At 53.2% G+C, this 136,829-nt stretch overlaps 8 protein-coding genes and 1 pseudogene across 27 annotated transcripts; 4 read left to right on the forward strand and 5 right to left on the reverse strand.

The window, feature by feature from the left end:
* Positions 1-32,849: 32,849 nt before the first annotated feature.
* On the forward strand, positions 32,850-52,497 carry SRRM2 (serine/arginine repetitive matrix 2). Of its 14 annotated transcripts, none has more exons than XR_001897987.3 (15): positions 32,850-33,926; positions 37,442-37,714; positions 38,586-38,693; positions 38,891-39,055; positions 39,577-39,654; positions 40,085-40,147; positions 40,240-40,272; positions 40,456-40,506; positions 40,673-40,765; positions 41,408-41,606; positions 42,658-49,358; positions 50,090-50,377; positions 50,717-51,554; positions 51,685-51,798; positions 51,945-52,497. XR_001897987.3 is itself a non-coding variant. In XM_009195783.4 (15 exons), the coding sequence occupies exons 2-15, from the start codon at positions 37,473-37,475 to the stop codon at positions 51,952-51,954; spliced, it is 8,256 nt and encodes a 2,751-aa protein (XP_009194047.1). In that variant the 5' UTR covers positions 32,850-33,926; positions 37,442-37,472; the 3' UTR covers positions 51,955-52,497. The 14 variants fall into 14 exon arrangements, 3 of the variants coding, with proteins under 3 accessions (XP_009194047.1, XP_017808601.1, XP_009194045.1); XR_001897990.3 differs by having other exon boundaries at positions 50,951-51,554; XR_002519108.2 differs by having other exon boundaries at positions 40,088-40,147.
* A 531-nt stretch (positions 52,498-53,028) lies between these two features.
* ELOB (elongin B) lies at positions 53,029-59,223 on the reverse strand. 2 transcript variants are annotated; one of them, XM_003916403.5, is made up of 4 exons: positions 58,342-59,223; positions 58,098-58,232; positions 56,571-56,676; positions 53,029-53,190 (listed from the first exon to the last, which is right to left on the reverse strand). In XM_003916403.5, the coding sequence occupies exons 1-4, from the start codon at positions 58,423-58,425 to the stop codon at positions 53,078-53,080; spliced, it is 438 nt and encodes a 145-aa protein (XP_003916452.2). In that variant the 5' UTR covers positions 58,426-59,223; the 3' UTR covers positions 53,029-53,077. The 2 variants fall into 2 exon arrangements, with proteins under 2 accessions (XP_003916452.2, XP_031514421.1); XM_031658561.1 differs by having other exon boundaries at positions 53,029-53,210.
* Positions 59,224-65,164: 5,941 nt separating this feature from the next.
* PRSS33 (serine protease 33) lies at positions 65,165-68,464 on the reverse strand. Its single transcript, XM_031657989.1, is given in 6 exon segments — positions 65,165-66,034; positions 66,239-66,261; positions 66,264-66,428; positions 66,611-67,180; positions 67,735-67,834; positions 68,453-68,464. Coding segments are annotated over 6 exon segments (1,029 nt in total). The 3' UTR covers positions 65,165-65,875.
* Positions 68,465-73,238: 4,774 nt separating this feature from the next.
* Positions 73,239-83,038, forward strand: PRSS41 (serine protease 41). Of its 4 annotated transcripts, none has more exons than XM_009195777.4 (6): positions 73,239-74,576; positions 74,666-74,692; positions 74,961-75,126; positions 75,279-75,562; positions 82,112-82,269; positions 82,616-83,038. In XM_009195777.4, the coding sequence occupies exons 1-6, from the start codon at positions 74,324-74,326 to the stop codon at positions 82,859-82,861; spliced, it is 1,134 nt and encodes a 377-aa protein (XP_009194041.1). In that variant the 5' UTR covers positions 73,239-74,323; the 3' UTR covers positions 82,862-83,038. The 4 variants fall into 4 exon arrangements, with proteins under 4 accessions (XP_009194041.1, XP_017808599.1, XP_017808597.1 ...); XM_017953108.3 differs by having other exon boundaries at positions 74,309-74,576; positions 74,666-74,798; XM_017953109.3 differs by having other exon boundaries at positions 74,336-74,576; positions 74,666-74,798; positions 82,643-83,038.
* Positions 83,039-93,422: 10,384 nt separating this feature from the next.
* Positions 93,423-95,667, forward strand: LOC108583509 (annotated as a pseudogene).
* A 667-nt stretch (positions 95,668-96,334) lies between these two features.
* Positions 96,335-100,806, reverse strand: PRSS21 (serine protease 21). 2 transcript variants are annotated; one of them, XM_009195775.4, is made up of 6 exons: positions 100,702-100,792; positions 100,580-100,606; positions 100,073-100,238; positions 99,072-99,364; positions 96,921-97,075; positions 96,335-96,664 (listed from the first exon to the last, which is right to left on the reverse strand). In XM_009195775.4, exons 1-6 carry the CDS (start codon positions 100,763-100,765, stop codon positions 96,425-96,427), a joined length of 945 nt encoding a protein of 314 aa, XP_009194039.2. In that variant the 5' UTR covers positions 100,766-100,792; the 3' UTR covers positions 96,335-96,424. The 2 variants fall into 2 exon arrangements, with proteins under 2 accessions (XP_009194039.2, XP_009194040.2); XM_009195776.4 differs by lacking the exons at positions 96,335-96,664; positions 96,921-97,075 and adding an exon at positions 98,300-98,633 and having other exon boundaries at positions 100,702-100,806.
* A 6,621-nt stretch (positions 100,807-107,427) lies between these two features.
* On the forward strand, positions 107,428-110,824 carry ZG16B (zymogen granule protein 16B). The gene is given in 4 exon segments (XM_003916400.4): positions 107,428-108,913; positions 109,000-109,078; positions 109,277-109,379; positions 110,336-110,824. Coding segments are annotated over 4 exon segments (600 nt in total). The 5' UTR covers positions 107,428-108,832; the 3' UTR covers positions 110,673-110,824.
* Positions 110,825-122,526: 11,702 nt separating this feature from the next.
* Positions 122,527-128,975, reverse strand: LOC101007202 (serine protease 30-like). Of its 2 annotated transcripts, XM_009195773.4 has the most exons (9): positions 127,981-128,975; positions 126,662-126,771; positions 125,540-125,836; positions 124,635-124,842; positions 124,528-124,554; positions 124,139-124,304; positions 123,787-124,055; positions 123,125-123,285; positions 122,527-122,908 (listed from the first exon to the last, which is right to left on the reverse strand). In XM_009195773.4, exons 4-9 carry the CDS (start codon positions 124,684-124,686, stop codon positions 122,612-122,614), a joined length of 972 nt encoding a protein of 323 aa, XP_009194037.2. In that variant the 5' UTR covers positions 124,687-124,842; positions 125,540-125,836; positions 126,662-126,771; positions 127,981-128,975; the 3' UTR covers positions 122,527-122,611. The 2 variants fall into 2 exon arrangements, with proteins under 2 accessions (XP_009194037.2, XP_009194038.2); XM_009195774.3 differs by lacking the exons at positions 125,540-125,836; positions 126,662-126,771; positions 127,981-128,975 and adding an exon at positions 125,155-125,520.
* Positions 128,976-130,318: 1,343 nt separating this feature from the next.
* On the reverse strand, positions 130,319-135,879 carry PRSS22 (serine protease 22). Its single transcript, XM_031658563.1, has 6 exons — positions 135,381-135,879; positions 134,541-134,567; positions 133,780-133,951; positions 133,273-133,550; positions 131,446-131,603; positions 130,319-130,900 (listed from the first exon to the last, which is right to left on the reverse strand). Exons 1-6 carry the CDS (start codon positions 135,460-135,462, stop codon positions 130,664-130,666), a joined length of 954 nt encoding a protein of 317 aa, XP_031514423.1. The 5' UTR covers positions 135,463-135,879; the 3' UTR covers positions 130,319-130,663.
* Between the last annotated feature and the right edge of the window lie 950 nt (positions 135,880-136,829).

Genomic DNA, 136,829 nt, shown 5'->3' on the forward strand with positions numbered 1-136,829 from the left:
AAACGGACAGCAGTTAGACCACCGTATTTTTTTTTCTTCTAAGACACAGTCTTCCAACCTGGGCAACATGGTGAAACTGTGTCTCCACTAAAAATACAAAAAATTAGCCAGGCGTAGTGGCACACACCTGTAGTCGCAGTAACTCAGGAGTTTGAGGTGGACGGAACACCTGAGCCCAGGACGTTGGGGCTGCAGCGAGCCTTGATAGCACCACTGCACACCAGCCTGGGTGAAGGGAGTGAGACTCTGTCTAAAAAACAAAAGAGAGAGAGAGAGAGAGAGACAGTCTCACTATGTTAGCCAGGCTGGTCTCAAACTCCTGGGCTCAAGTGGTCCTTCCCTATTAACCTCCCAAAATGGATTCAGGCGTGAGGCACCATGCCTGGCCTGCAAGAGAATTCTGACTCAATCTCTGGGACAATCAGCCTAGGCAGCCGAACCCCAGCCTCTGCAGTTACTGGCTCAGAACAGCTGGGAAGTCAGGAGTGGGTGGATGACTGCGGTGTCCCTATTTTTCTTTTCTTTTTTGGAACGAAGTTTCATTCTTGTTGCCCAGGCTGGAGCGCAATGGCACGATCTCGGCTCACTGCAACCTCTGCCTCCTGGGTTCAAGTGATTCTCCTGCCTCAGCCTCCTAAGTAGCTGGGATTACAGGCGCCCGCCACCACACCTGGCTAATTTTTGTATATTTAGTGGAGACGGGGTTTCACCATGTTGACCAGGCTGGTCTTGAACTTTGACCTCAGGTGATTCACCCGCCCTGGCCTCCCAAAGTGCTGGGATTACAGGCATGAGGCACCATGCTCGACTTTTTCTTTTCCTCTCTTTTTTTTTTTTTTGTTTTTGAGACAGAGTCTAGCTCTGTTGCCAGGCTGTGGCTCGATCTCAGCTCACTGCAACATCTGCCTCCCGGGTTCAAGCGATTCTCCTGTTTCAGCCTCTCAAGTAGCTGGGACTACAGGCGCACACCACCATGTCCAGCTAATTTTTGTATTTTTGGTAGAGACTAGGTTTCACCATGTTGGCCAGGATAGTCTCTATCTCCTGACTTCGTGATCTGCCCACCTCCAACTCTTAAAGTCCTGGGATTACAGGTGTGAGCCACCGCACCTGGCCTTTTTCTTTTTTTTTTTTAAATGAGATGGGATCTCATTCTGTCACCGAGGTTGGAGTGTGGCACCATCTCAGCTCACTGCAGCCTCTGCCTCCCTGGGCTCAAGTGATCCTCCTACCTCAGCCTCCCAAGTAGCTGGGACCATAGGCATGCACCACCATGCCCGGCTAAGTTTTTGTATTTTTTGTAGAGATGGGGTTTCACCATGTTGCCCAGGCTGGTCTCAAACTCCTCAGCTCAAGCAATCTACCCTGCTAGGCTTTCCAAACTACTGGGATTACAGGTGTGAGCCACCGTGCCCAGCTAGCTTCCCTATTTTTCTCTCCACTTCCAACTTGAGACCAACCAGAGAAAGCCAAATGTGTTCCCCAAACCAATCACATAGGGAACCCTGCTTCTAGGGAGCTGTGGCCTCAGGATATAACTGAGCCCTCCCTTTTTTCCTCTGTGAAGTTTCTTTCTTCTCTGCCTGCCTTTGAGTTCTGCAGAATTCAAGTACTGGTGCTATACTTATTGCTATAGCAATAAGCACAAGTTGCTGTAGCAAGCCCTGAATAAACAGCCTCTGCTTGTCCTCATTTGAGTGGCCTGTGTATTTATACTCCCAGGAGACAGGGCAGTTACTCATCCCGAGGTGCTTTCCAGAGAGGAGGGACAAAACTGGAATCTAAAAGGTTAGTGCAGCTAGGTGCGATGGCTCATGCTTGAAATCCTAGCCCTTTGGGAGGCTGTGATAGGCGGATCACCTGAGGTCTAGAGTTTGACACCAGCCATGGCCAACATGGTAAAACCCTGTCTCTGCTAAAAATACAAAAATGAGCTGGGCATGGTGGTGGGCGCCTGTAATTCCAGCTACTTGGGAGGCTGAGACAGGAGAATCGCTTGAACCTGGGAGGCAGGGGCTGCAGTGAGCTGAGATCATGCCATTGCACTCCAGCCTGGGTGACAGTGAGACTCCGTCTTTAAATAAATAAATAAATAAATAAATAAATAAATAAATAAATAAAGGGTTAGTGCAAGTGGGCCTGGTGATGGGGCCCAGAGTGGGGCAGTGGCGAGCTGGGTAGAGAGAACAGAACCTGGAGAGAGCTCAGGAGGTCTGGGGCTGGATGTCACTGGCCTGGAAGGCCCTGCTGGATTCGCTGTGTCTATCCCCAAAAGGAGAACAGATTTTATCCTGGGGCTAGAGCCACTGGTGGTCGTTAGAACTGAAGTCGCTTCTTTAGATCTTCAGACAGAAGAGTGGAAAATGAAGGTAGGTAGTGAAGGCTGGAAAAGAGGTCCCAGTGAGGGTGGTGGCCCTGTCCCCGCTGAGGGGGACAGAGTGTGAGGAGGGTAGGATGCTGTGTCAGAGCCAGAGCAAGAGCGTTTGGAGAGTTCAGGGTGAAGCCAAATTGGAGTGGGGGCCGGGCATGGTGGCTTACACCTGTAATCCCAGCACTTTGGGAGGTCGAAGCAGGTGGATCACTTGAGGTCAAGAGTTCGAGACCAGCTTGGCCAACACGGCAAAACCCTGTCTCTACTAAAAATACAAAAATTAGCCGGGTGTGGTGGCAGGTGCCTGTAATCTCACCTACTTGGGAGGCTGAGGCATGAGATTTGCTTGAATCCGGGAGGTGGAGGTTGCAGTGAGCTGAGACTGCGCCACTCCAAGCTGGGTGACAGAGCAAGTCTGTTGCAAACAAACAAACAAACAACAACAACAAAAAAAGTGGAGTGGAGACCAGGGGGCTAATGGCGCCCTTTCACCGCTGTCTTAGTCCACCCTTGCATTACTATAAAGGAACACCTGAGGCTGGGTAATTCATAAAGAGATTTACCTTGGCTCACGGTTCTGCAGCTGTACAGGAAACATGGTGCTGGCATCTGTTCCTGGTGAGACCTCAGGAAACTTCCAATCACGGTGGGAGGCAAAGGGGGAGCCGGCCTCTCACACGCCAAAAGCAGGAACAAGAGAGAGAGAGGAGAGTGCTGTTTTATTTATTTATTTTTATTTATTTATTTTTGAGACAGAGTCTTACTCTGTCACCCAGGCTGGAGTGCAGTGGCATGATCTTGGCTTGCTGCAACCTCTGCCTCCCAGGTTCAAGCGATTATCCTGCCTCAGCCTCCTGAGTAGCTGGGATTACAGGCACCCGCCACCACACACAGCTAATTTTTGTATTTTTAGCAGAGACAGGCTTTCACCATGTTGGCCAGGCTGGTCTCGAACTCCTGACCTCAGGTGATCTACCCACCTCAGCCTCCCATAGTGCTGATATTTCAGGCATGAGCCACTGTGCCCGGCCCATACTCTTTTAAACAACCAGATCTCACATGAACTCGGAGCGATAACTCACTCGTTACCGCAAGGAGGACACCAAGCCTGCTATTCATGAGGGATCCTCCCCGATGACCCAAACACCTCCCACCAGCCCCCCACCTCCAACACTGGGGATCTCATTTCAGTAAGAGATTTGGAGGGGAGGGACATCCAAACCATATCAACAGGCAAGGGGAGCTCGGCCGTGCAGTGGGGTCGGGGCAGTGAGCTCATGCTTGAAACCCGGGTTGGACGGCTGTCTGGGATGTCGAAGTTGAGACTCCTAGGGCAGAAGGGCAAGTGGGTATGAGGGTAAAGGTAGTCTGGGCTGGCGATGGAGCTGTGGCCATGTTGGAGCTGATGGGTCCCCAGGGAAGCAGGAGGGTTGGGTCCTGTGGCCTGCCCCCATTTATGAGATGGAGGTGTTAACCTAAATAACAAACAGAGAGAGGCTCCCTAAAAGAAAAGATATTTGGGAACAGACCATTGCAATGGGAATTCACTTGTCATGGTAAGCTACGTGCATACTCAGGAAGGTAAGGAAGGCATAGGCTTTTTTTTTTTTTCTGAGACGGAGTTTCGTTCTTGTCACCCAGGCTGGAGTACAATGGTGTGATCTCTGCTCATTGCAACCTCCACCTCCCATGTTCAAGCAAATCTCCTGCCTCAGCCTCCCGAGTAGCTAGGATTACAAGCCTGCACCACCATACCTGGCTAATTTTTCTTTTTTTTTTAATATGGAGTCTTGCTCTGTCACCTAGGGTGGGGTGCAGTGGCACGATCTTGGCTCACTGCAACTTCTGCCCCCAAGGTTCAAGTGATTCTCCTGCCTCAGCCTCCTGAGTAGCTGGGATTATAGGTGCGCTGTAATTCTCCCGGCTAGTTTTTTGTATTTTTTAGTAGAGACGGGGTTTCACCGTGTTAGCCAGGATGGTCTCGATCTCCTGACCTCGTGATCCGCCCGTCTCAGCCTCCCAAAGTGCTGGGATTACAGGTTTGAGCCACCGCGCCCGGCCAATTTTTGTACTTTTAGTAGGGACGGGGTTTCACAATCTTGGCTAGGTTGGTCTTGAACTCCTGACCTCATGATCCACCTGCCTCAGCCTCCCAAAGTGCTGGGATTACAGGCGTGAGCCATGGCGCCCGGCCGGCATATGGTTTTAAAGGAAAAAAGGAGGATTAGATAATTGTTTGGAATAATTATCTCTGGCTACAAAGGTCAATAACAAGGGTGTTGCCAGTCCAAGGTTGGACAGGCAGTTGCTGGGCAGACGTCCTCGTGGAAGTATTCTTGTGTAAGGTTGTGATGCCCATTTGTGATGGTTCTTGTTATCAGGCGTACAAACACTCTTCATGGCCTACCTGGCTCTATTTCCCAGGGTTTTCTTAACATTAGTGACTCCATTTTGATTCTGACAATTTTCACAGGAGGGAGAAGAGAGGTCCACAGAGTTGGAGAAGATAGGGCCAGAGAGTGAGGCACAATGCTAGAGCAGAAGGCTCCAGAAGCCAAGTCCTGTTCTGTTTCTTGGTCCACAGGGTGACTGTTGACTCAAAGCATCAGAAATTGAAGCCAAGGCTGGGTGCGGTGGCTCATGCCTATAATCCCAGCACTTTGGGAGGCCAAGGCGGGTGGATTACCTGACATCAGGAGTTCAAGACAAGCCTGGGCAACATGGTGAAACCCCAAGACCAGCCTGGCCAAGATGGTGAAATCCCACCTCTACTAAAAAATACAAAAATTAGCCAGGTGTGGTGGTGGGTGCCTGTAATCCTAGTTACTTGGGAGGCTGAGGCAGGAGAATTGCTTGAACCCGGGAGGCGGAGGTTGCGGTGACCCGAGATCGCACCATTGCAATCCAGCCTGGGCAACAAGAGCAAAACTCTTTCACAAAAAAAAACCCAAAAAAACAAAAAACCAAAAAACAGGTTGGGTATGGTGGTGCGCATCTATAGTACCAGCAACCCAGGAGGCTGAGGTGGGAGGAATGCTTGAGTCTGGGGAGGTCGAGGTTGCAGTGAGATGTGATTGCACCACTGCACTCCAGCCTGTGTGACCGAGTGAGACTCTGTCTGAAAAAAATCAATCAATTGGCCGGGTGCGGTGGCTCAAGCCTGTAATCCCAGCACTTTGGGAGGCCGAGGCGGGCGGATCACAAGGTCAGGAGATCGAGACCATCCTGGCTGACACGGTGAAACCCTGTCTCTACTAAAAACACAAAAAACTAGCCGGGCGAGGTGGCGGGCACCTGTAGTCCCAGCTACTTGGGAGGCTGAGGCAGGAGAATGGCGTAAACCCAGGAGGCGGAGCTTGCAGTGAGCCGAGATCGCGCCACTGCACTCCAGCCTGGGGGACAGAGCAAGACTCTGTCTCAAAAAAAAAAAAAAAAAAAAATCAATCAATCAATCAATCAATCAATCCAGAGAGTCTGGGTCTCCATCTTGGAAACTGAATCTTTCTAGTGGAATGAGTAAATCTTACCAGAAATAATTTAGAATCTTGGTTATCGGGAACAGGTCCCCCAAAATCTGGCCATAAACTGGCCCCAAAACTGGCCATAAACAAAATCTCTGCAGCACTGTGACATGTTCATGATGGCCATGACGCCCACACTGGAAGGTTGTGGGTTTCCAGGAATGAGGGCAAGGAACACCTGGCCTACCCAGGGTGGAAAACCGCTTAAAGGCGTTCTTTTTTTTTTTAAATTTTTTTAGTTTTTGGAGACGGAGTCTCTCTCTATCGCCTAGGCTGGAGTGCAGTGGCACGATCTCGGCTCACTGCAAGCTCCGCCTCCTGGGTTCACGCTATTCTCCCACCTCAGCCTCCCGAGTAGCTGGGACCACAGGTGCCTGCCACCATGCCCGGCCAATTTTTTGTATTTTTAGTAGCGACAGGGTTTCACCATTCACAGGATGGTCTTGATCTCCTGACCTTGTGATCCGCCTGCCTCAGCCTCCCAAAGTGCTGGGATTACAGGCGTGAGCCACCACGCCCGGCCCAAGGCTTTCTTAAACCACAAATAATAGCATGAGCGATCTGTGCCTTAAGGACATGTTCCTGCTGCAGATAACTAGCGAAACCCATCCTTTTATTTCAGCCCATTCCTTTGTTTCCCACAAGGGATACTTCTAGTTAATCTAATATCTATAGAAACAATGCTAATGACTGGCTTGCTGTTAATAAATACGAGGGTATGGCCGGGCGCGGTGGCTCAAGCCTGTAATCCCAGCACTTTGGGAGGCCGAGACGGGCGGATCACGAGGTCAGGAAATAGAGACCATCCTGGCGAACACCGTGAAACCCCGTCTCTACTAAAAAATACAAAAAACTAGCCGGGCAAGGTCGTGGGTGCCTGTAGTCCCAGCTACTCGGGAGGCTGAGGCAGGAGAATGGCGTAAACCTGGGAGGTGGAGCTTGCAGTGAGCTGAGATCCGGCCACTGCACTCCAGCCCGGGCTACAGAGCGAGACTCCGTCTCAAAATAAATAAATAAATAAGTAAGTAAGTAAGTAAATAAATAAATAAATACGAGGGTAAATCTCTACTGGGGCTTTCAACTCTGAAGGCTGTGAGACCCCCGATTTCCCACTTCACACCTCTATATTTCTGTGTGTGTGTCTTTAATTACTCTAACACCGCTGGGTTAGGGTCTCCCCGACTAAGCTGGTCTCGGCACTTGGTGACCAAAATAGGGATGTTTTAACTCAAACCAAATTGCTCATTGATGGGACACACACACAAAAAGTGATCCCAAACACTTCACAAACAAAGGCTGTAGTTTTGATCGGCAGGTAGGGGATTCTAATTATCTTTCCTTTTCTGTTACTCTGAATCTCCTTTTTTGCTTGCTTACCTGCCCGCACTGAAGGGAAGAAATCACTAGGTAAGTTTTGTTGGGGTTTTACTTTGTTGCCGATGGTGGAGGGCAGTCACATGATCATAGCTCACTGCAGTCTCTAACTCCTGGGTTCAAGAGATTCTCTTGCCTCAGCTTCCCAAGTAGCTGAGACTACAGACATCTGCCACCATGCCTGGCTAATTTTTAAATTTTTTGTAGAGACAGGGTCTCCCTATGTTGCCCGGGCTGATCTGGAACTCCCGGGTTCAAGTAATTATGCTGCCTCGGCCTCCCAAAGTGCTGGGATTACAAACATGAGCCACAGCACTTGCTCCTAGATAAGTTTTTATAAAAGTTAGGCCTTCAGATCAATCACGTCTGCTATTGATTGACTGACTGAGACAGTGTCTTGCTCTGTCACCCAGGCTCGAGTGCAGCAGCACAATCATGGCTCACTGCAGCCTCAATCTCCCAGCCTCCTCAGTAGCTGAGACTACAGGCATGCACCACCACATCTAGCTAATTTTTTGATTTTTTTGTACAGTCGGTCTCACTATGTTGTCCAGTGTGGTCCTGAGCTCCTAATCTCAAGCAATCCTCCTGCCTTGGCCTCCCAAAGCTGGGACTGACAGCATGAGCCAAGACGCCTGGCCAAAGTGGGCTTTTTAAACACCCTGTGCCTTGGTCAAAATCTCAAGGTCACAGCCATAGTGAAGGGTATACTGCATGGCATAGGAAATGCTTCATCTTCCCTATTTGTTAAAGGGTTATATCATGAATTTAGTAATATAAACACGTTGATAGAATCTGGAGATGCTCCAAGATGGATGTACGAGGCAGAATAGTATCACTTCTGAAGATAATATCTGTAGTCATGAGACACCATATGGTCAATTTATAGACCAGAAAAAAGCCACAAAAATGGCAAACTTTTTTTTTCTTTTGAGACAGAGTCTCTCACTCCATCGCCCAGGCTGGAGTTCAATGGCATGATCTGGGCTCACTGCAACCTCCGCCTCCCTTGTTCAAGTGATTCTCCTGCCTGTCTCTCAAGTAGCTGGGATTACAGGCACCAGCCACCACGCCCCACTAATTTTGTATTTTTAGTAGAGATGGTGTTTCCTCATATCATCCAGGCTGGTCTCAAACTCCTGACCTCAAGTAATCTGCCCGCCTCGGCCTCCCAAAGTGCTGAGATTACAGGTGTGAGCCACCACGCCTGGCCAAAAACGACAAACTTTTGAAGGCAATTTCTACTGTTTCCTACCTGTGTTGACTGGTCAGTGAACCAGACCTGCAGATGAAAGAAGGATGAACCCATAACTGATGTCAAAGCCCTCTTGGAGGTTTCGTTTTTGTTCCAGCATTTGGGTCAATTCAGTCAGCCCTCGCTACTCTCTTTGCAAATGAACTCTACCTGCACATTAGTAGACACATAAAAGAAAGAGAGAAAAGATAGGGAGGGAAGCTACAGACTCAACTATGTTAGCTAAACAGTTTCAAAGGACCTTAGCACAAGATACAAAACAAAAATGCTTCTAAATGGACAGTCTTGCAGTGATAGCAATGTCAGGGCAACTAACAGCCTAGAATGACCTTTGGATTTCTCCTAATAAGTAACTCCTGAATCAGCATTTGTCAGCTTCCGTCTGCATGTTTGAGTGTCTTTCTGTGAATGTATGTATGTTTATAGGTTAATTTATATGATATTTTTGGATGGCATTACTAAACCAATTTGATCCTTTGAGGACTTGTATATTCAAATTAGCTTCGGGTTATAAATAAAACACTCTTTTTTTTGTTTGTTTGGTTTTGTTTTTTCATTTTTTTTTTTTTTTTTTTGAGGCGGAATGGCTCATCATGGCTGGAGTGCGGTGGCCTTGATCTCTGACTCACTGCAAGCTCCGCCTCCTGGGTTCAGCCATTCTCCTGCCCCTCAACCTCCGAGTAGCTGGGACTACAGAGGCATCGCCACCTCGCCCGGCTATTTTTTGTATTTTAGTAGAGGCGGGTTTCACCATGTTAGCCAGGATGGTCTCGATCTCCTGACCTCGTGATCCACCAGCCTCGGCCTCCCCGTGCTGGGATTGGGAAGCGAGCCACAGCGCCCGGCCTAATGAGCACTCTTATAAGTTACTCTGAAAACGCACAGAAATGTTGAAACTAATCCAAAATGTGGAGTTTGTTTCTAAGTTCACATGAAGGAGATCTCTGGTCAATATAGTTTTAAAATTGTTGGTGAAATAAAAATAGGAGTGTTGGCCGGGCGCGGTGGCTCACGCCTGTAATCCCAGCACTTTGGGAGGCCGAGGCGGGCGGATCACAAGGTCAGGAGATCGAGACCACAGTGAAACCCCGTCTCTACTAAAAATACAAAAAATTAGCCGGGCGCGGTGGTGGGCGCCTGTAGTCCCAGCTACTCAGGAGGCTGAGGCAGGAGAATGGCGTGAACCCGGGAGGCGGAGCTTGCAGTGAGCCGAGATCGCGCCACTGCACTCCAGCCTGGGCGACAGCGCGAGACTCCGTCTCAAAAAAAAAAAAAAAAAAAAATAGGAGTGTTTTCAGAATCGCTAGTTTTTCCTAGGTTGGGGTGAGACAGGTTTGTGCTGTCTCTGCTAGATGTTTGACTATTCAACCATAAATCCAAACTAAGAGTAAAAAAAGCAGTAAATGCCGGGCGCGGTGCCTCACGCCTGTAATCCCAGCACTTTGGGAGGCTGAGGCAGGTGGATCACGAGGTCAGGAGTTCAAGACCAGCCTGACCAAGATGGTGAAACCCTATCTCTACTAAGTCTACAAAAATTAGTCAGGGGCGGTGGCAGGCACCTGTAATCCCAGCTACTTGGGAGGCTGAGGCAGGAGAATTGCTTGAACCTGGGCAGCAGAGGTTGCAGTGAGCTTAGATCACGACACTGCACTCCAGCCTGGGCAACAGAATGAGACGTCTCAAAAAAAAAAAAAAAAAAAAAAGCAGTAAAAGGAATCATTTGGTGCATGAGTCATGGAAGGTAAGCCAAAAACACTTTGGGAAGAATCATGGGTAACTTTTAAATTACTCTGCTTCTGTGATATTTTTGAAACTTGCCTGATATGTCAAAAAAAATAAAATAGCGTTAGTTAATGGTGTTGGGCAGGGGACTGAATTCCTATGGAGGATGTGTTTTTAGGCAGAGAAAGCCTCTCTCTGCATCTGTTATTTTTCCAAGTGCTTTTAGCGAGAAATGATCAGTGTACCAAAGCATCATATCTTTGGGTGATATGGGGTGGCAGTTCCTGAAATCCATCAAATGGCTACCTTTGGTTAATGTCTCATGAAATTTTTCATGGGCAATCCATGTATAATTACGAAGAACAAGTGAATCAGGTAAATGTGAATGAAATAAAGGTTTATAAATAGGGCCAGTTGTGGTGGTTCATGCCTGTAATCCCAGCACTTTTGGAGGCTGAGGCATGACGATCACCTGAACCCAGAAGTCCAAGACCAGCCTGGGCAACACAGCAAGATCCAGTCTTTGCAAATGATGAAATCAGCTGGCTGTGGTGGTGTGCATCTGTGTCCCAGCTACTTGGGAGGCTGAGGTGTGAGGACTGCTTGAGCCCGGGATGTTGAAGTGGCAGTAAACCATGACTGTGCCACTGCACTCCAGCCTGGGTGACAGAGTAAGACCCTGTCTAAAAAAAAAAAAAAAAAAAAAAAAAAAACTTTATAAATACACCTTTCAAAATAGTTACATTTTACAAAGTATGTCTACATAAAAGTAGTTTAAAAACATTTTTGCACCGGGCGTGGTGGCTCACGCCTGTAATCCCAGCACTTTGGGAGGCCGAGGCGGGCAGATCACCCGAGGTCGGGAGTTCAAGACCAGCCTGACCAACATGGAGAAACCCCTTCTCTACTAAAAATACAAAATTAGCTGGGCGTGGTGGCACATGCCTATAATCCCAGCTACTAGGGAGGCTGAGGCAGGAGAATTGCTTGAACCTGGGAGGCGGAGGTTGCGGTGAGTCAAGATCGTGCCATTGCACTCCAGCCTGGGCAACAAGAGTGAAACTCCGTCTCAAAAAAATATATATATTTTTTTGCCAGGTGCAGTGACTCACACCTGTAATCCCAACACTTTGGGAGGCTGAGGCCAGCGGATCAGCTGAGGTCAGGGGTTTCGGACTAGCCTGGCCAACACGGCAAAACCCCGTCTCTACTAAAACTATAAAAATTAGCCACACGTGGTAGCGCACGCCTATAGTCTCAGTTACTGGGGAGGCTGGGACAGGAGAATCACTTGAACCTGGGAGGCAGAGGTTTCGGTGAGCCTAGATTGCTCAACTGCACTCCAGCCTGGGTGACAAAGTGAGACGCCATCTCAGAAATAAATACATAAACAAATAAATAAAAATAAAAACAAGGCCGGGCGCGGTGGCTCAAGCCTGTAATCCCAGCACTTTGGGAGGCCGAGGCGGGTGGATCACGAGGTCAGGAGATCGAGACCATCCCTGGCTAACATGGTTAAACCCCGTCTCTACTAAAAATACAAAAAAAAAAAAAAAAAACTAGCCGGGCGAGGTGGCGGGCGCCTGTAGTCCCAGCTACTGGGAGGCTGAGGCAGGAGAATGGCGTGAACCCAGGAGGCGGAGCTTGCAGTGAGCCAAGATCACGCCACTGCACTCTAGCCTGGGCGACAAAGCGAGACTCTGTCTCAAAAAAAATAAAAAATAAAAAATAAAAACAAAACAGTTTTTGGTAAATTGAAATCTTTTTTTTTTTTTGAGACGGAGTTTCGCTTTTGTTGCCCAGGCTGGAGTACCACGGTGCGATCTCGGCTCACCGCAACCTCTGACTCCCAAGTTCAAGCAATTCTCCTGCCTCAGCCTCTCGAGTAGCTGGGATTACTGACATGCGCCACCACGCCCGGCTAATTTTGTATTTTTAGTAGAGACGGAGTTTCTCCATGTTGAGGCTGGTCTCGAACTCCTGACCTCAGGTGATCCACCCGCCTAGGCCTCCCAAAGTGCTGGGATTACAGGTGTGAGCCACCATACCCAGCCAAATTGAAATCTTAAAGGTATGTTACATTAAGTTAAATAATAGATACTCAAATGTCTGAGTCATTTCACAGTAAGTCAAGTTACTGAAGCACTAATTGCTGAACATAAATTTAAAACATATATACTCTGGTGTCTTATTTTTATAGAGTTTAGCAAAGCTAAATATATTTGGCCCTGGTAATTAAAGAGATGAAAAATTCTATTATGAGTTGCAGTTCATCTGCAAAAAGCTAACATAAAACACTTCATGGCCAGGTACAGTGGCTCATGCCTGTAATCCCAGTAATTTGGGAGATCCAGGTGGGTGAATCACAAGGTCAGGAGTTCAAGACCAGCCTGGTCAACATGGTGAAACCCCATCTCTACCAAAAATACAAAAATTAGCCAGGCATAGTGGCACGCACCTGTAATCCCAGTTACTGGGGAAGCTAAGGCAGGAGAATTGCTTGCACCCGGGAGGTGGAGGTGCGGTGAGCTGAGATCTTGTCACTGCACTCCAGTCTGGGTGACAGTGAGACTCTGTCTATAAAAAAAAAAAAAAAAAAAGAGTGTCTCAAAAGAAAACCAACCAACCAACCAAACAAGCAAACAAAAAACACTTCACAATGTTTACCGGTTTTCACTGGAAATTAAGGTTACAGGCCAGGTGTGGTGGCTCACACCTGTAATCCCAGCACTTTGGGAGGCTAAGGAAGGTGGGTCATGAGGTCAACAGATCAAGACCATCCTGGCCAACATGGTGAAACCCTGTCTCTACTAAAAACACAAAAATTAGCTGGGCATGGTGGTGCGTGCCTGTAGTCCCAGCTACTTGGGAGGCCGAGGCAGGAGAATCGCTTGAACCTGGGAGGCGGAGGTTGCAGTGAGCTGAGATCACGCCACGGCACTCCACCCTGGCAACAGAGTGAGACTCTGTTTCAAAAAAATAAAAAAGAAAAGAAATTAAGGTTAGTAAGAGTAAAAAAATTCTAATCAATATATGTAATTATAACATCTAGAAATAAGCCAGGATTATTAGATGTTTATTAAGCTCATGCCCGTAATCCCAGCACTCTGGGAGGATGAGGCGGGCTGGATCACCTGACGTCAGGAGTTCAAGACCAGCCTGATCAACATGGAGAAACCTCGTTTCTACTAAAAGTACAAAATTAGCCGGGCATGGTGGCACATGCATGTAATCCCAGCTACTCAGGAGGCCGAGGCAGGAGAATCTCTTAAACCTGGGAGGCGGAGGTTGTGGTGAGCCGAGATGGCACCACTGCACTCCAGCCTGGACAAGAGCAAAACTCCATCTCCAAAAAAAAATATATATATATACACACACACACACACACACACACATATATACACACGCATATATATACACACGTGTATATATACTTGCATGTATATATACATACATACATATATACACATATATACATACATATACACACACATAGAAATAATAGGGAAAGCAACTCTGTATGCAAGGGAAGGCATGTTTTATAAGGGAAGTTATATCGATGAATTTTGATTAAAGAAGGATAATCATTTTTGTCCTAACATAGAGTGACTATTCCACATGAGGAAAGAGGAAAAAGTATAAGACAAATTAAATGGATATGAGAAAGTTGGCTGACCATGGTGGCTCATGTCTATAATCCCAGCACTTTGGGGGGCAGAGGTGGGAGTATCATTTAAAGCCAGGAGTTTGAGACCAGCCTGGGCAAAATAGTGAGACCCTGTCTCTACAAAAATTAAAAAATGAAAAAACAGCCAGGTGTGCTGACATGCACCTATAGTCTCAGCTACTCTACAGGCTAAAGTGGGAGAGTCGCTTGAGCCTAGGAGTTCCATACCATAATGTAGTGAGCTATGACTGCAGCACTATAATCCAGCCCGGGTGGCAGAATGAGACTCTGTCTCTTAATTAAAAAAAAAAAAAAAGGCCGGGCACGGTGGCTCACGCCTGTAATCCCAGCACTTTGGGAGGCCGAGGCGGGCGGATCACAAGGTCAGGAGATCGAGACCACGGTGAAACCTCGTCTCTACTAAAAATACAAAAAATTAGCCGGGCGCGGTTGTGGGCGCCTGTAGTCCCAGCTACTCGGGAGGCTGAGGCAGGAGAATGGCGGGAACCCGGGAGGCAGAGCTTGCAGTGAGCTGAGATCCGGCCACTGCACTCCAGCCTGGGCGACAGAGCGAGACTCCGTCTCAAAAAAAAAAAAAAAAAAAAAAAAAAAAATGTCTGGGCGTGGTGGCTCACGCCTGTAATCCCAGCACTTTGGGAGGCCGAGGCGGGCACATAAGGAGGTCAGGAGTTTGAGACCAGCCTGGCTAACATAGTGAAACCCTGTTTCTACTAAAAATACAAAAATTAGCTGGGTGTGGTGGCAGATGCCTGTAATCCCAGCTACTTGGGAGGCTGAGGCAGAAGAATTGCTTGAAGCCAGGAGGTGTAAGTTGCGGTGAGCCGAGATTGAGCCACTGCACTCTAGCCTGAGCAACAGAGCAAGACTCCATCTGAAAAAAAAAAAAAAATTGTAGAAGGTCGCGAAAGAGTAAATTTAAATGAAGAACTTCATGTTTTGTCAAACTGGCTACAACTGAATGAATTTATTATAATGGTTTTATAGAAGAGCCCTAATGTCAAAAGTACACTGGTGTAAAACTAGAAGTTGGTTTTCTCCCATTTATTTTATTTATTTATTTATTTATGAGATGGAGTCTCACTCTGTTGCCCAGGCTGCAGTGCAGTGGCAACCCCACTCAGTGTCTGCTCACTGCAACCCCTGTTTCCCGGGTTCAAGCAATTCTCTGCCTCAGCTTCCTGAGTAACTGGGATTACAGGCATGCGCCACCACGCCTGGCTAATTTTTGTATTTTTATTAGAGACAGGGTTTCACCATCTTGACCAGGCTGGTCTTGAATTCCTGACCTCGAGATCCACCGCCTCAGCCTCCCAAAGTGCTGGGATTACAGGTGTGAGCCACCGTGCCAGCCCTATTTATTTATTTTTTGAGGCAAAATCTCACTCTCTCACCCCAGGCTAGATGGAGTGCAGTGGTGCAATCTCGACTCACTGCAATCTCCGCCTCCTGAGTTCAAGAGATTCTCATGCCTCAGCCTCTTAAACAGCTGGGATTACAGGTGTGCACTGCACCACACCAGGCTAATTTTTGTATTTTTAGTAGAGATAGGGTTTTGCCATGTTGGCCAGGCTGGTCTCGAACTCTCTGACCTCGTGTGATGCACCCACCTCAGCCTCCCAAAGTGCTGAGATTACCACACCTGGCCATGTTTGGATCCTTTTCTAAAAGCAGTTGATAACATCTACATTCAAAAGTTGTTTCTTGGCTGGGTACAGTGACTCACGCCTGTAATCCCAGGACTTTGGGAGGCCAAGGGGGGGTGGGTCACCTGAGGTCAGGAGTTCAAGACCATTCTGGCCAACACAGAGAAACCCCATCTCTACTAAAAATACAGAAACTAGTAGCCAAGTGTGGTGGCTAGTGCCTGTAATCCCAGCTACTCCGGAGTCTGGGACAGGAGAATTGTTGGAACCCAGGAGGCGGAGGTTGCAGTGAGCCAAAATCGCGTGTGATTAGAACCACAATGAGTCCGGGCACGGTGGCTCATGCCTGTAATTACAGCACTTTGGGAGGCTGAGGTGGGCAGATCATGAGGTGAGGAGTTCGAGACCAGCCTGACCAACATGGTGAAACCCCGTCTCTACTAAAAATACAAAAATTAGCTGGTCATGGTGGCACATGCCTGTAATCCCAGCTACTCAGGAGGCTGAGGCAGGAAATCACTTGAACCCTGGAGGCAGAGGTTGCGGTAAGCTGAGATCGTGCCATTGCACTCCAGCCTGGGCAACAAGAGCAAAATTCTGTCTCAAAAAAAGAAGAGACCACAATGAGATGAACAACAAAAGAAATCTCTCCTCAAAGAGCCTCACGCTGTGACCTCAAGTCCCTGAATGAGACAACTACCACCCACCCATGATGGTGACAGAGTGGCGCTCATGCCTATGTTTTGGCCAATCTCTCTTTTTTTTTTTTTTTTTTTTTTGAGACGGTGCAGTGGCGCGATCTCGGCTTACTGCAAGCTCCGCCTCCCGGGTTCCTGCCATTCTCCCGCCTCAGCCTCCCAAGTAGCTGGGACTACAGGCGCCTGCCACTGCGCCCGGCTAATTTTTTTGTATTTTTAGTAGAGACGGGGTTTCACCGTGGTCTCGAACTCCTGACCTTGTGATCCACCCGCCTCAGCCTCCCAAAGTGCTGGGATTACAGGCGTGAGCCACCGCGCCCGGCCGTTTTGGCCAATCTCTCATCACGGATAGGCTGACTGGAAGGACAATGTTGTTTGTAAAAATTCTCTTTGGGAAACCATTGGGCTGGGGTGGCTCTGGTCCTTCAATTTCTCCATGAAGAAACCTTGCCCTATGGCAACCTCACATTTAATCTAGAAATGGCGCCAGCCTGAAACTCCCAGCCCTAACGAGAGACTTTCCACTCTAACTGTCGAGTTATTTTCCTGGGTTTGCTTCTGCAAATGCTTGATAACTGTCCCCCTGGCTCTCCCTGGGAGTGCTAGTCACCCACAGTCTTGTGATAGGAAGGTTCACTGAGCAATAAATGCTCAAATAAACTTTTTTCTTTCTTTAAAATTTTTAATAAATAGAGTTGAGGTCTCACTATGTTGCCCAGGCTGATCCCAAACTCTGAAGCTCAAGTGATCCTTCCACCTCAGCCTTCCAAAGTGCTAGGATTACAGGTCCGAGCCACCACACCTGGCCTCAAAAAAACTTTTTTATTTTTTTAATTTTTTCAAATAAACTTTTTTTTTTTTTTTTTTTGAGACAGAGTCTTGCTCTGTTGCCCAGGCTGGAGTGCAGTGGTGTGATCTTGGCTCACTGCAAGCTCCGCCTCCCAGGACCAAGTGATCCTCCTGCCTCATCCTCCTGAGTAGCTGGGTCTACAGGCATGCACCACCATGCCCAGCTAATTTTTTGTATTTTTGGTAGACATGGGGTTTCACCGTGTTGGCCAGGCTGGTCTCAAACTCCTGAGCTCAGATGATACACCTGCTTCAGCCTCCCGAAATGCTGAGACTACAAATATGAGCCACTGCACCTGGCCCGCTTGCCTTTAAAAGCCTGCTTGTAGCCAGGCATGGTGGCTCACGCCTGTAATCCTAGCACCTTGGGAGGCTGAGGCGGGCAGATTACTTGAAGTCAGGAATTCCAGACCAGTCTGGCCAACATGGTGAAACCCTGTCTCTACTAAAAATACAAAAAAATTAGCCAGGCATGGTGGTGGGAGCCTGTAATCCCAGCTACTCAGGAGGCTGAGACAGGAGAATCGTTTGAACCTGGGAGGTGGAGGTTGCAGTGAGCCCAGATCCCACCATTGTACTCCAGCCTGGGAGACAGAGGGAGACTCCGTCTCAAAAAAAAGCCAGTTACAAAGGCTGAACGGAGCTCATATTCCAATTCTGAGTCTCCCCAGTGGTTGTCTTCACCTTGGCCCAGGTGAGCTCTACTTACAGGGATTTTTGCCTTGCTTTCTTCTTCGGGGGCCACTCTCTAACTCATGATGTTCCCTTCTCTTGGAGCGACAGGAACTAGGCCCTGGCTGCTTCAGGCTGTTCTCCCTGTCTCAGGCTGTTGCATTTCCAGCATGTTCCACAGTTATTCTTGGGAAACACAAGCAAGAAAGGGATTGACCTGGGTGGAACTGCAGTGGTTGGAAAACTGTGTGGCGGCCCCTGCAGGGAGACCCAGGCTTCTCCAGCTTCCGAGGGCCCATGGTGGGCGTCCACCATTCTCAGCAAGGTTGGGGGATGCTCAGTGCCTGGGAGCCATCAGTCTGGAAGGCTTCCTGGAGGAGGTGACTTAGGCCAGTGAGGGCAGTGACTGGGGGGGCATTCTGGGAGGGCCCAGCAAGAAAGGGACAGGGCCCTGGAGAACAGGATGAGGCAGAAGCAAAGGTACAGCCTCCTAGAGGTCCAGGGCAGGGTCCCACTGACCTTTTCAGGCCAAGGGTAGCAGGAGGTGGAAACCTCAGGGGCCCCCATAGTGTACAGGCCGGTGGCTGCTTTCCAGGTTGAGGGGCTCAGGGTGTGAGGCCTGAGGGGCTGGAGGCCTCGGGAGGAAGTCCAAGTGGTCTGAGATGGCCCAAGCTGGGCAGCCCTGGTGAGGGGTACGTGATGGGGGTGGAGGGTGCTTGGGTGAGGTGGGGTCGGAGCTGGGCCTCCAAGGACCCAGAAACCTGAGGTTTGAAGCCTGGTTCTGGCAAAGCGTCAGGTATGCCACAGACACTCGGTCATTGTGTGCTCAGCGAATTTTTGTGTTTTTTTTACCCTGAAGTTTACTTTGTTCATACTCAAAATTTAAAATGTGCTGAGCCTGCTGCCCCAGGATGCTCCTGTGCAGGGTGAGCCTCTCATTCTGTGGGGTGTGAGAGCCGGTCCTGCCAGGCCGTCTCACCGCTCCCTCCCATGGATGGCTACAGGAGAAAAAAAGCAGCATCAGCAGAGGCCTTGCCCGCAGGAGGGCGACAAAAGGCAAGGAAAGGAGGGAGGGGGGCTCAGGGTCTTAGAGAGCCGAGCTCCAGTCCCAGCTTTGACCCCAGCCTCCCACATCCATCCTGAGCCTCCCTCTGACTCTCCAGCTCTGCACCGCCCTAGGAACCCCCAGACAGACCCTCCCCAGGAGCTCCCCCAGGGAGGCAGTGCTCCCTTCTGACCTGCAGCTGGCTTCTTCCTGATGCCCCACCTATTCCTCTCAAAGCAACCTTGGAGGCGGTAATGCCTGTCACCCAGCTCTTCACAGCCATGTCAGCGTCAGGAGTGACCTCAAAGGCTCTGGAGACAGAATCTGGATGGGGGAAGAATGAGCCAGGTGACCTTGGTGACCCCACGCCCACCCCACAAATTGAGCACGTGAGGGACTGTGGGGATCCAGGTCCTACCTGAGAAAAACACCCAGACCCTCAAGATGGCCCCATCCCACCAAACTCAGTAGGGGAGAACAGGCCCTGAGCCAGTCTCCAAACCCAGCAGGGGGATGGAGGATAAGGGGTCTGTCGGGTAAATGGGGGAGGAATGAGCCAGGGGATGTCAGCGACCCATGACCTCTGTCCCCCACAGACTGGGAATGTGAGGGGCTGTGTCCCATTAGACTCTGGGGCAGCGACCTGAAAAAAACACTGGGACCCTCAAGATAGCCCTGTCCCACCGAGCTCAAGGGGAACAGACCCTGAGGCAGGCTCCAACTCACTCTGCCCTCTGCAGGGATCTCCTGGTGACCTCAGGGTGGTGACTTTGCCCCTCTGGGCCCTCCCTCCCAGGGGCCATGGGGACCCCACCCTCCACCCCCAGGTTGGCAGGAGGAGCCAGGGGGACACGAGGAGGCTCTCAGAGCAGGACTGGCTGGTGCAGGCCTCACGGTGAGAGCCAGGCATGCCGCAGAGGGGTCACTAGGCTCTGGGGTCAGGTTCCCTCTGAGTGCCCAGGCATTGCCCTACTAAACCTGAGAACCCAGCACGGGGATGGAGGCTGGGGAGCCTGTTGGGTCCCGTAACAGCTCCAGGCCTGTAACTGGGGACCCAGCCTGGTACTCTTCCACCCAGCCCTACCCGTGTCCCACTCCCAGCCCAGGCCTTCCCCAGGAGCCTCCTGCTGACCAGAAGCCTCTTTCTGATCTTCTTCAGTGGGATGCTGGCCCTTTGGCTGAGCAGTATCCCTGGAACAAGAGCGACAGCAAAACACATTATTGACTCCGATGACACACAAATTAGATATGCTCATGGGACAGCCTGGATAGGGGAGGAATGAGCCAGGTGATGTCGGTGACCCCACGACCTCTGCCTCCCCCCAGACTGGGGACATGAGAGTATGGAAATCAAGGTCCCACCACGTGCTGGGGCGGAGACCAGAGAAAAACAGTGGGACCCTTCAGGTGGCCTCGTCCCACTGAGCTCAGCAGGGAGAACAGGCCCTGAGCCAGGTCCCAACCCCCTCTGCCGGGACCTCCTAGTGACCTCAGGGCGGTGACTTTGCCTCTCTGAGCCCTACTTCCTACAGGCCATGGGGACCGCACCCTCCAACCCTAGGCTGGCCGGGGGAGCCAGGGGTACACGTGGAGGCTCCCAGAGCAGGACTAGCTAGCTGGTGGGGGCCTCACAATGAAAGCCAGGCACAAAGGGAGCTCCAGGGTCTGGGGAACAGTGTTTCTCTGAGTTCCCTGAAATTGCTCCCACCAGGCCTCTGTTCTCCCCAGCAGGGGAACAGAGGCTGAGGGGCCCTCCAGGTTCCCTGAGAGCTCTAAGCATGTGGCCGGGGTCCCCCCATCTCAGGTGTCCTGGAATCTCAGCCCAGGGGGAAGCATTTTCATCCCCACGCCTTCTCACAGGGCATGTTGTTCTTATGTAACCTGGACCCCCTGCCCACTGGGGAAATAACCACTGTCCTGCTCCTGTCCCAGGGGCCTGGTGGCTGGAAGTAGTCAGGGCCCAGCTGGTTGTACGGTGAGATCTTGACCTTCACCCTAAGGCCCCTGAGGACAGGTCCTCTGAGTGTCTGCATGTCCTTACAGGGACAGCTCAGCCACACTGGGAAGAAAGCCCAAGACATCTTCCTTTCCTCACATCTGAAATCTTGGCAGGTCCCGACCTTACAAGGAACACAGCTGGAGGGGTCACCTGGGACCTGAGCCTCCAGGGAGGGTAGCCCAAAGCCTTCTGGCTGCCCCTAGCCCCTTCTCCTTGTGTCTGGGGAGCCTCCCCTTGGCCTCAGCTCCTCAAGCATCAGAAGTTGCCTCTGCAGGCCTCGGGGAAGCTGCTCCAAGGCCCCTCAGGACCAAGTGCTGGGGGCCATCATCTCCCAGCTTCCAGCCCTTCCCAGGCCACCTTCCCATCCCCAAGGCCCCTCACCCCAGGCTGCAGCACATCAGGGGCCATCACAGAGGCTGTCCTTCACCTGCCCCTCCCACATCTTTCTCTCTGATGGCTCCGATGCGGGAGGCAGCCACAGAAGGCTGGGGCTGAGACCAGGGAAGGCAGCCAGTCCCACCTGGCCCGACCTGGCCAGTGGCTGCAGTCCTTGAGTGCCAGCTTGTCTTACTCATTCCAGCGTCAGCCCTGCCTGGACTCCTCCCAGGGCCCCTCTGGACCTGGGGGATGGCAATCGCTCTCTCTGGAGTCAGGCCCTGAGCCTTCTCAGCCCTCCTGACTCCCTGTCACCTGACCTACCTTGCAAACAGTCTGTCCTCTGTGAGTGCCTGCTGCAACTACGAGACCCTAGGCCCTCTTCACTGCCCCTGCTGTCCCCCTTAGCCCCTGCAGCTGATCCCATACTGAGCCCCAAGCCTTGGCCCCTTACCCCTCTCCTCTACTCCCTGGGCCCTCAGAAAACAGCTGTCAGTCTCCCAACCCCCATTCTTGTCCCCAGCCCATTTCCTCTGTGGCCCAGGGTCCTGACCTCACCACTCCCTGCTTCTGCAGACCCCAAGGCAGGACCTGTGGGTGCTGAGGACCTGTTGTGGGACAAGCCAGGACAAGCCTGAGGTGCCTGTCCTCCTGCAGGGGACAGCAGAGCAGGGCCAGGGCCACCCCGGGGGGAGCTGGGAGCTGGGTGCAGGGAAACGGACGGACTGGCCCTCACCCTGCTCTTGGCCACTGCCTCCCCGGGATCCCTTCCCGGGTCCCCTCCAGCCTCACCTTCCTTACCCGCCCTTTCCAGGGGCTGTCCCTGCCCTCTCCCTTTGGTCCCTGTGGCCCTTTCTAGAAGGAAAGCTTGATTTCCTCCCTCCAAACAATTCCCTGCTGCACTTAGGCCTGCCCTTAACTGAGAACCCCATGCCTCAGTCTCCATCCCCAGACACTCCTCATCCTCGCCGACTAACCCGGCTGCTCTGCCCCGACCATGCACCACCTGTACTGTCCCTGCTGGAGCAGCTCACCCACCTGGGGCCCCTGGTGGTTTCCCCACGCTTGCCCTGGGCAGGAGGCTCCCTCTGTTCCATCACTGGCCCCCATACACTCTGGCTTCAGTCAGCCTGGAGGGGCTGGATAGCAGCTGTTTCCTGGCCCCACCCTTCTCTATGCCAGGAATGGCTTCATAGCGAAGGTGTGACTTCTCTGGAAACATGTGATATGGGCCTACGCCGAACTTTCTTCTCAGGTGATCATGATATTTCATTTTATTTTGTGTATTTTTTACCTGCTGTGACATCGAAGCGGTGAGAATGCTCCTGGTTCTGAGGCTAAGGGACAGAGTGCTGGCCGCTGGGCGGGCTTTCCTTGTGGCTGGTGGGGAAGGAACTTGGTGGAGTCTCAGGTGGCAGGGGCAGTACCAGGGACAGAGAGGAGGGGGCATCCAAGACCCCATAATGTCACCAACCAGGAATGTTAAGAGGAGTCTGAGCTTGTTGTGTGAACCCAGTTTCAGGTCCAGCCCCTGCACCAACCTCCGCCTCAGGGTCTGCAGTCCTCTCCAAACTCATCATTATCGCTGCAGCCATGACTTTTGGTGGAAGAGCCTTCCCTTGGGAGTTTTGTGTCTGAGGCCAGCAGTCCTGGGAGGCTTTCTGGAGGAGGTGAGACTTGGACCTGGGAGGGTAGTGACCACAGGGCAGCCTAGGAAGGGCCCCTTGAGGGAAGCTCTGGGAGGTTTGGGGTCAGGCTTCTCAGAGCTCAGGACGAGGTTCCTCTGCCCCCTTGCAGGCCAGGGACAGCAGGAAGGGGAAACCTCAGTGATCCAGGTGAGTTTGTCCCAAGGACTGGGGACCACATCGTGACAGAAAAGCAAAGGAAGCTGCCAGCCAATGCCCTCGAGCTCAGATGAAGCCACCTCCTCCCTAAGCTAACCCTGACTCTATCCCCTAGCAGGGGGTCCCAGGTGGAGCCTCTTGGTGTGGAGAAGTAAACAGTGACACTACAGCAATGGACCTACTGGCCACCCCTCACACACAAGCCAAGCCACGTGCCCGGGGCTGTTCCATCAACAGAGAAGCTTCAGCTGCCTGGGAATGCTGTGTGGCCATGGCCTCCACCGTGCTGGCCCTAGGCACAAAATGAAGCTGCAGAGTTTTTTTTTTTTTTTTGAAGCTGCAGAGTTCTTAGAACCACATGGTGAAACCCTCTCTCTACTAAAAACACAAAAATTAGGGCTGGGCGCAGTGGCTCACACCTGTAATCCCAGCACTTTGGGAGGCTGAGGTGGGTGGATCATGAGGTCAGGACATTGAGACCATCCTGGCCAACATGGTGAAACCCCATCTCTACTAAAAATACAAAAATTAGCTGGGTGTGGTGGTATGTGCCTATAGTCCCAGCTACTCAGGAGGCTGAGGTTGCAGTGAGCTGAGATCGCACCATTGCACTCCAGCCTAGCGACAGAGCCAGACTCTGTCTTTAAAAAAAAAAAAAAAAAAAAGATTCCTCAGACCCAGGAGGCAGACACTGGCAGCAGGGAGTCCATCCCATGGAGCTCATGGAGCTGCTGGCCTGGGCTTAGCAGGTGCCATGTCCAAACCAACTAAGGGCTGGATCATGGGTCTTGGCAGAGGGCTGGGACACCTGGCGTGGGGGGAGGGCACCATAATCTAATCCTCACAAAGATGCCACTGGAGTGGGGGCCAGGAGACCCAGGGCCTGGATAGACTAGAGCAGTGAGCAGAGGTCTCGGACAGGCTGGCCTGGACCCTCACGATGGCCCTGTCCCACAGAGTACAGGCTCCATACCAGATTCTGCCCTTTCTGCCCTTTGCAGGGACCTGCTGGTGGCCTCCGGGCAGGGACTTTGCCCCTCTGAGTTCTGTCTCCCAGAGGCCTTGGGACCCCACCCTCTACCCCTGGGTTGGTGGGAGGAGTCAGGGGGAGACACGAAGGCTCTCAGAGCAGAAGTGGCCAGTGTAGGCCTCATAGTGAGGGCCGGGCATGCCGCACACGGGTCTAGGCTCTGCGGTACAAGGTCCCAGAGAGTCCCCCAGCGCTGCTCCTGCTGGGCTTGGCATACCAGCCCACGGATGGCGCCTCAGGGGTCCACAGACGCCTTTCTCGTGGAAGGGAGGCTTTGCATTTTCTGTGCTGGAGATTATCCTTCATTCTAGAGCTGTGCAGCAGCCAATACTAGGGTATGGCGTGGCTGTGTTAGTAGGAAGGAGATGATTTCACTGTAAGTATGCAGCTTATTTAGGAAAAGTGTAAAGCGTCCTTAAAACCTTGCCGGCCAGCTGGACGCTGCGGGAGGCTCTGCTTCTCCAGGCAAGGCTGTGGCAATGCCTGACAGGACCGCAGGCCTTCTCCTGAGGTGCATGGTTCTGCCACCAGCATGTCCACAGGCCTTCGCAGAATGGAGGCCCAGGGTGCACGGAGCAGGGAAAGTGCTGCTGGCCACAACCCCTTGGCCGGGATACCCCCACCCCAGCACTCTGTAGGTGTGTGGACCAGGATCTGCCCCTCAGAGGACCCCCACCGGGCTCCCGCCCTGATGCTCTGAAATCTGCTCCCTCCTGTACGACCCTGTGACCCTGTCACAGGACTTCACCCCAAGTCACCTCACCCTGGCTCCTCCACCATTAAGGTCCATGGTGCCCCCATGGGCTGCCAGAAGTCATTCAGGGGGTGGGGCATCTAGGGAGTGTGGGAAAGCCGGGCCCCAGTCCTCATACCTCACCAGGTGCCAGCAACGGATAAAGATGGAAACATCCAGAGTGGCCATCCACACAGTGGAGGAAAACCTGGATGGATTCCTTTCTAGTTTGGGAGTGGGGAAGGCTTCCTAAGCATGGTACAAAGCCAAGATGATTGCTTTCACTACTTACGAACTGAAATCTTCTGCAACAAAAATAACAAACACCATTGGTAAAGTGTAAAGGGATGCTGTCAACTGGAAATAAACATTTGGCAGGTCACATGACAATCAGACCCAGTTTCCTGGATATTTGCAGGCCTTTTGGAAAAAGAGAAGAGGAAGGCTAAAGATCCCAAATAAACAGAATGAAGGGACCTGCGGCAGGGAGATTCCCTTGTGAATGCCACTACCCCCTGGTGAAGGGGAATCGAGGTAGAATGGAGGATGCTACTGCTGGTTTTCAGATGGGGAGAGTGTCCTGAGGATCTGGGGCCCGTGTGATCACAAGGGCCTCGAAATGTGCAAGGTCAGGCAGGAGCCTCAGAGCATGGAGAGGCAATGGGGGAAAGCCGTGTCCGCCACTACTGGCTTTGGGGATGAAGGCAGCTGTGAGATAACGGTCTTAGGCAGCATTTGAAGCTGAAGGCAAGGAGATGGCATCTCACTGAGAGTCTCCAGGAAGCAACGCAGTCCTGGGGCACATGTGTTCCAGCTGGTGAGACCCCTGTTGGACTTCTAGCCCCAGAACTGTCAGGTCCGATGTTGGAGTTGTTTATAGCCACTTGGTTTGTGGGAATTGGCTGCGGCAACCACAGGAATCTCACGTGGGGGCTGCACACACAGTTCATAGGAAAGGAAAGTAAAACAACCTCTCTTGTACAGAGGATCCTCAGCCTCACTTATAACAGGGAAACGTAAACTTCTTGGGGAGAGGGGCAAAAAGCAACACACCCTGAACTAGTCATGGTGACTCATGCCTGTAATCCCAGCACTTTGGGAGACCGAGGTGGGTGGATCACTTGAGGTCAGGAGTTTGAGACCAGCCTGGTCAATATGGTGAAACCCTGTCTCTATTAAAAATACAAAAATTAGCCAGGTGTGGTAGCATGCGCCTGTAATCCCAGCTACTTAGGAGGCTGAGGCATGAGAATTGCTTGAACCCGGGAGGCAGAGGTTGCAGTGAACCAAGACCGCGCCACTGCACTCCAGCCTGGGCGACAGAGTGAGACTCAATCTCAAAAATAAAGCAACACGCTCTGGCAGCAAAGTTTTGTTGAACAGGCATCTGGGCACCACAGGCAGGGAACAATTAGTACCTGTCTGTGGAGGGCAGAGTGACCCCATTAACCAGATCACAGATGTAATTATGCTGTGACAGAGATGTCCCTCCCAGCCAGGGCAGTGCAGCATGCTCCCGACACAGCTTGGCCTGTGCCATAAGGAAGGCAGACTGCCACAGAGGGGTTTGTCCAAAGATACACAAGGCATGGGAGAAACCAACCCCAGGCTGACCTCCTGGGGTGAGATGGGTAAGGGGGAAGGGCAGCAAGCCAGACTCCTCCCAACATGCTTTGTATTTTGAACTATTTGGAGTCACTCCCTATTAGAACATTTTCTGCTCAAAACACAGTGACTGGTCTGTCATCAAGTAATGGTATTGGAGCCAGCCTTCTCTGTGGGCAGCAGATTGGGCCACTCAGGAGTTCACAAGACCTCCTCAGCCCCGCAGGCACCTGCCTGGAGGGGTCTCTGCGCGGGGCATTCCTGGGTGGGCAAAATCAGCCACATTGGCTTGGAGGGAAGCTGGGGCTAGAGGAGGCAGGAATTGCGGCTTTGTATCACCGAGGAGGACATGAGCACTGACCACTGGAGCTGACCTGGAAGGTGCATGGGGCTCTGGGGTAGACCCAGCCCTGGCACACAGGGCTTCAGGCACTGGGGACCTCACCTAGCAAATCCCGCACAGCACAGATGGAGAGGGAGTCTTTAGTGTACAAGGGTCGATGAGACTCCTGCAGGAGAGGGACCGCATCTTGGCCTCCCTTGTGTCTCAGCCCCCTGCTTCCCGCCCCTGCCTGGCTCTGCAAGCTCTCCTCTCCCCACATCTGCCTCCCACTGCTCCTATACCCCAGGTATGGAAAGGTCCCCTCTCCAGGGCCCCCGAGGACTAGAATCCACATTTGCACCTACAGCCTTGAGTGGTGCTGGGCATGCAGCCCACTAGACGATCTTCCTCCCAGGTTTAGGCACCTCGGGCACCCAATCCTGCAGACAGCAGCATGCTGAGCTGGGGGAGTGAGGACTCCCCTGAGGCTGTGGGTGCTTGTTACTTGCAGAAGGGCACTTGAAGGGATGGGCACGGGCCCTGTGCCTCCTTAAGAGGCCCATAGGTGCGGACTTGTGTGTTGGGACCATAAGCTCTGACTGCAGACAAACAGAATTTTAAAAACCCCGCTCACAGAGAGCTAAGCTGACAGCTTCCTAGCTCCTAGAAAGAAAAGCTGAACTGTGTGAAGGCTGCAGGCACTGTGCTGAGCGCTGTCCCTGCTGAGGGGAAGTGCATCGTATCCTGGCCCATGAGCCAAACCTGAGTCACAAACGTTTCCACAGGCTCCTGGTACAGCATCGAGGTGGGGGGTGTCCGGCTACGGTCACCAAGATGGAGCAGGGAAGCCGTCAGGGCTCCTGGGCGCTGCCTGGATGTGTCTGCCATCTACCTGCCCCCAGATCTCTGCACCCACCTACCAGCCTGATGACTATGCAGCCTGACATGGTGCCTTGAGCACCAGGAGAATGCAGAGCTCCTTTTTTTTTTTTTTTTTTTTTTGAGACACAGTCTCGCTCTGTAACCCAGGCTGGAGTGCAGTGGCATGATCTCAGCTCATTGCAATCTCCACCTCCCAGGTTCAAGAGATTCTCGTGCCTCAGCCTCCAGAGTAGATGGGATTACAGGCGCTCACCACTATGCCCAGATAATTTTTGTATTTTTAATAGAGACGGGGTTTCACCATGTTGGTCAGGCTGGTCTCCAACTCCTGACCTCAGGTGATCCACCTCCCTTGGCCTCCCAAAGTGCTGGGATTACAGGCATGAGCCACTGCACCCAGCCGCAGAGCTCCTCTTTATTCTGTGATTCATAAGTTAATCATGTCATCATCCAGGTGGGCCCAATTTCATAATTAATGAATTTCAAATGAATTTAACTCATTTCCTGTAGATGGGCATTAGGCTTTTTTTCTGGGGGGGCGGGGACAGAGTCTCACTCTGTCACCCAGGCTGGAGTGCAGCAGCACGATCACAGCTCACTGCAGCCTCAACCTCCCAAGGCTCAGGTGATTCTCCTGCCTCAGCCTCCCAAGTAGCTGGGACTACAGGTGCATACCACCATGCTCGGGTACTTTTTGTATTTTTAGTAGAGACGGGGTTTCGCCATGTTGGCCAGGCTGCAATTTTTTTTTTTTTTAGACGGGGAGTTTTACTCTTGTTGCCCAGACTGAAGTGTAATGGCGTGATCTCAACTCACTGCAACCTCCTGGGTTCAAGCAATTCTCCCGCCTCAGCCTCCTGAGTAGCTGGGATCACAGGCATGCGCCACCACGCCCTGCTAATTTTGTATTTTTAGTAGAGATGGGGTTTCTCCATGTTGGTCAGGCTGGTATTGAACTCCAAACCTTAGGTGATCTGCCCGCCTCGGCCTCCCAAAGTGCTGGAGTTACAGGCGTGAGCCACCGCGTCCAGCCTGCATTTTAAAAATCTGATGAAGTTGTGCCAATAGTGCACGAACACGGACGTCTCTGAGTGGCTCCAGTCCTGCAGGGACACTCTGAGGAGGCTGCACTGGAGGGGCTCCTGTTACGGCTCCTGTTAGTGGCTCCTGCAGAGTGGGTTGAGATATCAGGCAGTTGAGGAAACATGTCTTTATATATTCATTACTTTATAACTTTTAAGTGATGGTTTGTCTGATACATCTTTTATGTGTTTTTTTTAAAGAGGTAGTTTTACATACAAAAATGCCAAGCTTGGCAGTCATAATTCAGTTGGATTTTCATAATTTACTTACTTTTCGTAGTGATGGGGTTTTGCTATTTTGCCTAGGCTGGTCTCGAACTCACTGCCTCAATCAAGCGATTCTCCAGCCTCAGCCTCCCAAGCAGCTGGGATCACAGGTGTGCCATTGTGCTAGGCTTTGAAATTTTGTAAATTTCACTCTGGGAGGCCAAGGCGGGCGGATCATGAGGTGAGGAGATGGAGCCCATCCTGGCTAACATGGTGAAACCCCGTCTGTACTAAAATAAATACAAAAAATTAGCCGGGCGTGGTGGCAGGCACCTGTAGTCCCAGCGACTTGGGAGGCTGAGGCAGGAGAATGGCGTGAACCGGAAGGGTGGAGCTTGCAGTGAGCCGAGATAGTCCCACTGCACTCCAGCCCAGGAGACAGAGCAAGTCTCCGTCTCAAAAAACAAAAACAAAAACAAAGAAATTTTGTAAATTTATGCCTGTAACCTCTTTGAAGAGAATAGGAATCTTAAGAAAATAAAATGAGTGCTTTTCTCTGTTTTTTTAGAGTTGGAGGGGTGGGGAGAGTCTCACTATGTTGCCTGGGCCTCAAGCATCCCAAAGTGCTGGGATTACAGGCATGAGCCACCACACCTGGCCCCAATTAGTGCTTTGAACGCTGTCTAAATCCTTACATCACAGAGAACATCCCTCCTCCTCCCGCAGGAAAGAAAGGAGTGGCTGGACGGTATCGACCTCACCAGGTGTGCTACACCAAGGCCAGAAACAGCCGCTGAAGGAGGTGGTGCCCACAGGGCTTGGACACGGGACATGCCAGCTGCACATGGAAGGCCATTTCTCACAGCACTCTGCTTGTCCTGGGCACAGGAACCAGATGTTTCAGGGGCTCAGAGCCAAGTACTTTTGGGGTCTGGGTACTGCACAGAGAGGGCCCAGGCACTTGTTCTGCTTGCCGTGTACCCCACCATGCCTGCGCTGAGGACCAGCCTCAGTTCATCCTGCCCAGAGGGCTGGGAGCACACATTGCGCCTGGAAGCCAGAAGTCCTCTCAGAGACACTGCTTGCAGCCCTGTGGGAGGGGTTGGATGGGGGCTAGGGTCTCCAGATAAAATGGTAATTCGACAAACCCTCCCAGGCAGCTGGGAGGTGGGAGGCTATGGCATTAACCCCAGGGAGCTGTTCTTCCTGAAGGTCTGGACTCCCTCTGGAGGGCAGGATGCTTTTGCAGACATGGTCCTCACCCCTCTACTCTGTTCCCATCCTCCCTGGCACCTGTTCTGGCTGGTAATTGTCTAGTTATTTGTAATGTAAGCTCCCGGAAGTCAGTGTGCAAATGGGAGGGGCTCCACTCACCAAAGACTTCCCAGTCCTGGGCCCCAGGCCAGGCGGGTCTGGAGAAAGGCTTGCACCACAGGGTCCCTCACCAGGCCATGGAACTGGAAGCTGAAGGCCCACACAAAGCCACTGCCTGGGAGAAAAAGCATAGGCAAGTGTGCCCGTCATGGATTGTCACAAAGCGTTGGGAAAAGAAGCCACGGGAAGGACCAGCCCTGGAAGATCCGACGAAGGAATTGTGATGTCAACCTGAAGGTGTCTGGAAGAGTTTTAAGCAGTTCAGAAGTTTGCATTTCAGGAACATTACTCCGAGGTGACAGCCACTAGGATGTCAACGATGGCTGTCTCTGGGGGTGGTGCCCCTGTGCGCTTTTTTTCTTTTTGCTGATCTGTGTGTTTTCTGCAGTGAACGTAGTTTACCTGTGCATGTCACTTTCCTAGGGCTGCCATAACAAGTCACCACGAACTTGGTGGCTTCAAACCAGAAAAGTGTGTTCCCCCACAGCTCTGGGGGCCAGAAGGCGGAGACCAAGGTGTGGACAGGGCTGTGCCCCCTCTGAAGGCTCTGGAGAGGATCTGCAGGGCCTCTTCCAGCTTCTGGCTCCTCCTGGAGATCCCTGGCATGGGCACCGCTCCAATCTCTGCCTGGGTCTCCTACGGCCTCTTTCCCCGGGGGCCTGTGTTCTCTTGTCTTCTTGTAAGAATGTCACTCATTGGATTTAGGACCTACCCTAAATTCATGATGATTTCTTTTTTTTTTTTCTTTCTTTTTTTTTTTTTTGAGACGGAGTCTCGCGCTGTCGCCCGGGCTGGAGTGCAGTGGCCGGATCTCAGCTCACTGCAAGCTCCGCCTCCCGGGTTTGCGCCATTCTCCTGCCTCAGCCTCCCGAGTAGCTGGGACTACAGGTGCCCGCCACCTCGCCCAGCTAGTTTTTTTTTTTGTATTTTTTAGTAGAGACGGGGTTTCACTGTGTTAGCCAAGATGGTCTCGATCTCCTGACCTCATGATCCGCCCGTCTCGGCCTCCCAAAGTGCTGGGATTACAGGCTTGAGCCACCGCGCCCGGCCATTCATGATGATTTCATGTTCAGATCTTTAACTCAACTATATTTGCAAAATCCCTTATTCCAAAAAAGGTCACCTTCTGAGTATCTAGGTGGTTGTGAGGTTTTGGGGTACCACCATCCACTGCACTACAATGAATAATACAAATAAAATTTAAAGGGAAATTAAAAAATCATTCTAGGGCTGGGTGCCATGGCTCACACCTGTAACCCCAGCACTTTGGGAGGGTAAGGCAGGAGGATAGTTTGAGACCAGGAGTTCGAGACCAGCCTGAGCAACACAGGGAGACACAATCTCTACAAAAAACTACACCCACCTCTATCAAAAATACAAAAATTAGCTGGGCAGTGGTGTGCACCCGTAATCCCAGCTACTTGGGAGGCTGAGGCACAAAAATTGTAGTGCGTGGAGATCGTGCCACTGCACTCCAGCCCGGGTTAGGAGTGAGACTCTGTCTCCAAAAAAGAAAAAAAAGACAAAAGACACGAAGAGAAATTTCTCCAAAGATGCACAAATGGCCAACAAGCACATGAAAAGATTCTCAGCATCATCAGCCATTAGGATACTGCAAACCATGTTTTGTCACTGTTCACGGGCATTAAATGTGCTGATGCACGCACGAAACAGTTCATAAAGATATCAGTGGGGGTACAAGAAAGGGTCTCATTGGAGGTGCTGGGGTCTTTAACCAGAAAGGCAAAGCCTTTGCCACTTTGCTATGCCACTCCCAAGGTGCGCCCGGCTTCCAGAAGCACCGTCCACAGATGCAGAGTTCAAGCACTCAAACCAGCGATCAGAGCTCCTGCAGGAGCTGGGGGTGGAGGGGGGAGGGTCTCCCGGCTCCAGCATCTGAGATGAATACATCCACCCACCCGCAAGTGAAAAACAAAAGTTAAAGCCGGATGTGGGCCGGGCGTGGTGGCTCACGCCTGTAATATCAGCACTTTGGGAGGCTGAGGAGAGCAGATCACCTGAGGTGAGGAAACTGAGACAAGCCTGGCCAATATAGTGAAACCCCGTCTTTACTAAAATTTACAAAAATTAGCCGGGCGTGGTGTCACACGCCTGAATTCCCAGCTACTCGGGAGACTGAGGCAGGAGAATCACTTGAACCGGGGAGACAAAGGTTGCATTTAGCCGAGATCACGCCGTTGCACTCCTGCCTGGGTGACAAGAGTGAAACCACGTCAAAAAAAAAAGAAACAAAAAAACAATTGCCAGATAGGGTGTTGTGCACGGCTAGTCCCAGCTACTTGGGAGGCTGAGGTCGGAGGATCGCTTGAGCTCCAAATTCGAGAACAGCCTGGGCAAGACCCTGCCTCTTAAAATCACGCCCAAATCGTAATATCAAATATAAATCTTTGCACTCAAACGGACAGTTCATTACGTGGCACCGCGTCCTGTTGCGGATCAAGGCCACCTGAGTTGGTTAGGACAGCTAAACCCACGTCTTGGGCTGCTCGCCAGCGGTGGGGCTAGATATGACCTTGTGCCCGAGCAGCCCAGCGTCTTACAACTCTGCTGTGAGGAACGGGGGCTGATTATCAGGTCCAGAATCACGAGTTTAGAAACATTAACAGGAAGTACGGTACCGAAAAGTGGAAAACTTTAAGGTGCTTATTATTTTTCTCCTGACTTGTTCCTGTATGTGCCGCTCCACGGGTATCACGTCCCGGGTCCGGTGGGACCCTGGCCTGGCTGCCCTACCGGAAGCGAAGCGAACTCCACCCCCAGGGGCAGCCGTCGGGCCTCAGTCCAGTCTACATCGGGAGAGCGTGGCCCATGCCACATGCAGCTGGTTGGGCCCCTGGTACAAGTCTAGGGCCTGCAGCCAGGCTCGGGGGCTCCGGGGGTGCCCGCTGGCTGGGGTCTGAGGCGGCTTCTCTCGGGTACGAGAAGGCCGACTGCTGTGCAGCCGCGGGCTCGCTCGGGAAACCCACACTTACACAAAAGCGGCAGCACCACTGTGCCTAGGCTATCGACTCCCAACATGGGGAGACAAAATGGCCGCCGCGCCCAGAGGCGAAATTACATCCGGGCTCCGCGACACGTACGAACCACAACTCCCAGAATGCTCTGCCTCGACGGCGGGAGGCGAGACGCGCTCGGGCCCCGCTTAGGTGGCGCTAGGCCCTGTGGCTCCTCCCTGCAGCGGAAGGCCTCCGAATACGCGGCGTCTTAGGTCGCTTCCTCCATTCTTCGTTGCACTGGCCAACGGGACGCTTAGTCTTTTGGCAACGGGGTGAAACCTGCCTTGTGCCTGAAGAAACGATACTTCCCGTTGTGGTTTCGGCGCCTGCGCAAAAGGCTGCGGGACGCACTCCAGTTCCCGGCAAGCCCCGCGACGCGCGTTTGCGTGCTGACGCACGGAGTTAGTCGTGCTGACGTGCAGCGCGGCCCAGGCGGGGTGCGAGTGGCGCAGTCGGAGCCCGCTGCGGCCCCTGAGGAAGCCAGGAGGCGTCGGCGTCGGCTGAGGCGGGCGGACCGGCGAGGCGAGGCGGCGGCCTCAGGCCCCGAGGGACTCGGGAGCTCGCGCAGCGGCGGCGGCAAGACCTCTCCCCCTCGGAGGCGGCGGGCGGAGGCGGCGGGTGAGAGGGTGAGGGAGCCAGCGAGCCGGGTGGGGGAGGGGCGGCGGCCTCGGCGCGAGGCCAAAGCGCGCGGAGAACGGCCCAGGCCGCCGAGCTCTTCCGCGCGCACGCGCGCTCGCCGCCCTTCGCTGGCGCGGACACCTTCGCCTCCCTTCCCCCTTCCCGCCGTTCCTGTCGCGCGCGGGCTTCGACCCCCCCGTCCCTCCCCCATGACAACGGCGCTCGCAGCCGCCTGTACTGGGGTTCGCGAGCGCCCTTGGCGAGGGGGGAGCGCGCCGCCTCGGCTTCACTCCTCCCCACCACACGTGCGGCCGAGGTGGCCTCCCCGCAGCTGCCGCTTTCGGCCCTTAAGTGGCGGGGAAGGGGCGGCGGCGGGGGACGTGCTCCCGGACCCTTGCCCCAGGCTCTCGATCTCTTGTTCTCGGGCTTCTCTTCAGCGTTGGGCTGCCCGTGCCAGGGGCCTCCCGGACTGCGGGACGCCGCGCAGCCCCCTCCCCCATTCCGCAAGGCCGAAAATAGGCCCCCGGCGCTGCGGGGAGGGCCTTGAACTCCGTGGGCCCGGTTTAAATGGTTTGGACTGTGCTATCAAGCCTTTGAGTTGTTAGTGGCGGGGAGAAACCCCAGATCTTAAAAATTGTGAAGAAAGTGAAGGCATTCAGTTTACATTTGTAAGGTAGACTGTTCCTTTTTTTCTTACACTTTTTTAACGTTTCCCGAGAATTCGTGTTAAAACTAAGGAGGCTTTTGGAGATCTTCGTTGGGAAGAAAACGCCAGACTCGTATATAAGTTTTCTGGTTGGTTTCAGGCGTTATTTGGCACACAGCTCTTCTGAAGCTTGGTTTCCACTCGCCTTCAGTTAGGACGAATCTGGATCAAAATTTCAGAATGTTTTGTTGCCTTTCATCCTAAGTGCGTGGGCTTAGGGCTCTTCTAAAGCTACTATTTTAGCTTTCTGGGTTCTTTGTGTCGACTCAGCCGCGCTGGAGCGCCCCGGTGCTGAGCTGGCTGTGCTTCCTGAGGTCCATTTTCTTGGACAACCCTTGTGTCCCCTTTTGGTACCGTTTCCTTTTTTGCATATTTTAATGTTGAATTTAAGGATATCTTTCTACTTCCTTGTTAGCTTGGCACTCTGATAGTTTCCCAACAGAAAAGGGTCTTTTTGTCTTCCTTTGTACCTTTCATTTTCTGCTTTTACCTTGGGTAACTTTTGCATATCCGCTGTCTATGGCCCCCACTTTAAGAGTTTTATAAAATCGTTTGGTTTGGTGATTTGTCTGTGGTGTCGATGTTCCTACTTTCCGTGTCTTAGCACCCCCTTAGATGCTGTGGGGTCGTCGTCTTTTTTTGTGTGGTAGGGGTGGCTCATTCCCTAGAAGTTCTCCGAAACATTGTGACCTGATATCCTTTGCTTAGCACCTACTGGTTTTCCTTCTTTTTCTTTCTTTCTTTTTTTTTTTTTTTTTTGAGACGGAGTCTAGCTCTGTTGCCAGTCTGGAGTGCAGTGGCGCGATCTCAGCTCACTGCAACCTTCCGCCTCCCGGGTTCAAGCGATTCTTCTGCCTCAGCCTACGGAGTGGCTGGGATTACAGGCACGCGCCGCCCCCCAGCTAATTTTTGTATTTTTAATAGAGACTGGGTTTCACCATGTTGGCCCGGCTGGTGTCAATCTCCTGACTTGGTAATCTGCCCACCTCGGTCTCCCAAAGTGCTGGCATTACAGGCGTGAGCCACCTTACCCGGCCTGGGTTTCCCTTCGGTTTTCCCTTCTTAGGGAGTGGGAGGATTTTTGTGTGAGGTGGTATGGAAGTGTGGGTGAATGGTTGAGCTGAAGAATTAATTGCAGGTCAAAGACATGCTGCAAGGGAAGCAGAAATTTGGTGGGGTAGGGAGAGGCAAAGAAGGACCTAGTTTTAAACTGTGGGGAGGGTTGGAACTAGAAGATGAAAATGAGGATTGGGGTGTAGAGAAATTGATTTTTTGAGTCATAATGTTTTTCATTTTTTCCTGGATTTTTGCTTGCCTTTTCTAGGTTTAGCTTTCTCTGTCACCTTCTACTTTCGATATTGGGTCTGCTACTGGGATTGGGTAGGGACCCCCTTAGTCTAGGGTGAGGAGGTATGGGCTAGTACCCTTCTATATACTCTGTGTGCGTGCATGCACTAGTATATTTTTCCAAACATTTGTATGATGCTTCTTCATTCTGGAATTTTCTAAATGCATCCTTCCCTTTTATCCAGTTCTTTTACGTCTTTGATCACTCTCTCCACTTTGTCTATTCTGTAGGGTTTTTTCTGGGTAGTTTTTCCTCATACGTGTATGTTCTAGGAAACTATCTTGGAGAGGATGAGGATGAGAAAGAGAGTATGTGTAGCCAAGGAATCTCACTAGAAAAGCTGGGACTTGAGAATTTTTCAGAGTCACATCAGGGTTGGGACTAGTTGAAAGGCTAGAACTTGGGACGAGGCATGGGGTTAACACAGGAAAGAAGGAAGCGGCAGGGCTGGGAGAAAAAAAACTAGGAAGTGCTATCCAGGGGATTGGTGGGGAAGGCCAACAGTTGGACATTAATGAAAGTGGGGCGTAGAGAGGGTTTCTACATAGATTTAGAGCAAGGAATATGGAGAAGGTATGGGAACGGTTGGAACAGAGACTGATTTGATGTGTTTAAATAGAGCAGAGTTGAAAGCAGATAATATTTGACAGCTGGCAAAACTTGGAGGAACTGCAAATTGTAGTAAATCCTATTGAGAGGAAAGAAATTGGAGGAATAAAAGATCAGGATGGTTGATAGGATCTTTAAATATTTGGAATCAAGGAAATGGCCCTTACCTGGGAGGTGAAGTGTATGAAGATTATCCAAGGTTCATGTTTGTTTCTGATGTGCGTGCTGACCTTTAGTTGGGGTGTGAGGCTGCACATTCTGAACCAGCTAGTCCGCTGTTCAGATACCTAGGGGCTGTGTAGTTTATTTCGTATTCATATAGGGTGGTCTGAAATCCGTAGGTCAGTTTTTGGGAGAGTCTTTGGACATGGACTAGAGGCCCTTGGGTGCCACAGATCTATGTCTGGTATTTGTTGTGCCCAGGAGGCCTTGGTTGGTTACTAGAGGTTAGAAAGTAGAGTAGTTGGTAAGACGCCACTTGTGCATTTTGGGGCCAAAGGAAAATGAAAAGGGACAGTGTGGAGAGATTTTAGAGGAACAAGATCCTTGTTTGCCTAGGGTGGAAAAAGAAGAAAATCTAGGTGCAGGGAGGGATTATTTAGAATTCTGTGCAAGGGCGTTGAGAGAAAGGTTTTAAGAACTGGGCTGTGATTTGGTAGAAAGGAAATTTGGAAGGACGAAGAAGTGGTTTTTTTGGCAGACCAGGAGGATGGTGGAGCATTATATAGCGAAGACTTAGTGTGAAGATAAATATTGAAATAGGGATGAAGGAGAGCAGGGACTTGGGTGTGGGGTGGTAAGTGGTTAGTTTGGGGCCAGGGGCCTGACCCGTGTCTCCCCGCTCCCCCTCAGGAGCGGTGGTGCCCCCCCCGGGCACGGGGCCATGTACAACGGGATCGGGCTGCCGACGCCCCGGGGCAGCGGCACCAACGGCTACGTCCAGCGCAACCTGTCCCTGGTGCGGGGCCGCCGGGGTGAGCGGCCTGACTACAAGGGAGAGGAGGAACTGCGGCGCCTGGAGGCTGCCCTGGTGAAGCGGCCTAATCCTGACATCCTGGACCACGAGCGCAAGCGGCGCGTCGAGCTGCGATGCCTCGAGCTGGAGGAGATGATGGAAGAGCAGGGGTGAGGGAGAGCTGGGGGAGAGTCAAGCACTGAATGAGTGCAGAGCTGGGCGTGTTAGGTGGGATGTAGGGAGCTTAGGGTGGTTGAAAGAGGCCTGGCAAGGAGTTGTGGTAGGGGAGGAGGCAAATGAGCTCTAGAGAATTGAAAACAGTTGAGGGACAGTGCAGAGTGGGAAATGAGAAGGCTGTGTGTCTGAGTCATAGATGGGAGCCTGAGGGATTAAATGGAGGCACATGGGAGAAGGGAGGGGCCGTTGAGGAACAAAAATGTGTTTCAGGGGAGAGATGGGAAAGCAGAGACCAGATAGAGGAGCTAGGTAAGCTGATAGGTGTTGTCATTGGTAGAAAAGAAGAAGAATGGATATAAGGATTGAGACCTTGGAAAGTAGCATGGGCAGGAAAAGAGGAATTAGAAGAACATTTGAAGAAGAGGGAATCATGGGCTGGGAAGGGAAATTTTGGAAAAGGAGCACATTAAGGCAGAAAACTCTTTTAGAGCAGTGGTTTTAAACTTCAGCAGTGGTGACCCTTTTATACAGTATCCCTCACTTTGGAATCCCAGGAAATAAAAGGCATGTTCTTGTTCAAGTTGGGGAGGAGCACTTGAAACCCTGCTTGCTTAATTTTTTTCTTTTGGCCCCTGAAGTGTAGCATATTTAAAATCCACTGTTCTAGCGGGAGTAGTAAGTAGAGGGAAGAAAGATAATGGGAAAAGATTAGACTGAAGAGAAGGAACTTTTGGGTGACAGCGAGTGAAAACTTCTGTGTGTGCATGGAGAGGGAAGGGCCCCTTTTGGGAATGAGGGAAATGGAAACCTGGGACTGGGGAAAGTGTCCTATCAAGCTTAACCCTGAAGGAATTTGTTCTTCAGGTACGAGGAACAGCAAATTCAGGAGAAAGTGGCGACCTTTCGACTCATGTTGCTGGAGAAGGATGTGAACCCTGGGGGCAAGGAGGAGACCCCAGGGCAGAGGCCAGCGTGAGTGTTGCACTCTCCCTCGATGACTCTGGACTCTACTCTGGCTGCTGGCTGCCGCTCCCGTCCTTTTCCTTACGTGGGACTTCCTGCTTTCGTCTGCCTTTTCCATGTCTTATTTGGCTCCTGCTTATACTTGTGTCCTGAATATGGCTCTGTCCTTTATATTTCCTTCAGACTTTTGCCCTTCTTTTCTCTAGGGTCACGGAGACTCACCAGTTGGCAGAATTGAATGAGAAGAAGAATGAAAGACTCCGTGCTGCCTTTGGCATCAGTGATTCTTACGTAGATGGCAGCTCTTTTGATCCTCAGCGTCGTGCCCGAGAAGCTAAACAACCGGCTCCTGAGCCTCCCAAACCTTACAGGTATACAAGGCCAAGAAACCACTGTCAGCTTCTTTTCTTGATTGTAAGATCCTTGCTCTATTGTTTTCCTTTTGTGGACTGATTTCTTCCCAAACTCTTCAGATTTTGTTTTTCTGAAGTTGAGGTGTCCAAGAAAATTTGTCCAAGGGCTAGCCACAGTGGGTCACGCCTGTAATTCCAGCATTTTGGGAAGCTCAGGCAGGAGATGACTTGAGGCCAGGAGTTTGAGACCAGCCTGGGCGATATAGTGAGACCCCATTTCTACAAAAAGAAAAAAAGCTGGGTGGTGGCACGTGTCTGTAGTCCAAGCTACTTGGAGAGGTGGAGGCAGGAGGGTCTCTTGAGCCCATGAGTTGGAGGTTACAGTGTGAGCTATGATGCTGCCACTGCACCCCAGCTGAGGCAACAGGGCGAGACTATTTTTAAAATTTTTTTAAATATTTTTTTGAGACTGTCTTTTAAAGAAAAGAAAGGAACGTTTGTTCTAGCGCTCATCTCTGCTGCTTTTCATCTTTCCCCAGCCTTGTTCGGGAGTCTAGCAGTTCTCGCTCACCAACCCCAAAGCAGAAGAAGAAGAAAAAGAAGAAAGATAGAGGACGGTAAGTTAGTTGGAAAGTTACTTTGCTAGCCAGAGGACCAGTCCTGTGGTGTACTCTCTCTCTGGAAGTGGACAGTTCTGGCTTCCACAAAGCAGGAGATAGTTGTCAGGGAGGAGAGAGTTACCATTGAGGCCTCACCTTGAAGAAATATCTGAGTTTTGCAGTGGGGACGTGTTGAGTTTGCAGTGTTGCCAATTAAGATCAGCCAGCAACATTTTGGATTCTGGAATTTCCTTTTTCATTTTGAGGTTTGTTGACTTAAGGAGTTACTTGTTGGAGAAGGAAGAAAGAAGTCCTGGGCTTAGGTCTGGGGCATTAGTGCTATTAGGATGTTCAAGTGTTTTAGAAACCTTTTTAGGGGAGAGATTGTAAGTGGGAGGGCCAGGAAAGAAGCCAAGCAGAATGATCTTGCTTCTGAATCCATCTTTAGCAGGTCAGAGAGCAGCTCTCCTCGACGGGAGAGAAAGAAAAGCTCAAAGAAGAAGAAGCACAGGTACGAGGTGTGAGTACTTGAGTGATTGGAGAAGGCTTGCTGAATTCAGGCAGAGGTGTTTTTTATGTTTTTTCTTCTCTTTTTTCCGACAGGTCAGAATCCGAGTCCAAGAAGCGTAAGCATAGGTAAGAGCTCTTTAACTCATTGGGGGCACAGTGGCATGTAGAGTGGTGATTTCTTTTTCTTGAAGTGAAGCTCAGTACCTTGATCTTTCTCCTGTTAACATTCCCTAACTCTTTCCATTTCACTTTTGGTTTTATTTCCTTTTTTAAAAAAGTTACTTTTAACAACCTTTCCTTATTTCTCAGGTCTCCCACTCCAAAGAGCAAACGTAAATCTAAGGACAAAAAACGAAAGCGGTGAGTGAATTTCTGGGGAATTTGCTTAGAAAGTAAGTGAACGCCACCTTAGTGGGAACGGGTTGAGTCAGTTATGTCCCTAACTGGTAAAAGGTTGAGGGGTAGGTGAGGAAAATCCAGGGCAGGTACAGCAGTACCCTGAGCTGTGGCGGTGGTCTTCCTTCAGGTCTCGAAGTACAACACCAGCCCCCAAGAGCCGCCGGGCCCACCGTTCAACTTCTGCTGACTCTGCTTCCTCCTCTGATACTTCCCGCAGTCGGTAAGGGGTAGTCCAGGAGGAAGGGAGGGAGAGGGAATGATGGGTTAATTAATTTAATATTTATTGAGCGCCCACGGTGTGCTAGGCGCTGCACAGACCATTCGGAAGACACGGTCCCTGCCCTCTAGGAGCTGACAGGCTAAAGCAACAGGATGGACAGACATATACATTTCCCCTTCTCTTTTTTTTTTTGTTTTTGTTTATTTGTTATTTTTTGTTTCGTTCTGATGTATATGGACTGCCAGAATAGGGGGGGTGGTGGTTTGTTCGTGGTGTCTGGGGGAGGAAGGAATCCTTACCCTGGCTTCCTTAATCGGGGAAGGCTTCCTGAAGGAGGTGGGCTCAGAGGTGAGTTGTGAATGAAGCGGGTAGGGAGTGGGCTGGGTGGATGGTTTGGGGATCTTTGGGGGAGGTGAGTGAAGGGGTAGAGGGAGAACACTCTTTGGGATTGTGTTGGGAAGAGAAGAACCAAAGTGGACTGTACTTGCATTTCAGTGAATGATTTGAGTTATGCGACTAAGCAGGCTTTTTGGAAGAGGGTTGTACAGTTGGAAAAGGTGGATGGGAGTTGGGGAGGGGGTTTCCTGTTCTCCCTTTGAGCTGATTTCCTTCCTCTCCCCCATCCTCAATTAACTCCTGCAGGTCTCGAAGTGCTGCAGCTAAAACTCATACAATTGCCTTGACTGGGCGAAGTCCTTCCCCTGCTTCAGGGCGACGAGGGGAGGGAGATGCACCTTTCAGTGAACCAGGTACTACCAACACACAACGACCTAGTAGCCCGGAGCCTGCTACAAAACAGCCTAGCAGCCCTTATGAAGACAAAGATAAAGACAAGAAGGAGGTATGTTCCTGAGTTGGTGATGTTCATTGGATTGCAAGTATATAGATTTAGAATAAACTTGTGACATGAAAGGGAGAGGTAGTAACTTACTAAAATAAATTCGGTTATTTTTTTCTGCATTGATCTCCCAGTTTTCTTACTGTATCTGCAGAACTTGTAGTATTGTTACTAGGCTGAATTGTGAACTCTTTAGAATCAAATCTCACTGGATACTAATAGGTTTTATATTGTATCTTGTTTATACGCAGAACTGGAACAAAAGTTGTATTTTATCTGTGTACGCCGTGTAATGCCTCTAGTTTCTTTTCTTTTTTCATTAAATGCTCGTTGTGTCTCACTAAAACTGTTTAATCCATTGGGTTGCCACCAATAGTTTGAATGAAACACTGGAATAGTCTTCAGTAGTTTTCTAATTTTAAGCGTTAATCATTTCCTCTTGCTTTAGTGATTACAGTGTAAATTCTTGGCCTCTGTCATCAATTTTCCATGTCATCCAGGATTACCTTTCCAAATTACAAGTTGGTTGACCTCAGAAACTTAACTGCTTTCTTATTGCTTTTGAATTACATTTAAGGCTTTTAATAATTTGGTCTTTTTCTCATTTCCTGTACTCTTCCCATCCTGGTCTGCTTTTTTACTCTTCAAACAAATCATGTTCTCACATCTTTATTCATGTTGTTTCTTTTCCTTTAATAGAGTTATTCTTAAAAGGTGAAGTTGCCATTTGCTTTAGGAAACTGCTTATTTTTCAATTTAAAGATAGTTTTTTCCGCTTTGATAACATTTTGTAGTGGTATTTGTTGTTAAATGTGGTAGTGTGTTAGTTATTTGCGTTGTGTTTCTTTCAGTTTTAAGATTCTCAGACTATCCATATCTTCATATGTTTTCCCCACTGTTCTTTATATAATTCCTTGTTATTGAATGAAAGTGATTGCTTGTGGTCAGGGGATGTGTAAAAGAAAAGTTATTGGAAAGGGTGTTGGGATCTTAGGAGTGATGTGAAGTCTTGGCGTTTATGAATCCCTATCCCTACTCTCTCTTTCACTCTTAGAAATCTGCAGCTCGACCTAGCCCCTCTCCGGAAAGGAGCAGCACAGGCCCAGAACCACCTGCTCCCACTCCGCTCCTTGCTGAGCGACATGGCGGCTCCCCACAACCACTTGCAACAACCCCCTTAAGCCAGGAGCCAGTGAACCCCCCATCTGAGGCCTCTCCCACTCGGGGCCGTTCACCACCTAAGTCTCCTGAGAAACTTCCCCAGTCTTCTTCCTCAGAGAGCAGCCCACCATCCCCTCAACCTACCAAAGTTTCTCGGCATGCCAGCTCTTCCCCAGAAAGTCCTAAACCTGCTCCAGCTCCGGGGTCCCACCGAGAGATTTCTTCTTCTCCCACATCCAAGAATCGCTCACATGGCCGAGCAAAACGGGATAAATCACATTCTCATACCCCTTCCCGTAGGACGGGGAGGTCCCGTAGCCCTGCCACCGCTAAGAGAGGGCGATCTCGGTCTCGAACCCCTACAAAGAGAGGTCATTCTCGATCCCGATCTCCCCAGTGGCGTAGGTCCAGGTCTGCACAGAGGTGGGGAAGATCTAGAAGCCCCCAGCGACGTGGCCGCTCTAGGTCTCCTCAGCGACCAGGCTGGTCTAGGAGCAGAAATACCCAGAGAAGAGGCAGGTCTAGGTCAGCAAGGCGAGGGAGGTCCCACTCTAGATCCCCAGCCACTCGGGGCAGATCTCGTTCTAGAACACCAGCCCGGCGGGGCAGGTCACGCTCTAGAACACCTGCCAGGCGGAGATCACGATCCAGAACACCCACCAGGCGTAGGTCTCGGTCTAGAACACCAGCCCGGAGGGGCAGGTCTCGGTCTAGAACACCTGCTAGGCGCAGATCTAGGACCCGATCGCCAGTACGACGGAGGTCTCGTAGTAGATCACCAGCCAGGAGAAGTGGCAGGTCACGCTCTAGAACCCCAGCTAGACGTGGCCGCTCACGCTCCAGAACCCCAGCCAGACGTGGCCGCTCACGCTCTAGAACCCCAGCTAGACGCAGTGGTCGCTCACGCTCCAGAACACCAGCCAGGAGAGGGAGGTCTCGATCTAGGACACCAAGACGAGGAAGATCCCGCAGTAGAAGCTTAGTTAGACGTGGAAGGTCTCACTCTAGATCACCTCAAAGAAGAGGCAGGTCTGGCTCATCTTCAGACCGGAAGAACAAATCCAGAACATCTCAGAGAAGAAGCAGGTCCAATTCAAGCCCAGAAATGAAGAAATCACGCATTTCTTCAAGGCGGAGCAGATCTCTGTCTTCACCACGGTCCAAAGCAAAATCTCGCTTGTCTTTGAGGCGCAGCCTTTCAGGGTCTTCCCCATGCCCTAAACAAAAGTCACAGACGCCACCCAGGCGCAGTCGCTCTGGATCCTCCCAACCTAAAGCTAAATCTAGAACGCCACCTAGACGCAGTCGCTCCAGTTCTTCTCCGCCACCTAAACAGAAATCTAAAACACCATCAAGACGAAGTCATTCCAGTTCGTCTCCTCATTCTAAAGTGAAATCTGGAACACCACCAAGGCAAGGGTCCATAACAAGTCCCCAGGCCAATGAGCAATCTGTAACGCCACAAAGACGGAGCTGTTTTGAATCATCACCTGACCCTGAGTTGAAATCTAGGACCCCTTCGAGACATAGTTGCTCAGGGTCCTCTCCGCCTAGAGTGAAATCTAGCACACCTCCCAGACAAAGCCCATCTAGGTCATCATCTCCACAACCCAAAGTGAAGGCAGTAATATCACCAAGGCAAAGAAGCCATTCTGGCTCCTCTTCTCCAAGTCCTAGTAGGGTGACATCGAGAACAACTCCACGGCGAAGCAGATCAGTATCTCCCTGCTCCAACGTGGAATCCAGATTGTTGCCAAGATACAGTCATTCTAGGTCCTCCTCACCAGATACCAAAGTGAAACCTGAAACACCGCCAAGACAAAGTCACTCAGGGTCTATTTCACCACACCCCAAAGTAAAGGCCCAAACTCCACCAGGGCCAAGTCTTTCTAGATCAAAGTCGCCATGTCCCCAAGAGAAGTCTAAAGACTCACTAGTTCAGAGTTGCCCTGGATCCTTCTCTCTTTGTGCAGGAGTAAAATCTAGCACACCACCAGGTGAGAGCTATTTTGGACTCTCATCTCTGCAACTGAAAGGACAATCTCAAACTTCACCAGACCAGATATCTGATACTTCAAGTCCAGAAGTGAGACAGAGTCACTCAGAATCACCATCTCTGCAGAGCAAATCTCAAACATCGCCTAAGGGAGGTCAGTCCAGGTCTTCATCTCCAATCACTGAGCTGGCATCCAGATCTCCAATAAGACAAGATAGAGGTGAGTTGTCAGCGAGTCCTACATTGAAATCCGGAATGTCTCCTGAGCTGAGCAGGTTCCAGTCTGACTCTTCTTCACATCCTACAGTGGACTCGAATTCTTTCTTGGGGCAGACTAGATTGGAGACTTCTGAATCAAAAGAGAAAATGGCCTTACTCCCTCAGGAGGATGCTACTGCATCACCTCCTAGACAAAGAGACAAATTTAGTCCCTTTCCAGTACAGGATAGACCTGAGTCTTCACTAGTGTTCAAAGACGCACCTAGAACCCCGTCAAGGGACAGAAGTGGTGCTGGGTCATCTCCAGAAACAAAAGAGCAAAATAGTGCATTGCCTACATCAAGCCAAGATGAAGAGTTAATGGAGGTGGTAGAGAAGTCTGAAGAACCCACAAGCCAAGTCCTGTCTCATTTGTCTTCAGAACTTAAAGAAATGTCTGCAAGTAACTTTGAATCATCTCCTGAAGTAGAAGAAAGGCCTGCTGTGTCTTTGACTCTTGATCAGAGCCAGTCACAGGCTTCTTTGGAAGCAGTAGAAATTCCTGCAGTGGCCTCATCTTGGGGTGGGCCACATTTTTCTCCAGAACATAAGGAACTGTCTAACTCCCCACTCAGGGAGAACAGCTTTGAATCATCTTTAGAATTTAGAAACTCAGGCCCACTTGGTACAGAAATGAATACTGGATTTTCTTCTGAGGTTAAAGAAGATTTGAATGGACCTTTTCTTAATCAGCTGGAAACAGATCCATCTCTAGACATGAAAGAACAATCGACAAGATCCTCTAGACGCAGCAGTTCTGAGTTATCCCCAGATGCAGTGGAAAAGGCAGGGATGTCTTCAAATCAGAGCGTCTCTTCACCTGTGCTTGATGCTGTACCGAGAACACCCTCGAGAGAAAGAAGTAGTTCTGCATCTTCTCCTGAAATGAAAGATGGTTTACCCAGAACTCCATCAAGGAGAAGCAGGTCTGGGTCTTCTCCAGGACTTAGAGATGGGTCTGGGACTCCCTCGAGGCACAGCCTGTCTGGGTCCTCTCCTGGAACGAAAGATATACCTAGAACACCATCCAGAGGGAGAAGCGAATGTGATTCTTCGCCAGAACCGAAAGCTTTGCCTCAGACTCCTAGGCCAAGGAGTCGTTCTCCATCATCTCCAGAGCTCAACAACAAGTGTCTTACTCCCCAGAGAGAAAGAAGTGGGTCAGAATCATCAGTTGATCAGAAAACTGTGGCTCGGACTCCCTTGGGGCAGAGAAGTCGTTCGGGATCCTCTCAAGAACTTGATGTGAAACCCAGTGCATCCCCTCAGGAAAGAAGTGAGTCAGACTCTTCTCCAGATTCTAAAGCCAAGACTCGAACCCCACTTCGGCAGAGGAGTCGCTCTGGATCATCTCCAGAGGTTGACAGCAAATCTCGACCTTCTCCTCGGCGCAGTAGGTCTGGTTCCTCCCCTGAAGTGAAAGATAAGCCAAGAGCAGCACCCAGGGCACAGAGTGCTTCTGATTCCTCTCCTGAACCTAAAGCTCCAGCCCCTCGGGCCCTTCCCAGACGAAGCAGATCAGGTTCATCAAGCAAAGGTAGAGGCCCTTCTCCTGAAGGAAGCAGCAGTACCGAGTCCTCTCCTGAACATCCGCCCAAATCCAGAACTGCTCGCAGAGGTTCCAGGTCATCACCAGAGCCCAAGACCAAGTCTCGTACACCACCTCGACGTCGCAGCTCTCGATCATCTCCTGAGCTAACGAGGAAGGCCAGACTCTCCCGTAGAAGCCGTTCTGCCTCATCCTCACCAGAAACTCGCTCTAGAACTCCCCCAAGGCGCCGGAGAAGTCCTTCAGTGTCTTCCCCGGAGCCAGTCGAAAAGTCAAGGTCTTCACGCCGACGGCGCTCAGCTTCATCTCCACGCACTAAGACAACCTCAAGGAGAGGCCGCTCTCCTTCACCAAAGCCTCGTGGACTGCAGAGGTCCCGTTCCCGCTCAAGGAGAGAGAAAACCAGAACAACCCGACGTCGAGATAGGTCTGGATCTTCTCAGTCAACCTCTCGGCGAAGACAGCGGAGCCGGTCAAGGTCACGGGTTACTCGGCGACGAAGGGGAGGCTCTGGTTATCACTCAAGGTCCCCTGCCCGGCAGGAAAGTTCCCGGACCTCCTCTCGACGCCGAAGAGGCCGCTCTCGGACACCCCCAACCAGTCGGAAGCGTTCTCGCTCACGGACGTCACCAGCCCCATGGAAACGCTCTAGATCTCGAGCCTCTCCAGCCACTCACCGGCGATCCAGGTCCAGAACCCCCCTGATAAGCCGACGTAGGTCCAGGTCTCGAACTTCACCAGTCAGCCGGAGACGGTCAAGGTCCAGGACTTCAGTGACTCGACGAAGATCCAGGTCAAGAGCATCCCCAGTGAGCAGAAGGCGATCCAGATCCAGAACACCACCAGTAACCCGTCGTCGTTCAAGGTCCAGAACACCAACAACACGCCGGCGCTCCCGTTCTAGAACTCCACCAGTGACACGCAGAAGGTCCAGATCTAGGACTCCACCAGTAACCAGGAGGCGATCTCGAAGCAGAACTTCACCTATCACTCGCAGAAGATCAAGATCCAGAACATCGCCGGTCACCCGAAGGAGGTCTCGATCTCGCACATCTCCAGTAACTCGAAGAAGGTCCCGCTCTCGAACCTCACCAGTGACACGCCGCCGCTCTAGGTCCCGGACACCTCCAGCTATTCGGCGCCGCTCTAGGTCTCGAACGCCACTGTTGCCACGCAAACGTTCTCGAAGTCGCTCACCACTTGCTATCCGCCGCCGCTCCAGATCCCGTACTCCACGAGCAGCTCGGGGCAAACGGTCCTTAACAAGATCTCCTCCAGCCATCCGCAGGCGTTCAGCATCTGGAAGTAGTTCTGATCGTTCACGATCTGCTACTCCTCCAGCAACAAGAAATCATTCTGGTTCGCGGACACCTCCGGTAGCACTCAACAGCTCCAGAATGAGCTGCTTTAGTCGTCCTAGCATGTCCCCAACACCTCTTGACCGCTGCAGATCACCTGGAATGCTTGAACCCCTTGGCAGCTCTAGAACACCCATGTCTGTCCTGCAGCAAGCCGGTGGCTCCATGATGGATGGTCCAGGTCCCCGAATACCTGACCACCAGAGAACATCTGTGCCAGAAAATCATGCTCAGTCCAGGATTGCACTTGCCCTGACCGCTATCAGTCTTGGCACTGCTCGGCCTCCTCCGTCCATGTCTGCTGCTGGCCTTGCTGCAAGAATGTCCCAGGTTCCAGCCCCGGTGCCTCTCATGAGTCTCAGAACTGCTCCAGCAGCCAACCTTGCCAGCAGGATTCCTGCAGCCTCTGCGGCAGCCATGAACCTAGCCAGCGCCAGGACACCTGCCATCCCAACAGCAGTGAACCTGGCTGACACTCGAACGCCAGCTGCAGCAGCGGCGATGAACTTGGCCAGCCCCAGAACAGCGGTGGCACCTTCGGCTGTGAACCTGGCTGACCCTCGCACTCCCACAGCCCCAGCTGTGAACCTAGCAGGGGCCAGAACCCCAGCTGCCTTGGCAGCTCTGAGTCTCACAGGCTCTGGCACCCCACCAACTGCTGCAAACTATCCCTCCAGCTCCAGAACACCACAGGCTCCAGCCTCTGCAAACCTGGTGGGTCCTCGGTCTGCACATGCCACAGCTCCTGTGAATATTGCCGGCTCCAGAACCGCTGCAGCCTTGGCCCCCGCGAGCCTCACCAGTGCTAGGATGGCTCCAACATTGTCTGGTGCAAACCTCACCAGCCCCAGGGTGCCCCTTTCTGCCTACGAGCGTGTCAGTGGCAGAACCTCACCACCGCTCCTTGACCGAGCCAGGTCCAGAACACCACCGTCTGCCCCAAGCCAGTCTAGAATGACCTCTGAACGGGCTCCCTCCCCTTCCTCTAGAATGGGCCAGGCTCCTTCACAGTCTCTTCTCCCTCCAGCACAGGATCAGCCGAGGTCTCCTGTGCCTTCTGCTTTTTCAGACCAGTCCCGTTCTTTGATTGCCCAGACCACCCCCGTAGCAGGGTCTCAGTCCCTTTCCTCTGGGGCGGTGGCAACGACCACGTCCTCTGCTGGTGACCACAATGGCATGCTCTCTGTCCCTGCCCCCGGGGTGCCCCACTCTGATGTGGGGGAGCCACCTGCCTCTACTGGGGCCCAGCAGCCTTCTGCATTAGCCGCCCTGCAGCCAGCAAAGGAGCGGCGGAGTTCCTCCTCCTCCTCGTCGTCCTCTAGCTCTTCTTCCTCCTCCTCATCGTCGTCGTCGTCGTCGTCTTCCTCTGGCTCCAGTTCTAGCGACTCGGAGGGCTCTAGCCTTCCTGTGCAACCTGAGGTGGCACTAAAGAGGTGAGGGAGCTTGACTTTAGCATCCTTCAGTGGGGAGGTATTGGGGATGGGTTGGGAGTGGGGAGGGAGAAACCATGTCACAGGTGCTTGACTCTTGGAGGAGGTATGGGGACCTTGACCCTCAGGCTGGGGGTAGAAGAGAATGCTGGGGCGGGGGTGGAGGGAGGAGGAGTGGGACAGATAAAAGTCTCCGAAGGTTCATTCTCTAGAGGATAATGATAAGTTTTCCGTCTCTACAGAGGACAGAACTAGAGGAAATGGACTTAATTTTACAGCAGGAGGGATGGCAGTTAGACCTCAAGAGGAACTCCCTGGGCTGGAAGGATCTTCAGAGGTCATCCCATCCCTCTCCCTGCCTCCAGGCAGGACGGCCCCTTCCCCAGCCAACCTGCACTCACAGGGGCCTCCCCAAGCTGCGGCTCTCCGAGGAAGGAGACTACCCAGCTTCAGCTTCCACACCTGAGCCCAGAGGCCTTATTCCTCCATCAGGGACATTCTTGAGGTTTAACCTTGATCCCTTATGCTGCGGGCCCCAGCCTGTTGCTTCTGTTAGCAGAGGTTGGGTCAGCTCGCACCACTGCTCTCCAGAGAATTGCTGGCTTACAGGGCTAGGAGAGCTCCCAGCGCCTTTCTCAGGCACCCCTCCCCCCACTGCCGTTCCTCCAGGCCAAGGAAGGTAGGGTTGGGGCTGGGGCAGCTTGTCTCCTTGTGACACTCCTCTCCTCCCACAGGGTCCCCAGCCCCACCCCAGCCCCAAAGGAGGCTGTTAGAGAGGGACGTCCTCCGGAGCCAACCCCAGCCAAACGGAAGAGGCGCTCTAGCAGTTCCAGTTCCAGCTCCTCCTCTTCATCTTCCTCCTCCTCCTCCTCCTCCTCTTCTTCCTCCTCCTCTTCCTCCTCTTCCTCTTCCTCCTCCTCTTCCTCCTCCTCCTCCTCTTCCTCGCCTTCCCCTGCTAAGCCTGGCCCTCAGGCCTTGCCCAAACCTGCAAGCCCCAAGAAGCCACCCCCTGGCGAGCGGAGGTGAGTGCTGCCTTGCCTGAGATGGAAGGAGGGTGGGGGAGTGACTTATCCAGAGACAGGGCCCTGGGGTGTGAGCTCCCGGCTGGGTGTCTCACGTGACCTTGGGCATCTGGTTGTGGGGGAAGAGGCGTTTGTTCTCTCCCCCGCTCGTTGCACCTTGTTCTGGCGAAGGGCTGCGCCATCCACAGGGGCGCTCAGGCCAGGACTGGGGGGTCCTTGCTTTCTTCCTCTCCCTCCCTCAACACATAGCCTGGTCCCAGGGTTCTAGCTTTGTCTCCCTGTTGCTACTGCCAGGGCTCTGGTCTGGCCACCATCATCTTCTCCCGACTCTGTCCACAGCCTCCTCCCTGTCTCCCCGCCTCCACGCCATTCTCTTCCACATGTAGCCAGAGGGACCTTTCTAAAACGCACATCTGGCTACTTCCCTCCACTCCACAAATCCTTCGGGACGCCCTGTGGCCTGCAGGACAAAGCCCCACCTCTGCGGGAGTGGCGTGTGAGGCTCTTCACCAACGGGCCTTGCCCGCCCTGTGTTCTCCTCCTGCCCGCCCCCACACATGCCCTGTGCTCCAGCCACACCCAGCGCCTTGCAGTTTAAGGAGAGCCCATGCCTTTGGACATGCTGTTCCTTCTGCCTGGAATTTCCTTGTCCGCCTGGTGAACTCCTCGTTCTGCAAGACTCCGCTCAAACAGCACCTTCGAGAAGACTGCCCTGCCCCTTCCCTGCCCTGCCCCATGTCCCCCTTCCTTGGGTCCCCAGAGCCACGCACATCCAGCCCTGCTTCCCACACACGGGGCCGTGCGTGCCTTCCTTCACCACTGAGCTCCTTCAAGGGCAGGGAATGTCTTTTATCTTTGCATCCCCCGCTGCACCCTGTGCCTGCCCACTGGGCACTCGGTGGATGGTGTGCGGGCGGATGGGTGAGTGAGCGGACAAAGGTGGGTCTGAGGCTGGCCCTGTGTGGTGTGAGGTTTGGTGGTCAGGACCTGGGTGGGTGGTCCTGAGTGCTGGCCGCTGTGCTTGAAAGGGCGTGGTGCTATTGGATCCTACTGTGTTCCCCAGGTCTCGCAGTCCCCGGAAGCCAATAGACTCCCTTAGGGACTCTCGGTCCCTCAGCTACTCGCCTGTGGAGCGTCGCCGTCCCTCGCCCCAGCCCTCGCCACGGGACCAGCAGAGGTAAGGCCAGCTGCAGGTGTCAGCACCCAGCCCTGTCTGGCTGCCACTGCTTTCTACCAAGAAAACTTTGTGGATCTGTGGTGCCTGAGGTGGTGCCACTCTGTGGCCTGATGTCTGTCCTGTGTTGCAGCAGCAGCAGTGAGCGGGGTTCCCGGAGAGGCCAGCGTGGGGACAGCCGATCCCCCAGCCACAAGCGCAGGAGGGAGACACCTAGCCCTCGGCCCATGAGACACCGCTCCTCCAGGTGCGCATCCTCCTGGAAGGCTGAGGCCGCCTTCTGGGAGCCAGTTGTGGTGGTGGTGGGTGGCAGCCCCATTTTGGGAGTGGCCCAGAAGCTGGCCTTGAGGACTAGGGTCAGAACTCCCTGTTGACCCGTATCTTCTGTTGCAGGTCTCCATAAATTGTCTTTGGGGGATTCCACCACACCCCATGCTCTGGAGCCACAGGGAGTGTCCCTTCTTCCCCAGCAGAGCCGTGGGAGGGTCCTTGTCTGCTCTCCTTTGAACCTTAGCAGCCCTTGGAAGAAGGGCTCCCTTTCCCTCCCTTTTTTTTTCTTTGTTCCTGTGAAATGTTAATCTCCGTGAGTTCTTCCTGGTTCACGTGTTCTGGGGGGTTTGGGGTGGGAGGGAATGCAGATGGGAGTTGGGGGAGAGGAGGATACAGTTCAGGACACCCCAGCCTGGAGTCAGGGCCAGGGAGGCATGGCCCCAGTTGTATCCAAAAGTTCCCAGGGGTGACTGTGATGGTGGTTGGGACTGGAGGTTGTGTAAGGTGTTCTTGGAAGGAAGGGGCAGGAGTTGGAATTAGTTGGTCCCTACTGTCCCCCATGAGGTTGTGTACCCCTCCCCCCAACTTTTCACGTTTCTTAAAGGCATTTTGGTTTTTTAAAATCTGTACAGCAAGAGCAACTTTTTCTGTCAAATAAAAATGAGAAATGCAGGAACTGGATCTGTAGACTGTTTATTAAAGGTGTGGTAAGGGGGCAGCCACCTCCCTCCCTGATTGCAGCCCCCAGTGTGGGTGGACCTGTGTGGGTCCGCTTTGGGGTTCCCTCATTGAACGTGCTGTCAAACCAGGACACAGGCTCCAGCTTGTATTTCTGCTCTTGGCCATTGTCCTCAGGACAAGAGGCCCCTGGGAGTGGACATGCAGAGTGTGGGGGTGGGGGGCACTTAGAAGGAAAAAGGCCTAAAAGTGGAATGTGTTGTCCCTGAGGCTTCCTGTGGTCTTTGTGTCCCTCCCAGTCCTCCCCTTCCCCTGGAGTGGTTGGTGTAGCTGGCTAACTGCTAACAATGGCTTGGGTCTCAAGGACCCAGGTACCCATGGTGTCTTCAAGCAGCAGGCTAGGCCACGTTCTCAGCCAGGGTCTGGGAGACAGGACAGCACGGGAACTGCCAAGAACAAGCCCCAAAAGGAGCCCACAGGGAGTGGGACCCATCCCAGGGAGGGTCGGGAAAAAGACGCAGCAACCAGGAAGACTCCCAAATCTCTTTTATTGGGGGGAATGGGCCTCTTGGGGGTCCTCACTGCACGGCTTGTTCATTGGCACTGCTTCCCGAGTCCTGGGGCTTCATCACATCGGGCAGCTCAGGTGGGCTGGAGAACGGCTCGATGCACAGGGCCTCAAAGGTGTCATCTGTGGAGGAAGGAGCAGAGCTGCAAGGGGATAGCCCAATTCTTGCCCCAGCTGGGTCCTTGGTGTTCATGGGTGATCATCTGCAGCTTTGGGGATCTCCATGCGAACACTCGTCCACACAGCTGGTCTCCACAGAGCTGACCTCCCTGTTCAGCTGCCCCATGGCCCCACAGCAATGTCTCCTACCCCTGTGGGCCCAACCTGAAGGTCCCCAGCCCTTCCCACTGACCATGCTGGGGCCCCTTTCCTCATCTTCCTTGTCCACTAGTGAGTCTGAGGGCTGACCACCTGCAGCCAGCATCACCCTTCACCCAGAATGTATATCCTTGTTTCCTTCACACACTTTGGGAGGCTGAGGTGGGCAGATCGCAAGGTCAGGAGCTCGAGGCCATCCTGGCTAACACTAAACCCCGTCTCTACTAAAAACATGAAAAAATTAGCCGGGCATGGTGGCAGGCACCTGTAATCCCAGCACTTGGGTAGGCCGAGGTGGGCGGATCACAAGGTCAGAAGATCGAGACCATCCTGGCTAACACGGTGAAACCCCGTCTCTACTAAAAATACAAAAAAAGTAGCCGGGTGTGGTGGCAGGTGCCTATAGTCCCAGCTACTCAGGAGGCTGAGGCAGGAGAATGTGAACCCGGGAGGCGGAGCTCGCAGTGAGCCGAGATCAGCCACTGCATTCCAACCTGGGCAACACAGCAAGACTCTGTTTCAAAAAAAAAAAATCAACTAGACTATTCCTCCCCTGCTTAAAACCTTCCAGTGGCTTCCCATCATGCTGTGAATACCATCAAGTCCTTGCGGTCTGTCTCTCCCTCTGCCTCCCATGCTCTCAGGCTCTGGCTCTCCCTGTTCTTTCCTAACTCAGACCTTCGCACTTGCTGGTCCCAGCACTCGGAATGGCTGGTTGCTTCTGGACTTTCAGGGTCCAACTCAGGTCCCCTCCTCAGATGAACCTCCAATCCACCCACCCCCAAAAGTCAAGACATCCTGACATCCTGGGCGTGGGGGCACTTACCGCTGGACAAATTGCCCTTTTGACTGGCTCCAGGAAGGCAAAGGCCTTCCCTGTCTTGTCCCTACTGTCACCCCAACACACGGCAAACAAACCCACAGCTTTTCTCCTGTGCTTTCTTCCAGCTAGGAGACCCATCTCTGCTTGGCTCAGGGTTCTCAACTGATCAGGCATCCCAGGGAAAGCTGGCATGCCTGATGACAGTTCTGGCTGTCACAACTGGGGAGGTGGGGTGTTCCAACGCTGTCTGGTGGGTAGAGGCCTGGAATACGGCTCCACATGCTATGGTGCACAAGGCAACCCACACAGTAATCCAGCCCAATGTGCCCACTGTGCCAAGGTTCAGAAACTGCTGCAGCTTAATCTAATGCATCTTCCAAGCCACAAACCTGTGACCATTCATGCCTTCACTACCTCCCTCATTCTTTCGTGATGAGCCTGGACAATGCTCTTTAACATTTGATTTGAAACACTGTCTTATCTTCTTGAGTGGTAAGCTTAGGGGAGGGGAGAGGCGGAGGGCGGGGCACCCATTCAAGGCCTGGGAACAACATGGTGATGGGTTGAGTTGCACCCAGGAAGTGTGTTTCTGCAAGCAGTCCATGGGGAAGCAAAGAGCTCACAGCCCATGCTGTGCCCCTATCAAGATAGCCCTCACCTGCAAGAGGGCTGATGTGACCTGGGCTCCAGAGTCACCACCACATTCCATGCCATACTAGGGGCTGTAGGAGAAAAACAAGTCACCTTCCTTAGCCTTGATTTTCTCACCTGCAAAATGGGTCTATCAATATCTTCCAAGTCACAGCAAACCTCTAGCGTACCACTGTTCAAATCAGAGAAAGTGACACTTCTGGGGGAAGCAGACCAGATATGCTCTTGGCACTCACTTGCTCTCTTCAGAAAGGCACCCCTGGGCCAGGAGCCAAGGCTCAAGCCTGTAATCCCAGGAGTTTGAGACCAGGCTGACTTAACAAGGTGAAACCCCATTTCTACTAAAAATACAAAGATTAGCTGGGCGTGGTGGTACATGCCTGTAATTCCAGCTACTCAGGCCACTGAGGCAGGAGAATCTCTTGAACCCGGGAGGTGAAGGCTGCAGTGGGCTGGGATGGCATCACTGCACTCCAGCCTAGCCAACAGAGTGAGACTTTGTCTCAGAAACAACAACAACAAAATGCACCCATGTACAGGGCACGACCTGTATGTCTGTGCCAGCCCTGCACCTAACTCTTAACATCACCATCTGGGCAGAAAGAGCCCACAGAAAGGCTCTGAAGCTTCCTATCTGTTGGGCACTGGCAGCAGGCCAGACCTGGGGTGCATGAGGACTCACACCACCTTGCTGTGAAGCCAGTCTCATCACACCCGTTTAAGGAGAAGGGAAAACCGGGGCCAGGAGGGCCAGGAGGGCAAGGTAGCTGGCTAGAGGATATAGATGCTGAGACTGAGGCCTAGCCTGAACTTATGGAACGGAAAGGTGGAGCTAGGACTACACTCTTCCTCTTCAGCCTCTGCTATGTTTCCTTACAGGCAGAAAAACATTAATAATTCTTTATAACTTGAATAAAGTTTTCTCAGCCATCCACACAGCTGCTGGGTCCACGGCTGTGAAAACACAGCTCTATAACCTCTATTCAAGTTCCCAGAGACAAAACATTTAAAATCCCCCCTCCCTTTCTCTTGGATGGAAGAAGATACCCTGGCGAGTAGTAAACCACTCCCTAATCCCCAGGTTTCTAAAGCTTGGGCAGGGGTGGGGTATGGCTGATGGAAGCACAGGCTCTGGATCTCAATCCTAGACGTGGCAGTCCCAGCAGGTGACCTAACCTCCCAGGGCTCACTTCACTGAACCTGAAAACAGGCAAAATCCAAATCTCAACCACACAGAGATGCAGAGGGATTCAGTGATACACAGCATAGAACTTGGCATGATGTTTGACTCCAGCAAGGGCCCGGCAGCCAGCATCCTAACCATGGCTCCCTGTGTGACTGCCGGTAAGCCGGTGTCCTCATCTGCAGAACAGGGATGATGGTATGTGGACCTCCCATGGCTACTGAGAGGATGAGACAGGGCAGTGGAAGCCACACACAGAGTAACACACAAAGCACAGAGCCAGGCACTCAGCGCCTGTAAATGTGAGCTAGCTTCGGGAAATAAGCTTCGGTTTCTGTAAGCATCTCATTTGGTTGCTTCTTTAAAAAAAAAAAAAATGAAACGAACACATTGTGAAAGGATATTGCCAGCTCTTTAGGCACGAGGAAGACACTGCCCTGAAGGTTTCAACTCCAGGTTCCCTGATGACCCTCTTTGGAACGGTGTCCCCATCCTGCTTGGCTGCCACCCAGCCCAGTCCCCTCTCACCTGCCCGGAAGGCCAGCCCCACTGTGGCTGGGGCCTGTGGCCGTGCTGTTTGACTGGTGAAGCCACACTCGCCCAGGGTCTTGCCATCATCCAAGAGTTGGTCATCCTGAGGAGAGAAGCAGGATCTTGGGAGAGGCCCCATGTGGGGCAAGTCCCAAAGACCTCTGACCAGCAACTACACAGGAAGTCAGAGGAGGAAGAGAGTTCCCTCAGTGTGGCCCAGGACCACCGCTCTGCTTGTCAAATACACAGATTCCAGGGTTATATCCAAGAACAACTAAGTCAGAACCTCCCAGGGTAGGGTTTAGAATCTGGTTTTATCCAAATTCTCCAGGCAAATCTAATTTGAGGAGCCAAGCTAATCTGGAGATAGGCAGACCTGGGTTTCAATCCCAGCTCTGCCACCTTGGACAAGTCATTCGAACATTTTTTTATTTTAGAGACAGGGTCTCGCTATGTTGCCCAGGTGTGTAGTGGCACAGACCCTACATAAGCGCTATCATAGCACCCTCCAGCTTGGAACTCCTGGGCTCAAGCAATTCTGCCTCACCCTTCAGAGTAGCTGGGACTACAGGACCATGCCACCGCTGCTGGCTAGTAGTTGAGCCTTTTGATGCAAAGTTTCCTCATCTGTAAACTAGGAATTACCAGACTTTCAATTCATAGGGCCACCAGAGGGTTTCAATGAGCTAGGAAGGAACATAAAGCACTAAGTAGATATGTGGCACATGGGACATGCACAGGCACGGCCATTTAATATTCGCTAAGTGCCAGCAGTTATCAGTGAGGAAAGCCCTTTAGAGACCATGAGAGCTGAGGCTTTGAGCCTGGAGCTAAAAGTCAGTTTCCCAGTTTCCAGCTCTAGAATCTGATCAATGCACTTAGGCGACAACCTCACAATGTTGGGACACGTAAACCGGAGGCTGATGCATCTGATTCCCCAATGCAGACCCCAAACCCCAAGCCATTCTAACTGAATAATCTCAGTTCGCTTGCAAGGGGAAAGGGGGTCTTCTAGAACATCAGCAGGAGGTAGGGAGGTAATAACGGTTGCTTGGTGAAGAACGAGTGGGACCAGACTTTCTTTGCATTAACTGAGTCCGCCACCCTCCACCCCAAGGAGTGTCCCGGGGGACAGCGTGATTCCGATGGGCCTGCGAAGAAAGCTGGGAATTAAGGGGTCGTGGTTCGAACCCTGGCGCTGCCAATGACCTTTGGCTGGTTAAGAGACCAAGCCGAACCTCAATTTCGTCAACTGCACGGCGCGGGCGATACCGTTGCAGGGGTTGGATGCCACGGTGTCCTCGGCGCCCGGGGCCCAGCACGAGGTCTAAACATCGCCCCTGGACCAGAGATCCCCGCGGCGAGCGCAGCTCGCGCTTCACCCGCACAACGGATGTCCCAGCCCGCAGCTCGGGCGCCCGCAGGCGTCGCCGGCCGCCACTGTTTACATCGCAGACAGCGTCGGAGTCAGCCCCGTGCCCGTCGCCGGGTACCCGCTCCCCTCGGCCCGCCCGCGGGACCCACCTTGTACAGCCGCTGCTCGTCAGGAGGCCGCTTGAGGATGCCCTCGACGATGCGCTTCAGCTCGAACACCGTGCTGGACTCCTTGGCGTCCGTGAAGATGGTGGTCTTGTGGCGCCGGATCATGAGGAACACGTCCTGGGGGCGGCGGGCCGGCGTGAGCAAGAGGCCCGGGCCCCCCGCGCGGCCCAGCCGCCCCCCGCCGCCCCCGGCCCGGCCCGGCCGCCCCTCCCCCACGCCCGCTCACCATCGCGGCGGCTGCCTCTCCCCTCGACGCGCCGGCGCGGCCGCGCTCCGCCCCGTTCCCGGCAGCCCGCGCGTGGCCCGGCATGCCCCGCGCCGCCCCGCCTTCCCCGGCGCTGCCCCGCCCCGTGTCACCCCGCGGCCGCCGCCATTTTAAGTGATCTGGAAGCGGGCGGTGCTGACGGGCGTGCGGACGCTATCTCCACCCCAGGGATGGCCGTCGGAGGCGGTGGCGCCCTCTCGGGAGTGGCAGAGGCGAGGTCCCCGTGTTAGTGCGGTTCGGCAGGCTCCAGGCTGGGGCACAGCGAGCCTGGGGCCGCGTTGTCGCGGGATAGTCGTGACCGCCATCTTGGGCAGGCTCCGCATTTTGGGCTTTCTGGCCGCCGTGTTGGGGACAGTCGCCCCCGCTCCCTGCCCCGACCTGGATGCGAGGACTGTCGCGGCTCAGAGGGGCTTACGACCTGTGAGGAGCCCTGGGGGCTGCTGTTGGGCTTAGGGGTGGCCCGGGCGCACTCCTTGGGCTAAGAGTCACGGGAGCGGTTGGCTACTGCTTTCCCCAGGAGGAGGGAAGGGGCGGCTCCTTGCCCCAGGGGTCCTGGGCGCCTGTCCGCCTTCCTGCTTGGCTGCATTTTGGCTCTGAAAAGGCCTAGAGACTTGATTTTCCTGGCTGGCCGCTCTTTCCACCAAGGTCCCCGTTCCTGAATGCTGGACACTATCCTGCATCGCCCCAAGTTGCATTTACATGAGACCGAGGGTCCCCCACTTGACCTCTCCCTTGCAGAGAGACACCCCAGGCTGGGTCGTGATGGGCGGGTGTCGGAGGCGGCGTTCGAGAGAGGAGCCAGAGAGTGACCCTGGACGCCAAACCGCCCTGCAGTCCGAGCTGCGCTTTGACGGCTGTTGAGAGTGGGCGGAACGGGGCGGGTGCCGCTGCGTAGAATCTTGGCAAGTCTTAGAGCTGCATTTGTGTTTTCTAAGCTGTAATTCTAGTTATTGTTACTTTTGACTTGTGTCCCTTCCCTCCTGTGACTTACTTCACTGCAGCCCCTACCCCTGCTCCCAGGGTCCTCAGCATCCCAGTCCCTGAAGAACCTGTCTTGCTCCATGACTTGTGTCGTGAGGCATTGGACAGGTAATTGTTGGGAAGAGCTTTTGGCCAGGCTAAAAAGATTTATTTTGGCCGGGCGCAGTGGCTCATGCCTGTAATCCAGCTCTTTGGGAGGCCGAGGCGGGTGGATCACGAGGTCAGGAGATCGAGACCATCCTGGCTAACACGGTGAAACCCCGTCTCTACTAAAAATACAAAAAATTAGCCGGGCGTGATGGCGGGCGCCTGTAGTCCCAGCTACTCCGGAGGCTGAGGCAGGAGAATGGCGTGAACCCGAGAGGCGGAGTTTGCAGTGAGCTGAGATTGCACCACTGCACTCCAGCCTGGGCGATGGAGTGAGACTCCGTCTCAAAAAAAAAAAAAAAAAAAAAAGATGTATTTCTTAGTCCCAGTGTCTGGCTGGGCGTGGTGGCTCACGCCTGTAATCCCAGCACTTTGGGAAGCTGAAGGAGGTGGATCACTTGAGCCCAGAAGTTCAAGACCAGCTTGGCCAACAAGGTGAAACCCCGTCTGCACTAAAATACAAACACAATTAGGTGGGTATGGTGGCGCACGCCTGTGGTCCCAGCTACTCGGGAGGCTGAGGCAGGAGGGTTGCTTGAACCCGGAGGCGCAGGTTGCAGTGAGCTGAGATCGCGCCACTGCACAGCAGCCTGGCCACAGAGTGAGATGCTGTCTCCAGTTAATCCCAGTGTCTTTATGTACATAGAACTGGCAACTTTAAATCCTGTACCTCTGTGGAGGGAGAGTGAAGGAAGGGTGTGGACAGTGGGGGCCAGGAAGTTCTCAGGTAGCGCAGCAGCCCACCCAGAAGTCAAAGGGTGTAGGTACAGGAGGGGCCATCTCCACAGGGAGATGGCTGGATCCCTACTCCATCCAGGCTTCATCGGCAGAGACCAGGGGTGGACACCTTACCTGTGGGGGCCATCACAGCTGATGCCCCAGCTCAGGATGTCCACCAGAAACCAGGGGTGCCTTGGAGTCACCGTCCTCTTAAGGATGGTGCCTGTCCTCCAGAGAGCAGAACACTAGGTTCAAACCCCAGCTCCTACTGGCAAAGCCCAGGGCCTCCACCTGGTTGTTCCCATCCGTGAAGTGGGGATACACAGTGTGGAGCCCTTAGGACGTTGGGGAGTGTGCCTGTACTCGCCGCGCATCAGTCATAAGTATAACAACAATTGCATTCATTCGCTGATCCTCAGTGAGCAGTGGCACAGTTCCCCAGCTGGCGCGGTGAATGGTGCCTGTCTGCTGTCAGAGATCACCTGGACCCAGCATGAGTCCTTGCCCCCAGAGGGGGTCTCCGCACACCCCACGATGCTGTCCTCCCTGTCTGCTAACTACATGAAGAGATGGCAGGCCGTCGTGTCATTCAGTGCAGTGATACCTCCTGCGGTGGGAATGGGGTCAGGAGGGATTTTCCGGGAGCAGAGCCACTCACTGGCCGAGCCTGGGGTCTCCACTTTTGGAAGTGTGGTCTTGTGGAGTCCAGGTTCTCCTTCCTTAAGGGCCTTTACAAGGAATGGGAGCGTCCAGTGGTGGAGAGGAGCTGGCTGGCTGCGCCTACTGCTCCACACAGGAGTGTCCTCCTAGGCCCCTTTCCCTCAATTGGCCTTCACCTCTCCGCCTCACAGACTTCACTCTGAGAATCCGCCTTGCAGCCTGTCTTCTGCTCCCTCCCATCTACTTTTTGTTTTTTTTTGAGACAGAGTCTTGCCCTGTCGCCCAGGCTGGAGTGCAATGGTGTGATCGTGGCTCACTGCAGTCCTCGCCTCCCGGATTCTCCTGCCTCAGCATCCTGAGTAGCTGGGATTACAGGCATGCACCACCATGCCTGGCTAATTTTTTTGTATATTTTGTAGTGACGGGGTTTCACCATGTTGACTAGTCTCAAACCCCTGAGCTTGTGATCCTCCTGCCTCAGCCTCCCAAAATGCTGGGATTACAGGCGTGAGCCACCATGCCCAGCGTCCGTCTGCCTTCTATCTCCTTCACTCCCCACTGCAGACAGGGTGTTGTGTTATGATGGGGAAGGCCCTTGTGTTTTTCAGGTGTGTTAGACCAGGGAAACAATCTCTTCTTTCACATGCCCCAAAGCAGGACTCGAATCTTTCCTGGGTCTTTCTGATTGGGAGTCTTAAGACTCTCCCCAGAGAGGGCCCCGCCCTATTCCCTGGGAAAGGAATGCTGACAAAACCCTACAGGACAGAGTTTGGAGCGTTTCTCCATAGCTCAACTCGTGTGGTCCCCAGAGGGTGACACCACAGGGATGAATGGGAGCTCCGGGCCCCTCCCCAGCACCTCAACCTGCACTTTGCTTCATCTCGATGCTTTGTAACATCCTTTATGATAAACCAGTGAATGTTTTTCCCTGAGTTCTCTGAGTTGCTCTAACAAATTAATTGAACCCAAAGAGGAGAGTCATGGGAACGCCAACCTGAAGCCAGTCGGTCGAAAGTTCCGGAGCCCAAACTTGCAGCTGGGGAATGGGGAGGCAGTCCTGTGAGCCCCAACCTGTGGGACCTGAGGCTGGCGCTGGGCAGATAGTGTTGGAATTGAATTGAGGACACCCTGCTGGTGTCCAGTGCTTAGTGTGTGTGGGGGGAACCCCACAACCGTTTGTCACAGGAGTCTTCTGTGTTGATAATTGTGGTTTTGGTATGAGAGTGTTGGGGACCTCTGCTTACCAGGCCTCTAGTTTAATAAAACAACTAGAGTGATCCATCTTACAATGTGTAGCTAAGCACTCACAAGGCATCTGTAAGGCTCCTGCTGTCTGAAAATAGCCACATTCTTTTTGTGTTTGAGACAGGGTCTCCCTCTGTCACCCAGACTGGAGTGCAGTAACCTGATACTGGCTGAAATAATCCTCACACCTCAGCCCCTGGAGTAGCTGGGACTACAGGCATGCACCACCACATCCGGCTAATTTTTGCAGTTTTTGTAGAGATGGGGTTTTGCCATGTTGCCCAGTCTGGTGTCAAACTGAGCTCAAGCAATCCTCATGCCTCAGCCTCCCAAAGTGCTGGGACTACAGGCGGGAACCACCACATCCGGCCTAAAATGATCACTAAAATGATCACCTCTTAAGCTGGCCACCAATTATGATTACGAAATGTTTATGGCCGTACAGGACGTCTCCCACAAGGCCCTAGAATGTACACAGGTCCTGAGAAGGTAACCCACTCTGCTAAGATAGCGTCAGTAAGCAGGCTAAGGCAGAGGATGCACAGTCACCGATGGCACCAAAAGCCCTGACCTTCAGTGAGCACATCTGCACATTCCAGGTTTATTTACCACTGCTTGTAGTTTCTCTCTTTTTTTTTTTTTTTTTTTTTTGAGACAAAGTCTCACTCTGTTGCCCAGGCTGGAGTGCAATGGCGTGATCTCGGCTCACTGCAACCTCCGCCTCCCGAGTTCAAGTGATTCTCCTGCCTCAAGCCTCCTGAGTAGCTGGAATTACAGGTGTGTGCCACCACACCTGGCTAATTTTTATATTTTTAGTATAAACGGGATTTTACCATGTTAGCCAGTCAGGTCTCGAACTCCTGACCTCAGGTGATCCCCTCCTCCTCGGCTTCCCAAAGTGTTGGGATTACAGGCGTGAGCCACCGTGCCCGGCCTGTAGTTTCTTATAAGCAGAGACACTAACCAAAGATGGTGAGTTCTTCCCCCTGCTCTCTGAGCACGCCTGCTCTGTGATGGAGTCCTTTCTAATCTACTTGCTTCTCTCACTGTGCTCTGTGGCTCACCTTGAATTCCTTCCCGCGTGAGATCCAAGAACCCTCTCTTGGAACCCTCTCTTGGGGTCTGGATCGGGACCTTCTTTTCTGGCAACAGGAATAGAGGAAAAACATGATTTGAGAGAGATTTTCCCTACACACAGATCTTGCTCTGTAGCCCAGGCTGGAGTGCAGTGGCGTGATGGTTACAGCAGCCTTGAAATCCTGGGTTCAGGCGATGCCACCTCACCCTCCCGAGTAACTGAGACTACAGGCATGGGCTACCATGCCTGGCTAATTTAATTTTTTGTAGAGTTGGGGGTTTCACTGTATTGCCCAGGCTGGTCTCGATTTTCTGACCTCAAGCAATCATCCTGCCTTGGTCTACCAAAACACTGGGATTACAAGCATGAACCACTGTGCCTGGCCTACTTTCCTTGTTTTTGTGTTAATACGTAGTAGTTATTCATGACCACTAGTTAGCAATGTGCCTTATTTGTAGAGTGTTTTATAGGTACTTTTGTCCCCAAAAGGGATATAACATAACTGTTAGTGTGGGATTTGAGTTCAAATGTGGCTCCAGTACTTACCAGCTGTGGGCCCGTGGCCATGTTACCTAACCTGTCTGGACCTGTTTCCCTTCTGTGAGATGAGTGTCTCCTTCGAGGGCTTTCAGGTCTGCTGAGAGCATGTACATACCTGGCACAGTGCACACACTCAGCAGGCATAACAGTGACCGCCTTGGCCGACATCTGGACCGCTAACAGCCATGGGAGAGCAGGTGTTATCAGTTCAGATTACAGAGGGGGACACGGGCCCCATCCTGTGGCGTCAGTGGCACGGGGCTGACAAGAGCTGCCGCCCGTCTGGCACCGCAGGCTGTTGTGCCAGGAGCAGGCCAGAAGGAGGGGTGTGGGGAGGCTGCCCTGTTGGGGTAGGAGGGAGTGGAGAGAGTGGAGGACCTCTGCTTTTCCCAGAATCAGACCGCCTGGGCTGCAGTCCCAGTCTACCAACCTTGCCGGCAGTGTGATTTTTGGGACTTGTTTTTCTCATCTGACAAATGGGGACAAGCCACCTCACAGAGCCTCCTGTGGGATTCAATGAGCTGATGGAATAAAGCCCGCCCTCTGCATGATGTCTGGTGAGGGCTTGACGAGGGGCCGTGATTTTTTCTCATTAATGATCCTCCCTTCCCTGCCCAGCTCCACTCCCTTCTGCCTCCTTAGCTGGGCCTGCAGGCTGGCCTGCCACAGCCATGCCCTGACGTCCTGGGCACCTGGTCCCTGATGACCCCACCAACGGTGGCCAATATGTACTGCAGTGTGGTGTGTTCTCCACCTGGGGGACAGAGCAGCCTTGAGCACCCTTCCTGCCCCACTTGGCCCGGCCTACCCGTGACCATCTAGTACAGCCCACTTCCCCAGCTCCCCAGGAGAAAAGGAGAGGGAAGCAATGGCTCAGGCCTGTGCCTGGACCTAAAGGGGCTGCGCCTTTGACGTTTACCTTCCCTTGTCTTCCCTTCTCTTCTGCCGACAGCTGCTGTCAGCTCCAGAGTAGGTTTTGAGCTTTCCAGGTTTTGTTTGTTTTCCTTCTTCAGCTGTGGAAACTGACCTCTATATATTGAAATGGGTGGTCCTGGCTCTGGAGACAAGAACATGGCAGAGAGGGGACAGGATGCCAGGTACCAGGCTGGAAGGGGACCCCAAGGGTGGGCAAGGCTGTTGGCGTCCAGATGCAGGTGTCAGTAGGGTGACCTGGGCCCCAGGCTCACTCTGGGAGTGAATGGTGGCCAGAAACAATGAGAACAGAATCCGGGCCTGCCCCAGGGCTCCTGACCCCTCCTCAGCTGAGCATCTGATGCCAAGTGCCCAGCCTCTTGGAGTACGTGGGGAGGTGGTCACGCTGGCCAGCCCACCTTTCCCACTGGGACACCTCCATCACAGTGGAGCAAAATCTTTATTAGTTTTTATTGCTGTATAAATGTCAGCACAAATGGAGCAGCTTAAAACACACATTTATTAAGTCACAGCTTTGTAGGTCAGGAGTCCGGGTGGCTCAGCTAGGTTCTCTGCTTAGGGTCTTTTTAGGTTGAAATGAAGGGATTGGCCGGCGGGGCTCTTATCTGGAGGCTGGTGAAGAACTTACTTCCCAGCTCCTTCAGGGTGCTGGCAGAATCCAGTGCCTTGCAGCTGTGGATCTGAGGGTTCCGATTCCCTGCTGGCTGTCGGCAGTGGCTGCTCTCTGCTCCTAGAGGCTGCTCATGGGCTGTGGTCCCCGTGTCCTCAAAGCCAGCTATGGAGGATCTCCCTGGTGTGAAATCTCTGTCATGCTGTGAATCTGACTTTCTCCAGAAAAAGATGGGCACACAGGCCAGATGGGCAGCAGCTGGTCTGCTCAGCACTGCGTGCCTTGCACCCATCCCTGACCAGGGCCGAGAAAAGTAAATACAAGCCAGGAAGGGAGGGGGGAGTGTCACCCCCTGGGACTCATGGCAGATCCCTGGATGAGGGTTGGTGGAGTCAGATCTGGTGAGCCCCAAAGAGGAGAGGAGGCAGGAGGTGGGGAGTGGGGGTTGGGGGTGGCCTTTAGCTTTATTAGGCATCTTGGCCTCAAGGCAGAAGAGATGTGGGGTATGGGCAGGTCCCCGGATGAACCAGGAGACTGAGGGACCCCAGCAGCTGGCTCCAGGTCAGCCTCACTGGCTAGTATTAGAAGCTTACGTGAGCCTGAATCCAGGGGCTATATGTGGCCACGTTGGTGTAGACACCTGGACGGTTGGGCAGGGCACAACCCTTGCCCCAGCTCACCACGCCCACCAGGACCCAGGTCCCAGACTGTAGGCAGGTCAGGGGTCCCCCAGAATCACCCTGCAGGAGAAAGAGGAGCCTAGGTCTCAGCCCTCCCAGGACCTCAGAACAGTTCTCAGGGTTCCAAACCCCTGGGGTGGTGCCTCTGGGTTGGGGACCAGGACCCTGAGCCTTCGTTGGTATGTCCTGGGTCCTGGAGTTTAGGGAGGCAGGGTGCTAGGCACAGGGATGGGACTCCGGAAGCTGGGGAGGTGGGGTGCACACCTGGCAGGCGTCCTTGTGGCCCGGGGGTAGCCGGCACACAGGCTCCCAGGCAGCACAATGGGCTTTGCCAGGGGCACCTCCGCGCCCACGTGGTAGAGGCGGTCGCAGGTGGGCGAGTCCAGCAGCGGTACCCTTACTCCCTGTAGCGGCGGCCACTCTGGGAGGGGCACTGGGGGAAGAGGAGGAACCTCTGAAAGGAAGGCGGGGAGCCGGGGTCAGTGGGAGAAGCTGAGTTCTGAGAGAGAGGAGATTTGGTTCCCGAGAAGCCGCGCTGGGTCCTGGATTGGGGCAGTGAGGGACTGGGATTTCCGGTCAGTTGGAGAAGGAGATAGGGGCTCCCCGATGCCTCGGAACCCCGCCCTCCTGCCTTACCTCCTGGGCGGAGGCTGCCCCAGCCAGTGACATAGCATGGTGTGCCGGGCGGCGGGCGGTCGCCGGGCACGGGCAGGCAGACGGGCTGGACGCGAGCGCTCAGGGGCACCGGGCGACGCAGCTGCAGCAGTGCCAGGTCACCGCGGGCCCCGTCCTCGGAGTAGTCCGGGAGCAGCAGCACCCGTCGCAAGGGCACCGAGAGCGTGCAGGGCGAGGTGGGGCCCAGGTGCAGCGCCCCCAGGCGCACGCGGTACTCAACTGGCAGTGAGCGGGAGGCTACTTCCAGCACCTGGTCCTCGACCCCCTCCAGCCCACCTGGATCCCAACGCCTCTGCCAGGCCACGTCCGGTCCTCCGCGGGCCTTGCCTGCCTTGCACACCCCGCCTGGGCCCTCGGTGAGCGCAGACCTGGGGAAGCAGTGCGCTGCTGTCAGCACCCACTGGAGGGCGATGAGGGACCTCCCGCACACGTGTGCCCCACGATGCTGGATGCTCGCCTGCCATGGCCACTCTCCGTCCCGTGCATCCCGGCCCCCTACGATCCGACTGGACACGCGGGGCTGCCCGCAGGCTACAAAAGGAGCAGGGGCGGTGAGGGTTGGCTGAGGACCTGGGGCCTGGGAGGCTGGTGTGTGAGGGGAGACACGGGGCCGAGGTCCAGGATGGGGCTGACTCGGGTGGACTTCGAGGCTTTCTCACTTGCAGACTTCCTTCCCTGAGTCCCAGCAGCTCCTGGAGGAGGAAGCAGGGAAGGGACCAGATTATAGATTTGGTGTCAAATAACGGGGTTGGAGGGGAGGCCAGAGATGAGGAAGGAGGGTGAAACATAATGTTGCCCTGACCTTGTGCCAGGCTTTCATGCCGTCTATTATCTTATTTAACCCTTCCCAGAGCACTGTGAAGGTGCAGGGGGGAAGGGAGTATGAGCATGACACCGACAAGCACATCGTGGTGTGGTGAGGTCATGATGTCACAAGGTCAGTGGCAGAGAGGATTGAGCCCTTGGAATCAAGATTAGAAAGCCCAAGAGTGCTCCAGGGAGCCCGGCCCAGGGAGCAGTGAGATGGGAGAACTGGGAGCCAAGGTGTCTGCAGCCGTTATCCCCCAGTCCGTGTCCCCACTCACCCAGCACCAGAAGCAGGATCTGGAGATAGGAAGCCCCTCTCATTCTGTCTTCAGGGCTGGGCTGAGTAAGGGTGGCACTGCCCAGGGCTTGGACCCTGGTCTGGAGCCAGCAGGGAGAAGACAGGAGTGTCCTGGCCCAGGGGCACCAATCCTCACCCCAGCCCCTTACACCCTCTGTGGTCCTTCTGTCTGTCCTCAGCTCCTGCTGGGTCCTGGACTTATCCTGGTGGCCCAGGCTGTATACTCTTCCTTCTGTCCAGGCCTCAGGTATGCAACCACCACCACCTAGATATTTGGGCATCCTTAGCCTCAACAGAAGCCCTGGAGCCTAACCCCCCTCAGTCATCCTCACTCCCTCTCTCACCCCCCTCCCTCATCCTCATCCCCCTCCCTCATCCTCACCCTCCTCCCTTATCCTCATCCTTACCCCCATCCTCACCCCCTCCCTCATCCTCATCCCCCATCCTCACCCCCTCCTCCATCCTCATCCCCTCCCTCATCCTCACCCACTTCCTCATCCTCACCCCCTCCTCCTCACTCCCCTCCCCCATCCTCACCCCCATCCCCACCCCTCCTCCATCGTCACCCACTCCTCACTCCCCTCCTTCATCTTCACCCCTCCCTCATCCTCACCTCCTCGCCCATCCTCACCCCTACTCGTCCTCACCCCTCCCTCATCTTCACCTCCTCCCCCATCCTCACCCCCACTCGTCCTCACCTCCTCCCTCATCCTCACCTGCTGGCTGCACCTGCCTGCCCCCGTAGACCCTGGCTTGCTGTCACCCTCACAGCCTGGTGCCCTCTCCTGACGAGTTGGGGGAGGGCCTCGGGGCTTAAAGGGCCAGGAGAGAGCCAGGCTCAGCCAAGGAGTAATTAACAGGGCCAAGGCGGGGCTGTGGCTTTACCGGACTAGCCTCAAACAAAGATGCTTTGAGCAGAGCTTTGGAGGTGGCAGGAAAGGGCCGCTGGGTTTCTGAAAGGAAGCCTGCCTTGGGCCAAGGTGCTAGAACTGGGGGCTGGAGGAGAGCAGTGGCGCGGGTGGGTGCTGGGAGGGGCTGCGGTCAGGTGGGGAAGCTCTGCAGGATTCCAGGCAGCTTCTCTCCAAACCTGACCTGGGCTCCCTGCAGAGCACACCTTGCTGGAGCTTCTGAGCTCCATTGTTCTGTCCAGAAATCCCATCTCAGACCCCAGGCCTAGCCAGACAGCTCCACCCAGAGACCCCAGCATGGCCAGCCCCCTTCCAGATCTGGGGTCTGGAGTGGCTGGAGGTGGAAAGGGACTGATTCAAAGCTGGTGGCACTCCTTATTTGACCAGAGGCAGGGGGAGACTTGACCTTGGGGACCGGTGCACTCTGGTCTGGGGTGGCCAGGACAGAGCAAGATGCGAGGGTCTGGCCGGGCGCGGTGGCTCAAGCATATAATCCCAGCACTTTGGGAGGCCCAGACGGGCGGATCACAAGGTCAGGAGATCGAGAGCATCCTGGCTAACACGGTGAAACCCCGTCTCTACTAAAAAAAATACAAAAAACTAGCCGGGCGAGGTGGCAGCGCCTGTAGTCCCAGCTACTTGGGGGGCTGAGGCAGGAGAATGATGTAAACCTGGGAGGCGGAGCTTGCAGTGAGCTGAGATTCGGCCACTGCACTCCAGCCTGGGCGACAGAGCGAGACTCCGTCTCAAAAAAAAAAAAAAAAAAGATGGGAGGGTCAAGAGACAGGGACTCGCCTTCTCTCAAGTCCCGTGGAGGACCAGGGCCTGGATGGTCCAGGGCCCGGATGGTCCAGGGCCCTGTAGTTCTCTCTTGGGCTCACACACAGTGCTCGCTGCCCGGAAGTCTCTCAGATCCCTCTCTGCATAGTCAACTCCTCTTGTCCCTCAGCCTTCTGCTCTGCCACCTCCTCCTGCCTCCTTTGCAGCCCTGCCATAGTTGTACTTTTTTATTTTTCTTTCTTTTTTTTTTTAAAGAGACAGGGTCTTGGCGAAGCATGGTGGCTCACGCCTGTAATCCCCGCATTTTCGGAGGCTGAGATGGGTGAATCATTTGAGGTCAGGAGTTTGAGACCAGCCTGGCAACATGGTGAAACCCCGTCTCTACTAAAAATACAAAAATTAGCTGGGCGTGATGGCAGGTGCCTGTAATCTCAGCTACTCGGAAGGCTGAGGCACAAGAATTGCTTGAACCCAGAAGGTGGAAGTTGCAGTGAGCCGAGATCATGCCACTGCACTCCAGGCGACACAGTGAGACTCTGTCTCAAAAAAAAAGAGGGAGAGAGAGGCTTTCACTCTGTCACCAGGCTGGAGTGCAGTGGTACGATCTCAACTCACTGCAGCCTCCGCCTCCCGGGTTCAAGCAATTCTCTGCTTGAATCATAAACTTATGATTACAGTCATAAGCCACTGTGCCCGGCTGGGACTGTTTTCTTAATTTCATTTTTGGATTGTTCATTGTTGGCATATAGAAACACAGCTGATTTCTGAGTGTTAATTTTGTATCCTGCAACTGCTGAATTTATTAGTTCTAATAGTTTTTTTGTGTGAAATCTTTAGAGACTGCTACAAACAAGATGTCATCTGCAAATGGAAATATTTTACTTTTTCCTTTCTGATTTGCACGTCTTTTTTTTTTTTTTTTTTTTTTTTTTAATTATTCTGGCTAGAAGTTTCAGTACAGTGTTGCATGGCAGTGGTAAAACTGCGCATCCTTGCCTTGTTCCTGATCTTAGAAGAAAAGCTTTCAGCTTTTCATCATTGAGTATGATTTTAGCTGTGGGCTTTACTGTATTAAGGTCCTTCCTTCCTTCCTTTCTTTTTTTGACGAGGTCTTGATTTGTTGCCCAGCCTAGAGTGCAATGGCATTATCACAGCTCACTGCAGCCTCTGTCTCCCAGGCTCCAGTGAGTCTCCTGCCTCAGCCTCTCAAGTAGCTAGGACTACAGGCATGTGCCACCATGGCCAGCTAATTTTTGTATTTTTTGTAGAGACAGGGTTTTGCCATGTTCCCCAGGCTGGTTTGGAACTATTGGGCTCAAGTGATTGGCCTGCCTGCACCTCTCAAAGTGCTGGGATTATAGGTGTGAACCACCTATAGTTTCTTTCTATTCCTAGTTTGTTTATCATGAAAGGGTGTTGAATCTTGTCAGATGCTTTTTCTGCATCAGTTGAGATGATCATGTGATTTTTGTCCTTTGTTCTGTTAATAATGGAATATTTCATTAACATTTCTTGATTTTCATATGTTCACTCATTCTTATATCCTAAGGATAAATCCCACTTGGATATGGTATAAAATATTTTTAATGTGCCATTGAATTTGGTTTGCTAGTATTTTGTTGAGGATTTTTGCATCAATATTTTAACTTTTTTTTTTTTTAAGAGACAGGGTCGGCCGGGCGCGGTGGCTCAAGCCTATAATCCCAGCACTTTGGGAGGCCGAGACGGGCGGATCACGAGGTCAGGAGATCGAGACCATCCTGGCGAATATGGTGAAACCCCGTCTCTACTAAAAAAAAAAAAAAAAACAAAAAAAAACAAAAAACTAGCCGGGCAAGGTGGCGGGTGCCTGTAGTCCCAGCTACTCGGGAGGCTGAGGCAGGAGAATGGCGTGAACCCGGGAGGCAGAGCTTGCAGTGAGCTGAGATCTGGCCACTGCACTCCAGCTCGGGAGAGAGAGCGAGACTCCGTTTCAAAAAAAAAAAAAAAAAAAAAAAAAAAGAGACAGGGTCTCTCTCTGTCACCCCGGCAGGAATGCAGTGGCGTGATCTGTGTAGCCTGGAACTACTGGGCTCAAGCAATCCTTCTTCCTTACCCTCCTGAGCAGTTGGGATCACAGCCACATGCCACTGTATCTGGCTATTTTTAAAATTTTTTGTAGACAAGGAGTCTTGCTGTATTGCCCTGGCTCATTTCAAACTCCTCAAGGGCTCAACTCATCTTCCCGCCTCAGCCTCCCAAACAGGTAGAATTACAGGCATGAGTCACTTCGCCCAGCTTACATCAATATTCATCAGGGACGTATTGATCTGTAGCCTGTGGCTTTTTTTTTTTTTTTTTCTTTGAGATGGAGTCTTGCTCTGTCACCCAGGCTGGAGCGCAGTTGTGCGATCTCGGCTCACTGCAAGCTCCGCCTCCTGGGTTCACGCCATTCTCCTGCCTCAGCCTCCCGAGTAGCTGGGACTACAGGCGCCTGCCACCATGGCCAGTTAATTTTGGTTTTGTAGTTTTTTAGTTAGAGACAGGGTTTCACCATGTTAGCCAGGACAGTCTCAATCTTCTGACCTCGTGATCCACCCGCCTCGGTCTCCCAAAGTGCTGGGATTATAGGTGTGAGCCACCACGCCCGGCCAAGGTTTCTTTAAATGTTTGGTAGAATTTACCAGTGAAGTCATCTGGTCCTGGTATTTTTGTTGTTATTGGGACTTTAAAAAAATTACTGATTCAGTATCCTTACCAGTTGCAGATTTTCTTTTTTCTATTTTTGAGACGGAGTCTCACTCTGTCACCCAGGCTGGAGTGCAGTGGCAAGATCTCAGCTCACTGAAACCCCCGGGTTCAAGCGATTCTCCTACCTCTGCCTCTCAAGTAGCTGAGACTATAGGCGTGCGCCACCACGCCTGGCTAATTTTTGTATTTTTAGTAGAGATGGGGTTTCACCACGTTGGCCAGGCTGGTCTTGAACTCCTAACCTCAGGTGATCCACCTGCCTTGGCCTGCCAAAATGCTGGGATTACAGGTGTGAGCCACTGTGCCTGGTTGAGTTACAGATTTTCTATTTCTTCATGATTCAGTCCTGGTAGGTGTTTTGTGGTGAGCAGGTTTATGCAAAGTTACCCCAAAGTTCAAGGTAGTTGAGAAGCTGAAGAAAGAGGCTAACATATCCAGTTTCTTAGAAAGTAACATTTGTTTTTAAAAAAATTTTGGTATTTTTACTTTTGGAGATGGAGTCTCATTCTGCTGCCCAGGCTGGAGTACAATGGCGTTACATTAAGTCCTATATATCAAAAGGTCTTTTCAGGACATCAAAGCACTCAAGCGCACAGCCTCTGGAAACCAGTCAGAACCAACCCTTGATTGGAGGCCTCTTATCAGGAGAAAGTGACTGAAATCAGTTTCTTGTCCAATCAAAGCTGTAGTTGTGGCTTGTGGAACAGGGAAGTCAGTTATCTAGTGTCTGTCAATGGATGAGTTGTAATTGTTTTAATATTGCTTATCTCTAGGCCAGCGCTTGCTTAACTGCCAGAGAAAAAGAAAAACCTTGTTGCAGTTAGAACATAGTTTATATAGTTTATTCTTTTTTTTTTTTTTTTTGAGATGGAGTTTTTGCTCTGTCACCCAGGCTGGAGTACAGTAGCACCATCTTGGCTCACTGCAACCTCTGCCTCCCGGGTTCAAGCGATTCTCCTTCCTCAGCCTCCCAAGTAGCTGGGATTACAGGCGCCCACCACCACGCCTGGCTAACTGTTGTATTTTTAGTAGAGACAGGATTTCACCATGTTGGCCAGGCTAGTCTTGAACTCCTGAGCTCAAGTGATCCGCCCACCTCAGCCTCCCAAAGTGCTGAGATTACAGGCGTGAACCACTGCGCCTAGCCCAGCCATGCTATTATTTGCATTCCTAGTCATGGAAACTCAGAAAAATATGATCCTTTTGCTATAAGAGCCACGGGGTAGCCTTACAGCAGACGGTTAACTCAATAGACTTGGGGTGTTCAGATGCTACACATCCAAACCTCTAAGATCTTGAATGTCTTGCCTGATAAGAATGCCTCTGCATACCTGGATCCCTGGGACCCACCAGACAGCTAATGCTCACAACATGACTGATGGCAGGGCCTTGAGCCAGGTGGTATCAGGGGACCTCTGGAGGGGCTGGAGGCTGGCTGACTAGCGTCAGTCATGCAGCTGCTCCAGGCACCGCCAATCTCCAGTAAAACCCTGCTGCCAAGGCTCAGGCCAGCGTCCCTGGTTGTCACACTTCCATGCTGGGAGAATGATGGGCATGCATAGGCCTCCCCTGGAGTGCTCACTGCAGCCTTCCTCCTGGTCTCTCCTGCACTCTGCCCTGTGTGTCTTTTACTTTGCTGATGTTAACCTAAGTCCTTTCACTCTGTAAACTCTAAAGCCTAACCATGAGTGTGATGGTTTTTCTGAGTAGCGGGAGCCCTGCAGGAGGTCTTATGCACCTGGACTCAGTGGCCCATTCACATCTAGTACTGTAGGGCCTGCTTGGTTACCTTGGTTCCCTGAAACATCTCCCACAAGGCGAGAGACCCCCGCGGTGGGCTCCAGGTAGCTGTGTGGGCCCTGCAGGGCAGCGGGCAGGGAGTGGGGCTGAGAGCCCCTGGGCGGTGCACAGTCTGCGGGTCTGTACAGGACGAGCACTGCTAGCAGCAGGTTCCACGCTGTCAGGCCCCACCCCGCCCTCAGGAAGGCCTTGCCTGCCTGCTTTAAGGGGACTCCCGGCTCAGGGCCAGACCCTTGGTGCTGGAGGAAGTCATGGGTGGAGGACAGGGGGCACCAAGCGGGCAGCCAGGACCCCCGGGCTGCAGACAAGAAAAGGACTGTGGGGTCCACCAGGTCTGGGCCACATCAAGGAATGTGGTTGAAGACCCGCCAGCAGGAGCTGAAAACCAGGGCGCTGCCAGGCCTGAGAGTCCCCAAACAGCCCTTGGGCCCGGTCTGGGAGGATGAAGCTGGAGCTCCCACCCCGCCCTGCCTCCAGGGGGCGGCCCGGGCCCGGAGCGAGAGGAGGCAGAGGGGGCGCCAGGCCACGGGAGAGGAGGCCATGGGCGCGCACGGGGCGCTGCTGCTGGCGCTGCTCCTGGCGCGGGCTGGACTCGGGAAGCCGGGTGAGCTCGGGGCGCTGCTGGCGGGACGGGGGGCAGCGGGGAGGACGGAAGGTGGAGGCTGCGGGGGGCTCACTTCTTGTCTCCTGCAGAGTCAGATGAGGCGGAGCTTTTGTCAGGTAGGGCGCCCGGGACGCGCTATGCCTGCCAGGGTGGCTGGGCCCTGGTGCACCGGGGCCCATCTACTGCTCGCTGTTCCGGGTCCCAAGAACGTGATGCTCTCAAGTAACTAATGGCCCCTGGGGGTGGGACCGTCCCCAGCGTCACCTTGGCGCGCGGTTCCCCGGGGAGCCCCTCGCTGCGCGCACCCTGGGGCAAGGCCTGGCGGGGCGGGTCTGCCCCACCCCCATCCCTCTCAGCTCAGCCGCGTGGGTCTGTCCATCCCAGAGGCCTGCGGCCGCCGGGAAATTCACTCGCTGGTGGCAGGCGGAGTGGAGTCCGCGCGCGGGCGCTGGCCATGGCAGGCCAGCCTGCGCCTGAGGAGACGCCACCGATGTGGAGGGAGCCTGCTTAGCCGCCGCTGGGTGCTCACGGCTGCGCACTGCTTCCGAAAGTGAGTCTAGGGGCCGTCGGGGCCGCAGACTTGATAATGGCCTCCAGGAGGAGCAAACAGTAGCCACTCCGCCTCAGGGACTGGGCCTCCAGCGTGCTCAGGCGGCCAGCGCCCAGTTCCAGGGCTCCCTGCCCTCTCTCCTTTTCTGCCAGGCACTACTATCCTTCCGAGTGGACGGTCCAGTTGGGCGAGCTGACTTCCAGGCCAGCTCCTTGGAACCTGCGGGCCTACAGCAATCGTTACAAAGTGCAGGACATCATTGTGAACCCTGACACCCTTGGGGTTCTACACAATGACATTGCCCTGCTGAGACTGGCCTCCTCTGTCGCCTACAACGTGTACATCCAGCCCATTTGCGTTGAGTCCTCCACCTTCACCTTCGTGCACCGGCCGGACTGCTGGGTGACCGGCTGGGGGTTAATCAGCCCCAGTGGCAGTGAGGCTGGGGATAGACCGGGTGGGGCGATGGGGGTCTGGGGTGGACGTTACCCTCTACCCCTCTTCCCGCTACACAAGCACAGCAGCCCCTCCCTGGTCTGGGGGTGCAACTGCACCCCTCCTGCTCTCATTCCCTCCTCACCTGCTTTTCTGCTCTCAGTGCCACCTGCCAGGGCAGGGACCAAACTCCCAGTTCTCCCCGCTTCCAGGGACTGTGGGGGCCAGCAGGACAGTGTGAGAGGGAGGCCAGCTTGCCCCGGGTCTGAAGGAGTGAGGGGGAGTTCGGGAGGACCTGGTGACAGAAACCTCAGGCAACGATTTTTAAAAATTGAGACAACTCACAAACCATAAAATGTTCACGTGTTCAGTGTTGAAGTACACAATTCAGTGATTTTTAGCCTACAGTCCTGTGTCACTTAATGACCGGGGTATGTTCTGAGATATGCATCATGAGGCAGTTTCACTATTATGTCAACATCATAGAGTGTAGTTACACAAACCCAGATGGCAGAGCCAGTAATACTACATACCCAGACTGTATGGTCTAGCCCATTGCTCCTGGGCTACAAACCTGTGCAGCTTGTTACTGCGCTGAATACCAGAGCAGTCGTAACACACTGGTAAGTACTTAGATACTTAAGCGTATCTAAACAGAGAAGAGGCACAGTAAAAATATGGCATAAAAGATAAAAACCAGGCTGGGCAGATGAGCCTGTAATCCCAGCACTTTGGGAGGCCGAGGCAGATGAATCATCTGAGGTCAGGAGTTCGAGACCAGCCTGACCAATATGGTGAAACCCTGTCTCTACTAAAAATACAAAAATTAGCCGGGTGTGGTGGCAGGTACCTGTAATCTCAGTTCCTCAGGAGGCTGAGGCAGGAGAATCGCTTGAACCCGTGAGAGGCAGAGGTTTCAGTGAGCCAAGATAGCGCCACTGCATTCCAGCCTGGGTGACAGAGGGAGACTCCATCTCAAAAAAAAAAAAAAAAGATAAAAAACAGTATGCCTGTGCCCTAGGCACTTACCATTAGTGGAGCTTGCCAGACTGGAAGTGGCTGTTGGTAAGTGGCTGAATGGTGAGTGAATGTGAAGGTCTAGGACATGACTTCACACTACTATAGACTTTATAAACACTGTACACTGAGGCTACACTAAATTTACCCCCAAACCTGTTCTTTCTTTAATAGCAAGTGGAACTTAGCTTACTGTAAACTTTTTACTTTTTAAAAATTATTACTATTTTAACTTTTTTACTGTTTTGTAATAGCAGCTACCTTATTTCAAGACACAAACAAGTTGTATAGCTATATGAAAATATTTTCTTTCTTTATATCCTTTTTCCGTGAGCTTTTTTTCTGTTCCATACACACGGAACATACAACATATGATTTTTTAGGGGTCTAGATTCTTTCATATAATATAGTGTCTCCAAGATTCATTTTGTGGGATGTATCAATATAGGGTTTCACTATGTTGGCCAGGCTGGTCTCGAACTCCTGACCTCTGGTGATCTACCCACCTTAGCCTCCCAAAGTGCTGGGATTACAGATGTGAGCCACCATGCCCGGGTTCCAGCTAATTTATTTTTTTTTGGGGGGGTGGGTAGAGATGGGGGTCTCACTTTGTTGCTCAGAGTGGTCAATTTTTTTTTTTTTCTGAAACAGGAGTTTCACTCTTGGCACCCAGGCTAGAGTACAATGGTACGATCTCAGGTCACTGCAACCTCCGCCTCCTGTGTTCAAGTGATTCACCTACCTCAGTCTCCCAAGTAGCTGGGACTACAGGTGTGCACCACCATGTCTGGCTAATTTTTATATTTTTAGTAGTGACAGGGTTTCACCATGTTGGCCAGGCTGGTCTGGAACACCTGACCTCAGGTGATCTACCTGCCTCTGCCTCCCACAGTGCTAGGATTACAGGCGTGAGCCACCGTGCTCAGCCTGAGTTTTTTTGTTACTTTTTTTTTTTTGGTCATCTTGATTTTTAGATGTTAATTTTGCATATTGCAACTGCTGGGTTTCTTCATTGGTTCTAACAATTTTGTGGAATCTTTAGTGATTTCTACAAAAAGAATCATGTCATCTGTGAACAATGGTAATGCTAATTTTTTGTATTTTTAGTAGAGACGGAGTTTCACCGTGTTAGCCAGGATGGTCTCGATCTCCTGACCTCATTATCCGCCCACCTTGGCATCCCAAAGTGCTGGGATTACAGGCGTGAGCCACCACACCTGGCCCGATGTGGGCTTTTCTTATATGGTCTTTATTACATTGAGTTAGTTTCCTTCTATTCCTAGTTTGCGAAACGTTTTCATCATCAAAGCGTGTTGAGTATTGTGACATCCTTTTCTGTGTCAATGGAGATGATTGTGTGGCTTTTCCTTCATTCTATTAATGTAGTATTCCTTATCAACTGATTTTAAAATGTTGGACTACTCTGCCCTTGTGGGATGAGTATTACTTGGTCATGGTATACAGTTCCCTTAATATGCTGCTGGATTTGGTTTGCCCTATTTTGTTGAGGATTTTTACATGCATATTCATAAGAGATACTGGTTTTTAGTTTTCCTTTGTGTGTGTGTGGTATCGTTGTCTGGCTTTGGTGTGCAGGATAATGCTGGCCTCATGGAATGAATTTTGAAGTGTTTCCTTCTCTTCTATTTTTGGGAAGTGCTCAAGAAGGATTGGTGTTACTTCTTCATATGTTGGTAGAATTCAGCAGTGAAGCTACCTGATACTAAGATTTTCTTTTTTTTTTTTTTTTTTTTTTTTGAGACAGAGTCTCGCTCTGTCACCCAGGCTGGAGTGCGGTGGCCGGATCTCTGCTCACTGCAAGCTCCGCCTCCCGGGTTTACGCCATTCTCCTGGCTCAGCCTCCCGAGTAGCTGGGACTACAGGCGCTCGCCACCTCGCCGGGCTAGTTTTTTGTACTTTTTAGTAGAAACGGGGTTTCACCGTGTTAGCCAGGATGGTCTCAATCTCCTGACCTCGTGATCCGCCCGTCTCGGCCTCCCAAAGTGCTGGGATTACAGACTTGAGCCACCGCGCCCGGCTTAAGATTTTCTTTGTTGGGAGATTTTAAATTTCCGATTCAATCTTTTCACTTATCATAAGTCTGTGCAGATTTTCTGTTTCTTTTCTAGTCGGTTTTGGTAGTTTGTGTATCTCCAGGTAGGAATTTTTTCATTTCCTCTGGGTTACCTGATTTGTTGTTGTACAATTGCTCACAGTATTCCTTTATAGTCATTTTTATTTCTGTAAGGTCAGTAGTAATGTCCCCACTTACATGGTCAATTTTGTTGATCTCTCAAAGAACCAACTTTTGGTTTCATTGATTTCATCTATTGTTTTTCTACCCTCTAGTTTGTCTTCCTCCATTCTACTCTTTATTCCTTTCTTCCTTTTTTTTTTTTTTTTTTTTTTTTTGAGATGGAGTTTTGCTCTTATCGCCCAGGGTAGAGTGCAATGGTGCCATCTCGGCTCACTGCAGCCTCCACCTCCTGGGTTCAAGCCATTCTCCTGCCTCGGCCTCCCTAGAACCTGGGATTATAGGCATGTGCCACCACACCCAGCTAATTTATATATTTTTAGTAGAGACAGTTCTGGCATGTTGGCCAGGCTGATCTCGAACTCTTGACCTCAGGTGATCTGCCTGCCTCAGCCTCCTAAAGTGCTGGGATTACAGGCGTTAGCCACCACACCCGGACTATTCCCTTCTTTCTGCTAGCTTTATATTTAGTTTCTTCTTTTTCTGGTTCCTTAAAATGTAAAGTTACTGATTTGAGATTTCCCTTCTTTATTAATGTGGGCATTTATAGCTCATATTTCCTCCTGAGAACTGCTTTTGCTGCAACTCATAAGTTTTTATCTTTTGTGTTTTCATTTTCATTCATCTCAAAGTATTTTCTAAGTTTCCCTGTGATTTCTTATTTGGCCTATTGGTCATTCAAAAGTGTGTTGCTTAATTTCTATATATTTGTGAATTTTTCCTTGTTCATTCTGTTATTGACTTATAGTTTCATTCCCTGGTGATCAGTGAAGATGTTTTGTGTGATTTCAGCCTTGTCTAATTCTCTGCAACTTATTTTGTGACTTGACATATTGTCTATCCTGGAGAATGTTCTGCTTACACTTTGGAAGACTATATTCTACTATTGTTTGGGTGGCCTATTCTGTCTGTTAGGAATGATTGATTTATGGAGTTGTTCTAGAGCTCTATTATTATTGATCTTCTCTCTGCTTGTTTTATCTATTTATTATTATTATTATTATTTGAGACGGAGTCTCATTCTGTTGCCCAGGCTGGAGTGCAGTGGCTTGATCTCGGCTCACTGCAACCTCGGCCTCGCAGGCTCAAGCGATTCTCCTGCCTCAGCCTCCTAAGTAGCTGGGATTACAGGCACCTGCCACTATGCTCAGCTAATTTTTTGTGTTTTTAGTAGAGACAGGGTTTCACCATCTTGGGCAGGCTGGTCTCAAACTCCTGTCCTTGTGATTTGCCTGCCTCGCCCTGGGAAGGCAAGTGTGAGGGGATTATACGTGTGAGCCACTGCTCACACCGGCTGTTTTATTAATTATTAATAGCGAGCTATTAACATCTCCAACTATTATTGTAGAACTGTCTATTTCTCCTGCCAATTCTGTCAATTTTGCTTTATATGTTTTGGAGATCTGTTGTTAGGTATGAAGATGCTTATGATTGGTGTATTTTCTTGATGATTTGATTGTTTTATCAATATGTAATGTTGTTCTTGGACTCTTATAACAAGTTTGTATTAAACTCTATTTTGTCTGTCATAGTATAGCAACCTCAGCTCTCTTTTGGTTACTATTTTTATGGAACTTTTTCCCAACCTTTCACTTTCAGCCTGTGTGTTTCACTGGATCTAAAGTGCATCTCTTTTTTTTTTTTTTTTTTTTTTTTTTTGAGACTGGAGTCTGGCTCTCTTGTCAGCCAGGCTGGAGTGGTGGCCGGATCTCAGCTCACTGTAGTTCTCCTCGGGTTCACGCCACCTTCTCTGCCTCAGCCTCCCGAGTAGCTGGGGACCACAGGCTACCGCCACTCTCACTCGCTAGTTTTTTTGTATTTTTAGTAGAGACGGGTTTCACCCATGTTAGCCAGGATGGTCTCGACCCTGACCTCAAGTGGGATCCGCCTGCCTCGCCTCCCAAAGTGCTGATTGCTTGAGCCAGCCCGCCCTAGTGACTCCTTATAAGGAGCACCGATCTGGATCCAGTGATTTTTTTAAAAGCCGTTATATCAGTTTCTGCTTTTTATTTGAGCATGCAAGTCCTTTACATTAAAAGTAATTAATTACTGATCTGCAAAGAATTACTTCTGCCATTTTGTTATTTGGTTTTTAGATCTCATCATATCTTTTTTCTATACCTATGTTTTATGTTTCTTTTGTTTCTTATCTCCTCGTTTTTGTGTAACCGACTGTTTAGAGTACCATATTGATTCCCTTCTCATTTCCTTCTCTGTGTTTATTTTGCTTTGTTAGTGGTTGCTCTAGGGATTACAATTAACATCTAAACCTTATAACAACCTACTTTGAATTTATACCAACTTAGCTTCAATAGTATTCACAAAATCTCCGTTCCTATATGGCTCCATTCTTCCACTTTGTGTTGTTATTGTCACAATTTACATCTTTATTCATTGTGTAACCTTTAACCTATATTTATAATTATTGTTTTATGTATTTGTCTTTTAAATTATGTAAGAAAAAGAGGAATTACACACCAAAACTACAATAATACTAACTTTTGTATTTGCCTGTGTAGTTATCTTAACCAGGGCTCTTTATTTGTTTGTCCGACTTTGAGTTACTTTCTAGTGTTCTTTCATTTTACCTGGAAGGATTCCTTTATCCACTTCTTGTAGGATAGGTCGACTAATGACAGATCTTCTCAGCTTTTGGTTATCTGAGAATGTCTTAATTTCTTCTTCATTTTTTTCCTGATATAAAATTCTTGGTTGACTGTTTCTGTTCATCTTGCTAAGGATCCCTTGTCCTTGATGAATCACTTCTCTCTTCCTGTTCATAAGATTCTCCATTTATCTTTTGTTAGTTTTATTATAACGTGTCTCGGTGTAAATCTCTTTGTATTTAACCTATGTGGAATTTGCTCAGCTTCTTGAATCTGTGGGTTCACGTCTTTCATCAAATATGGCAAGTTTTGACCTGGATCCCACAGCTGTAGTGTGTTAATCATAAACATTCTCATCTACTGTAGTCCTTCCTGCTGTGCTTTACTGAGAAATCTCTCTGCTGACTCAGGCAGGGGCTATCATCTCCATTCTACAGATAGAGAAACCAAGTTTCAGGAGCCCTGCAACAGCCTGGCCCACCCACTGGGTTATTCTGTGATATTGTTGATTGCTGTTGATGCACTGGGTGCTGGGGAGTCAAGAGCAATGCTGGGTACTGTGGGTGTGTCAGAGATCCCCCACCACCACTATAATACATGCCCTTTCTCCTCTCCCTGCTCCAGATGGCAGAGGAGAGGTGAAGGGTGCTGCCTTTCTCTGTCCTATCTCCAGGACCTCTGCCACCTCCTTACAACCTCCGGGAAGTGCAGGTCACCATCTTAAACAACACCAGGTGTAATTACCTGTTTGAACAGCCCTCTAGCCGTAGGATGATCCAGGATTCCATGTTTTGTGCTGGTGCTGAGGATGGCAGTGTAGACACCTGCAAAGTGAGTGCCTCTACCCCTCCAGGGAATCCCACCCTCTCCAGCTCCAAACCTGAGAGCAGCTACCATTTCCTCCCCAACCACTCCCAACCCATTGCTTGGATTTCTTATGAGAAAACCAATGCAGTCTTAGTTTTTGAGCCTACAAAATGTGCTTCTCATTTTTCATAAATTCTGCCTGCATTGATTAACCCACCAACCCCTGGAGGCTGTTGCCCCACTTTGAAAGTGTAGAAACTGAGACTTGATTGATTCTATGGGAAGGAGTAAGGTTTGCATTCAGTCTGCCTAGCCCCACAGCCCCTCCTGCTCTCATGGCCTGTCTGCTACCCCACCCACTCTGCCCCAGGCTGGGCTCACCCATGCTGCTCCCCAGGGTGACTCAGGTGGACCCTTGGTCTGTGACAAGGATGGACTGTGGTATCAGATTGGAATCGTGAGCTGGGGAATAGACTGCGGTCAACCCAATCGGCCTGGTGTCTACACCAACATTAGTGTGTACTTCCACTGGATCCGGAGGGTGATGTCCCACAGTACACCCAGGCCAAACCCCTCCCAGCTGTCGCTGCTCCTTGCTCTGCTATGGGCTCCCTGACTCCTGCAGCCATTCTGAGTGCACCAGAAACTGTGAGGCTGCAGTGGGGACCATAGGATTGGCTCACCTCCCCTGGGCAGTGGGCACTTCAGGGACGGGGTTGGGACTGCCTGCTGGATCAGATTCCAGCCCCTTTTGTCCCATTTGCTAATAAATATGTGTGCATGTTCAAGCTGATGCCTTGCAGAGCTTTCTGTGGACCTAAGGGGTTTCATGGACAACTCCCTCCTCTTCACTCATGTCCAGTCCAGGCCAAGACCCCACCTGAACTCCTACATTGTTATCCAGGTTTTTGTTGCAAACAGCAGGACCCTCTGGTTATTTCAATCGGGAAGATAATTGATGGAAGAACAGTAGTACTTCAGTGTGTCAAAGGGGTGGGAAGACATGGATTGGGGTACCATGGAGGAAATGCTCCCAGTGCTCCCATCCCAGGGTTCCCAATCACACAAATGCTAGATGTTCCTGATCTTATTTTGGTCACTCCAATAGTTGACCTAAAACCAGGACATGGGTGCAGGTAGTTTATCTGGAAGGTGATCCCAGGAAGCAAAGACGAGAAAGTGGAGAAACCAAGGCAGGAAAGGCACAAATGCCAATGAATTTGCTCAAACTGGGAGAAATTGAGCCACAATTCTGTGGGGGCTTCAGCATTGGCCCACTGAGGACAAGGACACCAGGGGTGAGTGTTTCTCTCTTGCCCCCTGACCCCACATGTTGAGGGAGGTCCTGGGGGCATAGTATGATGCCCCAGAGCTGTAGCAGCCCCTAGGTGAGGCTGTGGGCACCCAGGCAGCTGCTGTAGCAGCACCATAAGGTGGCTGACATGGGGAAGGGGGGTATGTCTTCCCCCTGCCTTGAGGTTCCTGACCCCAGCATCAGCTTGGCCAAGGAACCAATCCAACAAGGTAGATGCTGCAGGCTCCCTGAACTGGGAAAGCGATCTGCATTTTGCCAAGATCCAAAAATGCTGTGAGCACAAGAAGGTGCGAGAAGCTCTGGCCTAGACAGCCCCTGATCTCATCCCCACCCCATAGCCTCTGCGCCTTTGAAAATGCATCTACTTGAAGCAAACTCTCCCTGCTCACTGATAGCCTTGGGAGGAAGGCTGTAGAGGGGCCCTGGTTCCTCAAACCATGGAGGGTAGGCAGTCACAGGTGGTCCCTGCCTACAACATCCTCCTACCCTTCAGGACCACATCACTCACCAGTGGGTGGCTGACCTATTAGCAAGTGGAATTGCCAGTCCTGCCAAATTGTAGAGGGAGTGTCATGATCCAGTGGACGTGCTATCCCCCATCCCATGCATGTGTTGGGATCAGGGGAGGCTCTTCCTGCCGAGGAGACCTGGCCTGTCCACATAGAAGAAGATCGAGACTGGAAAAGGGTGGGCAGATTCCAAGATAGGACTGGAGTGGATATAGCTGGTTCTGAGGGACAGGAAGTGAGTCCAGCGACGCCCTTTCTAAGTTTGAGGGTGTTCTGCAGGTGAGCAGGTCTGTGCAAACCTGTCCTCAAAGGCCAAGGGAGCCAACAGGCCAAACAAAGAGGCTGAGAAATCCAGTGTCTAAGAAACAAACATTTAATAAGACATTACAAACTGAAGTGATGTCTTGGTTGTCCATGAGATGGTGGATCTCCACACCTGCCCTGCAGAAAGTATTCTTTGTATCACAAGATTTTTTTTTTTTTTTTTTTGGTAAAACAAGTGCAATTGGTTATGCCTCAGACATTCTAGCAAAATCTTGACCACCGGGGAGGTGAGAGAGGCATCTTTCTGAGGAGTTATCTGTGTGACAGGGACCACTTGGTATGCCTGAGCGAAACATGGTCATCATGGGGTTTTCACTTCAAGACGGCGTCACTCTTGCCATACAAAAGGCTGTTTTCCTGTAGGTCTGGGGACATTCCAGTAAAGTTGAACAAGTGAAGTAGAGATGGACTTTTTTTTTTTTTGAGACGGAGTCTCGCACTGTTGCCTGGGCTGGAGTGCAATGGCACCATCTTGGCTCACTGCAACCTCCACCTCCTGGTTCACGTGATTCTCCTGCCTCAGCCTCCCAAGTAGCTGGGATTACAGGTGCACACCACCACACCCAGCTAATTTTTTTGTATTTTTTTTTTTTAGTAGAGACAGGGTTTCCCTATGTTGGCCAGACTGGTCTGGAACTGCTGACCTCGTGATCCTCTCACCTTGGCCTCCCAAAGTGCTGGGATTACAGGCGTGAGCCACTGTGCCTGGCCTAGAGATGGAGTTTGGCCAGAGGGAATGACTTCAGAGATAAAAGGCGATGTCCACATCCCAGAGCGGCCCATTGTGGGTGACAGCAGGGCCCCAGGGTTCCATTGCCATATGCTGGCGAGGCAAGAGGAAAGGTAGAGACTGAGAGTGGAACTGGGACTGGAGGAGCCAACTGGAAGGAGAGTCAGCTGGAGCACCTTGGGGTGGGGTGATGGAATAAGGACAGGGTGGTGTGGCTGCCTGTGAAAGAAGCAAAGGTCTGGGGGAATGTGGGGAATGGGCAGGCATGTTTGCACTTTGGGTAGGAAATCCACATGGGTTGGGGGACAGTCAGAGTCCAGAGGACTCAGAGCTCTTGCTACCATGGCCAAGCCCTGTTGGGATGCTGGCATCTGCCCTGCCCAGAACCGCACTCCCCACAGGCCATGGGAGACAGAGGCTACACCTCCAGGCATCAAATGAATAGACACCAAGGGTGATGGGCAGGGAGGGATCTGGAGAATTCGGGGGTGTCTTAGTGAATTCTTACATTGCTTTAAAGGAATACCTGAGGCTGGGTAATTTATACAGAAAAGGGGCTTATTTGGCTCATGGTTTGATTCTCCTGCCTCAGCCTCCGCAGTGACTGGGATTACAGGCACGTGCCACCATGCCTGGATAATTTTTTGTATTTAGTAGAGACGGGGTTTCACTACGTTGATCAGGCTGGTCTTGAACTCCCGACCTCAGGTGATCCACCCCCCCTTGGCCTTCCAAAGTACAGCTGTGAGCCACTGTACCCAGCCTTATTTAGTTTTCTTAAGATCATTATTTTGAATTTATTTCTGACAGTTCACTGATTTCCTTTTCCATTAGGGTCTGTTACTAGACAGTTATGTTCCTTTGGTGCCAAATTTTCTTGCTGCTTCATGTTTCCTGTATCCTTGCACTGATGTCTGTACATCTGGTGGAACAATTGCCTCTTTCAGAGTTTCTAGAGTGGCTTTCGTAGAGATAGACTTTTACCTGCAGTTGGGTCATAGTGTGCTGGTTGGAAATGGTGTGGCGACCGTGTTTCCAGATAGGTGCAGTGATATGGTCTCCGTGCAGCTCTTCAGCTGTGTTGAGCATCAGCAATAACTGTGGGTGCCTCGAGGCCCAGGCTGTAGAGATTTGTGGCAGTGGTTGTTAATGTCCTTGATGTCAAGGGCTTTTGGGATCCTCCTATTCTTATTTTCCCCACAATGGGGATATGCAGCCAAAGGGCACTTTTTGGTGTCAAGTTTGATATGGCCTACAAGAAGATGCAGTGGCACTGGCTTTCATTTGCAGGTGCTTGGAGTAGCTGTGGAGCTGGGGTCCTAGGCTCAGGGCCTGGCGTACAAATTGAGGCAAGGCCTGGGTCATTGGGTGCAGGTTTACTCTCTGTGGCAGGGTTGAATGTGCGTTGCCCACAGAGCCAGGATCTGTACCTCTGATGCACTCCCTAGCAGGTCATGCCCAGGGGGCTGGGTTGTAGCTGTGATTCTACCCTGTGGGACAGGGCAGAGCAGTGGCCCAACTCTGGGGAAGATGTGGTGTTCTCAGGTTTAAACCTGGGGATCAGAGTATGGCTGCCACTCCGGGACCTGAGCCAGTAGGGCTCAGCGTAACTCAGGGTTCAGGGGCTCAGCATAACTCAGGGTTCAGGGGCTCAACATAACTCAGGGTTCAGGGGCTCAGCATAACTCAGGGTTTAGGGGCTCAGCGCTACTCAGGGTTCAGGGGCTGAAGCTCCATGCAGTAGCAACTCTAAGCCCCGAGATGGTGGGGCTTGGCAGTATCCCAGACTTCATGAGGCCAGATACAGTGGCAGAATGGCAGAGCACAGCTGTCATTTTGGCCCTGTTGGGGAGGGAGGTGGCAGGAAACAGCACATCGCAGGGGAAGGCAGGGAGCAGCCCAGGGAGACTCCACTTTCCAGGGAGAGGGCTATCTCCGCAGCTCCATCTCTAGGAGGCTAATCTGGCTCCGGGGAGGCAAGGTGCTGGAGCTGGCCCATAGGGCGGTGTCTCAGCTCAGCCACTGCTCTGTTTCCCTGGCATGCGAGCTACTACATCAGGTCAGCCCCGGGATTCACAGCTGCTCAGCTCAGCCAGGGCAATGATCTCCTGGGGGAAGTGAACTGCTTTAGCTTAGGCCTGGGGAATGTGACTATTCTGGGTAGCCCCAGCACCGTTTCCCGGAATGCAGCACGCTTCTCCAACTTCTGCTCTGAGCAGCCAAGGTGCTGTTTTCCTGGGAGGCAGGTTGTGGCTTCAGCTCTGGCCTGAGTGGAGAAGGGGGAAGGTTAGGTGGAGCACCTGTACCTCTGCTTGGCCCCAGGAGCAAGGGTGTGACCGCTGCTCACGGCTCAGTTGAGGGGTATGAAGCCACCAGGCTGAGGTGGTTCAGTGGTGGCTTTGTCTCAGGGATGAAGGGCAACTGTGGCTACTCAATCCCAGGGCAAGATATGCTCTGGCCGTAGTTCCAGTTCAACAATAGCGCAGTGCGGTAGCCACATGACCACAGGAAATGGGCTCACTGTGGACTCCTCTGCAGGGAGCTCAGCTGTGTGGCCTCAGGCAGCCCCCTTGCCTGGGCTTAGTGCCTGTGAAGACAGGGGACGCCAGTGGTAAGGGCTGTAGGTGTCCAAGGTGCTGGTGGGGCTCCTGGGGTCCCGTTGCTGACCTCCTTGCCTCATTCCCAGCTGATCCTGGTTGGGGATTGGGGTGCAGGCCCAGTGTTTCCTTCTGTTCTTCATGCGGCCATTCTGAGTTTCTCTGCTCTCCAGGTTTCTGTTACTCCTCTAAAGCACTCTGGTGCTCTTCCTCAGTTATTTTCATTAAAAGTTAATTGTTGGCCGGGCGCGGTGGCTCACGCCTATAATCCCAGCACTTTGGGAGGCCGAGGCAGGCAGATCACGAGGTCAAGAGATCGAGATCATCCTGGCCAACCTGGTGAAGCCCCATCTCTACTAAAAAAATACAAAAAAAAAATTAGCCGGGTGCGGTGGCGGCGCCTGTAGTCCCAGCTACACGGGAGGCTGAGGCAGGAGAATGGCGTGAACCCGGGAGACAGAGCTTGCAGTGAGTGGAGATTACGCCACTGCACCCCAGCCTGGGTGACAGAGTGAGACTCCGTCTCAAAAAAAAAAAAAAGAAAAAAAGAAAAAAAATTAGCCGGGCATGTTGGCAGACGCCTGTAATCCCAGATACTTTAGAGGGTGAGGCAGGAGAATCGCTTGAACCCGGCAGGCGGAGGTTGCAGTGGGCTGAGATCACGCCATTCCACTCCAGCCTGGGCAAAAAGAGCGAAACTCTGTCTCAAAAAAAAAAAAAAGAAAAACGAAAGTTAATTGTTTATTCATTGTTCTGGCTGTCTTAGTGAAGGGGAGGAGGACAAGAGAACTAGGAGGGCCGCGCAGTGGCCCGCACCTATAATTCCAACACTTTGGGAGACCAGGGCAGGAGGATCACTGGAGGCCAGGAGTTCGAGACCAGCCTGGACAACATTTTGCTCTACAAAAAATTTAAAATAAAAATGGGCCGGGCACGGTGGCTCATGCCTGTAATCACAGCACTTCGGGAGGCCGAGGTGGGAAGATCATGAGGTCAGGAGTTTGAGACCAGCCTGGCCAACATAGTGAAACCCCGTCTCTACTAAAAATACAAGGCCGGGTGCGGTGGCTCACGCCTGTAATCCCAGCACTTTGGGAGGCCGAGGCGGGCGGATCACAAGGTCAGGAGATCGAGACCACAGTGAAACCCTGTCTCTACTAAAAATACAAAAAATTAGCCGGGCGCGGTGGCGGGCGCCTGTAGTCCCAGCTACTCAGGAGGCTGAGGCAGGAGAATGGCGTGAACCCAGGAGGCGGAGCTTGCAGTGAGCCGAGATCGCGCCACTGCACTCCAGCCTGGGCGACAGCGTGAGACTCCGTCTCAAAAAAAAAAAAACAAAAAAAAACAAAAATTAGCTGGGCATGGTGGCGCACGCCTATAATCCCAGCTACTTGGGAGGCTGAGGCAGGAGAATCACTTGAACCCTGGGGGGCGGAGTTGCAGTGAGCTGAGATCACCCCACTGCACACCAGCCCAGGCGACAGTGTGAAACTTCGTCTCAAAAAGAAAATAAAAATAATAAAAATAAAATAACAAAACAATAAAAATGTAGCTGGGTGTGGTGGCTCACACCTGTGGTCACAGCTACTTGGGAGGATGAGGTAAGAGGATTACATTGAGCCTGGGATGCTGAGGCTGCAGAGAGCCAAGATCTCACCACTGTACTGTGTCAAAAAAAATAGAAAGAAGGCCGGGCGCGGTGGCTCAAGCCTGTAATCCCAGCACTTTGGGAGGCCGAGACGGGCGGATCACGAGGTCAGGAGTTCGAGACCATCCTGGCTAACACGGTGAAACCCCATCTCTACTAAAAAATACAAAAAACTAGCCGGGCGAGGTGGTGGGCGCCTGTAGTCCCAGCTACTCGGGAGGCTGAGGCAGGAGAATGGCGTGAAAAACCTGGGAGGCGGATGCCTGCAATGAGCTGGAGATCCGCCACCGCACTCCAGCCTGGCGACACAGCCAGACCGGCCTCAAAAAAAAAAAAAAAAAAAAAAAAAAAAAAAAAAAAGAAAGAAAGACGAAAAGAAAGAAAAGAAAGAAAGAGAGAGAGGAAAGAAAGAAAGAAAGAAAGAAAGAAAGAAAGAAAGAAAGAAAGAAAGAAGAAAAGAAAAGAAAAGAAAGAAAGGGAAAGAAAGAGAGGGAGGAAGGAAATTGTGACACATACTGCAATCTGGATGAGCCATGAAGTCACTGTGCTCAGTGAAATAAGCCAGTTACAAAAGAAGAACACTGTATGATTTCACAAATATGAAGTACTTAGAGGAACCAAAAGCGTAGAGACAGAAAGTAAGACAGAAGTTGCCAGAGACTGATGGGGCGGGAGCAGAGTCTCACTTTAGTCTTGGCACCTGGCTCTGGTTGTGACGCCTGCACCGTCTCCCTGGAGGGGCTGGTCAGAGCTGGGCTTCCACTGACTGATGTGCCAAGGTGAGGCCCCCACAGTACCTCTGCTCCCACCCCTCTGCTCCACCCCTCTGCACCACCCCTCTGCTCCACCCCTCTGCACCACCCCTCTGCTCCCACCCCTCTGCACCACCCGTCTGCTCCCACCCCTCTGCTCCCACCCCTCTGCACCACCCCTCTGCTCCCACCCCTCTGCACCACCTGTCCAGCACTCCTCTGACTTTCAGGGGCAGTAAGGGCCAGGCACGGGCAGTGGGCAGCTGAGCCCGTCTCAGGAGGAGCCTCCTTCAGGGAGGTGGAGGTGGAAGAGGCCAAGCCATTGGCCAGCACAGCTCTCAGAGGGAGGAGCTTGGAGGTGGCACAAAGCGGGCTGTGTTCTCACCCTAGCCCAGCCTGAGGGCGCCTTTTCATGGTTGGTTTTGTTTTGTTTGAGACAGACTCTCGCCCTGTGGCCCAGGCTGGAGTGCAAGGGTGTGATCTCGGCTCACCGCAACCTCTGCCTCCCGGGTTCAAATGATTCTCCTGCCTCAGCCTCCAGAGTAGCTGGAATTACAGGCGACCACCACCATGCCCAGCTATTTTTTTGTATTTTTAGTAGAGACAGGGTTTCACTATGTTGGCCAGGCTGGTCTCGAACTCCTGAACTTATGATCCACCCACCTTGGCCTCCCAAAGTGCTGGGATTATAGGCATGAGCCACCATGCCCGACCTGCCTTTCCATGTTTTGCTGGCAGTTCAGAGGCCTTCTTTCTAACTCCAGGCTGACAAGGTTTGGCGCCCAGAAGGAGAGTCGTCTGGGCCAGGACTCCAGAAGCACCAGCTGGGATTGTGGGGACTTGGTGGAAGAGACAGTGCACACTGGAGGGGATGTTCAGATGGCGTGAACACAGGCATCACACATGCTCGTTCACACATGTGCACCCAGACACACACGCCCACCCAGACTCTCCTGCACGCGGGGGGCATGCACGACCTCCTCCTCACCTGCATGCCTGACCCACCAGGGAGAAGCCCACCCTGGTGGGAGGCACCCTCTCCCACCCCTCCCATCTGCCCTGTGGCCCAAGTGCACGGCCCGCACGTGCAGGAGACTCCAGCACAGGCCTTTGTCCTTGGGATCAGGGCTCCCAGAGAGGATTTACTGGCATTTTATTCCTGCGGGCACACCCAGTCCTCATTCTGCCAGGAGAGGGGGAACAATGAGGCCTTCTCCTGCCTGCAGAATGGCCCTAGGCGGCTGGTCCTTGTGTGTCAGGGTGGGGTTAGGGCCACAAGTCCCTGGCCTCCCTGCCCCTCTGTGGCTCACCAGCCTGAGGCACAGCAGACAAGAGGATGCTCCATCTGCAACCCATGCACTGGCAGCCAGGACCTCCCTGCAGCCCCTGGGCCAGGCTGAGCCTCTGCAGGAAGCCCCCAGCCTCACTGGAGGCAGGAACATGAGTCCCTGGCTAGGATCTCCAGATAGGACTGGCCTGACTGAGACTCTGAGCAAAGTCAGGAGCTTCATCCTCCTCAGAACCTTGGCAGCTCCTGGGACTCAGGAACCAGAAGGAAGGTCCTGCTGCCTGGGGGAGGGGCAGGATCAGAAGCCCAGGGGCCTTTACCCCAACCCCAGCAGGTCAACACGGGCTATGCATGTGGACTTGTCCTTGAGCGGCTGCTGCTGGGGAAGGAGGCCCTGAGAGAAGGCACCACAGCCTTGTGCTCCTGAAACCACAGCTCCCGCATACCTGCAGCACACTCACTGAGTTCCCGTTGGTGCCACACCTGCACTAAGCATTTTTTTTTTTTTTTTTTTTTTTTTTAGAGGCAAAGTCTGTCTCTGTTGCCCAGGCTGGAGTACAGTGGCTCGATCTCGGCTCACTGTAACCTCCACCTCCCGGGTTCAAGCGATTCCCCTGCCTCTGCCTCTGCCTCCCAAGTAGCTGGTATTACAGGCACCCACCACCATGCCTGAAAGCTGGTACAGTACAAATAGAGATGGGGAGTTTTCATCATATTGGCCAGGCTGGTCTCGAACTCCTGACCTTGTGATCTGCCTGCCTCGGCCTCCCAAAGTGCTGGGATTACAGGCGTGAACCACTGTGCCTGGCATAGTTTTCTTCTTTCTTTTTTTTTTTTTTTTTTTTGAGGCAGTGCAAGCTCTGTCACCAGGCTGGAGTGCAGTGGCGGATCTCAGCTCACTGCAAGAAGCTCAGCCTCCTGGGTTCATGCCATTCTCCTGCCTCAGCCTCCCGAGTAGCTGGGACTGCAGAAGCCATGCACCTAAGCCGGCTGGTTTTGTATTTTTTTTAGTAGAACGAGGGGTTTCCTGAGGGTTAGCCAGGATGGTCTCGATCTCCTGACCTGCGTGATCCATCCGTCTCGGCCTCCCAAAGGTGCTGGGATTACAGGCTTGAGCCACAGCGCCCGGCCTTTTTTTTAAAAGTGGGGTCTCGCTTTGGCACCCAGACTGGAGCCAGTGTAGTGGTGTGATTCTAGCTCACTGCAACTCCGAAGTCCTGGGCTCCTTCCACCTCGGTCTTCTGAGTGTAGCTGGGTCTACAGGCCCACACTACCACACCCAGCTAAGGAACCATAGAGCCCCAAAGAGGGAAGCACAGACCTGGCTCAGGGAGCTCCCAGGTCTGGGCTCCCCTGAAGCACTGCAGCTTTTCTCTCCTTCTCTTCACCGGAAATGTGGCGAGCAAGGGCCATGTTCAGCCCTGTTTGTGTTACAGCTCCTTTATCTTCGCCATTTCATGGGTCCCGAGTTCTTGTCCTGTGACCAGGAAGAACGAGGTATGCAGACAAGTGGAGGGTGAGCAAGGCAAAGAGGAGCTTTACTGAGTGATAGAACCAAATTTTGGGTAAAGCAGTTAGAGTCAGTTACTACTATACTGGTTGGACAAAGAATAGTTGTTAACTGTGAAGATGTGACAAAATTATGTGAGGCTTAGAATGTAAGAGCTATTTTTTAAATGTCTGTGCAGGATTCTCTTGGTCTCAATTTCTCACCCTTGAAGGTAGAGTGTTACCTTTCCTTCTGGTGTAGGGAGAGTCTTTTACATGGACTTTTCATCCTTTGCTTTAAAGAAACAGCACAAAGGTCAAAATGATTTTTTTGAAAACTGCTGTTTTCAAGTGTCTTTACTTAAATAGTCAATATGCCAGAATACTGAGGAGTTTAGGGAAAAGAGAATTTAGTTTAGAGAGGGATAAAGAAGAGGTGTAGAAATGGGACAGGAAGGCTGCAGATAGGAAAGAATCTCAGCTCGCTTTGAGCCAGTGTCTTGTGGAGAGGCAATTTTGAATCAGAATGCGCTTAGAACTTCAAGAAACACATGAAGTATGCCACTCATTCAGATTGCTTAATTTTAGGCTCACGGTCTCATAATTTAGCCCTAAAAGACAATTTTGGGGGAACTCAAAAGACCCCCAGTGAAGCGGTGTCATTGTCTGGGGTAAATACCCGAGGTTTGTTGCCTCATGCCAAGGAAATCAAGGACACAGACATATGTGGAGTGAGATTAACAATGGAGGTTTAGTAGAAGAAAGAAAGAGAAAGGAGAACAGTTCTATCTCTAGTGAAGGAGAGGGGTTCCTGAGTGGGACTTCTTGCCCGCGGCAGAGTGCACAGGGTTTTATAGACAGGCTTGAGGAGGCGGTGCCTGATTTACATAGGGCCCAAAGATTGGCTGGACAAGGTGTGACGTTTACAAAGCGTGCGGGGAAGCTGGTCACCCCACCCTAATCTCTTATTATGCAAATGAGGTCTCTACTTGGCCAGAGCCACGTTGCCTGCTCCTTACTGTGCATGTAGTTGACAAAGAGGAAGATGGAGCCACCATGCTGGACGTGCCTAGTCCCCAGTTAGCCTTTTCCTACGACACAGCTGCTAGCATTCACCCATGCAAGCTTCTAGCTTGCTTGTCTATATCTGCAGCTCGATTTTACAAGCTGCTCTTTGTTAGAAAAGAAAATAACTTGGGGGCTGCTTTTCATTAGAAAGAAAACCTGCCCAGGCACGGTGGCTCACGCCTATAATCTCAGCACTCTGGGAGGCCAAGGGGGTCAGATCACCTGAGGTTGGGAGTTCGAGACCAGCCTGAACAACATGGAGAAACCCCATCTCTACTAAAAATACAAAATTAGGCAGGCGCGGTGGCACATGCCTGTAATCCCAGCTACTCAGGAGGCTGAGGCAGAAGAATTGCATGAACTTGGGAGGTGGAGGTTGCGGTGAATCGAGATCTCACGACTGCACTCCAGCCTGGACAAGAGCAAAATTCCATCTCAAAAAAGAAAGAAAGAAAGAAAGAAAGAAAGAAAGAAAAGAAAAGAAAGAAACCATACCAAGAACTTCTTTCCCCTTGCTATCTGCCTAAATAATTTCTTCTTAACTCCTATATCACCAGGAGGGCCATAAAAGATCCGAAGTAGCTCAGGTGTACTCTGTCCCTTGATTTGAAAGCACCTCCAGCCTCAGCCACTGAGCCACAGCCAAGGACTTAGCAGCCCCTGCTTCGAATCCTCTCACTTCCCCACACTCTGTCCCCCTCACACTGCTTTCTCCTGCCATGCCACTGCCTTCCACAGGCCATTTCCACCGAGGAAAAGGAATCATCTTGTACGTCCACTATCCAGATTCTCCACTCTTTCCACCCCTTTGCTGATGTAAGTAAGAGTAATGACCTGCTCCCTGCAGGCACTGAGGATTAGATCCATGCAAGAAATCAGCAGAGAAACGACAGGAAAACCCTTAGTCCTGTCTAAGGGATCACTAACGATTACAATAAAAAGCAACTAGTGAAGGCATTTAAGAGGAAATTTGCCTGCAATGGGACAGTAACTGAGCATCCAGAATACAGAGAAGCCATTCAGCTACAGGATGACCAGTGCAAGAACATATGCCAGTGCCTTGTAGAGGTAGGACTGGCTAAGGACGATCGACTGATGGTTCAAGGGTTTTAACTACTTGTGGCTCACTGAAACTTAAGTGAGGATTTCCTCGTAATGAGTAGAATTTCCCTTCTTTCCCTTGTTACAAGTTTAAAAACCTCACAGTTTGTCTAATGTAACCATTCGGGGTCTGCTTTTAACTTGGACTAGTGTAATTCCTTCATGCAATAAACTGAAAAAATAAAAATAAAAAAATAAAAACATAGCTAAGGGAGGACCATGATTTTCAAACACGGAGCCAGCTGGAGTCCCACAAGGGGAAGCATTATTGCCTACTCCCTGGGTGCCCAGAGCCTCACCTCAGGGCTGCGCCAGCTCTGGGGCATCCTATGCCCCAGGACTACTCTCAACATGGTAGGGGCCGTGGTCAAGAGAGAAACGCCCACCCTGGTGTCCTTGTCCTCAGTGGGCCAATGCTGAGGCCCCCACAGGATTACACCCCAGTTGCCTAGAATGGCACCCTCTGTGTTTGTGCAAGCTCATCAGCGTTCCCTCCCTCCCTGCCTCAGTTTCCCCACTTCCTGCAATCACCTCCCAGATAAACTACCTGCACCCATGTCCTGGTCCTAGGTCAGCCTTGGGGGAACCATGGTAAGATCAGGATGTCTGGCGTTTCTGTTTTTTTTTTTTTTTTTTTTTTTTTTTGAGACGGAGTCTCGCGCTGTGTCACCCAGGCTGGAGTGCAGTGGCGCGATCTCGGCTCACTGCAAGCTCCGCCTCCCAGGTTCAGGCCATTCTCCTGCCTCAGCCTCCGAGTAGCTGGGACTACAGGCGCCCACCACCACGCCCGGCTAGTTTTTTGTATTTTTAGTAGAGACGGGGTTTCACCATGTTAGCCAGGATGGTCTCGATCTCCTGACCTCGTGATCCGCCCGCCTCGGCCTCCCAAAGTGCTGGGATTACAGGCTTGAGCCACCGCGCCCGGCCTATCTGGCGTTTCTGTGCTGGATCCTTAGGGGGTGAGGGATGTCAGGATCATTTCCTCCAATGCACACACCCCCACTCCAGGCTTCTCAGCTCCTGGCACCCTGGAACTACTCCTGTTCCATTGCGGGGCATGATATGCGTCTAATTTCAGCTACTCAGGAGGGTGAGGCAGGAGGATCGAGATCAGCCTAGGAGTTCAAGACCAGCCTGAGCAACACACAATTCTTTCTGATCAAAACAGAACAGATGTGGGTGTGAGCCAGGGGCACAGACAGGCCGGCTGCACAAGAGAGAATGAGCTGTCCATGAAGCCACCGCATTTGAGGAATACTCTGCAAGGCATCAACTGGAATGTATTTATTACCAAACAAGACAGAAGAGAACCAGGGCCTGACTTAGCAGTGGCCCCAGCCTGCACGGGCTTGGGTAGGCTCAGGCTGGCCCCAGGAGTGGGAGAGCCCAGAGAAGAGGGAGAAAGAGCAGCGGCCAGGAGGGGTCTGGCTGGGACATGCCACTCTGGGCCATCAGCTTCTGGATCCACCCGAAGTGGTAGCTGACATTGGTGTAGACACCGGGCCGATTGGGCCGACCACAGCCCACTCCCCAGCTCACGACTCCAATCTGATACCACAGTCCATTCTTGTTACAGGCCAAGGGTCCACCTGAGTCACCCTGGGGAGCAGCGGGGCTGAGATCAGCCTGGGGCGGAGTGAGTGGGGCAGGGGAGAAGCCGAGAGCAGGAAGGGCTGTGGGGCTGGGTAGACTGGGTGCACATCCTTCTCCTCCCCCTGGCAGCGGCCAAGCCTCCGTTTCTCCATCTGCAGAGTGGGGCAACAGTCTCCACCTCCTGGGGTTGGCATGAGGGTCAAATAAGGCACAGGGACACAGGTTGCTTTCCTGGGCTGGGAGTGGTGGCAGGGACACTCACAAAGCAGGAATCCTTCTCGCCTTGGGCATCGCCAGCACAAACCATGTCTCCAAAGATGTCCGTGCGGAAACTGTACTTGAAGAAGAGGTAGTTGCACATAGAGTTGTTTATGATGGCGACCTGAACTTCCTGGAGGGTATAGGGAGATGGCAGTTCTGTGGGGACGATAGAGGGAAAGAGAGAGACACCAACCTGAGGCCCCTCTAGGGAGGGATGGCATAGGCTGTGGGGGTGGGGGTCCTAGGGCACCCACTGTGCCTGGCAGGTTCATCTCCATTACCCCCAGCTCCAGCCCAGACCCCAGCACAGCAGAGGCCCTCAGCAGCATCACGAAGGCCCCAGCGAGAGACAGGCTGTCAGAGCTCCCCCAGCCTCACTTTCCCTATCTGTAGAATGGCAACAATGGCCCTGCCTGCGCCCACGGAGAGATTCCTTAGCAAAAAGGAGCAGGGGGAGGGGTGAAGGCAGCTGAGATGGTGTTAAGATGAGCACCCAAAGTCAGACCTGGGGGAGAGGCAGCCTGGCTGCAGCCCTGGCCTCAGTAGCAGCTGGGCGCTTTCAGGGCCTGGGCACAAGCTTGTTGCGGCGCTCTTAGGGCCCCCCCAGTACCCCTGGGAGGCAGCAGTCAACAGGACCCACTCCCAGATAAGGAGAGTCAGGGGGATATCACCCCGCTGACCCCCGGCAAGGCACTGGGGAAGTCTCAGAGCCTGACAGGAACCCACACCTGTCCAATTCCTGCCTCAGAGTCCCAGCCAGCACCTTGTACTGCACAGGATGACAAAAGACAACAAGGCCCAACCTGCAGGCAGCGCTTCCCATCAGCGGGGTCTCTCCTAAGCCCTTGGGACTAACAACCTGAGAACTAGCCTGTGATGTGGAACCATCATTACCCTGTTTCACAGGGGAGGAAACTGAGGCACCGTGAGATGAACAGCTTTGCCCAAGGCCTCCCAGTCAGCGCAGGGCAGAGCAAAGGTGCATACCAGGCAGGGGGCTCCAGAAGTGCCTGCCCCCCACCTCCCCTACACTGTGAGTTGAGGCGCAGCCTGGGGTTGGTGTGACCTGTCCACTCTGGGCTGGGGAGAGAGGGTGGCAGAGGCAGCCTGGCCGTGCCCCCGGCTCACACCCACTCATCTTTGCAGCAGGGGCCCTTCTCAGGGAAGGGAAAGGATCCCTCCTCTAGAGGGAGGCGGCTCCAGTGCTGAGTTTCCCATTCCCACTTCCAACTGCCGGGGTGTGACCTGGGGACATCCCTTACCCTCTCTAAGGCAAGGGGCCCTGACTTCTCCATTTATCAGTTCTTGGCAATTTCCATAACCCTCTCAGTTTTCTCATCTGTAAAATGGGTATAAAAACGTTACCAACTTCATTCCTAGGTGAGCTCCAGGAGGAGGAGAGGCCGTGCCTGCCTCACTGCTGGGTCCCCATGACTAGAACAGTGCCAGGCACACTGCGTGTGCTCAAGGAACCACGTTTGTTATTGTTACTACTGTTGTGGGATGATGCAGGGACAGGCCAGACAGGGGAGCAGAGGGAAGGGGATTCCTAATACAGGGAACACACCCAGTCGGGGGCTGCCAGCCCCAGGGCTCCTCCAGATGCTGGGCCCACTTCTTTCAGGGCATGTGTGTTGGGGGACATGCAGGTGCCAGGGCAGGCCCACCAGAGAATCTCCAGAGGGGTTTCCGTGGGAGCTGCGGTTGAGCATGGCTTGAAAATTTATGGGGAGAGGAATGGGCTCAGTGCTGCAGGAGAATCAGCCAGAGCTAGGGTGGGTGCAAGAGGCTTGGAGAGGCAGCCCGGGAGCCTGATGCCTGGGGCATTGGTCAGCACCGGGGGAGGTGGAAAGATGCAGCAATAAATTCAAGTCTGACGTTTATGTCGCCAAGCCCTCCAGAACCCCTCCACCACCCCACCACCCACAGGCCTGTACCAAGCTGGCCTCCCTCTCACACTCTCCTTCTGGCCCCCACAGCCCCTGGAAGGGAGAGACTGGGTGTTTGGTCCCTGCCCTGGCAGGTGAGGAGAGACTGTGCACAAGAGGGGCGTAGCCTGCACTCCCAGACCAACCAAGGGGCTATTGTGCCTGTGTAGGGGAACAGGTGAACAAAGATAGTTCCTCCCTGACCTGCCTGTCCCCAGCCTCACCCTCATCCTCTTTGATGTTCCCCCAGCCAGTCACCCAGCAGTCTGTCCGGTTCTGAAACTCAAATGTGGAAGCCTGGAGACAGATGGGCTGGATGTGGTTAGTGTAGGTGACAGGCGCAGACAGCTTCACCAAGGCAATGTCATAGGGTGAATTCCCCAAGTAGCGAGGGCTCAGATAGATATTCGACACGAAGTAACGGGTGTAGTAGGCCTGCAGGCTCCAGAAGGATGGCATGGAAGTCAGCTGGCCAAACTGGATCGTCCACCCAGAGGGATCACTAAGGTCACTCTCTCTGGTAGAAGAGAAGAGAGCAATCAGGGGCCCTGGACGGAGGGCTGGCTGCCTGAGCACAACTGGGGCCCAGTCCAGGAGGGGAGACTGTGGCATTGCTACTACTTGCTAACACCCAGGGTCCCCTGTAGAAATGAAAGAGCCCAGAGAGATCACAACCAAAGTCCTAGGACCTGCTCCTGGAGCAGGAGGGTGGGGTCTTGTCATCTCCCAGAGCTGTCCCAAGGACCCTTGCATTAAGCCAAGGCCTCCAGGGGCACCCCCATGCAGCCCAAGGAGGAATGGGCAGATGCACCACGGCAGTGTGGGCTTGGCAGGATGGAGTCCACATAGCGTCCCCGGCGTGCTCGCCTTGGTTCAGTGCTCCACACTGTACTGCACGTCCACCAGGAGGGGGAATGAGGGTGGGATGGATGGTGGTGAGCTTTGGGTTAAAAGAAAAAGGGAGAGAATACCCAAAAGTGTGTGGAAATGTTCTGGAAGAACATTCTGGAAGAACCTGAACAGGGTTCCCTCCCGGAGACCCAAAAGGAACTGGAATGGGTGTAACCGGCTGCAGCAGAGCCTGGGGCTCAGTAGAACACCAGGCGGCATCCACGCACCACATTCACGCCCAAGTGTGGCATCAGACCATAGGTAAAGTTAGGTGGCACTCCCTCCAGCCCTGCTCCTGCCCGTCCCCACACCCCTCAGTTCGCACCCCACTCACTCTTCAAAGCAGTGCGCCGCAGTGAGCGCCCAGCGGTGGCTGAGCAGACTCGCTCCGCACACGTGGGAATCCCACAGGCGCAGGCTCCCCTGCCATGGCCAACGCCCGAGTTCAGCGTCCAGTCCACCCACGATGCGCGTCGTGATGACCCGTTGGCCGCATGGTCCTCGGATGGTCAGTGGAACTGCTGAGCCGCGGGAGGCAGCCCCCCAAGCCCGACCTCTCCCTTTCTCCCCTTCAACCCAGCCAGGAAACCACGCTTTTACCCACCCAGTGTCCCCTCGCGTGTGTAGAGCAGGAAGTAGGTGACACTGGAGACCCTCCCACGTGCTCTGCAGGGCCTGCCCATCCCCCTCCAGCGCCCATTGGTTACTTTCCACACCAACAGAGTTCTCGATCCCGGCGGCGAGGCCGAGAGAGCAGTAGAGGCCCCCCTTCCCCTCCCCCCGCCCCCGTGCACCTCAGCCCAACGGCCCCGGCGGGCATCACGCATCCTGAGTGCCCTACCTGACGACAGATCCACCTCATCTGACTCTGCAGGAGACAAGAAGTGAGCTCCCCGCGGCCTCCACCTCCCGTCCTCCCCATCGCCCCCACTCCCTGTCCCGCCAGCAGCGCCCCGAGCTCACCCGGCTTCCCGAGTCCCGCCAGCGCCAGCAGCAGCGCCAGCAGCAGCGCCCCGCGCACGCCCATGGCCTCCTCTCCAGCGGCCTGGCGCCTCCTCTGCCTCCTCTCGCGCCGGGCCGGGGGCGCCCCCTGGGGGCGGGGCGGGGTGGGAGCTCTGCCCTCTACTCCCAGCTTCACACTCCTGGGCCCAAGGGCTGTTTGGGGACTCTCAGCCCTGATAGCGCCCTGGCTTTCAGCTCCTAGGGCGGATCTTCAGCCACACTCCTTGATGTGGCCCAGACCCGGTGGACCCCACAGCCCCTTTCTTGTCTGCAGCCCAGGGGTCCTGGCTGCCCGCTTGGTGCCCGGTGTCCTCCACCTACCACCTCCTCCAGCACCAAGGGCCTGGCCGTGAGCCAGGAGTCCCCTTAAAGCCTGGGGGCCCCTGAGGGCCGGGTGGGGCCTAGCAGCATGGCTGATCCTTCATGAGACTTTCTATTTTTTTTTCCTTTTTTTTTTTTTTTTTTTTGAGACGGAGTCTCGCTCTGTCGCCCAGGCTGGAGTGCAGTGGCCGGATCTCGGCTCACTGCAAGCTCCGCCTCCTGGGTTTACGCCATTCTCCTGCCTCAGCCTCCCGAGTAGCTGGGACTACAGGCGCCCGCCACCATGCCCAGCTAGTTTTTTTGTATTTTTTAGTAGAGACGGGGTTTCACTGTGTTAGCCAGGATAGTCTCGATCTTCTGACCTCGTGATCCGCCCATTTCGGCCTCCCAAAGTGCTGGGATTACAGGCTTGAGCCACCGCGCCCGGCCCATGAGACTTTCTTGGGAAAACAGTGCTCTTGGGCCGGTTCCACCCAGAATGGGGATCCTGCCAAGTCTCTACCCAGGCCGTCCCCACTGCGGGCTCCCACTGGGCTTTCTTCACTCCTCTGAAACAAATTTTTTTGATGTTGTTGAGATGGAATTTCGCTGTTGTCGCCCAGGCTGGAATGCATTGGTGTGATCCCAGCTCACTGCAACCTCCACCTCCCAGGTTCAAGCGATTCTCCTGCCTCAGCCTCCCAAGTAGCTGGGGTTACAGACACGCACCAGCACACCTGGCTCATTTTTGTATTTTTAGTAGAGACGGGGTTTCGCCATGTTAACCAGGCTGGTTTCCAACTCCTGATCTCAGGTGATCCACCCCCTCCGCCTCTCAAAGTGCTGGGATTACAGGCATGAGCCACCGCACCGGGCTGCAATTCCACTTCCGAGTATACACCCAAAAGAACTGAAAGGAAGGTCTTCAAGATATACTGGTTTTTGTTTTTTGGGGGGGTTTAGTTTTGGGGGTTTGTTTTTGAGATGGTGTCTTGCTCTGTCGCTCGGGCTAGAGTGCAGTGGCGGGATCTTGGCTCACTGCAACTTCTGCCTCTTGGATCCAAGTGATTCTCCTGTCTCAGCCTCCAGAGTAGCTGGGATTAGAGGCACCCACCACCATGCTCGGCTAATTTTTGTATTTTTAGTAGAGATGAGGTTTCGCCGTGTTGGCCAGGCTAGTCTTGAACTTCTGACCTCAGGTGATCTGCCCTCCACGGCCTCCCAAAGTGCCAGGGTGAAGGTGTGAGCCACCATGCCCGGCCTTCAAGAGATATTTGTATACCCATGTTCATAGCAGGATTATTCACAGTAGCTGACATGAAAGCAACCCGAGAATCCATTGACCAATGAACGGATCAGTGAAAATGGGAATGTACAATTACATGCCACATAATGAGGTTTTGCTCAGTGATTGACCACACAGGTACACGACAGTGGTTCCATAAGATTATAATACCATATTTCGATTGTACTTTTCTATGTTTAGATACACAAATACGTATTATTGTGTTAGAGTTGCCTACAGTGTTTAGTATGGTAACAAGCTCTGTAGCTTTGTAGTCTAAGAGCAATAGGCTAGACCGCCTACCCTGGGTGTAGCAGTCTATGCCACATAGGTATGTGGAAATGCACTCTGTGATGTTCCTGCAATGTTGACATCACCTAGCCACGCTTTTCTCAGAAGGTATACTTGTTGTTAAGTAATGGATGACTTTCTGCTGAACTAGACATTTAAAATGATTAAAGTGGGCCGGGCGCTGTGGCTCTCACCTGTAATCCCAGCACTTTGGGAGGCTGAGACAGGCAGATCACAAGCTCAGGAGTTGGAGACCAGCCTGGCCAATATGGTGAAACCCCATCTCTACTAAAAATACAAAAATTAGCTGGTGGTGCTGATGGATGCTGTAATCCCAGCTACTTGGGAGGCTGAGGCAGGAGAATCTCTTGAACCTGGGAGATGGAGGCTGCAGTGAGCCGAGATAGCGTCACTGCACTCCAGCGTGGGTGACAGAGCGAGACTCGGTCTCAAAAAATTAAAAAATAAAATGGTTAAAGTGGTTTCATGTTATGTGTATTTTATCGCAATAAAAAATAATGTTTTAAAACCTGTGAATAGGCCGGGCATGGTGGCTCACACCTACAATTCCCACCAGTTTGGGAGGCCGAGGCGGGTGGGCCCCTTGAGGTCAGGAGTTCGAGACCAGCCTGCCCAACATGGTGAAACCCCGTCTCTACTAAAAACACAAGAATTAGCTGGGTATGGTGACTGGTGCCTGTAATTCCAGCTACTCAGGAGGCTGAGGCAGGAGAATCGCTTGAACCAGGAGGTGGAGCTTGCAGAGAGCCAAGATTACACCACTGCACTCCAGCCTGGGCAACAGAGAGTTCATCTCAAAATAAATAAATAAATAAATAATAAAACCTGTGAATATACACTTCCAAATTTGTGATTTCATTGTATGCAAATTACGCTTCAAAATGAGAAAAGCCCAACCCTACGACAGTCTGGTTAATGACACGCGTGCGGAAGTGTCTGAGGGGAGGTGAACTGAGGTCAGCACCTGATATGTCTGAGGAAAGCAGATGAAGCGATGGGTGGACGGAGGGTCCGGGACATGGGCAAATGTAGTGACATCCACACAGGAGAATGCTGAGGACAGGAGAGTCAGGGAGTGCATGGGTGTCACTGTCACCTTTTACTCTCCAATATGTCTGAATTTGGGTGGTAAATGTAGGGGAAATGTCTGTTGGCTTTGTCCTTGGAGGACAGCTCCTCAGGGCCCATCCTCAGCTTCCGCCATCTTGGTCCGTCTGGACCGTCCATCCTCGAGTCTCAAAAATTCTAGGCCCTCCACATGGCTCACAGTGGGGGCCGCAGTCAGGAACTGGCCTCCCGGACCAGTGACGCACCCACAGGGCTACTCCCTCTGCAGCCTCCTAGGGAGGGCTCAACCACTCCTGGGAAGGAGACGAGCAACTGACTCAAACCAGTGTGAGGCTGTTCTAGTGTCTGACACCATCGACGGCCTCATCCGGGCTGGTCCTCATGTATCAGTCCATTCTCATGCTGCTAATAAAGACATAACTGAGGGTAGGTATTTTATAAAGGAAACAGGTTTAATTGACTCACAGTTCAGCATGGCTGGGGAGGCCTCAGGAAACTTACTATCACGGCAGAAAGGGAAGCAAACACGTCCTTCTTCACATGGTGGCAGTAAGGAGAAGTGCCGGGCAAAACGGGGAACATCTCTGTATAAAACCAGCAGATGTTGTGAGAATTCACTCTCTATCACGAGAACAGCAGCATGGCAGTAACTCACTGCCCACGATTGAATTACCTCTCACCAGGTCCCTCCCACAACATGTGGGAATGATGGGAACTACAATTCAAGATGAGATTTGGGCGGGGACACAGCCAAACTATATCACCTCAATAACACGGACTGGTTTCCCCAGCAGATGGCCGGCGGCCACAAACATTGTCTCGCTCCTCCCTCCCAACAGCCTCAGGCGCTGGGGTGTGCTGGGGCCTGTTTATTGACAGAGAAATCGAGGCTGAGAGTGGCTGCGTGAGGTGCAGTCAGGAACAGGGTCGGAGTGTAGCGCCGGGCCAGGCTGCTCAGGTCACTTATCACGGAATCTACCGGGGCAGGTGCGAAGGCTGAGCCAGACATCCTTCCTCCATTCACAGGACAGGGCCCGAGCAAGTCAGCTGGAGCACAGCCACGGAGGTGGACAGGGTGGGCCCCTGTGGGGCACTTCCTGGCCCCCAGGAGGGGAGGTCAGGGGAGTGGGGCGAGCCCCAGGTTCTAAGCACGTGCCTGCCTCAGGAGAGATTCAGGGGGATGCTAACCAGGTGCTATGGGCTGTCTTTGTCCCCGAAAGTTCATATGTGGAAGCTCTAAGCTCTAAGCATATGTGTCAGAGGTAGGACCTTTGAAGGTGATGAGGTTGAGATGAGGCCATGAGCACAGGACCCCCAGCGATGGGTTAGGGCCCTTATAAGAAAAGGAGACCAGGACTCTCTTCTTCACCCCTCCCCAAAGAAGAGGACACGGTGAGAAGATGGGGGTCTGCACGCCAGAAAGGAACCCTCACCAGCAGCTGCATCGCTCAGCACTTTGATCCTGGACTTCCAGCCTCCAGAACTGTGAGAAACAAACGTCTCTTGTCTACCAGCCCCCTACGGCGTGGGATTTGTGTTACAGCAGCCTGAGCTGACCCAGACGCCAAGGAGCAACACACGCACCAGGGCAGGCTGCAGAAACCAGAACCCGGGAATCCCGCCTCCATCGACTTGAAACTTGGGAATAGTGCATTCTATTTTCAACACTAGTGGAAGGTGAATTATATGAAAGATTAGGCAAAATGTGTGGTTATGTGTCCTGGTTTTCCAATAAAAATATTGAGTTTCTCTGGGGAAAGTGCAGATAAAACGCTTAGCACAGAGTGTGGCACCAACAGGAACTCAGTGAGGGCGCAGGCGGGCGTGCAGGAGCTTCGGGTTTCAGGAGCACAAGGCTGCAGTGCCTTCCCTCAGGGCCTCCTTCTCCAGCAGCAGACGCTCAAGGACAAGTCACAGGCACAGCCCTGTGTCGCCCTGCTGGGGTTGGGGCAAAGACCCCTGGGCTTCTGATGCTGCCCCTCCCCCAGCCAGCAGGACCTTCCCTCTGGTTCCTGAGCCCCAGGGATCCGCTGAGGCCCTAGGAGGTGTCAGCTCCTGGTTTTGCCCAGGGTCTCAGTCAGATCAGTCCTACCCGGAGATCTGAGCCAGGGACTCAGGTTCTTGCCTCCGGTGAGGCTGGGGGCTTCCTGCAGAGGCTCAGCCTGGCCCAGGGGCTGCAGGGAGGTCCTGGCTGCTGCATGGGTTGCAGATGGAGACCCTCTTGTCTGCTGTGCCTCAGGCTGCAGAGCCACAGAGGGGTCTTCCCAAGTCCCACACCTGAAGGGCAGGGAGGCCAGGGACTTGTGGCCCTAACCCGACTCCTGACACACAAGGACCAGCCGGCCCAGGGCCATCTCTGCAGGCAGGAGAAGGCCTCATTGTTCCCCTCTCCTGGCAGAATGAGGACTGGGTGTGCCCGGGGCAGGAATAAATGCTCAGTAAATCCCTCTCTTGGGAGCCCTGATCCCAAGGGACAAAGGGCCTGTGTTGAGTCTCCCTGTACGCGGGCTCAGGGCCAGCACTTGGGCCAGGGCAGATGGAGGGTGGGAGAGGGGTGCCTCCCACTAGGTGGGCTTCTTCCCCAGGTCAGGCATGCAGGTGAGGAGGAGTGTCGTGTGTGCATGCCCCCCGCGTGCAGGAGAGGCTGGGCGGTGTGTGTCTGGCTGCATGTGTATGCATGCATCTTCAAGTGCACGTGTGTGAATGAGCATGTGTGATCCCCATGTTCGTACCATCTTAACCTCCCCTCCAGTGTGCACTGTCTCTGCCTCCTAGTCCCCCCAACCCCAGCTGGTGCTTCTGGAGTCCTGGCGCAGATGACTCTCCTTCTGGGCACCAAACCCTGTCAGCCTGGAGTTAGGAAGAAGGCCTCTGAACTGCCAGCAAAACATGGAAAGGTGCCCTCAGGCTGGGCTGGGGCAAGAACACAGCCCCTTTGTGCCACCTCTGAGCTCCTGTCTCCAAGAGCTGTGCTGGCCAAGGGCTTGGCCTCTTCCACCTCCACCTCCCTGAAGGAGGTTCCTCCTGAGAGGGGCTCCTCTTACCCTCCCCCAGCCTGGGGTCTGCTTCCCTTGAAATCAGAGGAGCGCTTGAGGGAGTGCAGAGAGGTGCAACTGGGGCCTCACCTTGAAACACTAGTCAGTAGGAACCCAGCCCTGATCAGCCTCTCCAGGGAGATGGTACAGGCGCTAGAGCAAGGGCCAGGTGCCAAGGCTAATGTGCTGCTCTGCTCCTGCCCCGTCAGGGCTGGGGGGTCACGGGGAGCCCCCTTCCTAACTGTGCCATCCAGCACCAGGTACAGGGCTATGGTGGTTCTTTGGGAATAGGTATTGACCAGGGGTGGGTGGACATTTTGTGTGAAGAGCCAGATAGTAGAATTTTAGGTTCAGGGGCTGCAGGTCTCTGTCACAGCCATGTGAGCTTCTGTGCAAGCATGAAGGCAGCCACAGGCCACATGCCAATGAGTGCACGGCGGCTGTGGGCCAATGATGCTTGACTTATGAACTGGGGCATGGGAATTTCAAATAATTTTCATGGACCACAAGACATTGTTCTTTAGAATGTTTCCTAAGAATGTTAACATGTAGGAGACATTCTTTGCTCATGGGCTGGGCAGAGGTGCCCAGGTGGTGGTTGGCTGGGCTGTATATCGCCACCCCTGGCACAGGCCCTGGTTCAAGTCATTAAAGTCCCGCCCCTCTCGCAGCCCCTGCCCACCCTCATCCCGTTGAGACCAGCGTCCCCGTTCCTGGCGAGCCAGCACTTCCAGAGTCATTCCGTGCATACGCAAAGCCCTTCTCCACACCCCTCTGCCTGGGAAGCATGTGGGGTCCAGATACATTGGTCTTCCACCCTGTTTCCCTGGGGGATGGGTGTGCAGTGGGAGCGTCCCCCACCCTCTCCACCCAAGTTTTCCAAAGCCAGGGATCCACCACCGGGGCTCTCAGCATCTCCAGGTGGACGCGTCTGTGATTTCTCAGCTTTTGCTCTCTCCAAAGATTAACGTTGTACAGTCTCCCCTAAGGCATAAAGTCTAAGGGTCAGGGAAACTGGCCCCGGGGGGAGGATCTCAGCTCCTCACAGCACCCTCAGGGGGAGGTTCTGCTGTTATCCACACAGAACAGAGGCCCAGAGAGGTGAAGCAAGCGCCTGCAGATCCCAGCCCAGCTACATAAGGAAGCCGGGCTGGACCCGCCTCTGGCTCGAGGGTCCTGTGTTGGTGATCATGGCTCTGTGGCTGTTCCGAGTGGTCATGGGCCCTGCGGAGCTTCAGTCCCTGGAACACACACGAAAGGTGTCCTGAGGACACGCATGGAACTGCGTTTGAGCTGCAATCTGTCCCCTGATTGCAGGGCATCTGACAGCCTTTATATCTTCTCCCCTGATCCTTATCCGACACCCCACCTCTTCTGCAGACTCCAGCTCACTCCCAATGTCCTGGGTCCTTCAGGGTCCTTGGGACGAGACATCTCCAAACACCACCCTGGGGGGTCGCCCTCCCCAGGCCCTCTGCCTCCCATCGTGGCAAGGACTGCACCTTTGGTGTCCTTCCCTCCCATGATCTCTGAGCCCCTGAACACTGGCTCATACCCGCTCCACCCAGATGCAGCACAGAGGAGAAACCCAGGCAGCCTCCAAGGGCAGTGCCTTGAGGGCCAGTGCCTGGGGCACCTGTTGCACAGGGCACAGGACACAAAGGGCTGGGTGGTCCATTCAAGCTCTCTTGGGGCCCGCATCGAGCTCAGCCTGGGTCCTAGGAAGCCTGCCAGGCACCAGGTGCTGCCTGAGTCTGAAGGAGGCCCTGACTCCAGGTCGCCCACGGTGGCAGTGGGCCCCACGGAGCTTCTGTGGACCCTTGACCTGTTACCCTTGGGTGGAAGCCAATAAGCCAGCCTCTCCCCAACTCTGCCATCCAGGTCGGCACCAGTGTTGACTGAGAGAGCCCAGAGGTGATCGTGAAGTGCCTGTCACTGTCCCCAGCTCTGTTTGTGTAGGCTGCAGAGCCAAGACAGCAAATGCCACACGTCCGGGAGCCTCCCCAAGGCCGGCCCTGGGCCTTCCCCCAGGAAGAGCCCCACGGCCAGCTCCTTCCTGTACCCCTGGTGGCCCCTTGCTCCTTCCTTCTGGATGGGGGCCCAGAGGGCCCAGGAGAGTATAAAGGCGATGTGAAGGGTGCCTGACACAATCAGACACCCAGTCACAGGCGAGGTAAGGTGCTTGGCTCCATGGGTGGGGCCCAGCGAGGCCACACTGGCCCTTGCTTTGGAGTCAGGAGGCCTCTCTTCTTCCCACAGAGCCCTGGGATGTGCCGGCCAGAGGCCATGCTGCTGCTGCTCACGCTTGCCCTCCTGGGGGGCCCCACCTGGGCAGGGAGTAAGTCGGTGGAGTCTGCCCTCAACCTCCCCTGCCTCCCTCCAGGAGAGCCAGGGCCTCACCCGGCCCTTGTCCCAGACTAACTCTGGTCACAGAACCATCCTGTCTGCCTGGAGGGGCGGGGTCCCCTGTTCTGGCAGAGATTGCCCCCATATCACTGCGTGGGGATTTTCTTCCCTTTTGTTCTCTTTTCTGCAGAGATGTACGGCCCTGGAGGAGGCAAGTATTTCACCACCACTGAAGATTACGACCATGAAATTACAGGGCTGCGGGTGTCTGTGGGTCTTCTCCTGGTGAAAAGGTGAGTGAGGCCATGCCCCCACCCATCCCACAGTTTCAGGAACTCGGGGCAGCCGGTAGGCACCTGTAGCCACTTTTCCCACGCATGCCTGGCTCCCACCGATGCTTCATGGCTTGAGTAGAGGTCAGACCGTCCTCCCTACCTTCTTCCTTCAACCCAAGCTCAACTCAACCAAAAATGACCTCTCCGTCCCCATGCCTGATAGCAAAGTCAGGGAGAAGTCTGTCCGATTACTGTCAAAGAAGACAGGAGGTAAGGGTCAGAGTGGACCACTGACTGAACATGAGTCAGCAGAAGTGTTAGAGGCAGAAATCCAGGACCATTTCCTTCATATCGAGGTGTCTCTGCTGGAGGTCTGGGATGGATTTTTGCCCTGCACTTAGGAGTTCTGCGGTCCTGGGAGAGGGGAGAGAAGCCCAACAGCAGCGGAGACTGTGTGAGCATGGCGAGCTGGAGGGGTGCGTCCTAGGAGAGCAGCAGGGTGAGGGAGGGATGCAGATAAGCCCCGTCGGGGAAGTGCTGGCGAGTGTGGGAAGTCACCTGCCCCTCAGTCTGTGAGCTGCTCTGCTCAGAGTGACTAAGGCTTGGGAGGTCCAGGCTCGGCCAGAGGCAGCTCATATGTGGGCCACAGTGACGGCAGCTGGTGCCTTCTGCAGTCACGTGGACCAGGCACTTCGCGGAGCTCTCCTCGCCTGGACCTCAGTGACTCCTCCCAAAAATCACATCCACTTTGCAGATGGGGAAACTAAGTCCGAAGAGGCTGAGTAATGAGCTCAAGATCACAGGGCCTGAAAGTGGTAGAACCAGGGTTGGTGACCAGTGAGTTTGTGTCAGGGACCCGAATTCTGATGGCGCTGGACTCTCTGCATCCTGGGAAGGAGGGTGGGGGTGCTGAGGACCCGGGATGTGCTGGGCCATCCCAGATCTGGGCGTCCAAAGCTTTGCCTCTCCCCCAGTGTCCAGGTGAAACTTGGAGACACCTGGGACGTGAAACAGGGCGCCTCAGGTGGGAATACCCAGGAAGTCACCCTGCAGCCAGGCGAATACATCACAAAAGTCTTTGTCGCCTTCCAAGCTTTCCTCCGGGGTATGGTCCTATACACCAGCAAGGACCGCACTTTCTATTTTGGGAAGCTCGATGGCCAGATCTTCTCTGCCTACCCCAGCCAAGAGGGGCAGGTGCTGGTAGGCATCTATGGCCAATATGGACTCCTCGGCATCAAGAGCATTGGCTTTGAATGGAATTACCCACTAGAGGAGCCGACCACTGAACCGCCAGTTACTGTCACATGACCATCAAAGGCACCCTCGGGTCTCTAGGGTGGGGTGCGGGGCCATCCGAGCTGAGGCCATCTGGATGGTGGTGGCTGACGGTACTGGAGTAACTGAGTCGGGACGCTGAACCTGAATCCACCAATAAATAAAGCTTCTGCAGAATCAGTGCATCCAGGATTGGTCCTTGCATCTGGGGTACAACCAAACCCTCCCCTGCTCCTTGGAGACAAAGGCCGCAGTGCTGGAGCCCAGTGAACTGAGATGAGGGATAGGGCAAAGGTGACTCTGCCGAGGACAGAAAGAGAGCAGCACCACCCCCTCAGGGGTGCTGTGGGTCTCTGTGCCAGTCCCACAATCTTTGAAGAGTCAGGCTTCAAGACCACCACTCCCCACTGTCCCTCACCCCAGGCCTATCCAGCGGGCCTCTTCTGGCCACTCAGTCCCAGGCTTCTCTGAGTGTTCAAGGGGTCTCAGGGAAGCCACTCACTCATCCATTCACTCAGTAAATGTTTGCCAAGGCCTTGTCCTCACCAGGCTCTCCTGGCACTGGGGGGTATAAAGAAGAGGCCAGGTTTCAGCTGAGTGTGTATACACCGTGGTGGAGGCTGGTGCAGAGGCAGATAGTGGCAGTTCACTTTGCCATCTGCATGGTTGGGGACACATGTAGGTCATTGTGTGTGGGCACCTGCCCAGAGGTGAGGTGAGGGGGATGTGCTTCAGGGAAGTCTTCCTAGAGGAGGCAATGTCTGAGGTAAGTCTTAAAGGATGAGGGACAGTTGGCCAAGTGGAGACAAGGGGAGGAGGGCATTACAGTTTGAGGGCTCAACATGAGCAAAGGCAGGAGATGCAGATGGCTGGAGACAGTAGGCCTCACACTGTGGTAATTTGTCACAGTCGCAACAGGAAATCAGTATAAGCCCTAGACCTGGCCCATTCTTCATGTCCCCTTCCCAAGCCTCCAAGTCCACATGGGCACTTGCCAAGATCAGAGCTCCAGGGGCCTCCAGGGACAGCGTTTTCAGCCCTTTGGGACCATGATCCACAGAGAGAAATTGATCCTACTTGAGACACAGGAAGCAACACGTGTAATGCAACAGCCAAACACCCAGTGATCCTCTAATGCAACAAACAGTCAGTGATCAGGGGAAGGGCCAGGTCCTGTTTCAGGGGCTCCACCCAAAGTCCCCACCCACAACAATTGAAGGACAGGACTTCAATTATCTCTGCAAAATGAGGAAACTGAGGCACTGAGGGCAAAGTCACTTGTCCTACACAGCAGTTAGAGGTAGAGTTGGAAGTTCACCTTGAGGTGGCCGAGCTGCAAAGTCTGGCCCCTGAACACCAGACCTAGGCAAAGATTTCACAACCCAGCTTCATCTTTGTGCATGAAATACACACTAGCATTTTTTTCTCTTCTCTACTTCTATTTTTATATTTCTTTATTTTTAAATGCTGGTTGAGAGCCACTTCTTAACCTGGAAATCAGAAATCAAAATTCAGAGAATCTGTGAACTGAGATGGGGGGAAAATTACCTCTTTTTTTTTTTTTTTATTGCCCTTGACTGAAAATTTCATGTTTCCTTCGGGTATGAATGTGACCTCACATGCAACACCCATGAAATGACCACATCAAATACTGTTGTCACAGACACCTTGAAATTTACAGCCGTCACCACTTCAAAATTATGGTGATCAGACGTGCCATTCAACATGTTGATAATCAAAGCCCAGGCACAGAACACATTTAAGAAAACATTTTGGGCCAGGCACGGTGGCTCACACCTGCAATCCCAGGACTTTGGGAGGCCAAGAGGGGTAGATCACGAGGTTAGGAGTTCCAGAGCAGCCTGGCCAACATGGTGAAACCCAGTCTCTACTAAAAATACAAAAATTAGCTGGATATGGTGGTAAGGAAGGAGACCACTACTACTCCTGCTGCCCTCCTCCCCGCACCTTGCCTAGTTCACAAGAGCAGAAAAAAAGCAAAAAGTTGGAAAAAAACAAAAGTAAGATAAATAGCCAGACAACCTTGGCACCATCATTCGGTCCTAGGAGTTAAAAAAAGTAATAATAATAATATCAACCCCTGACCTAAACTACTTGTGTTATCTGTACATTCCAAACACTGTATGAAAAAAGCATTGTAAAACTTTTTGTTCTGTTAGCTGATGCATGTAGCCCCCAGTCACGTTTCCCACGCTTGCTCGATTTATCACGACCCTTTCATGTGGACCCCTTAAAGTTGTAAGCCTTTAAAAAGGCCAAGAATTTCTTTTTCGGGGAGCTCAGCTCTTAAGACGCGAATCTGCCGACATTCCCGGCCAAATAAACCACTTCCTTCTTTACCCCGGTGTCTGAGGAGTTTTGTCTGCAGCTTGTCCTGCTACAGTGATCCATGCCTGTGGTCCCAGCTACTTGGGAGACTGAGGCAGGAGAATCGCTTGAACCCAGGAGGGGTTGCAGTGAGCCAAGATCATGCCACTGCACTCCAGCCTGGGCTACAGAGCGAGACTCCATCTCAAAAAAAAAAGAAAAGCAAACATTTTCATAAGCAAATCTGCAGCTGCTTTGCAGGAGAAGCCCCTTTCCTTTCTGCAAGAGGAATGAGAAGTCCCTGGGGCCAGCTGGGGACCTCCCCTCTGTCCAGCCCAACAGCTCCATCAACTACCTTTTACTTCTCAGTGTTCTATTTAATTCTTTTAAAATTTGTGTTTTAGTAAGTTTCTTTCGCTTGTGTTTATTTTTCTTTTATTTATTTATTTTTTCTCCCAAGCTGGAATGCAATGGTGCGATCATGGCTCACTGCAACCTTGACCTTCTGAGCTCAGGCGATCCTCTCACCTCAGCCTCCTGAGTAGCTGGGGCCACAAACACATGCCGCCGCGCCTGGGTTTTGTTGTTGTTGTTGTTGATTGTAGAAACAAGGTCTTGCTATGTTGCCCAGGCTTGCTGTGTTTTCATTTACTAAATTTGGTGACCCTAACTCAAGATACTTTGGGCACTTTGGGAGAAGGATAGGTCCCAAGAGGCAGAAACTGGTGGGGGCAGTCAGGATCGGGCCTGTCGGAAAAGCCTGGCGCTTCCTGGACAGAGCAGAGGACCAGTGGGGGAGACGGAATTGCACCCCTCCAGTCAGGGGAAGGCAGGGCAGGTCTTTTCAGCACCTGCTCATGTGAGAGGGTTTCTGTCACTTGCTACCGAGGGTACCCAAGGAAGCCAGGACGACCCTGGAGAGGAGTCTTCCTCCAGAGGTTTCTCTCTGAACCTCACGCACTTGTTCTCCAGCCTTGATAAGGACTTCCACCCCCTCTACCCAAGCCTGTGCCATTTCAGGCCCCACGTGGGGGTGTCCAGGTCAGGCCAGAGGAACCAAGATGGGGGGAGTGTTGGGTAAAGACCGGGAGGGGAGGATGGGGCGGTTCCAGGGGCTCCCATGGTTTGAAATCCTCTGTGGAGAAATGACGAGGAACGAGCTCAGGAATCCCAAGTCCCACTCACCCCTTCATGAGGCTGTGATCCCCATGAGGACGCAGGTCCCCTGACTCTCCCCTGCTCTTTGCCCCAGTGTAGAAGGAGGACCCTGCATTTCTGGAGGAGCAGGTCTGTGTTGAGAGAAAGGGGAGCAGGGGAGAGAGCCTGCAGGAGGGCTCTCTGGGCCCCGCAACTTCCACACACAGGCCTACTTTGCCATAAGCCAGGGCTGAGTGCCGGCAGGGCCCCGGGGGCTGGGGACTCCCCCGGGCACTGCAGGCCGCACTGGGGAGCTTTGGGCCCTGCCTGGAGACAGTTTTGGTTGTGACATGGAGGTGGGGGAAGTATTCCTGGCCTCTGGTGGGCGGACACCAGGGATGCTGCCACATGTCCTGCGAGACACAGGACAGCCCCCCACCTTCTTCTCTAGGAAAGAATTATCTGGTCCCAAACCTCAGTAGGTCCAGGTTGAGAGCTCTGGCCTACAGCATGAGGCCTGGCAAGCTGGCAGATACAGCACCCGGGGCAGCGTGGGCCTGGAAGGAACACTGTGGCTGTGAGGAGCGTGGGCAACTTGCTCTGGCCTGCCCTCCCCTCCTGGGAGGCTGCTGCTCTCCCTCACACACCCTGTGCATCTGGTGGGGGTGCGAGAAGAGTTCCAGCTCCTCAAATCTCCAAACCTTTGAGCCAGGGTCTGTGCCTGCCATCCTTTGCGGCATGGGTTTTTCTTTTTTTTTTTTTTTTGAGATGGAGTCTCGGCCTTGGTAGCAGTGGCTCAAGCCTGTAATCCCAGCAGCACTTTGGGGCAGAGGCAGGTGGATCAAGGTCAGGAGATGAGACCATCCTGGCTAACACAGTGAAACCCGTCTCTACTAAAAATACAAAAATTAGCCCGAGGCGTGGAGGTAGGCTGAGCCTGTAGTCCCAGCTACCGGGAGGCTGAGGCAGGAGAATAGGCGTAAACCCAGGAGAGGCGGAGCTTGCAGTGAGCAGTCAGCGCCCTGCACTCCAACCTGGGCGACAGGCGAGACTCTGCCTCAAAAAAAGAGATGGAGTCTGTCTAATGCGCCCAGGATGGAGTGCAGTGGTGCGATCTACGTCCTGCAGGCTCCGCCTCCCGGGTTCCGCGCCATTCCTGCCTCAGCCTCTCGAGTAGCTGGGACTACGGGCAGCGCCCATGAGCCACGCCCGGCTAATTTTTGTATTTTTAGTAGAGGGCGGAGTTTCACCGTGTTAGTAGATGGTCTCGATCTCCTGACCTTGTGATCCGCCCGCCTCGGCCTCCCAAAGTGCTGGGATTACAGGCGTGACTCACCGCACCCGGCTATGGCATGGGTTATTTTATTTGAGCTGCTTCCCTCTCGGATCCTGGTCTCCAACCTCTCTAGGGTTATCCAGCCAGGGAGGGGATGCTGTGATATTTTTTATTTCTTTTCTTCCTTCCCTTCCTTTCCTTTTGCTTCCTCTTTCTCTTTTCTTTTCTTTCTTTCTTTTTCTTTCTCTCTTTCTTTCTTTCCTCTTTCTCTCTCTCTCTTTCTCTCCTTCCTTCCCTCCCTCCCTCCTTCCTTCCTTCCTTCCTTCCTTTCTTCCTTTCCTTTCTTTCTTCATTTTTGAGACAGGGTCTTTATCTGTCACCCAGACTGGAGTGCGGTGGTGGAATCACAGCTCACTACACCACCCTGCCCACCTCAGCTCCTGAGTAGTTGGGACCACAGGCAAGCACCACCACCCCTAGCTAATTTTTTTTAATGTTATGTGGAGCTGGGATCTCACTGTGTTGCCCAGGCTGGTCTCAAACTCCTGAAATCAAGCTATCCTCCCATCTCAGCCTCCCAAGCAACTAGGCCTACCTGTGCATGCCACCATGCCTGGCTAATTTTTTTTTTTAACAGAAATGTGATTTTAAGCATTATGCTTCCAATTACAAAAGCAATGCATGTATACTGCAGACATTTTAGGAAAGACAGCTAAATTTAAAAGGAATTCCCTGCCAGGTGCGGTGGCTCACGCCTGTAATCCCAGCACTTTGTGAGGCCGAGGCGGGTGGATCACCTGAGGTCTGGAGTTCAAGACCAGCCTGGACAACATGGCGAAACCCTGTCTCTACAAAAATAGAAAAATTAGCTGGGCATGATGCTGTGTGCCTGTAATCCCAGCTACTTGGGAGGCTGAGGCGTTTCAAAAAAAAAAAGAATTCTCACTACCCAGAGATACACTGCTGACATTTTGACATATCTATTCCCAGTATTTTAAAATGAATTTTGGATATACTAAAGATTGACAAATGGGACATTCAGTGATTGAAGTTTGCCTTAGGGAAGAAAGAGTCTCTCTGAAGACAAACCAAGGAGTCCAAAAAGGGAAGTGCAGAGCAACTTGAAAGACACAAAAAGAGACAAAACAAACTAGATCTCAGTGCTTCCAGAGGACTGTGTTTGAAGCTGAGGATTGAGAGGGCTGGGAGATAGGTAGAATGTAATGAGGTTTACATAGTAATGAGAAATTTTGTGATGAAAGGAACTGGGTCCTGGCCAGGCACTGGTGGCTCACGCCTGTAATCCCAGGACTTTGGGAGGCCAAGGCGGGTGGATCACCTGAGGTCAGGAGTTCAAGACCAGCCCGGCCAACATGGTGAAACCCTGTCTCTACTAAAAATAAAAAAATTAGCTGGGTATGATGGCGTGTGCCTGTAGTCCCAGCTACCCAGGAAGGTGAGGCAGAAGAATCACTTGAACCCGGGAGGTGGAAGTTGCAGTGAGCTGAGATTGCACTACTGCACTCCAGCCTGAGTGACAGAGCAAGACTCTGTCTCAAAGAAAGAAGGAAAGGAAGGGAAGGGAAGGGAAGGGAAGGGAAGGGAAGGGGAGGGGAGGGGAGGGGAGGGGAGGGGAGGGGAGGGAAGGGAAGGGAAGGGAAGGGAAGGGAAAAGAACTGGGTTCCAGGCGCTGCTTGTGGAAACCACTTTCTGCTGAAGTGTTTTGTGTATGTGTGCCAGTATTACTAGAGTGCTAGTAAGTCTCCTGTGATTTGAATCTTTTTTTTTCTGGGATGAGGGGATGGATGGATGGATGGATGGATGGATGGATGGGTGGGTGAGTCAGTAAATGGATGGATATCAGTAGATGGGTAGGTGGGTGGGTGAGTGGGTGGATGGATGGATGGATAGGTGGATGGATGGATGGATGGATGGATAGGTGGGTGGATGGATGGATGGGTGGGTGGATGGATAGGTGGGTAGGTGGGTGGGTGAGTGGGTAGATGAACGGATGGATGGATGAATTTATGAGTCAGTAGATGGGTGGGTGGGTGAGTGGGTGAGTAGATGGATGGATGGATGTATAAGTGGGTGGGTGGGTGAGTGGATAGATGGATAGAAAACACAATAGCAGGACCAGGCACAGTGGCTTACACCTGTAATCCCAGCACTTTGAGAGGTCTAGACAGATGGATCACTTGAGCCCAGGAGTTCAAGACCAGCCTAAGCAACATGGCAAGACACTGCCTCTACAAAAATACATAACCGGGTGCGGTAGTCCCAGCTACTTGGGAGGTTAAAACAGGAGAATTGGGCCGGGCGCGGTGGCTCAAGCCTGTAATCCCAGCACTTTGGGAGGCCGAGACGGGCGGATCACGAGGTCGGGAGATCGAGACCATCCTGGCTAACACGGTGAAACCCCGCCTCTACTAAAACATACAAAAACTAGCCGGCTGTAGGTGGCGGGCCTCTGTATCCCAGCTACTCGGGAGGCTGAGGCAGGAGGAATGGCGTGAACCCGAGCATGGAGCTTGCAGTGAGCTGAGATCCGGCCACTGCACCCCAGCCTGGGCGACAGAGCGAGACTCCGTCTCAAAAAAAAAAAAAAAAAAAAAAAAAACAGGAGAATTGCTTGAGCCCAGGAGGTACAGATTGCAGTGAGCTGAGATCACACCATTGCACTCCAGCCTAAGAAACAGAAGTGAAACCTTGTCTCAGAAAAAAGAAAAGAAAAAGAAAGGAAAGAAAAAAAAAGAAAAGAAAAAAAGAAAAGGAAAGGAAAGAGACAAGACACTAGCATTCATCATGATCTGATTTTGGACCAGGCGCAATGGCAAGTGCTTACACAAGTATTGCTTCATTTAATCATCACAAACATCCTGACGGTAAGCAATCTCACATTTACAGACAAGGAAGCTCCAGGCTGAGTGAGTATCATGGAATTTAAACCCCTGTCCCACAGTCTCCTGTACCACTTCCCTGCTCAGGTACAACCAAACCTACCTCATTGTGGGGAGGTTCTTTCCTGAGGGTCCCTAAGTGCCCAAATTATCAGCCGCCACACAACATGTGATTTTGTCCTGAACTCCGGTGTCCACACGCCTACAGTACCATTCGGCAGAGCTCTGCTGCATCCTGAAAATTCTTTTCATCGACTCACTACAAGTTCGAGATTGCTGTGCGTGCCAGGCCTGCATCCTGGGCTCCAGTGAGAAGGGAACTGCTCATCCTGTGCTGGGTCCCTGCCTCTGTTCCTGCTTCTCACCCCACAACATTCCCCAATCCTGGGCTGCTCTGGGTCTTTGGGACAGAAGCTTTTCCTGTCAGCCTTCCAGAACACCTGAGTCCATTGTGGCCATTTCCCTCATCCCCACACCAGCCCACCTGCAGGGCATTTGAATTGCTTCCTCCCACACAACATCAGTCTTGTGCAGCTCCCGCCTGACTCCAGACTTCTAAACAGCCGCCACTAGTCTCAAGGCCTCCTGCAGTCCACACTGGGCCCACAGACACACCGACCAGCAAGCTGGGGTCCTACTGAGAGACATTTGGTGCTGGCTGCCGGAAGTCAGAGGCCAGGCAGCCGGGGCCTAAGAGGAGCTGCCTCGAAGGGCCGGGCTGTGGCTCACGCCTGTAATCCCATGCACTTTAGGGAGACTGGCGCTGGCGATCATGAGGTCAGAGATTGAGACCATAGTGAAACCCCGCTTCTCACTAAAGATACAAAATTAGCCCAGCTGCAGGGTGCCCGTAATCCCAGCTACTCAGGAGGCTGAGGCAGGAGAATGGTGTGAACCTGGGAGGCAGAGCTTGCAGTGAACCAAGATCACGCCACTGCACTCCAGCCTGGGCAACAGAACCAAACTCTGTCTCAAAAAAAAAAAAAAAAAAAAAGTCCGGCGCCGGGTGGCTCAAGCCTGTAATCCCAACACTTTGGGAAGCCGAGATGGGCTGATCACAGAGGTCGGGAGATCGAGACCATCCTGGCTAACACGGTGAAACCCCGCCTCTACTAAAAAATACAAAAACTAGTCGCGGCGAGGTGGCGGGCTTCGTAGTCCCAGCTACTTCTTGGGAGGCTGAGGCAGGAGATTGGCCTAAACCCGGAGGCGGAGCTTGCAGTGAGCTGAGATCCGGCCACTGCACTCCAGCCTGGGCGACTCATTTGTGACTCTGTCTCAAAAAAAAAAAAGAGGAGCTGCTGGAGGAAGTGGAGCACCTTGGATGCCACCTGGACTCACGTCTGCACCTACCACCCTCTCAGACCTGCACCCAGCTACCGGCCCAGGCACCAGGAGAACCCTCTGTGTCTTTCCAACAAGCCCCGGGCAGGAGGGGCTTCACAAGCAGAAGCACCAGTCTCCTAAGTCCTCCACAAACAGCACCTGTGTCAGGGGCCAGAGAAAGAGAAGACAAAGAGGGCTGTGTGTGCACCACAGCCCAAGTCAGGTGGGAAAAATCCTCCTGTGGCTTTTGCTGTTGGCTGAGGCCCCTTCCTTCTAACTCACCGTTGGCAGGTGTCAGACACCTTGGAGAGAAAAGAGGCTCAGCAGGCTTCCCCTGACGGAGGGGGTCGAGGAGCATTCGTGCTGTCCACTGCCAGGAAATGTGGGGGATGCTGAGGACCACACAGACACACAAACACACACAAATACACACCCATTCAAACATACACACAAAAATACCCACACACGCACACAAATACACACCCAGACACACACACAAATACACACCCACTCATAGACACACACAAATATACATACACACAGACAAGCACACAGATATCCACCCACACACAAAATACCCACCCACACAGAGACACACAAAAACACCCACCGACACACACACACACAAATACACACCCAGACACACATACACACAAATACACACCCACTCATAGACACACACAAATATACATACACACAGACAAGCACACAGATATCCACCCACACACAAAAATACCCACCCACACAGAGACACACAAAAACACCCACCGACACACACACACACAAATACACACCCATCCACACAGAGACACACTCACACACACAAATATCCATTCACATACACGCTAAATACACACTCACCCCCACACAGAGACACACACACACGCACCCATACATACATACACACACAAATACACACCCACCACACACACACACCCAGAGACACACACACCTATCCATACAGAAACACACATACAAACCCATGCAAATGCACACCCATACCCACACACACACACACACACACACACCTACCCCACAGAGACACATAGACACGCAGACACACACAAGTACACACACACGTACATACACACATACACATGAACATAAAAACACACAAACACCCATCCACACATAGGCACACACATAAATACACACCCACACACAGACACATCCACACACAGACAGGCACACAGCCTGGACAGGGGCCTCCTAGATGGGAGTGGATCCTGGCACAGGGCTGAGGGCATAGCAGCCCTGGTCATGGTCATCTGGGGAAGAGACTGGAGGGGTGGGCTGGGCATGGTGGCTCACGCCTGTCATCCCAGCTCTTTGGGAGGCTGGGGCGGGTGGATCACTTGAGGTCAGGAGTTCAAGACCAGTCTGGGCAACATGGTGAAACCCCATCTCTACTAAAAATACAAAAATTAGCCAAGTGTGGTGGTGTGCACGTGTATGCCCAGGCAGGCTGAGGTGGGAGGATCGCTTAAGCCCAGGAGGTCGAGGCTGCAATGAGCTGAGACCGAGCCACTGCACTCTAGCCTGGGCAGTAGAGCAAGATCCTGTCACAAAAGAAAAAAGGAGAGAGAAACTGAAGGGGCTGATATGTAAGGAGGGAGGCTTAGCGTTTCTGAGACATCCTTGGTGCTTCGGGCCTGTGTGAGGAGGGACTGCCGACTCTAACATTTAAGCAGAAATCCAGAAGTGAGGACTTTGTTTTAATCTGTCACTTTCCCTCCTCACTAGATTTCTGGAAGGAGTTATTTATGAGTGAAGAGCCGGAGAATCCATTAGCAAACTGATGCATGAAAGCGATGAGCAAGAGAAAGTTGGGAGACAAAACAGAGAAGCTGAGAGGCCAGAAACTTCCACCCAGGAGGCTGAGCTCCTGGCGGATCCAATGAGTCCCTCCAGGACGCCGTCCATCCCGGGATGAAGGCAGAGGGGTTGGAAGGAGGCGAGGCCATTGGGGGAGAACAGGACCTTATGAAGGCGGGCCCACAGCAAAAGGAGAGATGATTCTAGAGCATCCAGTCTTCTAGTGCAGTAGAACAACCTCATTTTTCTAAGAGGTCACCCAGCTGAGGGTGCTCCCTGGGAGGGCTGAGGCGTTGGGGTGACAGCTCCACTGCCCACTCACCTGTGACCTCAAAGCCCCTCTCCTCCATGGGGTGCTCCCAACAGCCACCTCCAGGGCAGGGGAGTGGCGATGGGACAAAGGCTGGCCCGACTGTGCCCTACCCAAGCAGAGGGTCCTTCCCCCAGACCTGGTGCCAAACTGGAGTGAAAGCCCAGCCACCTTGTCTCACAGAGACGGGAGAGTTTCTTAAACTGACACAGGCTGCGAGCTTCCAAATGGACCCCTCCCTGCAAGTGTGGAACTGGCTCTGCCAGGCACTGCTTTGCCCATGCTTCCAAGACACAGGCAGAGGGCGCTGCCCACCACACTGGCAATGGCCTCAAAGCCCCTGTTCACGCCTGAAACAGCCCCCAGGGCCCCCACTGGCTGCAGTCAGCAGAGGGCAGGGTGGTGGGGGAGGGCATGGACACTCCGTGGGCCGGAGCTGGGAGAACAAGGCCTATTATTGGACAGTTGGTGGCCATGGCAACTACACAAGAATGCCTGAGACTGAAAATCCGTGGGCTTCAAGGAGCTCCAGCTCTTGCACTGGCTGAGTCACGGTGACTATATAACTCTTCCTCCCACTTTTGGGACACTTTTGAGAGGGACAGGGATCTTATCTAACAACACAGGATAGGCATTGCCCAAGACCGTCCTGAGCAAGTCTGGACACCGTGACCCTATTGATGAAGATGTTCCGCAGACACTGCCCGGGGCAGGCACCATGCTCTCCCAACCTACCACAGCCAGATGTTTTTGTAAAGAATAAAAATGAATTACTAGAAAAGCAAAGACATAAAATACACATTAAAAAAACCTACAGTTTTTATTATTAGATTCCATCAATCCTACCAGAAGGGGGACCCTGGACTCCATGACTCAGGGTTTACAGGGACCCAAGCAAGCGTACGGTCAACAGCTCAAGCAGCAGCACTGGGTGGGACCTGGAGGTGCCTGGATGGGACCCAGAGATGCCTGAGAGGAACCCAGGGGCACCTGGGCGGGCCCCGGACATGCCTGAGCGAGGTTCAGCCAGGGTTCTCTGAATCCAGTCTGTGTAGCTTAGCACCTGGGTGTAGACACCAGGCCGGAAAGGCCGGGCACAGCCGAATCCCCAGCTCACAATGCCAGCCTGGACCCACGTATCATTGATGGGGCAGACCAGCGGCCCCCCGGAGTCACCCTGGGGGAGAGAGAGGGAGGGCCCCATGAGGTCTGCATTGAGGGAGACACCTGGGCCCCAAGTGCCTTCAAGAATCTGCTGCTGAGGCCAAGGAGCCAGGCAAGGACTCTGGACCCTCTGGAGACCCTGAGGGGGGGAACATGGGGACAGAGCCCAGGACAGGGTGAGCCTAAAGAGCCCACACTTCTGCATGGGGTGACCAGGAGCTGCAGTCACCTGGCAGGAGTCTTTCTTGCCCTGGACAGAGCCAGCGCAGATCATGTCATCCTGGATGAGGCGCTGGCCGGCCAGGCTGGGCTCTCCTAGGTGGTACATCAGCTCACACGCGTTCGAGTCCAGGAGGGGCACAGCCACCTCCTGAAGGACACTCGCCAGGGCTGGATGTGATGCGGGGGCCAGCCTGAGCCCACCTCGAGCCTCGTCCCCATCAGGTGAGCCTCTTCCCTCTCACCTGGGATGGTGGCAGGCTGCACCTCCTATCTCTTCTCTGCCCACCCACCCTGCCCGTCCCAACTTCTAAACCAGGAGACAGTGGGGTCAGGGAGCAGTGCTCAAGCCCAGATCCTCTCCCATGACCCTGGCTAATCTCATGACCTCTTAGCCTTGGCTTATTCATCCCACCATGGGCACAATCCTGGACATTGGCTCAAGATCCCCAAAATCTAATATGGTGGTCACCTTGGCCAAGAGGAGTCCCACAGTCTGGACAGTATGGTTCCTGGCCCCAAGTGTTCCCAGCTTCAGGGTGGGGTGGGAGGGGAGAGAAGATAAACATGCGGACCAAGATCTGTGGAGACCACTCAGGCTGGCTCCGCGTGGTCCCTGGGCTGGTCCTCCCTGGCTAGGAGTGGGAGCTGGTGAATGCATATTCCTCTTACCTCTCTCCTGGGTGGACCCCCAGCCTGTTACCCAGCACAGGGACCCAATGGCGAGGGGGGTCTGGGGTCCTGGGAGGCAGACGGGGCTGAACTGGGAGGCCTGCAAGGGGAATTCCAGCTCCATCAGGGCAATGTCCCCGCTGGTGGTGGCCCCACGATATGAGGAGTGGACCAGGAGCCTCTTCACAGTCACCAAGGTCGAGTGGGGCTCTGAAAGGGAGGGTGTCAGCCCTCCGACTTTAACACGGTAGAGCCTGGGATCCTCAGACCTGAGAGGGGAACGGAAACATGGCCCGCTGCAGGCAGCCACTGAGGGGAGGGGCGAGGAGCACCCCCACTCAGCGCCACTCACCTCAGGAAGCAGTGGGCGGCCGTGAGCACCCAGCGTGGGTGGATGAGGGAGCCCCCACATATGTGCCCCACTGAGGCCAACCACAGGCCAACCTGCCACGGCCAGCGTTCTTCCTGGGTGTCTTGGCCTCCCACAATCCTCCCGGCCTCCTTGGAGTGGCCGCATTCTGCAGAGGGATGGGCAGGTGGGAGACCTCAGCTTTCTTCTCTCTCAGAAAGCCCCTCCCTACCGGTCTCACTCTTTACCCTAACACCTTCTGACATCCCTCAGCCCTTGATGTCCAGGGATGAGGCTCCCGGGGCCAAGGGCCTCTGCATGTCCCCTGGGGCCAGTCCTCCCTGGCCAGGAGTAGGGGCTGGCTGAGTGCAGGGATGAGATGTCTACGGTACCTGAAGGCAGCACATCCCCATGGGCCCCTGGAAAGCAAGAGAGCAAAGGGGAGCACACAGGCTGGCAGGGGGTGGGAGGGAGGAGAAGACAGAGGCGCACCCCTCACCTGGCAGCAGCCACAGCAGCAGCAGCAGGATGGGACCTGCCCGAAGCCCCATGGCTCCTCTTCCCTACAGACACTGCACTGGGGTCAGAGTCCTTGGACGGCACCAGAGGTTAGGGGGGCAGGGGTGGCAGGTCATTAACCAGTGGCAATCACGCTGGAGCCCTCTGTGCCTGGCAGAACCTGCCCTCCTCAGATGCCGCTTGGGTTCCTGTCCCACATGTTCCAGGGAGGTGGTTTAGAGGAGGCTGGGGATGCCAGGGCCCACTTCAGGCCAGTCCCTCCAAGGAGCCAGAGGTCAGAGGACCGGTCAGTCCACCCTACTGGGCTGAGATGTGGAAGCCCCACCCATCCTTCCGGCAGGCAGGAGACCCCCACTGCTTCACCTACTGGAAGCTCTGCTCAAGGCAGAGGTGGGGACCAACCCTCTTCACCCTGTCCCCCACCAGGAAGTGTAGTGTATCCACGCAGGCCAGTCGGGCTGCCCCAGCCCACCTCCCGCCTCCCGTCCCACCAGAGGGACCTGTAGCTCCTGCAGCGCCCTCCCGGGGCACACCGTATCTAAGGGGCTGGTGCCCAGGGGAGCCCTGTTCGTTGCTATGGGAACAAACCACAGCCCCGCCCTCCAGACAGGAAGGGTCGAATCAGGAGACACGTTTTCCAGGTACTACTTCCTCCTGCTGTTGCCACTACCCAAAACCTTTGGCCCCCATCCCAGGGCCAGGAGCAGAGGCGAAGCCAGTCCCGAGGCAGCTGAGGACCACGCCATGCGCTTGGTATTGTGCATGGCCTCCAGCCCGCACTGAAGTCGGCCTGACCCGAGAAGCCCAGGATCGCTGAAGAAGCTCCCCACTGTCGTCGCCTCTCAGCCCCACACCCACCCATCCACAGGCAGCCGGGATGCTCACTCAGCCACGTCGCGGACCTCATTTCGGCCTCGCTACGACTCTGCCAACAGGGGGCGCCACAGGAGGTTACAGGGTGTCAGGGACTCCTTTCTGTCCGTTTCCGGCGGTTTTCCGTCAAACTTCCTGCGCTCTTACGGAAGTTGAGGGTGTTTCGCTAAACTTTTGGTGGGCTCCACGAGGGTTTCCAGTGGGCTCCAAGAGGGTTTCCGGTGGACTTCCCGTGCGATCAGGCGGGGTTCCGGTCAGTATGCGAGTCCTGTGAGCATCATCTCAGCCTGGCCTCAGGTCCTGGAGGGTCTGGAAAGTGAGTGGTCCCTCTCAGAAGCCAACCAGAAGATGTTCCCACTGGCCGACGATGGGAGCATCACTGTGGGCAATAACTTGGACTGATTTAAATACGTAAAATAAGGCCAGGTGCGGTGGCTCACGCCTGTGATCCCAGCACTGTGGGAGGCCGATGTGGGCAGATCACCTGAGGTCAGGAGTTCGAGACCAGCCTGGCCAACATGGTGAAACCCCATCTCTACTAAAAATACAGAGATTAGCTGGGCGTGGTGTTGGCACCTGTGATCCCAGCTACTCAGGAGGCTGAGGCAGGAGAATCGCTTTAACCCAGAGACAGAGGCTGCAGTGAGCCTACACTCCAGCCTGGGCAGCAGAACGAGACTCCTGAAAAAAAACCGTGAGTTCATAATATTATAAAAAATACCTCCTTTATCATTTTTGGAGTATGCTAAGGAAACAGTTCATTATTTTGAGGATAAATAGGTGCCAAAACATAAAAAGTTTTAAAAATAGAATGAAAGGGGCAACAAAAATAAATAGATGATGAAAAGTTTCTCTTTATGGAGGAATTCCTACTACTGGACCAGGAATATCACCATGTTGCAATCTAATGGATTAATTGGTCTAGGGAATAATCCTCAACAGCTGCTTCCATCACCAGGAGACAGTTAACTGGAGTGTACCCCCTGATAGATTTTTCTGGAAAAATCAGAGGCCTGCAAGGGGAAGTCCAGCTGCATCAGGGCAACATCCCTGCTGGTACTGGCACAAACAAACAAAACAAGAAGCCTGGAAGGAGGCAGGCTGTGTAGAGCTAGGGCAGCATCTTGACCTCACCATCACACCCATAGCTGTTGAATCGTGGTTCACTGTCATTAGCATGTCAGGTTGTAGCTTTATGGTCATAAATGACTGCTGAAATCTGGGCATTGCATGTGCGTTCAGTACTAGAAGAAAGAGGAAGGAGAGAAAGGATGACGCCAGCTGAATATGTGCCTTTTTTTTTTTTTTGAGATGGAGTCTCGCTCTGTCGCCCAGGCTGGAGTGCAGTGGCTGGATCTCAGCTCACTGCAAGCTCCGCCTCCCGGGTTCACGCCATTCTCCGGCCTCAGCCTCCCGAGTAGCTGGGACTACAGGCGCCCGCCACCACGCCCGGCTAGTTTTTTGTATTTCTTAATAGAGACGGGGTTTCACCCTGTTAGCCAGGATGGTCTCGATCTCCTGACCTCGTGATCCGCCCGTCTCGGCCTCCCAAAGTGCTGGGATTACAGGCTTGAGCCACCGCGCCCGGCCGAATATGTGCCTTTTATCAGGGAAAAACAATCTTCCTAAGAAGCCACCCATCTCATTGGCCAACACTTAGTCCCACAGGCACATGTGACCATGCAGGAGACAATGAACATTTAGCTCTTCCAGGTGGAAGAAGCAAACAGAAGAGTTGAAATAGGGGTTGGCTTAGCCAACCAAAGGAGCCTGCCACGGAGGGAAGTCAGGTATTTAAGCATGTGCTTTTAAATGCTTGCTTCAGATGCAAAGTGGAGAAGAGTTAGGAGGTCCCAGACATAGGAGAAAGTTCCCTCAAGAGCTCATGATTTGAGGAAGGAGTAGCCAGACTTCACAGCCTGCAGCTAAGGCAGTTCCTGCTGTAATGACATTTGTCGCAGAGGTCAGATGGTCCCCATCGGTGCTCTTAGGGAGGTAGAGAGAGCTCTGCAAAAGGCTGTTCTATCGGAGAGGTGAAAAAGGAGCCAGAGACATCTGCCCAGGAGTCTAGGATGGGCGTATAGCCGGCCACGGGGGCCCAGTACAACTGGAACATGTGGGATTCCCTCTTGAGGAGACAGCCAGGCCTACGGGTTTCTGCAGCCCCTAGAGACAGGTGATGCTGGTGGGGTGGAGGTAGCGAGGTCCTCCCACCCAGCATGGTTCACATGTGGGACTTGTTCCTGGGCCAGGCTCCAACAGGGGAGAAGGGGGCTGTTTTGTGAGCCATAGACTCAGCATGTCCAGCAAAGTTTGGGGACATGGGCTGGCCCGACTCTGAGTAGGGTGCACACACCGTGAGCTGGCAGGACCCCCAAGGGAAGGGTCCCCAAGGAAAGGGAGCTGCACGTGCTGCCTGAGCCCGACAGCGGCTGGAGAGACTCTGTACCCACCTCCTGGAACCCCACCGTGGTTTGGAGAGGACATCGTTGGAAGTCCTGTTGCACTTCAGAGCCAGAGCTGACTTCCCACTCCACCCCCAGCCTGTCCCTCAGGGCCCTGGGATCCCATGGAGCCACTAAGGAAGGCATGAGAGGCTCCCTTAAACTCAAGGCTGCCTGGAGGCGACCTCCCAACTCAGAGAAATCTCCACCCTCCCTGGTGAATCCTGCCGCTTATGGGGCGGCTTCTCTGCCCCCACTCTAGGCGCTACATTCTGTCAGGGGCTTCTGTCAGGACCCTATTAGAGGGAGTAGATGCAGAGTAGATGCACGTGCACCAGGGCCTGTGGAGGGATGGGGTAAAGGGACATGCACCCATGAAACTGAGGGTCAGAGAGCGAGAGCTGACAAGGAGGAGAAACAGGACAGGAGCAGGGAGAGGAGAGGAGAGGAAAAAGAGGAAGACGAGGGGCAGGAGAGGGCTGGTCTGGGGGCACAGAGAAGGGGGGCAGAGCTGGCGGGGTCGAAGGAGACAGTGAAGGGAGAGACTCCAGGACAGGAGCAGGGGAAGGAAGTGGAGAAATGAGGAAGGGGGCACTCAGAGACAGAAGGGGGCAGTCCAGGAGCAGGGACAGAAGTTGAGTGAGGGAGAGAGGCCAGCAAATGAGGACTGGAAAGGGGAGGGGCTAAAGCCCACAGAGGAGGTAAGGGAACCCAGAGCATAGGGTGACATCAAGAGGGGACCAGGTCACAAAGGGAGGGGCCGTGGGGGTTGGCTCTGCTACCTGGGACACCTGAGTCACCCCAGCACTCCCTGGGCCGGTCACTCTAACAAACAGCAGGGCAGTTCTGGTTGGTTGGTTGGTTGGTTGTTTTAATAAAAACAACCCCATAGCATTTACTATGATCTGATAATCATATGAAGGTAATCAGGCTGGGCCAGTGACTCACATCTGTAAGCCTAGCACTTTGGGAGGCCAAGGCGGGTGGTTTGCTTGAGGCCAGGAGTTGGAGACCAGCCTGGGCAACATGGAGAAACCCTGTCTCTATAAAAAATTTAAAAATTAGCCTGGCATGGTGGCTCACGCCTGCAGTCCAGCTACTTGGGAGGCTGAGGTGGGAGGATCACTTGAGCCTGGGAGGTAGAGGCTGCAGTAAGCCAGAGTAACACCACTGCACTCCAGCCTGGGCAACAAAGCAAGCCCTGCCTCGAAAAAAATAAATAAATAAGGCAATCAAGACAGTATGAACAAATATTTTAGAACTGCACTTCCAACAAAGGACTCCGAACAAAACAGAACAAAAAACTAAAACTGTGTTGCCTTCTCCAAACTTGGCCATGTCCTTGATCATTTCTGGATGGAGACATTTCATGGTGGTGTCATAGTGTCTCATTCTTCAGCACAATTTGACCTGGTGGTTTTCCTGACTTCGCTTTGGGTGAATCTCTTCTGTATTGGCTACTAAGAGGATCACATACTCACCAAAGCCAGCAGCACAGCCCTCTAACCACATACCCACTTGTTACAGGAATGCTGGGGAAGGCCTGAACCCAGGCAGGCTGGGATGAGGACCCTGGGTCCAGGAGGCCAGAGCGGGTTGCAGATGAGTGGCTGTGGGGAAACAGAGTATTAATCTGCATCCCTAAGCAGGCAGGAAGCCAGACAGACCCCTCCTCTTGGCCTGGGACCAAATTCCCACCTCCCATGGGGACAGGTGGGGTGACTCAATTCCTGATGCCCACAGAGCCAGAGGCCTGCCCTGCCACTGTCCGCTGCTTCTTCCAAAGTGGGGAGTTTAGAGCTTCGCAGTGAGTTGCTCGACGAATCGGCTCCTGGGGATGAGGACCCAGCAGCCTGCCTACGGAGACGGGGCTCTGATGGGGCTCACCTGGGCGCCTCCATCCACCACCACCCTCAGCTCTGCCATCCTGAGGCCCCTGAGGCCTCTGGTGGGGAAAGCAGAAGGGGGGACTTGGCCGGGGGTGGAGAGGTAGCACCCCACTCCCATGGGGCTGGGTTTCTCCTCACCAGCCTGTTTTGGAATCCAACGCACAGTTTGGGTGTTCCCAATCCCTCTCTTCACCTTCCTGAAGCGGCAGAGCTGGGTTTCCCAGGCCTCTAGACTCTGGCCCCTCTCCATCGGCTGCCCTGCCCTGGTTGGGAGAGGGATAAAAGGGAGGGTGGCCCAGGCTGCAAAGGTCAGGGGTCAGGAGGCTGAAACCTAGGTGGAAGCAGGGACCCAGGTGGACAGGATGGCACAGTCTCTGGCCAGGCCAACATCCAACCCCTACCTTAACCCCCTCTGGACCCTTGCTTTCCAGTGTCCCCAGGCATGGGAAAAACAGACATTGCAGAATAAATAATTTATTGAAATTGTTGGAATAAATAAGATATGTGGGCAGGGTTACAAATAGCTATAAATATCATTAACTTTTATAAACACAAAAGCAATGGGGCCCGGGGCGGGACCGGAAGTCGTGGGGCGGGGCCTGAGGCCTTCGAGGCGGGGCCTGAGGCCGTCGGGCGGGGCGGGGCGGGGCGGGGAGGGGTCTCCTTTCCGCAGCAGCCATCCGGGTCCCCAGAGGTAGTTGGACCTATTTACAGCGGGGGAATCCGCCCGAGGCCGTCGCAGATCCAGATCCAGATCTGGGTTTGGCCGTCTTTCAGATCCGAGCCCCGCGACCCGCTGCGCCCTAGGAGCGCGCGGCCGCCCCAGAGCCGGGGCTCGGTGCCCTGAGGGCCCCACTCCCCTGAGCGCGCCCACGGAGCTGCACCCCTTGCACGATCTTCTCCACCCAGGAGCGGTGCGCAGAGAGGCTGATGTAGACCCCGGGCCTGTTGCGCTCGGCACAGCCCTCGCCCCAGCTGATGATGCCGGCCAGCAGCCAGGCGCCGTCCACCTGGCACATGAGGGGGCCCCCGGAGTCGCCCTGAAGAGAGGAGGCGAGGTTAGGAACCCCCGTGGCACAGGGGGTGGCAGAATCCAGGGCACGTGCCCTGTCAGGGAGCAGATGAGCCCCGGGAGCCCATTTCTCCTTCCTGGGGGAGACAGGACCTGAGTGCCACCCAAGAGAAGTGCCTGGCGACAGAGTAGGAGCTGCAGCCAGGCCTTAAGACGGCCAGGCCTTAAGACATCCAGGCCCAGGTGCTGCTGCTGCACTATCTGACTGTCTTCCAGACAGTCCCAGAGCTAGAGCTGGCTCTGGGTACTGAGGCGTGGGAAACCCCCTGAAGGGAATGCAAGCTCCAGGAGGGCGAGGTGGTGCAGCTGGATGCCCAGTTTAATGTCTGAACAAATAAGTGAGTGGCTGAGCCAGGCTGAGGCTGGTTCTATGGGGACCGGGGGCTGTCAGGCACAGCCAGTTCTGGGGAGGAGGCCAGGGAGAGGTGGTGATGCCCAGTGGGGACAGGGGTGATGCTGGCTCCTTCTCGAGGCCCTCCTGGCCAGGGGTGGGGGGCTTGGGGGGAGGCTCACCAAACAAGCATCCCGCTCCCCCTCCAAGTAGCCAGCACACAGCATGTCCTCAGTGATGGCTTCGTGTCCTGCTCCCCGCCAGTACAGGCGGCTGCAGACTTCCGAGTCGATGATAGGAACTTTCAGCTTCTGCAGGGTCTGAGGGTGGGGCAAGGGCACTGAGAGGAAGGAGGACAGAATCAGGCTTGGGGGTCTTCCCTCCTCGTTGCCTCCTCAAAGGACTATCCTCCCTGACCACCATTCCTCTCAGCAGCGGTGCTCAAAGGCTAACATATTAGCTCTATCAGGCTCTCCCAAGATGCCTTCAGAAAATCGAAATTCCAGGTCTTCACCTCTGGCCCTGCTGAATCAGAACATGAATGTGAAACCTAAGACCCTGCCTGCCTCTTTAATAAATTTTCTGATATCCACAGATGGTTAGAGCCTTTCCTGTCTCAGACACTGCATTACTTCATCCAGCACTGGGACTGCTATAGAGGAAGTGTTCAATAAATGTCTTCTCAATGCTGAAAATTACCAGGACCTGAGGGATCCCCACACCTTGCCTGGAGCTGGTCTACAGACTGTGGTCTGCAGATTGTGGACTGAAAGTCTGCAATTCTAGCTCTTGAAGAAGCCCCTACAGAGATTATGGGGAGGCTGAAACCTCAGAGTCAGTGGGATCCCCATACACCTGAGCTAGTGTCATTTCTCTTAATTATTCTGGAATCTGGTTAAATTTTCATCTGTCTTACACTTTGTTCTTACTTAGTCTCTATCTCTCTCTCTCAAACTCTCTCTTCCAGGTCTTCATTGTATCCTCATTTCTGCCTGTATGTTTCTTTTCCTTGGCCCAGTCTCTATCATCCACCTGCCTGTCGATCTGTCATCTACCTTTCTCTTGCTGCTTCCCTGCTTCTTGCTTTATGTAATCTAGTTTGAGTTTCAAGATGATGTTTTCCAAACCTCCAGAGGTGGTTTGAAAATTGTATTTTACAATTAAGGAGGCTGCATTTTCTCCTGAGAATTTTGCCCACAATTATGGCATGCTGCCACCAGGGGGTGCCTGTTCCCACTCTGGAATCAGACCTCTTTTTACATTCACCCTGTATTCAGCTTAGTCCCACACACACCTCCTTTCAGCCATTCCTATATCGATGAATTGAATAGCTTCACGGGTCTGGCTGTTGCCTCAAAACATAGCTAAAGATACTTTTGAAGTAGAAATGAGGGCGGTCACAGTGGCTCACACCTGTAATCCCAGCACTTCAGGAGACTGAGGCTGGTGGACTGCTTGAGCCCAAGAGTTCAAGACCAGACTGTCTAACATGGAAAAACCCTGTCACTACAAAAAATACAAAAATTAGCCAGGTGTGGTGGCGCACACCTGTAGTCCCAGCTACCTGGGAGACAGAGGTGAGAGGGTCACTTGAGCCTGGGAGGCAAAGGCTGCAGTGAGTTATGATCACACCACTGCACTCCAGCCTGGGTGACAGAGTAAGACCCTATCTCAAAAAAAAAAAAGGAAGAAGAAGAAAAGAAGGAGACAGAGAGGGAGAGGAAGAGGAAGAAGGGGGAGGAGGGGGAGGAGGATGAAGACGAGGAGGGGGAAGAGGAGGAAGACGAGAAAGAGGAGGAAGAAGAAGAAAGAGAAAGAAAAGAAAAGAGAAATGGCCTGAAATTGCCCACCGAGGTTTCTTCTGGATTGCAACCTATCTTTTCTTCCATCTGTGTCATGCTGTGCCTCTGGCCTCCACTTTTTGTTGCTCATGGTGTCTGTGTCCCTAAGTATCTGCCATCCTCTGTCCCCATCCACCCCCAACCACCTTGGAGAGAAAGACGCCGCACCTCCATCTTGGATGCTCCCCCAGCCTGAGATCCAGCAGTGCGTATTTGGAGGGAGGTGGATAGAGGCATCAGGTAGGCAGATGGGCAGGACCCGCTCCGAGAACTGTATGGAGTGCTCGAGACGCACCAGGGCAATGTCCGCACGGGCACCCTCCTTCCAGGAATACATAGGGTGGGGCTGCACCCAGGCAACACCCACCTTCTGGGACCGAGAGCCAGGATTCCCCAGCTGCCAGGCTCCCAGCAGCACAGAGAACAGGGATGGCTTGTTCAGGTTGCTGGAAGGAAAAGGAAGAGGAGGATCAGCCAGGAGGGTCTAGGAGGAGGTACCTGGGGGGACAGCAGGGGTGTGAAGGTGCCTGAAGGCAGGAGAGGCTTCTAGGTAGAATCGAGAGGCACCAGGATTGAACAGAGGCCCAGAAGCAGAGCCCGTGAAGGGAGTCCATGACCTGGGGCACAAAGCCTAGGGCCTTGGAGAATCAAGTGTCCCAGGCTGGCCATACATACTCCTTGAAACAGTGGGCAGCAGTGATCACCCAGCGGCTGGTGAGCAGGGAGCCGGCGCAGTGGTGGGTCCCATTCTTCTGGATGCTCACGACCCAGGGCCACTCGTTGTCAGTGCTGTCCTCGCCGCCCACAACCCGGTTCAGCTGCTGGGGCTTCCCACAGGCTGGGGGAACTGGAGGGGACGGTCAAGTTTTGTTATCTCCAGCTTCCTACAACCCACCCTCGGAATCCCAATCCCTAGGCCTGCACCCCAAGCTCTGCCCACAGCCCAAGCTCCATTCATGCCCCCAAGCTCCACCCACATCCCAAGTTCTACCTGCACTGCAAGCTCCACCCACACCCCAAGCTCTACCCACACACTAAGCTCCACCTGTACCCCAACCCAACCCACACCCCAAGCTCCGCCCACCTCCCAGTCCCTTCCCTCCCTCCATCGTCACTCTCTGCTGGTCCTCCCCTGGCCCTGGCCCTGGCCCTCCCACTCCCTCCCTGTCAGCTGCACCTGGTCTCTCCCACCGCCTTTCCTTACCCTGCTTTCCACTCTGTTCACCTTCCTGGCTGTCTCTCTCCTCTGGCTCTGGCACCTCTCAAGCCTTTCTCCTTGCATTGGTGTCTCCTTCCTGCCTCCCTTCCCCTTGGGCTCTCTCCCCCTTTCACTCCAGCCCCTTTCTGACCCGTGCCCCGGGGAGGGACACATAAATACTGCCTGCGCTTGGGCCTCCTCCCCTCTCCCTCCTGTCAGAGCTGCCAGCTGCACTCACCAGGTATCCTGGCTGCATTGAGGGTGGCTGAGGGCAAGAGAAGGAAACAGTTAGGCCAGTGAGGGGCCCCAGGACCCAGTGGTGAGGGGCCTTCAATGCCCAGTGAGGAAGGGCCCCCAACGCCCAGTAAGAAGGGATCCCAGTCCCCAGTAAGGAGGGTCCCCAGCACCCAGTGAGGAGGGTCCCCCAGCGCCCAGTGAGGAGGGTCCCCCAGTGCCCAGTAAGGAGGGTCCCCAGCGCCAAGTGAGGAGGGGTCCCCCTGAGTACCTGGTGGTGAGGAACCCTTAGCCCTCCAGTGCCCAGGGAGCCCCTCAAGTCTCTCAACCCCAGGGCCCTTCCCGGCAGGGCATTTCCTGGGGCCTGGCCAGGCCCTGGCTGCACAGCTGTAAGCCTGCCCTCCCGCAGCTTCCCGTCCAGCCTGCCTACCGAGGACCAGGACCGGCTCCTCCGAGGGAGGCACAGGCCTGAGCCCCTGGGGCGTGGATGCTGCTGCCACTGGTGCCCTCCCCTGACCTCCTGCTGCAGGAACAAAACAAAACGGTGCTGCCCCAGAGGCAAGCCGCGGAGGATGAGGAGATGGGATAACACACGGAGGCGAGAAGGAGGAGGCGATGGCGACGCTGACAGTAACCAGAGACGTAGGCGCGCTGCGTACTTGCTGTGTTTTCTGTTTAATCCTCACAGCCGTAGAAGAAACCGAGGCAGAGAGCAGTTAAGGAGCCAGAGATAAACAGAGAGCAGAAGCAGAAAGGAGATGAGAGAGGCAAGGCGGGGAGGGAGAGAGGGAGGGAGGGAGGGAGGAGGTGGGAGGGAGGAGGGAGGAGCAGCCTCCAGACGTACCTGTCCACGCCAGCAGCAGCAGGGAGGTGAAGGTGCCAAGACAGCCCCCACCCAGGGATGCGGGGCCTCCAGAAACCACCATGGCTGGTGGGGCGGGGGAGCGGGCAGCAGGCTCGAGAGACCCAGGGCGATGCGGGTCAGGGTGTGTAGGTTCCCTGCAGGTCGCCCCAGGTTTTATCCCGGGAGGCGGAATGCCGTCAGACCAGTCCCGAGGTGGCTCCCGCGGCCACTCTGGCTGTGGGTCATGGGCAAGGGGCGGGGCTGCGGGGAGGAAGCCAGCCGCTACAGGGCCCTGGGGGGGCTTTAGTTGAGACCCCAGGCTCCAGCTGTGGGTCCAGGATGTGGCCTCCGGAAGGGCAGGGGAGGGGGCTCGGCCCAGTGGTCCCTGACATTGACTGTCTAGGGGCAGAGAAAGGTCCCAGGGCACTGAAAGGAAGGGGTTCCGGGCTGGGGAGGGCCTGGGTTTGGAGTGGTTGAAGTCTGGGGTACTGAGTGTTGGGGGGTGCTAAGGCCTTAGGGATCTAGGGGGTGCCCGAGGCTCAGTAAGGGCACCCACCTGCAGGGGCCCGGGCCCCTGTGACTCAGTCCAGAGACCTGGCGCAACCCGGGGCTCGGGAATCCCGTTAACCCACTTCCCGAAAGCTGTGAATCAGGTGAGTGGCGACCTTGGTGGCCTCCTGGTGGCCGCCCTCCTGTCATTTCTGCAGGCGGGCCTCAGCCCTGCCATTCAGACACCTGAGGAATCACCTCACTTGGAGTCCTGGGAAGGGGAGGAGCCCATGGGCACCAGGGCGCAGCCAAGCAGCGGGGTTGAAAGAGGAGGAGCCCCGGGAAGGGCTGGGGCTTCCAGGATTCAAAGAGCTGCTGGACTGGGTTGTGCTGGGCCGGGTCCTGGCCTGGGAGTGGATTCCCGGTTCTCCTCCCAGCGGCTGCGGCAATGGCAAGCCGGGGCTGAATCCTGTGAGACCTTCCCTGACTCAGTGCCCTGCAGCGCCCCACACTTGGGACACTCTGACACTCCCACCCAAGCAGGGCAGGCTTCCTCCTCTACAAAGAGGCAGGAGCCTGTGCCCCTTCACCAGTTCAATCAACAAGCCTCCAGCAGGGCCCTTGCTGGGGGGGGAATTAAAAACAATCATAGCGTCTGGGCGCAGTGGCTCATTCCTGTAATCCCAGCACTTTGGGAGGCCAAGGCGGACACATCATGAGGTCAGGAGTTCAAGACCAGCCTGGCCAACATAGTGAAACCCCGTCTCTACTAAAAATAGAAAAAAAATCAGCCAGGCATGGTGGCAGGCGCCTTTAGTCCCAACTACTTCGGAGGCTGAGGCAGGAGAATTGCTTGAACCTAGGAGGCAGAGGTTGCAGTGAGCTGCGATCGCGCCACTGCACTCCAGCCTGGGTGACAGAGTAAGACTGTTTCAAAAAAAAAAAAAAAAAAAAAAACCA

This window comes from Papio anubis, chromosome 18 (assembly GCF_008728515.1).
Source record: "Papio anubis isolate 15944 chromosome 18, Panubis1.0, whole genome shotgun sequence".
NCBI lineage: Eukaryota > Metazoa > Chordata > Mammalia > Primates > Cercopithecidae > Papio > Papio anubis.

Bases quoted from the DNA above. Each gene is read 5' to 3' on its own strand.
- LOC101007202 (XM_009195773.4), bottom strand. From the start codon at position 124,686: ATGGGGCTTCGGGCAGGTCCCATCCTGCTGCTGCTGCTGTGGCTGCTG. The intron at 124,555-124,634 runs GTGAGGGGTGCG...CTTGCTTTCCAG, and splicing joins GCTGCTGTGGCTGCTGCCAG to GGGCCCATGGGGATGTGCTG. The intron at 123,286-123,786 runs GTAAGAGGAATA...CATCACATCCAG, and splicing joins GGGGTCCACCCAGGAGAGAG to CCCTGGCGAGTGTCCTTCAG.
- PRSS22 (XM_031658563.1), bottom strand. From the start codon at position 135,462: ATGGTGGTTTCTGGAGGCCCCGCATCCCTGGGTGGGGGCTGTCTTGGC. The intron at 134,568-135,380 runs GTACGTCTGGAG...TCTTGCCCTCAG, and splicing joins GCTGCTGCTGGCGTGGACAG to CCACCCTCAATGCAGCCAGG. The intron at 131,604-133,272 runs GTGCGGCGTCTT...CCTTCCTCTCAG, and splicing joins GGGGAGCATCCAAGATGGAG to TGCCCTTGCCCCACCCTCAG.
- SRRM2 (XM_009195781.3), top strand. From the start codon at position 37,473: ATGTACAACGGGATCGGGCTGCCGACGCCCCGGGGCAGCGGCACCAAC. The intron at 40,507-40,672 runs GTGAGTGAATTT...GTCTTCCTTCAG, and splicing joins AAGGACAAAAAACGAAAGCG to GTCTCGAAGTACAACACCAG. The intron at 49,359-50,089 runs GTGAGGGAGCTT...CTCCTCCCACAG, and splicing joins CCTGAGGTGGCACTAAAGAG to GGTCCCCAGCCCCACCCCAG.
- PRSS41 (XM_017953110.3), top strand. From the start codon at position 74,324: ATGTGGTTGAAGACCCGCCAGCAGGAGCTGAAAACCAGGGCGCTGCCA. The intron at 75,127-75,278 runs GTGAGTCTAGGG...CTTTTCTGCCAG, and splicing joins GCTGCGCACTGCTTCCGAAA to GCACTACTATCCTTCCGAGT. The intron at 75,563-82,111 runs GTGAGGCTGGGG...TCCTATCTCCAG, and splicing joins GTTAATCAGCCCCAGTGGCA to GACCTCTGCCACCTCCTTAC.
- PRSS21 (XM_009195775.4), bottom strand. From the start codon at position 100,765: ATGGGCGTGCGCGGGGCGCTGCTGCTGGCGCTGCTGCTGGCGCTGGCG. The intron at 100,239-100,579 runs GTAGGGCACTCA...TGACCATCCGAG, and splicing joins TGAGGTGGATCTGTCGTCAG to GACCATGCGGCCAACGGGTC. The intron at 99,365-100,072 runs GTGAGTGGGGTG...CTCTTCTACCAG, and splicing joins GCGGCGCACTGCTTTGAAGA to AGAGAGTGACCTTAGTGATC.
- ELOB (XM_003916403.5), bottom strand. From the start codon at position 58,425: ATGCCGGGCCACGCGCGGGCTGCCGGGAACGGGGCGGAGCGCGGCCGC. The intron at 58,233-58,341 runs GTGAGCGGGCGT...CGCCGCCCCCAG, and splicing joins GAGAGGCAGCCGCCGCGATG to GACGTGTTCCTCATGATCCG. The intron at 53,191-56,570 runs GTGAGAGGGGAC...CTTCCTCCACAG, and splicing joins GGGGCTGGCCTTCCGGGCAG to ATGACACCTTTGAGGCCCTG.